Genomic DNA, 144179 nt, shown 5'->3' on the forward strand with positions numbered 1-144179 from the left:
CTTCTGGACAGGAGGTGGTCACCAGAATGATGAAGTCATGGTGAGAAGCTTGGAATTCTCAGCTTCACCCTCCCATCCTCAAGAGAGGGAAAAGGGGATGGAAATGGAGCTAATAATTCATTATGCCTACATGAGGAAGCCTTCATAATATCCCAGTAGTATAGTATTCGGAGAGCCTCACCTAGGACGGTGATGCATCCCAAATTCGTGGAAACAGAAGCTCCTGTGCTCAGGACCCTCCCAGGCCTTCATCTACGTATCTGGCTATTCATCTGTATCCTTTATCATATCCTTTAATAAACTGGTAAATATAAGTGTCTCCCTAAGTTCTGTGAGCTGCTCTAGCAAATTAATCAAACCTGAAGATGAGGCTATAAGAACCCAGTGGTCAGAAGCACAGGTGACAACCTGGACTTTCAGTTGGCATCTGAAGTGAGGGGAGCAGTCTTGTGGGACTGAATCCTTAAACCTGTGGGATCTGATGCTATCTCCAGGTAGTGTCAGATTTGAATTGAATTGAGTTAAATTGTAGGACACCCAGCTGGCATCACATAATTGCTTGGTGTGGGAAACCCACCCACACATCTGGTGTCAGAGTGTGATAGTAGTGTGAGAGTAAAGGAAAAACACAGGAAGAGGACTGGTTTGTTTTTTTTTTCCTAACACAGTTCTATCAGGTTTTGCTCCATATATTTTGACGCGATGTTATTAGGTACATAACCATTTATGATTGTTATGTCCTCTTATTTAATTGACTAATTTATCATTATTAAATATCCTTCCTTTTCTGTGATAATATCCTTTACCCTAAAATGTACTTTGTTTCATAAATTTAACATCTCCAGGTTTCTCTCCACTAGAGTTAACATGGTATACCTTTATCAAATCTTTTATTATATTTTTGCCTTTGCCTATATTTCTTATAGGCAGCATGCAGCTGTGACTTGTATTTTTATCCAATCTGCCAATCTATAACTTTAAATTGGGGTGTTCAGACAAGTTACATTTTGTCATTATTGATATGGTTTAGTTTGAGTTTAGTATTTTTCTATTTATTTCTATTATTTTCTATTCTATTTTTCTATTTATTTTCTATTTGTCCCATCTGTTCTCTGTTTCTTTCTTTCTCTTTCTCTGCCTTCTTTTCCATTAGTCAAGTATTTTTCTGATTCCATTTTATCCCCTTTTTCAGTTTATACTATAACTTTTTGTTTTGTTATTTTAGTGGTCAGTCTTAGATGACATATATCTAACTTACTGTAACCTACCTTCAAGTAATATTATACCACTTTGGGTACAATATAAGATCCTTAAAATAGCCTGCTCATTCTCCCCTCCTGGTCTTTATTCTATTGCTCTATACATTTTACTTTTACATATATTATAAAACTTACAATACATTATTATTTTTTGTTTAATCAATTTTCTTTTAAAAAGTTTTAAATAATAAGAAAAATATTTTCATATAGTTATCCTTTTTGGTACCATTTCCAGAGGAAAAACACATTACTGTGTGTCTCCTCCATTTTCAATACTCTAACACTACTTCACTTCTGACACCAGATGTGTCAGGGTGGCAGGGAGTTTCCCCACAGCACACAATTCTGCACCAGCTGGGTGTCCTACAACTTAATTCTGACACTATCTACCTGGAGATAGTGTCAGATACCAAAGGTTAAGAATTCAGTCCCACAAAACCACCCCCATCACTTCAGATGTCAATCGCAAGTTCAAGTTGTTACCTGTGCTTCTGACCTGCTGACTATAAATCAGAGGTTTCCATGACCCCCTCCTCAGATTCAATTAATTTGCTAGAGCAGCTCACAGAACACAGGAAAACATTTATTTACTAAATTACTGGTTTATTATAAAAGGAATAGTCAGATCAAAGAGTTGCATAGGGCAAGGTATGTGGGAAGGGGCAGAGTTTCCATGCTCTCTCTGGGCGCACCCCACTCTTCTTGCATCTCAGGATGTTCAGCAACCTGGAAGCTCTCTGAGCACGTCCATTTGGGTTTTCATGGAGGCTTTATTACATAGGCATGATGAATTAAATATTTGGCTATTGGTGATTGAACTCAATCTTCAGCCCCTCTCCTTTTGCTGGAGGGTGTGTGTGTGTGTGTGTGTGTGTGTGTGTGTGTTTAGGGGGTAAGCTGAAAGTTCTAACCCTCTGATCAAGGTTGTTTTCCCCTGGCAACCAGCCCTCATCCTTAGTGGCTTTCCAAAAATCACCTCATTAACATAATCTCAGACGTGGTTGAAAGGGGTTTGTTATGAATAAATAACAAGACACCCATTTCACCTTTATGCCCTAAAACTATTTCAGGAACTGAGGACAAAAGACCAAATATTATAACAAAAGATGCCCCTATGGCTCTTATGCAGGAAACTGCAAGAATTTTAGGAACTATGTACCAAGAACAGCAGATGAAGACCAAATATATATTTCTTATTATTAATAACAATATCACACTATTTCTGGCCCTCTTTATTCCTTTCTGTAGATACATATTGCCATCTGGTATCATTTTTCTTTTTCCTGAAGCACTTTTAGTATTTCTTGTAGTACAAGTCTGCCAGTAATAAATTATTTCAGCTTTTATATGTCTGAAAAGTGTCTTTATTTTGCCTTTATTTTTGAAAGATATTCTTGCCAGATACAGAATTTACCTTACCATTTTATTTCCTTTCAGTATTTTAAAGATTTTTCTGCACTGTCTTCTTACTTGCATCGTTTCCCAGGAGAAATCTGATGTCATCATTTTCTTTCTTCCTCTGTACATAACAAGTCTTTTATCTCTGGGTGCTTTTAAGATTTTATCTTTTTCACTGGTTTTAAACACTTTGATCATAATGTAATAGGTGTAGTTTTCTTCATTTTTCTTGTGCTTGGAATTCATTTATCTTCTTGGTTCTGTGAGTTTATAGTTTTTATCAAATTTATACATTTTCAGCCATTATTTCTTCAATTTATTTTCTGTCTCCTTCCCTTCTCTCTTTCAGACTCCAATTATCCTTTCATTAGTTACTGGTCCATAGCCCACTGATACGCTGTTCATTTTTTATAACTCATTTTTCTCCTGTTTCATTTCAGATAGTTCATGCCATCAAGTACATTAATCTTTTCTTATGCAACGTCTAATCAGCCATTAATTCTATCCATCATATTTTTCATCATAAAAATTTTATTTTTCATCTCAAGAATGTCTATTTGGGTCTTTTTCATATATTCCACATCTCTACTTAACTTTTTGAACATTTGGAATACAGTTATAATGTCTATTTAAATGTCTATGTCTGCTAATTCTAACATCTCAGCTTTGAATCAGTTCTAATTGAATTTTCTCCTCGACAATTTTTGTTTATATTTTTATGCTTTTTACATTCTTTGTAATTTTTAATTGAATACTAGCTAGATATTATAGATTTTACCTTGTTCAATGTTAAATATGTCTCTATTCCTATAAATATTCTTGACATAGTTCTGGGAAATAATTAAGCTACCTGGAAATGGTTTGATATTATTGGGTCATGTTTTTGTTTTATTACAGTACTGGAGTAGTGCTCATTCTAGGCCTAATGATTCCCTGCTACGGAAGCTACTCTTCTGTGTACTCTAACCTCATGCTCCATGAATTTTGAGGTGTTTTAGTGTGGCTGGTGGGAACAGGCATTATTTCTGGCTCTGCCTTCCCAGCATATACTGTTAGTTCTAATCCTATTGGGTGACTCTATATCTGGCCTTGGGTACTTTCCTCACATGCATGTTCTGATCAGTCATCAACTGAATGCTGAAGGGGAATCTCAGTAGATATCTGAAGTTTGACCTCTGTGCAGTTTCTTTTCTTTAGTACTCTCTCCTGAAAGTTCTAGCCACCTAGGTCTCTCTGGACACTCAGCCCCATGTTCTCAATGCAAGGAGTCCATCAGTCTTCTTCTCAATTCTCCCTCCCTATGTAAATTGATACAGCCACTATGGAGAACAGTACGGAGGCTCCTTAAAAAACTACAAATAGAACTACCATACGACCCAGCAATCCCACTACTGGGCATATACTCTGAGAAAACCATAATTCAAAAAGAGTCATGTACCAAAATGTTCATTGCAGCTCTATTTACAATAGCCAGGAGATGGAAGCAACCTAAGTGTCCATCATTGGATGAATGGATAAAGAAGATGTGGCACATATATACAATGGAATATTACTCAGCCATAAAAAGAAATGAAATTGAGTTAGTTGTTGTGAGTGGATGGACCTAGAGTCTGTCATACAGAGTGAAGTAAGTCAGAAAGAGAAAGACAAATACCATATGCTAACACATATATATGGAATTTAAGAAAAAAAAAAAAGGTCATGAAGAACCTAGGGGTAAGACGGGAATAAAGACACAGACCTACTAGAGAATGGACTTGAGGATATGGGAAGGGGCAAGGGTAAGCTGTGACAAAGTGAGAGAGTGACATGGACATATATACACTACCAAACGTAAAATAGATAGCTAGTGGGAAGCAGCCGCATAGCACAGGGAGATCAGCTCAGTGCTTTGTGACCACCTAGAGGGGTGGGAAAGGGAGAGTGGGAGGGAGGGTGATGCAAGAGGGAAGAGATGTGGAGATATATGTATATGTATAGCTGATTCATTTTGTTATAAAGCAGAAACTAACACACCATTGTAAAGCAATTATACTCCAATAAAGATGTTAAAAAAAAAATTCTCCCTCCCTGCACTATAGCCCAGAAAATCTCTCAAAGCAATAAACTGGGGCAATCTTTGAGCTTACTTCATTTGTTTCCTGGATCTCTGGATTGCTGGATCTCTGGATCTCCAGTGTCTTGAAAACTGATGTTTCATATTATTTAAAACATCTTTTGGTTGTCCCAGCTTTGAGGGTAAATCTTGGTTTTTTACTCCATATTATCCATAAGCAGAAATATCTGTTCCTTTTTCTTATTGTCTTTTAAATTGAGGTATTTTACATGAAATAATATGCACTACTCATGTGTGTAGAGCTCAATTATCTAAATATCTGTGCAATCATTGTCCAGATCAAGTTATTAAAATTGTTAAGCACTCCTAGAAGGTTCCCTCATCCTCCTCCACTACTTTGTTTTATTGCAAGACAGCTACCTTGTTCTTATGCTACAGTCATGATAAATCCATGTAATTTTATTGCTGCCACACTTCAGCTATCAATCCCTATCTTCTGTCTTCTAGAAGTAGTCTCACTTCAGATATTTTTTTAACAGGTGGCTATTACAGAACAGAGTGGATTTATTTGTACTTTTTAAAAATTGAGGTATAAAAACTGGACAGCTACATGTAAAAGAATGAAATTGGAACATTTCCTAACACCACATACAAAAATAAACTTAAAATTGATTAAAGACCTAAACCTAAGACCAGATACTCCTAGAGGAAAACATAGGCAGAACACTTTTTGACATAAATTGCAGCAATATATTTTTGGATCCGTATCCTAGAGTAATGGAAAAAAAAAAGTAAACAAATGGGACCTAATTACACGTAAAAGCTTCTGTACAGCAAAGGAAACCATAAACAAAACAAAAAGGCATCCCACAGAATCAGAGAAAATAGTTGCAAACAATGCAACCGACAAGAGATTAATTTCCAAAGTATACAAACAGCTCATACAGCTCAATTTCAAAAAAAAAAAAAAAACCCAATCAAAAACTGGGCAGAAGACCTAAATAGACATTTTCCCAAAGAAGACATACAGATGACCAACAAACACATGAAAGGATGCTCAACATCACTAATTATTAGAGAAATGCAAATCAAAACCACAATGAGATATCACCTCACACCAGTCAGAATGGCCATCATCAAAAAATCTACAAATAATACATGATGGAGAGGGTGTGGAGAAAAGGGAACCTTCCTACACTGTTGGTGGGAATGTACATTGGTGCAGCCACTATGGAGAATAGTATGGAGGTTGCTTAAGAAACTAAAAATAGAGTTACCATATGATCCAGCAGTCCCACTCCTGGGCATATATCTGGAGAAAACTCTAATTCAAAAAGATACATGCACCCCAATATTCATAGCAGCACAATTTACAATAGCCAAGACATGGAAGTGACCTAAGTGTCCATTGACAGATGAATGGATAAAGGAGATGTGGTAAATATATACAACAGAAAATTACTCAGCCATAAAAAAGAATGAAATCATGCCATCTGCAGCAACATGGATGGACCTAAAGATTATCATACTAAGTGAAGTAAGTCAGACAGAGAAATACAAATATCATATGATATCACTTATATGTGGAATGATACAAACGAGGTTATTTACCAAACAGAAATAGACTCACAGACTTAGAAGACAAATTTATGGTTATCAAAGGGGACGGGGGGAGAGATAAATTTGGATTTTGAGATTACCAGATACAGACTACTATATATAAAATAGATAGACAAGACCTACTGTATAGCACAGGAAACTATATTCAATATCTTGTAATAACCTATAATGCAAAAGAATTTGAAAAAGAAATAGATATATATATAAATGAATCACTTTGCTATACACCTGAAACATTGTAAATCAACTCTACTTCAATAAAAAAATTAAAATTAAAAAAATAAGTAAATAAGGTAGTGGAAAAGAATGATAAGGAAGGTAAAGAACCCAAAATAGGTGCACAATTGGAGTTAATCCAGCTGGGCAACTCTGGGAGATAGTGAATGCATCTTAGAGTTATATCAATTAAGGTAGAGGAAACTACTGTATTTAGCCACTCACTCCCATCACTCATTAGTTGAGCATTACTTCTAAGGGAAATATCTCTCTAACACTTTTGGCTTGTTCTGATTGAAAATAAGTGTACTCCTGTAGCAAGAAACAAAATCAAAAGGTCCCTCAGACAGAAAGTTGAGATGTTCAATAAGGGCAACCTTCATTGTAAAGACGTGAGTGTGGACAGGATATGGTCAGGGCAAAAATATCTGCCACAGTGTCTATTTGATACTTAGTGATTATGTGGGGTATACAAAACCTTCAAATGTCAAATGTCAAACAAGATATGAGTATTAAAGTGTTAACTGACAATATTAAATACTATAAAGATTTTCTTAAAGAACACGTGGATCAACATAAATAAAAAGTACAGATAAATCATTTACATTCAAAGATATGACAGTTCTAGGTGGGAAATGAAATAATAAAAATAAGAAAATGCAGTATATTTTTTGATCAGCCAACGTAGTGGAAAACAGATGGAAATCTAAACTTTGAAAAAAAATAAAATTGAGGTATAATTGACATATAACATTATATTAGTTTCAGGTGTACAACATAATGATTTGATATTTGTATGTATTACAAAATGATCACCACAATAAGCCTAGTTAACATTTGTCACCACACATAGTTCCAAAAACAATTTTTTTATGATAAGGACTTTTAAGATTTACTCTCTTAGCAACTTTCAAATATACAATCCAGTATTATTAACTAACTATAGTGACCATCTGTACATTACATTCCCATGACTTATTTATTTTATAGCTGAAAGTTTGTACCTTTTGACTCCCTTCACTGATTTTGCCCACCCCCTACCCCCTGCCTCAGGCAACCACCAGTCTGTTTTCTGTATCTATGAGCTTGGTTTTTTTGTTTCTTTGTTTTGTTTTGTTTTTAATTCCACATATAAGTGAGGTCATCAGATACTTGTCTGTGACTTATTTTACTTAGCATAGTACCCCCAAGGTTTCCATCCATGTTGTCACAAATGGCAAGATTTCCTTCTTTTTTATGGCTGACTAGTAGTCCATTTCATATATATATATATATATATATATATATATATGTATATGTATATACCCATCTCTTTATCTATTCTTCCATTGATAGACACTCAGTTTTCTTGCATATCTTGGCTATTGTAAATAATGCTGCAATGAACATGGGGATGCTTATATCTTTTCTAATTAGTATTTTAGTTTTCTTTGGATAAATTCCCAGAAGTGGAATTGCTGGATCATAAGGTAGTTTTATTTTCAGTTTTCTAAAGATCCTCCATACTGTTTTTTATTGTGCCTGCACCAATTTACATTCCCATCAACAGTGAACAAGCGTTCCCTTTTCTTCACATCCTTGCCAACACTTTTTGTCAAATGATACTGAGCCTGAGTATTCATATTTTCCCAGTTTGACACCAAAACCCACCCAATCTCACCATTACCAGTTATTTATCATTCACATAGTAGCCTATCAATAGATGCTAGTAAAAGTGAGCGTTGCTAATAGAATTACAACCATGACTCCAATCAAGAAAAGTAGCATGATGCTGTGGAAAAAGTAGTGGCTTACCTCCTCTTTTTCATCTTTCCTGTCTAGATAGCAAGTCAAAAACTTTATTTTTAAATCCGTGGTATTCTTTCCTGAGTTTATGATATTTTTTCATCTGCCAATTACCAATTTTTCATGTTTCCCAGACTTCAACAGTCAAAAAAACTTAAATAAATAATAAAGGAATATTTCTTTGATTCTGCTCCCACCTAGTCTTCAGAAACTTCAGTCTTTGCCAAATTGCACCTAAATGACTTTGAGAGAACCCAGGGAGGTTTCTTTTGCCCTCCCGGTTTTCTTACCTTGCTTATCATAAGAATTACCTCAGAATCTTCTCACACCTACCCTTCTCCTCCTCCTCCTCCTTCTCCTTCACCTCCTTCTCCTTCTCCTTCTCCTTCTCCTTCTCCTTCTCCTTCTCCTTCTTCTTCTTCTTCTTCTTCTTCTTCTTCTTCTTCTTCTTCTTCTTCTTCTTCTTCCTCTTTTCCCTCTTCCTCTCCTTCTCCTTCTCCTTCTTCTGTTAACTTTTTTGTATAGTATGAGGTAGGGGTCCAAATTCATTATTTTGTATGTGGCTATTCAGTTGCTGAGGACCACTGAAAATACTACTCTGTCACTATGAATTCTTGTCACTCTTGGTCTATGGTTGATGAAAATCAATAGACTAATTGCAAGAGTTAATTTCTGGACTTTCCACTTCATTCCATTTATCTATATGTCTATTTTTATGCCAATACCACAATGTCTTGACTGCTCTAGGTTTGTAGAAAATTTTAAGATCAGGGATTCTGTGTCCTTCAATTTTGAATTTATTTTAAAGACTGTTTTAGCCATTGTGAGCCCCATGAATTTCCATATGAATTTTAGGGCTACCTTGTCAATTTCTGCAAAAATAATATATGTAGGATTTGATAAGGGATTCCACTGAATCTGTAGATCAACTTGGAGAGTATTGCCATCTGAACAGTACTAAGTTTTCTGATTCATGAACTTGGGATTTCTTTCCATTTATTTAAGTCTTCTTGAATTACTTTTAATAATGTTTTGTAGCCTAAGAGTATAATTTTTAAATTTCTTTTATTAAATTTATTCCTAATTATGTTTTCTGATTCTATGGTAAGTGGAATTATTTCCTTGATTTCATTTTTGGATTGTTCAATGTTAATGTATAAAAATATAACTGAGTTTCATATATTGATCTTGTACTTTACAAACATGCTAAACCCATTTATTAGTTCTAATAGGTTTTCTTTTGGAGATGCTTAGGATTTTCTATAAACGAGATCACGTCTTCTGCAAATAGAGATAGTTTACTTCTTTTCAATCAAGATTTCTTTTTTTTTAATCTTGTTGCATAACTGCCCTCTCTAGAACCTCTAGTACAATGCTCTAGTACAATGTTGAATAGAAGTGATGAAAGTGTATATCCTTGCCTTATCATTTATCTTACAGAGAAAGCATTCAATCTTTAATTATTAAATATGATAATAGCTGTGCATTTTTCATAGAAGACCTTTATAAGGTTGAGGAAGTTCCACTCTATTTCTAATTTGGCTTTATTTTTTTAATCATGAAGGGGTATTGGATTTTGTCAAATGCTCTTTCTGTGTCTGTTCAGATGATTTGTGGTTTTTGTCCTTTATTCTATTGATATGGTGACTTACTTTAAAAGATTTTCAGATTTTATACTAACTTTGCATTTATAGGATATATTCTACTTAGTCATAATATGATCCCTTGTATATGCTGGTAGGTTTGGTTTGGTAGTATTTTTTTGAGGACTTTTGCATAGAGGTCTGTAGTTTTCCTTTCTTGTCATGCCTTTGTCTGCTTTTGTTAATAGGAAAATACTGGCCTTGTAGAATTTGGGAAATATTTCTTTTCTTCTATTTTCTGTAACAATTTGTAAAGAATTGGTATTGATTTTAATTAATCATTTAAAAGTTTGGTAGAATTTATCAGTGTGTCTGGACCTGGACTTTTCTTGTAGGAAGTTTTATAAATTACAAATTCAATCTCTATAGTTGTTATAGGTGTATTTTGATTCTCCACTTCTTGAGTTAGTTTCAGTAGTTAGATGAAATGGACAAATTCCTAGAAAGAATCAAAGTATTCTAATTTATTGGGAACAGTTGCTCATAGCATTCTCTTATATTCTTTCTTGTTTCTTTAATGCCAGTAGTAACACTCACTCTCTCATTCCTCATTTTAGTAATTTGAGTCTTCTGCCTTTTTTCTTTTGGTCATTCTAGATAAAGAGTTATGAATTTTGTTGCTCTTTTCAGAGAATTGATTTTTTTGTTTTGTTGATTTTCAATTTGTTGTTTTATGGCCTAGTATATTGTCTAACCTGGAGAACGTTCCACGTGTACTGGACAAGAATATGTAGTCTGCCTATTTTAGGTGGAGCATTCTATAGATGTCTATTAAGTCTAGTTTCTTTATAGTGCTGTTCAGGTCTTCTAGTTCCTTGTTGATCTTCTGCTTTATTGTTCTAAACATTTCTGAAAATAGACTGTGAAAGTTTCCAACTATTATTGTTGAATTCTCCATAACTCTCTTCAATTCTGCAACTTTCTGCTTCTTTCATTTGAAGCTCTGTTTTGGGATGTATATATATTTACAAATTTAATATCTTACAGGCAGATATACTCTTTTACCCTTATAAAGTTTTTCCTTTATTTATAATAAACATTTTTGTTTTAAAGTCTATTTTTTCTAATATTATTGTAGCCACTCCAGCTTTTATACCTAATAGTGAAAAGCTGAATGCTTTCCCCTTAATTTCTGGAACAAGACAAAGAAACTATTCTTACCTCTTCTATTCAACATTGTATTAGAAGTCCTAAACAGTGCAATTAAGCACGAAAAATAAATAAAATTTACACTAATTGGAAAGGGGAAAAAAAGTTTCCTATTTGCAGACATAATTGTCTAGAAAAAAATTCATAAGCAATCTAGTGGGAGGGAGACGCAAGAGGGAAGAGATATGGGGATATATGTATATGTGTAACTGATTCACTTTGTTATAAAGCAGAAACTAACACACCATTGTAAAGCAATTATACTCCAATAAAGATGTTTTCTTAAAAAAAGAAAACCCTAGAAGTATCAAGTGAGTTTAACAAAAACTCAGGATATCAGTCAACACACAAAATCAATCATATATCTAAATACTAGTAATGAAATTTTTAAAAATTATACTAACTCCAACATTTAAACAAAATAGGAGAAACAATACAATTTATGATAGCTCAAAAAGGGAAGCAATTAGGTGTGAATTTAACAACAACAACAACGAAACAAACAGGATCTACATATTGAAAACTGTAGGGCACTGATTAAAGGAAACTACGAAGATCTAAAGAAATGGAGACAGATCTAGTGCTCATGGATTTGTAGAGTCCTCTTTACAAGAGAAAAGGGAACACTCTTGCACTGTTGGTGGGAATGTAAATTGATACAGCCACTATGGAGAACAGTATGGAGGTTCCTTAAAAAACTACAAATAGAACTACCATATGACCCAGCAATCCCACTACTGGGCATATACCCTGAGAAAACCATAATTCAAAAAGAGTCATGTACCAAAATGTTCATTGCAGCTCTATTTACAATAGCCAGGAGATGGAAGCAACCTAAGTGTCCATCATTGGATGAATGGATAAAGAAGATGTGGCACATATATACAATGGAATATTACTCAGCCATAAAACAGAATGAAAGTGAGTTATTTGTAGTGAGGTGGATGGACCTAGAATCTGTCATACAGAGTGAAGTAAGTCAGAAAGAGAAAAACAAATACCATATGCTAACACATATATATGGAATCTAAGAAAAAAACAAAAACGGTCATGAAGAACCTAGGGGTAAGACGGGAATAAAGACACAGACCTACTAGAGCACGGACTTGAGGATATGTGGAGGGGGAAGGGTAAGCTGTGACAAAATGAGAGAGTGGCATGGACATATATACACTACCAAATGTAAAATAGATAGCTAGTGGGAAGTAGCCGCATAGCACAGGGAGATCAGCTAGGTGGTTTGTGATCACCTAGAGGGGTGGGATAGGGAGGGTGGGAGGGAGGGAGACGCAAGAGCGAAGAGCTATGGGAACATATGTATATGTATAACTGATTCACTTTGTTATAAAGCAGAAACTAACACACCATTTTAAAGCAATTATACTCCAATAAAGATGTTAAAAAAGATGACAATTATCTCAAGTTAATTTATAGATTTAACACAATTTCAGTCAAATCACAACAGGATTTTTGGTTGTTATAGGAAACCTGATTCCTTAATTTATAGGGAAAGTCAAAGGAATTAGAATCACCAAACCAACTTTGAAAAAGAAGAATATATTTGGAGGAATCATACACTACTTGAGATTAAGATTTACTTTAAAACTACAGTTATCGGGATAGCATGGTATTGGTGAAGGGGTAACACATAGATCAGTGGAAAAGAATAGAGCATTCAGAAATAGACCAATACAAATATGGTGAATTGATTTTTTTAACAAAGGTACAGATTCAATGGAGAAATAATTGTCCTTTTAACAAATTGTGTGCATACTAAAATCACAAAGAGATTCTACTACATATCTATTAGAAGGCTAACATAAAAGTAGTGTAAAGAATACCAAGTGCTGGCAAGGATGTAGAGCAACTATAATTCTCACACATTGATGGTGGGAACACAAAATGGTATAGTCAGTTTGGAAAACATTTTTGCAGTTTCTTATAAAGTTAAACATCTACACATCATAACCATTTATGAGCAGTCCTATTTCTAGGCATTTCTTTTGAGAAATTAAAATTGATGTTCACACAGAAGACTGCATATGAATGCTATAGCTGCTTAATTCATCATCTTCAAAAGTGGAAACCACCCAAATGTTTTTCAACTGGTGAATTGATAAACAATTTGCAACACATCCATATGATGAAATACACGTCATAAATAAAGACTAATGAATGGTTGATATATGCATCAACTTGGATGAATCTCAAAGGTGTTATCCTAGGTAAAAGAAGCCTGGCTCAAAAGGTTACATATTCTATGCTTCCATTTATGTGACATTTTAGAAAAGAAGAAACTAGATTGAAAGAGAACATTAGGGATAGGGAAGACTGTGTGACTAAAACAGGATATCGTAGGGACTTTTGGGGGTTATGGGATCTGAACCATCTCTCAACCAGGATAATTATTAATAAATTTCCTTGGGCTATGCAATCCTCCTCTGCCTCTCATCAACTACCCTATCCATCAATCCATGTCTTTCTGTTCATATAGGCATGTGTTTCCTTTTTAAAAATTTATTGAAATTTTTTATCCTATTCCATTTAATCCCTCTACAGGTTTAAATGTATGCATTTTTCCTTATTCTACTTTTTACTCTCACTGTGAATCTGTTATTTTAGCGGTAACTTTTGAATATTTCTTATAATTATTTAACTTAACAATGTCTGAACTTTAAAAATATATTAACCTCTCTCCCAAACAAATGAATTCTGATGTCCATCTCCTCCTGAGTTGTATGATATTTTTGTTCAGAATCTTTGAATCACCATTTTTTCAACCCCAGCAATCAGTATGATTATTATGTTTTTATACACACCATGTTTTTTTAGATTGACATACATGTTTATCATTTTATTTGCTCTTAATTCCTTAGCTTTTCAGACTGTCCTTCTGGTATCATTTTCCATAGCCTGTAGTGCAGTAATTTTCAATCTTCTCTGTGCATCAGAAAGGAGCTTTAAAGGAGGTTTAAAAATATATGTAAATGCCTGACCTCACTCCTAAGCTTTAGATTAATTTTGGCTGGGATGGGGATCAGGCATTGGTATTTAAAAAAAGAAGAAAGACAAAAGCTCTCCTAGTGATTCTAATGGGCACCCAGAGTTGAGAACTACTGTTTTATAAGGTCCATATTTATGTTATTTTGTTTATTGCTTGTCTTCCTAACTAAGATGTAAGTTACAAAAGTGCAGGGATTTTTTTCACTCTTTTATTTATGCATGTATCTCTACTGCCTTGAACAGTGACAATTACACAGAAGTTGACCAACAAATGTTTGTTGAGTGAATGAAAGAAAGTGCTAAGAATACTAAACATGGCAGACAAGGGGAGCAGTTGTCTGGTTTTGGTTAAGGAGTGAAATGAAACATCAGCAAGGTTTCATGAGAGATAAAATGTGAGCTGACCTTTGAAAGATGAATATGAGTTAGCGGAGTGTGAATGCACAGAGATTTGAGATCTTGGTGCACTTTCCAAATTATAAACAGTTGTGTAAGACTTGGATTTAGGGTGGGAGAGGTTGAGTGATGAGAGATGGGATGAGAGAAAGAGACAGAGTTAGACAACCAAGGCTTTTGTATACCATAGTTGGCATTTGGGGAGTAATATAGAAGGTCTGAACTAAGATAGTGATCCTGGTTACTGAGAGAAGTGAATAAAGTTTATAAATGTTCAGTGAGCTCTTCTATAATGGCAACCCTCTTCCCGTCCCCCACATAGTGTAACCCCCATAGTACATTGCTATCCCATTTACCTGGTTTATTTCTATGTAGCGCTTGTCACCACTTAACATGTGTTTTCTTAAATATTTTATTAGCCATGAAACAAGAATGTAAGTTCTGTGAGGGCAGAAATTTTTGTCCATTTTGGCCATGGTTCTATCCTCAGGGCCTGGTGCATATTAATCTGCTCAATAAATATTTGTTGCATGAAATAATCAAAATTTTGATTGTGGAGGGCATCAAGGAAAATGCTCAGGTTTCACTGCTTCTGGATTTCTGAAAATCCACTGACTATTTTTTTCCAGCTCAGTCCCAAATACAATTAATTCTTAATAGCATAAACCCCTCATTTTCTGTATTTGGTCATTGATTACCACAATAGCCTCTAAACCAACCTCTCTGCCTCCAGGTTGCACTGGTACAACCCATTTTCTATATTTTGGTTTAAGACATTACTAGATGCTTTTTGTTGTTGTTGAGGCAAGAGATAGAGACTTTATGTGGAAAGCCAGCAGAAGGAGAAGATGGCAGACTAGAGTCCCCAGAAAACCATCTTGACTAGATGCTTTCTTGCTTAAAATTCATTTTTGGCTTTCTGTTTTCTTCATAATAAGCTCAAACTCTGTAACATGGCATGCAAGGTCCTTCTTCGTCTGGCCTCTTCTTACATCCAGGCTTCACCTCTCATCACTGCTTCTTTCACACCACACTTCAAATCCACTGTCATTCTTCCTTTTCATTCATCCATTCAATCACTTATTCAACATTAAACCAGCCTTTATTGAGCACCTTCTAGGAGATAAGGTCTGTTTTAGGTTTTTAGTATTCACCAGTCAATTGGATAGCCATAGTTGCAACACTGTCTTCTCTTTACCGATTATTATTGTCACATTATAGTGCTGCTAGTTGTTTATGTGTTCATTTCCCCTACTGGTTGGAGGGTCTTGAAATCCAGGACTATGTCTTATTCTTCTTTATATGGACAATATCAGGAGCAGAACCTTACACTGAGTGGTTGTTCAAAATCTGTTGGGTGAATGACAAAATATGAGTCAAATGTTGAAATGAACTATACAAATACTAGCAAAAGTAAGGACCTTGTGTCAGCCCCTGTCATTGCCTTGACCACATTTTGGTCGTTTACTCATTCGACAAACATTTATAATCACCTATTTTATGCTATACTCTTATGTGTTTAAATGTCGCCTTTAGCCCCTCCCTATGTTGTGGGGTTCTAGTGCAATGCCTCTGGGTATAGAATAGTGTTTGGTACATTTGTGGATTTATTGAAAATAACCACAAAAGAGGAGGCCTGGGGTACAGATTTTGGGCCCAGAAGAGCTTTCTGGAGGTAATGACAATAGTTAACTCAATATTGAACTTTTAACCAGAGTAAGGATTATTCTTATTATTGAAACTTTTTGTCAAATTATCATTGTCTTCATTTTCGGGGGGAGTATACAAGAACGCTTTCTAAATGAGTTCACTTTTATTTATTTGGAAATTTGAGTATGGCACGTAACTCTCTGGATACCATTCCAAGACAAAAATGATTCAGATTAAGAAGTTTTAAAAATCTTGAAATCGAAGTATGCCACTAATAAACATGAATTTATTATTATTTTTTTAATGCCAGGAAGCAGTAAATCAGTATCGTAAATACGTAACTGTAGACATCCGAGAGTTAAGGGACTAAAGGTAAGGGAGGTATTTGAAAGTCTGCATCAGGAAGGCGAGGTGACAAATTGGATACGTAGAGTTTGGCGGAGATGCTGTAGTACCTGGGATGACTAGGGCTAGGATTTGTAAAAAGTTACTGATTCCCTCTTCCAGACATCTTACGTCACTATCCGGGTTCCCATCTGGTGAGAAAGCCACTGAGATACAGTATTTCAAGAGCTTGCTAGAGAGGCACAGGAAGTTGTCTGGAGTGAAGGCGGGGGAAGGGTGTGGTGGTCCCGGCTAAAGCTTCCTCCAAACAAAAGAAAATAGCACTTCCGGTCACGCCATCGTCGCGTCGCGGCGTTCTTCATCAAGGTGAGTGTAAAGAAAGGGACTGGTAATTTTCACAAGTGAGTCCGCAGACACCTCAGGGACGGTTTCCTCCTTGCTTCAACATGAGGTGGAAAGAATTCATCCCCAGGGTACACTGAAGGATGTTTCTGACGCTTGTGGTTCCGATCGCTCACTCTCTTCTCTCTCTTACGCCTCGGGAGATGGCTGGCCGTCATCCCCTTCCGCCTTCTGACTCTCGTGGTCCTTTTATCCCTGATTATTCTTCACTTCTCCTCTTTATCCCGAATCCTCTAACCAGTCTTTCTGAGTTTGGTCATTCCCTCTACCACCGATTTCCTTCCTACCTCTTACTCCCGCCTTCCACCCCGCTCCCCTCTTAGCCTCAGAACTTTTGCTACCTCCTTCCCCCACTCTGAACCTACATTCTTCCTTCTTTTTACTTTCGACCCCAGTATTTTACTCCCCCTGGAGACTTCTGATCTCTTCGGTCCCACTCCTGCAGAGGCCGGTGAATTATATACTTTCTGAAATTAGATGTGACTTCAATTTCAAGGGCAAGGCTGGCTTTTGTTCTTTTTAAAAATAAGAAAAGGAGCAGAAATTTTAGAGCTCTCAGAGACATAGGAACTTGTTCAAATTATGTCCTTTTATGTATTTATTTTTTACCCAAAACGAAATCACATATCAGGTATTGCACTGGTTTCAGCCCTCCACTCATGACACTTAAAAAAATTTTGGTATACAATTGAATCCCCAAATTTTTAGAGTGGCAAACATAGTGGATTTTGCCTATAATTTGGTGTCAGCTTTAGAGGCTGGAAGCTTTCCCATCCCCTTTAGAATTTCTCACAGAGCAGAAATGGTTGACAGATATGACATCCAATCACAAATTTATCGTTTCATGTGAGTTCGGTTTATTATGTAAATCTTTTTCTGGTGTCCAGTAGCAACATTGAAGAGCAAGTTGGCAGAATTTTCAGGCAAAGATTTTTTTCTAGGAGCTTCGCATGTATTATCTATTTGGTGCAATATGAACTTTGTCTTTTTTTTTCATTTGTTGCAATGTGAAATGTATTTTTCTGCTCCATTTATTATGTGTAATTTGTCTTGCAAGAATATTCATTAATTATCACAATTTTTTATTTCAGTTCTTTACCCAAGGGAGAGGAAATGATCATTAAATTTATAATGAGTGTCAGGGATTTTTCAGGCTCTAAAGAGGAATTTAACCAGAGATCTCTTTGAACAAGCAACTTATTCCCTCTTCCTCCTGTAGCTAATGTGTTAGGCTTGCCAAAATAAGAGATGATTCTTTTTTCTAGGCCAGGTATAATTTTCAGTTCTTTAACGAGGAGACTGAGGTTTCATGACACCAAAACACTTAGGAACTTTTTCAAAGGGTATTCCTGATGTCTATTTATTATCTATTCAAATCATAATTTAACAGCACTTAAATATCACACTGGCTTTAACCCACTGGGTGTGCATCCATCCATCCATTCATTCAAGAGTTTTTTTATTGAATAGCTTTTATACGTCAGACAGTGTTTTAAGCATTGAGGATACAACAGTGGAAAATAAAAACAAGAACAAAGTCCTTTAAACTACTCGAGAGACAATAAGTGAATATATAAGAAATATGTAATAGATTGTGATGGGGAGGCTGTACTATGTTAGATAGGATGGTCAGGAAGGCCTCCCTGGTATCGTGACATTTGAGCAGAAACCTAAAGGAAGAGAGAGCACAAACTATACAGTTATTAGTGGAAAAATAGGGTATATCTATGACAGTGTCTCTGCATTTGTTGGTCACTCTGCTTCCAACATTCCCTCTCCTCCCTTCTGCTTGTGGTCACTTTACTGCATAGCATTAATGAACCACTCTGCATACTCAGATGATCTAATCTGTCTGTGTAAATTCCCCATATTCTCTTCTGCTTGGCTAGCTTCTTGCTACCATTTAAGTGGATTGTCAGTTACCAGCCCCTCTAGGAAGACGTATCTCTGTCTCTATCCTCACCTCTTCCTCAATCTGTTTATTTGTGGTGCATTGTGTGCTGTCCTACAGCATACTTGCTTTCCTCTCTCACTGCTCTTATCACTGCGTGTTCATAATATGTTGCCCATAAATGTTTGGTATGGTAAATTGAAATGAATTTAGTGGCTCCCTAATTAATGTTCAAAACCACTCTCTAAAGTCAGTATCATCATTGTCATTTTCCTGATGATAAAACCAAGACTCAGGTGGATAGTAACTTGCTAACTAATAAAACCAAGTTAGTAACTTGCTAACTAATAAAACCAGGACTCAGGTGGATAGTAACTTGGTAGTGGAGTTAATGGAGTTAAAGTCTGTCAGACACTCAGTCCTGGCCTGGTCCTCTCTTTCTCTGTCTCTTTTCATTAATGAGAAATAGAAAATACACAGAATATTTTATTTTATTAGAAATAGTCTGGGTATAAAAATTTCATTTTGTAAGTTTCCTTTCACAAGTCAGATTATATCAGGTGCTTGATTTACTTCCTAGTTATAAATATTAAGAACTGAGAGGTGTGATTACTCTTTTTACTTGAATATTTTTTAATAAAATATTTAAACAAGCATAAGTTGAAAGAAGAGTACAATTAATACTTTTATACTCTGAACCTAGATTCAACAGTTGTTAACTTTTGCCATATTAGCTCACTTATTCACTGACTTGCTCACTATTCATCCATCCAATTTTTAAAAATTGAAGTATAATGTTTTATCTATTTTTTGATCTATTTTGGCTGAACCATTTGAGATTTGTAGGCATTATTTTTAAGTAAACTTAAATACATGCAGAAAGGTGCACATATAAGTGTACAGCTCAAAGCATTTTCACCCCTGTGTAACCTACCATATGATCTATCAATTCCACCCCTGGGTATATATCCAGAAAAAATGAAAACACTAGTTCGAAAAGATGCATGCACCCCAGTGTCCATAGCACCACTAATTATAATAGCCAGGATATGGAAGCAACTCAAGTATTCATCAACAGATGAATGGATAAAGATGTGGTGTATATATACAATGGAATATTACTCAGCCATAAAAAAGAATGAAATCCTGCCATTTACAGCAATGTGTATGGACCTGGAGAATATTATGCTTAGTAAAATAAGTGAGACAGAAAGATGAATACATTATGGTATCACTTATATGTGGAATCTAAAAAATAATACAAATGAATGTATATAGCCAAACAGAAACAGACTTAGAGATATAGAAAACAAACTAGTGGTTACCAGAAGGGAGAGGGGCAAATTACAGGTATGGGATTAACAGATACAAACTACTATGTATAAAATAGATAAGCAAGGAGGATATGTTGTATAGCACAGGGAATTATAGCCATAATCTTGTAATAATTTTAATGCAGTATAATCTATAAAAATATTGTCACTGTGCTGTACACCTGAAACTAGTATAATATTGTAAGTCAACTATACTTCAGTAAAAAAAAATAGAAAATGATCAGTATTTGAAATCCCTTGAATGTATTCCCTACCAGTCACAAACTGAACTCCAAATTAATCACATCTTGGCTTCTATCACTGTATAATAATTTTGCCTATTTTTGGACTCTATAAAAAATAATAGTATAGTATGTATTTTTTGGTGTTTGACTTATTTGGCTTAAGATTTTGTTTTTGAGATTGATCCAAGTTATTGGACGTAGTAGTAATTCCTTCATTCTTATTGCTGTGTATTCCATTGTGTGAATATACCGCAACTGATGGGCATTTTGGTTTTTTACATCTTTGGCCTGCAAATAGTACTGTAAACATTCTAGAACATGTCTTTTGGTGATTATATGCACAGCTTTCTGTTGAGCATACACCTAATAGTAGAATTGATGAATCACAGGTTATGGATAAGATTAGCTTTAGTAGATACTGCCAATTGGTTTTCCAAATTGGTTGTACTAAAAAACTCCTAATAGAAAATTTTAAGAGTTCCATTTGCTCTAGAATATTGCCAACACTTGTCATTGTGTTGTCTTTCTAAGGAAAAAAAAAAGTAGCCATTCTAGTGGTTATTAATGGTACCTCGTTGTGGTTTTAATTTGCATATCTCTGGTGATAAATGTGTGTCTTTTCATGTTTGTTGGCCTGGGTATCTTTTTTTGAGGTGCCTGTTCAAGTCTTTTGACCACTTTTTCTCTTTGACTATCCTTTTCTTATTGATTTGTAGGAGATCTTTCTATATTAAGGATGTGAATACTTGTTAGATCTATTTATTTGCAAATCTCAGTTGCTTGCATTTTCAGTCTCTTAATGGTGTCTTTTGATGAACTGAATAAGGCACACCTTGGTTTGGTTCTAGACCATTGCAATAAAGTGAATATCACAGTAAAGCAAGTCTTATGAAATTTTTGGTTCCCAAGTACATATAAAAGTTAATTTTACACTATGCTGTAGTATAGTAAGTGTGCAATAGCATTGTCTAAAAAACAATGTACATACCTTAATTAAAAGATACTTTATTACTAAAAAAAGTTAACCATCATCTGACAACACAGGGTTGCCACAAACCTTTAATTTGTAAAAAACGCAATATCTGTGAAGCGTACTAATACAAGATATGCCTGTATCTCAATTTTAATATTGTTCAATTTATAATTTTTCCCCTTCATGAGTAGTGCTTGTTTGTCCTGGTTAAGAAATCTTTGCCTTTCCCAAGGTCATGAAGATATTTTTCTATGTGGTGTTACTGTTTAATCTCATTTATATTTCCAATTCATTTGATATTCATTTTATTGTATGTTGCCAGTATGAGTTATGGATATAGGTAGAGGCCCACTGTTTTGTTGTTATTGTTGAAACAGACGTACAGTCAATCCAATACCACTTATCGAAAAGATCATCCTTTCCCTCCCATAGTGTCATCATCTTTTTCATAAATCAAAGGTTAGGTTATATATGACGGTTTGTTTCTGGATTCTGTTCATTTTGGTTTCTCTATTCTTATATGAGTACCACTGTCATAATTAATGTAACTTTATAATGTATCTTATTTATGGTCAGTAAGTCCTACAGTTTAGCTCTTTTTCTTCAATAATGCTTTGGTTATTCTTTTCTTTTTTTATCGGTATGTGGGCCTCTCACTGTTGTGGCCTCTCCCGTTGCAGAGTACAGGCTCCGGACGCGCAGGCTCAGCGGCCATGGCTCACGGGCCTAGCCGCCTCGCGGCATGTGGGATCTTCCCGGGCCGGGGCACGAACCCGTGTCCCCTGCATCGGCAGACGGACTCTCAACCACTGCACCACCAGGGAAGCCCTATTCTTGGCCTTTTGAATTCCAATATACATTGTTGAATCAGCTTGTCAATTTTCACAAAAATCTTTCTTGGCATTATGATTGAGATACCATTTTAATAGATCAGTTTGAAGAGCACATATGGCACTTTTCCCATAAATATCTCAGTGTTCATCTCCTAATAATAGGAACATTTTGTAAATAATTTAATTGCCGTTATCTCACTAAGAAAAAATAACAATAATTCCTAATATCATCTAATACCTACCTACTCCATTTTCAAATTAATTTTTTCCCCACAACTATTTTATACTTGGTATTTAAAACCATCAGCCAACATAATGTGTTTTTTTTAACATCTTTATTGGAGTATAATTGCTTTACAATGTTGTGTGTGTTTCTGCTGTATAACAAAGTGAATCAGCTATATGTATACATATATCCACATATCCGTTCCCGCTTGAATCTCCCACCTTCCCTATCCCACCATGCTAGGCAGTCACAAAACAGCGAGCTGATCTCCCTGTGCTAGGCAGCTGCTTCCTACTATCTATCTATTTTACATTTGGTAGTGTATATATGTCATTGCTGCTCTCTCATTTTGTCCCAGCTTACCCTTCCCCCTCCCCATGTCATCAAGTCCATTCTGTACTTCTGCGTCTTTATTCCTGTCCTGCCCCTAGGTTCATGAGAACCATTTTTTTTTTTAGATTCCATATACATGTGTTAGCATACGGTATTTGTTTTTTCTTTCTGACTTACTTCACTCTATGACAGACTCTACGTCCATCCACCTCACTACAAATAACTCAATTTCGTTTTTTTATGGCTGAGTAATATTACACTGTATATATGTGCCACATCTTCTTTATCCATTCACATGTCAATGGACACTTAGGTTGCTTCCATGTCCTGGCTATTGTAAATAGAGCTGCAATGAACATTGTGGTACATGACTCTTTTTGAATTATGGTTCTCTTAGGGTACATGTCCAGTAGTGGGATTGCTGGGTCGTATGGTAGTTCTAGTTTTAGTTTCTTAAGGAACCTCCATACTGTTCTCCATAGTGGCTGTATCAATTTACATTCCCACCAACACTGCAAGAGGGTTCCCTTTTCTCCACACCCTCTCCAGCATTTATTGTTTGTAGGTTTTTTGATGATGGCCATTCTGACTGGTGTGAGGTGATACCTCATTGGAGTTTTGATTTGCATTTCTCTAATGATTAGTGATGTTGAGCATCCTTTCATGTGTTTGTTGGCAATCTGTATATCTTCTTTGGAGAAATGTCTATTTAGGTTTTCCACCCATTTTTGGATTTGTTTGTTTGTTTTTTTGATATTGAGCTGCATGAGCTGCTTGTATATTTTGGAGATTAATCTTTTGTCAGTTGCTTCATTTGCAAATATTTGCTCCCATTCTGAGGGTTGTCTTTTCTTCTTGTTTATGGTTTCCTTTGCTGTGCAAAAGCTTTTAAGTTTCATTAGGTCCCATTTGTTTATTTTTATTTCCATTTCTCTAGGAGGTGGGTCAGAAAGGATCTTGCTGTGATTTATGTCACAGAGTGTTCTGCCTGTGTTTTCCTCTAAGAGTTTGATAGTGTCTGGCCTTACATTTAGGTCTTTAATCCATTTTGAGTTTATTTTTGTATATGGTGTTAGGGAGTATTCTAATTTCATTCTTTCACATGTAGCTGTTCAGTTTTCCCAGCACCACTTACTGAAGAGGTTGTCTTCTCTCCATGGTTTATTCTTGCCTCCTTTATCAAAAATGAGGTGACCATATGTGCGTGGGTTTATCTCTGGGCTTTCTATCCTGTTCCATTGATCTATATTTCTGTTTTTGTGCCAGTACCATACTGTCTTGATTACTGTAGCTTTGTAGTGTACTCTGAAGTCAGGGAGCTGACTTCTCCAGCTCCGTTTTTCTTTCTCAAGCTTGCTTTGGCTATTTGGGGTCTTTTGTGTTTCCATACTAATCGTGAAATTTTTTGTTCTAGTTCTGTGAAAAATGCCATTGGTAGTTTGATAGGGATTGCATTGATTCTATAGATTGCTTTGGGTAGTATAATCGGTTTCACAGTGTTGATTCTTCCAATCCAAAAACATGGTATAGCTCTCCATCTGTTTGTATCGTCTTTAATTTCTTTCACCAGTGTCTTATAGTTTTCTGCATAGAGGTCTTTTGTCTCCTTAGGTAGGTTTATTCCTAGGTTTTTTATTCTTTTTGTTGCAGTGGAAAACGGGAGTGTTTCCTTAATTTCTCTTTCAGATTTTTCGTCATTAGTGTATATGCAAGAGTTTCTGTGCATTAGTCTTGTATCCTGCTGCTTTACCAAATTCACCTCTAGCAGTTTTCTGGTAGCGTCTTTAGGATTCTCTATGTATAGTATCATGTCATCTGCAAACAGTGACAGCTTTACTTCTTCTTTTCTGATTTGGATTCCTTTTATTTCTTTTTCTTCTCTGATTGCTGTGGCTAAAAGTTCCAAAACTATGTTGGATTATAGTAGTGAGTGTGTACAACCCTGTCTTGTTTCTGATCTTTGAGGAAATGGTTTCAATTTTTCACCATTGAGAACGTTGCTGGCTGTGGGTTTGTAATATATGGACTTTATTATGTTGAGGTAAGTTCCCTTTATGCCTACTTTCTGAGGGCTTTTTATAATAAATGGGTGTTGAATTTTCTCAAAAGCTTTTTTTTCATCTATTAAGATGATCATATGGTTTTTCTCCTTCAGTTGGTTAATATGGTGTATCACATTGATTGATTTGTATATATTGAAGAATCCTTGCATTCCTGGGATAAACCCCACTTGATTATGGTGTGTGATTCTTTTAATGTGCTGTTGGATTCTGTTTGCTAGTATTTTGTTGAGGATTTTTGCATCTATGTTCATCAGTAATATTGGCCTGTAGTTTTTGTTTTTTGTGACATCTTTGTTTGGTTTGGGAGTGTTCCTCCCTCTGCTATGTTTTGGAGGAATTATAGGTGTTAGCTCTTCTCTAAATGTGTGATAGAATTCGCCTGTGAAGCCCTCTGGTCCTGGGCTTTTGTTTGTTGGAAGATTTTTAATCACATTCTCAATTTCAGTGCTTGTGATTGGTCTGTTCATATTTTCTACTTCTTCCTGGTTCAGTCTCAGAAAGTTGTGCTTTTCTAAGAATTTGTCCATATCTTCCAGGTTGTCCATTTTATTGGCATATAGTTGCTTGTAGTAATCTTCATGATCCTTTGTATTTCTGCAATGTCAATGTTACTTCTCCATTTTCATTTCTAATTCTATTGATTTGAGTCTTCTGCCTTTTTTTCTTGATGAGTCTGGCCAATGGTTTATCAATTTTGTTTATCTTCTTAAAGAACCAGCTTTTAGTTTTATTGATCTTTGCTATCATTTCCTTCATTTCTTTTTCATTTATGTCTGATCTGATCTTTATGATTTCTTTCTGCGAACTTTGGGGGTTTTTTTGTTCTTCTTTCTCTAATTGCTTTAGGTGTAAGGTTAGGTTGTTTATTTCAGATGTTTCTTGTTTCTTGAGGTAGGATTTTATTTGTAGAAACTTCCCTCTTAGAACTGCTTTTGCTGCATCCCATAGGTTTGGGTCATCGCGTTTTCATTGTCACTTGTTTCTAGGTATTTTTCGATTTTTTCTTTGATGTCTTCAGTGATCTCTTGGTTATTTAGTAGTGTATTGTTTAGCCTACATGTGTTTGTAATTTTTACAGATTCTTTCCTGTAATTGGCATCTAGTCTCATAGCGTTGTGGTCAGAAAAGATACCTGATACGATTTTAATTTTCTTAAATTTACCAAGGCTTGATTTGTGACCCAATATATGATCTATCCTGGAGAATGTTCCATGAGCACTTGAGAAGAATGTGTATTCTTTTGTTTTTGGGTTGAATGTCCTATAAATATCAACTAAATCCATCTTGTTTCTTGTGTCATTTAAAGCTTGTGTTTCCTTATTTATTTTCATTTTGGATGATCTGTCCATTGGTGAAAGTGGGGTGTTAAATCCCCTACTATTATTGTGTTACTGTCGATTTCCCCGTTCATGGTTGTTAGCATTTGCCTTATGTATTGAGGTACTCCTATGTTGGGTGTATAAATTTTACAAGTGTTACATCATTTTGGATTGATCCCTTGATCATTATGTAGTGTCCTCGTTTGTCTTTTAGTTATGTTTATTTTAAAGTCTATTTTGTCTGATGTAAGAATTGCTCCTCCAGTTTTTTTTTGATTTCCATTTGCATGGAATATCTTTAACCCTCCCCCTAGTTTCAGTCTGTATGTGTCCCTAGGTGTGAAGTGGGTCGCTTGTAGACAGCATATATACGGGTCTTGTTTTTGTATCAATTCAGCCAGTCTGTGTCTTTTGACAGGAGCATTTAACCATTCACATTTAAGGTAATTATTGATATGTATGTTCGTATTACCATTTTCTTCATTGTTTTGCGTTTGTTTTTGTATGTATTTTTCTTCTCTTGTGTTTCCTGCTTAGAGAAGTTCCTTTAGCATTTGTTGTAAAGCTGGTTTGGTGGTGCTGAAATCTCTTAACCTTTGCCTGTCTGTAAAGGTTATAATTTATCCTTTGAATCTGAATGAGATCCTTGCTGGGGAGAGTAACCTTGGTTGTAGTTTTTTCCCTTTCATCACTTTAAATATGTCCTGCCAGTCCCTTCTGGCTTACAGAGTTTCTGCTGTAATATCAGCTGTTAACTTTATGGGTGTTCCCTTGTATGTTATTTGTTGCTTTTCCCTTGCTACTTTGAATATTTTTTCTTAGTATTTAATTTTTGATAGTTTGATTAATATGTGTTTTGGCGTTTTTCTCTTGAATTGATCCTGTATGGGACTCTTTGCGCTTCCTGGACTTGATTGCCTATTTCCTTTCCCGTATTAGGGAAGTTTTCAACTATAATCTCTTCAAATATTTTCTCAGTCCCTTTCGTTTTCTCTTCTTCTTCTGGGATCCCTATAATTCAAATGTTGGTGCATTTAATGTTGTCCCAGCGGTCTCTGAGACTGTCCTCAATTCTTTTCATTCTTTTTTCTATATTCTGCTCTGACATTGTTATCTTTTTTCTTTATTCTGCTCTGCCATTGTTATTTCCCCTATTTTATCTTCCAGGTCACTTATCCGTTCTTCTGCCTCAGTTATTCTGCTATTGATTCCTTCTAGAGAATTTTTAATTTCACTTATTGTGTTGTTCGTCATTGTTTAGTCTTCAGTTCTCCTAGGTCCTTGTTAAACGTTTCTTGTATTTTCTATTTCCAAGATTTTGGAGTATTTTTGCTATCATTACTTGAATTCTTTTTCAGGTAGAATGCCTATTTCCTCTTCATTTGTTTGGTCTGGTGGGTTTTTACCTTGCTCCTTCATGTGCTGTGTGTTTTTCTGCCTTCTCATTTTACTTTACTTACTGTGTTTGGGGTCTCCTTTTTGCAGGCTGCAGGTTCGTAGTTCCCGTTGTTTTTGGTGTCTGCCTGCGGTGGGTGAGGTTGGTTCAGTGGCTTGTGTAGGCTTCCTGTTGGAAGGGACTAGTGCCTTTGTTCTTGTGGGGGCGGCTGGATCTTGTCTTTTTAGTGGGCAGTGTTGCGTCTGGTGGTGTGTTTTGGGGTATCTGTGAACTTAGTATGATTTTAGGCACCCTCTCTGCTAATGGGTGGGGTTGTGTTCCTGTCTTGCTAGTTGTTTGGCATGGGGCGTCCAGCACTGGAGTTTGCTGGCTGTTGGATGGACCTGGGTCTTAGCTTTGAGACAGAGATCTCTGGGAGAGCTCTTGCTGATTGATATTACATGCAGCCGGGAGGTTTTTGGTGGTCCAATGTCCTGAACTCAGCTCTCCCACCTCAGAGGCTTAGGCCTGACCCCAGGCCAGAGCACCAAGACCTTGTCAGCCACACGGCTGCCGAATCAACTAGCTCTGAAAATGGATGTCGCTGGAGCGTGGGGCCCACGCCCTCCATTGCTGGCAGATGGAGAGTGTGGGAGAGGTCAGGGGTGACAATGCAGTGTCCTAACATGTTTTTATATTTCTTAAGATTTTATTGTCATCATTTTCTATATTTTATTGAACTTGTTATATATTTAGTACTTTTCAATTCATTGCATTCATTATTTCTTCTATTGCTCAAACTATCAAGTTTGGAAGGAACCAGTTGGAAGTCTTTCACATTGGCTTGTGTTTTTTTTTTAATTGAAATTTTCAGATAGATTTAACTTTTTTTTTTTTTTTTTTTTTTGCGGTACGCGGGCCTCTCACTGCTGTGGCCTCTCCCGTTGCAGAGCACAGGCTCCGCACGCGCAGGCCCAGTGGCCATGGCTCACGGGCCCAGCCGCTCCACGGCATGTGGGATCTTCCCGGACCGGGGCACGAACCCGCGTCCCCTGCATCGGCAGGCGGACTCTCAACCACCGCGCCACCAGGGAAGCCCCCAGATAGATTTAAAGTAGAAAATAGTAAAACACACACACACACCCAAAAACTGTGCATGACTCTATTCCTAAGCTTCAACAAGTAATACCATTTTGCCAATTTTGTTTGATCTTTTCTCCTGACCCACTTTTTTCACAGGGACATATTAAAGCAATCCCAGCCATCCTGTCATTGCACAGATAAATAACTCATTCTGTATCCCTAACTCATAGGTGCGTTATATAAGGAACCACTAGGCCATTATATTTACCTAATAAGTTTAATAATAATTCTTTATATTATCTAATGCTCAGTCCATATTCAAATTTCCATGATTGTCTTAAAAATGTCTATTTACAGTAGCTTTTTAAAATATATGTCCAAAGGCCATTTATTGCTACTGGATGTTTTTCTCTTGAGTCCCCTTTCCTATAAATCCTCTATACACCCCTCCCCACCCCCAATTTTAAAAACCATTGATTTATTGGAGAAACTAAATCATTTGTCTGATTGACAAATGGATTTAGATGATTGCTTCTTTGAGGTGGTTTTTATTGTGTTTTCCCCTCCCCATGTTTCCTGTTCACTGGCATTTAGAGCTAGAGGCTTGCGTAGATTCAATTTAATTATTTTTTAAGGGAAAGAATCATTTCAGGCAGTGTTACACACTTTCTTTTGCATTTCATCATGTGTCATTTTATCTTTTTAACTGATGCTGGGATTGATTTGTGTTTGCAGGTGATCTCAGCCTGATACCTCCATTGTAGCATTTCCTACCACCCTTTCTCCTGTTGATTTTAGCAGCCATTGAAGATAATTGTCTAATTCATTATTTCAGTAGTGGTTGGAAAGTAGTGGTCTAATTCTAGCACTCATTCTCCATTTGTTAGCTGGGATTATTTTATAAAGGAGACCTTTTCCTTACCAGGTATCTTTTTCATCCTGAAATGTGTTTCATGAAAAGAAAGTCAAGATTTACAAACAGAAATAGACTCACAGACATAGAAAACTAACTTATGGTTATCAAAGGGGATAGCAGGGTTGAGGGGAGGGAGAGATAAATTAGGAGTTTGGGATTAATGTATGCATACTACTATATATAAAATAGGTAAACAACAAGGACCTACTCTATAGCACAGGGAACCATACCCAATATCTTATAAAAACCTATAATGGAAAAGAATCTGAAAAATTATGTAATATATATATATACACTTTCACATATGTGTGTGTAAATGAATCGCTTTGCCATACACTTGAAACTAACAGAATATTGTAAGTTAACTATACTTCAGTTAAAAAATGAGTTAACGTTAAAAAACAAAAGGATAAATACTTTTTTATCATTTATTAATTTTCAGAGAATTGGTTTCCTAGAGACCTTCATTGTTTAATATCATTAGGAATTCATGGATTTTTATGTAGTTAATGTGTATCCATTGTGATTAAAAAATGTTTTTTACTGTGGTTGGTTTACAATATTGTTTTAGTTTCATGTACAGCAAAGTGATTCAGTTACATTTTTATTCAGATTATTTTCCATTATAGGTTATTACAAGATATTAAATATAGTTCTCTGTGCTATACAGTAAATCCTTGTTACTTATCTATTTTATATATAGTAGTGTGTATCTATTAATCCCATACTCCTAATTTATCCCTCCTCCCCCCCTCTTTCCCCTGTGGTAATTATAGTTTGTTTTCTATGTCTGTGAGTCTGTTTCTGTTTTTTTAAATTTATTTATTTTTATTTTTATTTATTTTTGGCTGTGTTGGATCTTTGTTGCTGAGTGCAGGCTTTAGTTGGGCGAGTGGGGGCTGCTCTTCTCTGCGGTGCGTGGGTTTCTCATTGCGGTGGCTTCTCTTGTTGGGGAGCATGAGCTCTAGGCACGCAGGCTTCAGTAGTTGTGGCTTGCGGGCTCTAGAGCACAGGCTCAGTAGTTGTGGTGCATGGGCTTAGTTGCTCCGCGGCATGTGGGATCTTCCCGGACCAGGGCTCGAACCTGTGTCCCCTGCATTGACAGGTGGATTCTTCCCACCAGGGAAGCCCTGTTTCTGTTTTGTAAATAGATTCATTTGTATTATTTTTTAGATTCCACCTGTAAGTGATATCATATGATATTTGTCTTTCTCTGCCTGACTTACTTCACTTAGTGTGATATTCTTTAGGTCCATCCATGTTCCGGTGGCAATATTTCATTTTTTAAGTCTGAGTAGTATTCCATTGTATAGAAATACCATATCTCTTAAGCCAGTAGTCTGTTGATGGGCACTTGGGTTGCTTCCATGTCTTGGCTATTGTAAATAGTGCTGATATAAGCATTGGCGTGCATATATTTCTTTGAATTAGAGTTTTTGTCTTTTCCAGATACATGCCCAGGAGTGGGATTGCTGGATCATAGGATAGTTCTATTTTTAGTGTTTTAAGGAATATCTGTACTGTTTTCCATAGTGGCTGCACCAATTTACATTCCCACCAACTGTATAGGAGGGTTCCCTTTTCTGCACACTCTTTCCAGTACTGATTATTTGTAGCATTATGATTTTTTTTGATGCTCAAATTGTGCCATTTTATTTTATTTTATTTATTTATTTTAAATATTTTTTATTTTTATTTTTTAATTATATTTTTATTTATTTGGCTACGTTGGGTCTTCGTTGCTGCACTTGGGCTTTCTCTGGTTGCGGCAAGTCGGGGGCTACTCTTCATTTTGGGGCATGGGCTTCTTATTGCACTGGCTTCTCTTGTTGCAGAGCATGGGCTCTAGGCACGCAGGTATCAGTAGTTTTGGCACGTGGGCTCAGCAGTTGTGATTCACGGGCTCTAGAGAGCAGGCTCAGTAGTCATGGCACACAGCCTCAGTTGCTCTGCAGCATGTGGGATCTTTCTGGACCAGGGATCGAACCCATGTCTCCTGCACTGTCAGGTGGATTCTTAACAGCTGCGCCACCAGGGAAGTCCTATTTATTTTCTTAACTTAATTTTTATTGTAGTATAGTTGCTTTACAATGTTGTGTTAGCTTCTACTGTACAGCAAAGTGAATCAGCTATATGTATAATATATCCCCTCTCTTTTGGATTTCCTTCCCATTTAGGTTACCACAGAGCATTGAGTAGAGTTCCCTGAGCTATACATTAGGGTCTCATTAGTTACCTATTTTATACATAGTATCAATAGTTGTATATATGTCAATCCCAATCTCCCAGTTCATCTCACACCCCCCTTGGTGTCAATATATTTGTTCTCTACATCTGTGTCTCTATTTCTCCTTTGCAAATAAGATCATCTATACCATCTTTCTCGATTCCCCATAAATGCATTAATATACGATATTTGTTTTTCTCCTTCAGACTTACTTGACTCTGTATGACAATCTCTAGGTCCATCCATATCTCTACAAGTGACCCAATTTACTCCTTTTTATGGCTCAGTAATATTCCATTGTATATACATACCACATCTTCTTTATCCATTCCTCTGTTGATGGACATTTAGGTTGCTTCCATGTCCTGGCTATTGTAAATAGTGCTGCAATGAATATTGGGGTGCATGTATTTATTGAGTTATGGCTTTTCTCTGGGTATATGCCCAGTAGTGGGATTGCTAGGTCATATGTTAGTTCTATTTTTTAGTTTTTTAAGGAACCTCCAGACTGTTCTCCATAGTGGCCATATAAATTTACATTCCCACCAACAGTGCATGGTTCCCTTTTCTCCACACCCTCTCCAGCATTTATTGTTTGTAGATATTTTTTGATGATGGCCATTCTGACTGGTGTGAGATGATACCTCAGTGTAGTTTTGATTTGCATTTCTCTAATACTTAGTGATGTTGAGCACCTTTTCATGTGTTTGTTGACCATCTGTATGTCGTCTTTGCAGAAATGTCTATTTACGTCTTCTGCCCATTTTTTGATTTGGTTGTGAGTTTTTTTTGGTATTTAGCTGCATGAGCTGTTTGTATATTTTGGAGATTAATCCTTTGTAAGTTGCTTTGTTTGCAAATATTTTCTCCCATTGTGAGGGTTGTCCTTTTGTCTTATTTATGGTTTCTCTTGCTGTGCAAAAGCTTTTAAGTTTAATTAGGTCCCATTTGTTTATTTTTGTTTTTATTTTCATTACTCTAGGTGGTGGGTCAAAAAAGATTTTGTTGCATTTTACATCAAGCAGTGTTTGCCTATGTTTTCCTCTAAGAGTTTTACAGTGTCTGACCTTACATTCAGGTCTTTAATCCATTTTGAGTTTATTTTTGTGTAAGATGTTAGGGAGTTTTCTAATTTCATTGTTTTACATGTAGCTGTCCAGTTTTCCCAGCACCACTTGTTGAAGAGGCTGTCTTTTCTCCATTGTGTATTCCTACCTCCTTTGTCATAGATTAGGTGACCATAAGTGTGTGGGTTTATCTGTGGGCTTTCTATCCTGTTCCATTGATCTATATTTCTTTTTTTGTGTCAGTACCATACTGTCTTCATTACTGTAGCTTGGTAGTATAGTCTGAAGTCAGTGATCCTGATTCCTCCGGCTCTGTTTTTTTTTTGCAAAATTGCTTTGGCTATTCGGTGTCTTTTGTGTTTCCATACATAGTTCTTTGAAAAATGCTATTAGGAATTTGAAAGGGATTGCACTGAATCTGTAGATTACTATGAGTAGGATAGTCATTTTCTCAGTTATGTTTTTTTAACACCTTTATTGGAGTATAATTGCTTTACAATGGTCTGTTACTTTCTGCTTTATAACAAAGTGAATCAGCTATACGTATACATATATCCCCATATCTCCTCCCACTTGCTTCTCCCTCCCACCCGCCATATCCCACCCCTCTAGGTGGTCACAAATCACAGAGTTGATCTCCCTGTGCTATGTGGCTGCTTCCCGCTAGCTCTCTATTTTACATTTGGTAGTGTATATATGTCCATGCGACTGTCTCACTTAGTTCCAGCTTACCCTTCTCCCCATGTCCTCAAGTCCATTCTCTACATCTGCGTCTATATTCCTGTCTTGCCCTTAGGTTCTTCAGAACCTTTTTTCTTTTTTTTTTAGATTCTATATATGTGTTAGCATATGGATTTTTTTAACATCTTTATTGGAGTATAATTGTTCTACAATGGTGTATTAGTTTCTGCTGTATAACAGTGAGTCAGCTATACGTATGCATATATCCCCATATCTCCTACCTCTACCTTCTCTCCTACCTATCTCCTATCCTCCTACCTCCCATCCTCCCTATCCAACCCCTCTAGGTGGTCACAAAGCACCAAGCCAATCTCCCTGTGCTATGCGGCTGCTTCCCGCTAGCTATCTATTTTACATTTCGTAGCGTATGTATGTCCATGCCACTCTCTTTCTTCCTCCCAGCTTACCCTCCACCCTCCCTGTGTCCTCAAATCCATTCTCTACATCTGCGTCGTTTGTCCTGTCCTGTGCCTAGGAATTTGAGGACCGTTTTTGTTTTGTGTTTTTTTAGATTCCATATATATGTGTTAGCATACGGTATATGTTTTTCTCTTTCTGACTTACTTCACTCTGTATGACAGTCTCTAGGTCCATCCACCTCACTACAAATAACTCAATTTCGTTTCTTTTTATGGCTGAGTAATATTCCATTGTATGTATGTGCCACATCTTCTTTAGGCATTCATCTGTCAGTGGACACATAGGTTGCTTCCCTGTCCTGGCTATTATAAATAGAACCGCAATGAACAATGTGGTACATGTCTCTTTTTGAATTATGGTTCTGTCAGCGTATATGCCCAGTAGTGGGATTGCTGGGTCGTATGGTAGTTCTATTTTTAGTTTTTTAAGGAACCTCCATACTGTTCTCCATAGTGGCTGTATCAATTTACATTCCCACCAACAGTGCAAGAGGGTTCTCTTTTCTCCACACCCTCTCCAGCATTTATTGTCTGTAGATTTTTGATGATGGCCATTCTGAGTGATGTGAGGTGATACCTCACTGTAGTTTTGATTTACATTTCTCTAATGATTATTGATGTTGAGCATCCTTTCCTGTGTTGCCAATCTGTATATCTTCTTTGGAGAAATGTCTATTTAGGTCTTCTGCCCGTTTTTGGATTGGGTTCTTTAGTTTTTAGTTATTGAGCTGCATGAGCTGCTTGTAAATTTTGGAGATTAATCCTTTGTCAGTTACTTCATTTGCAAATATTTTCTCCCATTCTGAGGGTTGTCTGTTGGTCTTGTTTATGGTTTCCTTTGCTGTGCAAAAGCTTTTAAGTTTCATTGGTCCCATTTGTTTATTTTTGTTTTTATTTCCATTTCTCTAGGAGGTGGGTCAAAAAGGATCTTGCTGTGATTTATGTCATAGGGTGTTCTGCCTATGTTTTCCTCTAAGAGTTTGATACTTTCTGGCCTTGCATTTAGGTCTTTAATTCATTTTTAGATTATTTTTGTGTATGGTGTTAGGGAGTGTTCTAATCTCATACTTTTACATGTACCTGTCCAGTTTTCCCAGCACCACTTTCTGAAGAGGCTGTCTTTTCTCCACTGTATATTCTTGCCTCCTTTATCAAAGATAAGGTGACCATATGTGTGGTAGTTTATCTCTGGGCTTTCTATCCTGTTCCCTTGATCTATATTTCTGTTTTTGTGCCAGTACCATACTGTCGTGATTACTGTAGCTTTGTAGTATAGTCAGAAGTCAGGGAGCCTGATTCCTCCAGCTCCATTTTTCGTTCTCAAGCTTGCTTTGGCTATTTGGGGTCTTTTGTGTTTCCATACAAATTGTGAAATTTTTTGTTCTAGTTCTGTGAAAAATGCCAGTTGGAGTTTGACAGGGATTGCATTGAATCTGTAAATTGCTTTGGGTAGTAGAGTCATTTTCACAATGTTGATTCTTCCAATCCAAGAACGTGGTATATCGCTCTATCTATTTGTATCATCTTTAATTTCTTTCATCAATGTCTTATAATTTTCTGCATAAAGGTCTTTTGTCTCCTTAGGTAGGTTTATTCCTAGATATTTTATTCTTTTTGTTGCAGTGGTAAATGGGAGTGTTTTCTTAATTTCACTTTCAGATTTTTCATCATTGGTGTATAGGAATGCCAGAGATTTCTGTGTATTAATTTTGTATCCTGCTACTGGTAGCATCTTTAGGATACTCTACGTATAGTATCATGTCATCTGCAAACAGTGACAGCTTTACTTCTTCTTTTCTGATTTGAATTCTTTTTCTTTCTTTTTCTTCTCTGATTGCTGTGGTTAAATCTTCCAAAACTATGTTGAATAAGAGAGGTGAGAGTGGGCAACCTTGTCTTGTTCCTGATCTTAGTGGAAATGCTTTCAGTTTTTCACCATTGAGGACGATGTTGGTTGTGGGTTTGTCATATATGGCCTTTATTCTGTTGAGGAAAGTTCCCTCTATGCCTACTTTCTGCAGGGTTTTTATCATAAATGGGTGTTGAATTTTGTTGAAAGCTTTTTATGCATCTATTGAGATGATCATATCATTTTCTCCTTCAGTTGGTTAATATGGTGTATCACATTGATTAATTTGCATATGTTGAAGAATCCTTGCATTCCTGGAATAAACCCCACTTGATCATGGTGTATGATCCTTTTAATGTGCTGTTGGATTCTGTCTGCTAGTATTTTGTTGAGGATTTTTGCATCTATGTTCATCAGTGATATTGGCCTGTATTTTTCTTTCTTTGTGACATCTTTGTCTGGTTTTAGTATCAGGGTGATGGTGTCCTCATAGAATGAGTTTGGCAGTGTTCCTCCCTCTGCTATATTTTGGAATAGTTTGAGAAGGATAGGTGTTAGCTCTTCTCTAAATGTTTGATAGAATTCGCCTCTGAAGCCATCTGGTCCTGGGCTTTTGTTTGTTGGAAGATTTTTAATCACAGTTTCAATTTCAGTGCTTGTGATTGGTCTGTTCATATTTTCTATTTCTTCCTGGTTCAGTCTCGGCAGGTTGTGCATTTCTAAGAATTTGTCCATTTCTTCCAGGTTGACCATTTTATTGGCATAGAGTTGCTTCTAGTAATCTCACCTGATCCTTTTTATTTCTGCAGTGTCAGTTGTTACTTCTCCTTTTTCATTTCTAATTCTATTGATTTGAGTCTTCTCCTTTTTTTTCTTGATGAATCTGGCTAATGGTTTATCAATTTTGTTTACCTTCTCAAAGAACCAGCTTTTAGTTTTATTGATCTTTGCTCTTGTTTCTTTCATTTATTTCTGATCTGATCTTTATGATTTCCTTTCTTCTGCTAACTTTGGTTTTTTTTTTTTGCTCTTGTTTCTCTAATTGCTTTAGGTGGAAGGTTAGGTTGTTTATTTGAAATGTTTCCTGTTTCTTAAGGTAGGATTGTATTGCTGTTAACTTCCCTCTTAGAACTGCTTTTGCTGCATCCCATAGGTTTTGGGTCATCATGTCTCCATTATTATTTGTTTCTAGGTATTTTTTGATTTCCTCTTTGGTTTCTTCAGTGATCACCTCCTTACTAAGTAGTGTATTGTTTAGCCTCCTTGTGTTTGTATTTTTTACAGATCTTTTCTTGTAATTGATATCTAGTCTCATTGCGTTGTGGTTGGAAAAGATACGTGATATGATTTCAATTTTCTTAAATTTACCAAGGCTTGATTTGTGACCCAAGATATGATCTATCCTGGAGAGTATTCCATGAGCACTTGAGAAAAATGTGTATTCTGTTGTTTTTGGATGGAATGTCCTATAAATATCAATTAAGTCCATGTTGTTTAATGTATCATTTAAAGCTTGTGTTCCCTTATTTATATTCATTTTGGTTGAACTGTCCTTTGGTGAAAGTGGGGTGTTAAAATCCCCTACTATGATTGTGTTACTGTCGATTTCCCCTTTTATGGCTGTTAGTATTTGCCTTATATTTTGAGGTGCTCCTACGTTGGGTGCATAAATATTTACAATTGTTATATCTTCTTCTTGGATTGATCCCTTGATCATTATGTAGTGTCCTTCTTTGTCTCTTGTAATAGTCTTTATTTTAAAGTCTATTTTGTCTGATATGAGAATTGCTACTCCAGCTTTCTTTTGATTTCCTTTTGCACAGAATATCTTTTTCCCTCCCCTTAGTTTCAGTCTGTATGTGTCCCTAGGTCTGAAGTGGGTCTCTTGTAGACAGCATATATATGGGTCTTGTTTTTTATCCATTCAGCCAGTCTGTGTCTTTTGGTGGGAGCATTTAATCCATTTACATTTAAGGAAATTATCAATATGTATGTTCCTATTATCATTTTCTTAATTGTTTTGCATTTGTTATTGTAGGTCTCTTCTTTCTCTTGTGTTTCCTGCCTAGAGAAGTTCCTTTAGCATTTGTTTTAAATCTGGTTTGGTGGTGCTGATTTCTCTTAATTTTTGCTTGCCTGTAACGTTTTAAATTTCTCTGTCAAATCTGAATCAGATCCTTGCTGGGTCCAGTAATCTTGGTTGTAGGTTGTTCCCTTTCATCACTTTAAATATGTCCTGCCACTACCTTCTGGATTGCAGAGTTTCTGCTGAAAGATCAGTTGTTAACCTTATGGGGATTCCCTTGTGTGTTATTTGTTGTTTTCCCTTTGCTGTTTTTAATATGTTTTCTTTGTATTTAATTTTTGATTAAATACATATTGATTAAATATGTGTCTTGGCGTGTTTCTCCTTGGATTTATCCTGTATGGGGCTCTCTGTGCTTCCTGGACTTGATTAACTCTTTCCTTTCCCATATTAGGGAAGTTTTCAACTATAATCTCTTCAAATATTTTGTCAGTCCCTTTCTTTTTCTCTTCTTCTTCTGGAACCCCTATAATTCGAATGTTGTTGCATTTAATGTTGTCCCAGAGGTCTCTGAGACTGTTCTCAATTCTTTTCATTCTTTTTTCTTTATTCTGCTCTGCAGTAGTTATTTCCACTATTTTATCTTCCAGGTCACTTATCCGTTCTTCTGACTCAGTTATTCTGCTATTGATCCCATCTAGAGAATTTTTCATTTCATTTATTGTGTTGTTCATCGTTGCTTGTTTCCTCTTTAGTTCTTCTAGGTCCTTGTTAAATGTTTCTTGTACTTTCTCTATTTCCAAGATTTTGGATCATCTTTACTATCATTATTCTGCATTCTTTTTCAGGTAGACTGCCTATTTCCTCTTCATTTGTTAGGTCTGGTGGGTTTTTACCTTGCTCCTTCATCTGCTGTGTGTTTTTCTGTCTTCTCATTTTGCTTATCTTACTGTGTTTGGGGTCTCCATTTTGCAGGCAGCTGGTTCGTAGTTCCCGTTGTTTTTGGTGTCTGTCCCCAGTTGCTAAAGTTGGTTCAGTGGGTTGTGTAGCCTTCCTGGTGGAGAGGACTAATGCCTGTGTTCTGGTGGATGAGGCTGGATCTTGTCTTTCTGTTGGGCAGGTGTACGTCTGGTGGTGTGTTTTGGGGTGTCTGTGGCCTTATTATGATTTTAGGCAGCCTCTCTGCTAACGGGTGGGGTTGTGTTACTCTCTTGCTAGTTGTTTGGCAAAGGTTGTCCAGCACTGTAGCTTGCTGGTCGTTGAGTGAAGCTGGGTCTTGGTGTTGAGATGGACATCTCTGGGGGATTTTCGCCATTTGATATTACGTGGAGCTGGGAGGTCTCTTGTGGACCAGTGTCCTGAAGTTGGTTCTCCCACCTCGGAGGCACAGCACTGACTCCTGGCTGGAGCACCAAGAGCCTTTTATCCACTCAGCTTGTATCCAGAAGAAAGCACAGAGAGACCACTGGGAAAGACGCTTGGCTGCAGAAACCAGGCTGCCTAACCTGGCCGAACAAACCTGGAGCCAGGCCGAGTTTCACTTGCTCACAGGGTGCCTCGTGCAGAGGCCTTGCACGGCCCTTCAGCACAGATTCCCTGTATGCTATAATTTATAAACCACTCTGTCAACCTACGACAGTATTTTTCAAAAGCATTTTTGTTATTTTTGAATCCCTGTGTGGACATATTGAAAACAGCACTCCAATGATTGTTGTAAAGCAAAGGATGCAACCTTTCACGCCACCCTAGTCTCAAAGCTCCCATACCTGTTCCTCAGGCCGAGTCCCCATGGGAACCCTCCTTATTAATTTTCTGTCTGGATGATCTGTCCATTGGTGTAAGTGGGGTGTTAAAGTCTCCCACTGTTAATGTGTTACTGTCGATTTCCCCTTTTATGGTTGTTAGCATTTGCCTTATGTATTGAGGTCCTCCTATGTTGGGTGCATAAGTATTTACAATTTTTATATATTCTTTTTGGATTGATCCTGTGACCATTATGTAGTGTCCTTCCTTGTCTCTTGTAACAGTCTTCATTTTAAAATCTATTTTGTCTGATATGAGTATTGCTACTCCAGCTTTCTTTTGATTTCCATTTGCATGGAATATCTTTTTCCCTCCCTTTAGTTTCAGTCTATATGTGTCCCTAGGTCTGAAGTGGGTGTCTTGTAGACAGCATACATACGGGTCTTGTTTTTGTATCCATTCAGCCTGTCTGTGTCTTTTGGTTGGAGCATTTAATCCATTTACATTTAAGGTAATTATCAATATGTATATTCTTATTACCATTTTCTTAATTGTTTTGGGTTTGTTTTTATAGGTCTTTTTTCTTCTCGTGTTTCACACCTAGGGAAGTTCCTTTAGCATTTGTTGTAAAGTTGGTTTGGTGGTGCTGAATTCTGTTAGCTTTTGTTTGTCTGTAAAGGTTTTAATTTTTCCGTCGAATCTGAATAAGATCCTTGCTGGGTAGACTAATCTTGTTTGTTGAAATTGTGCCTTTCTAGAAATTAGGAGTCCTTTTTGTTTGGTTCCTGTATCATTTTCACATGATTTCATTAGATCTTGACTTCACTGCTCTCTGATATATTTTCAGCTCATCATGTATACTCCCTGCTCCAGCCCTGGAATCAGTTATTTTGCAAGGAATTGTGTATTCTTTCAGTAGGGATTGGTACTTAGAAAACAAGATGTGAATTCTCAGGGGATTTTTTTTTTTTTTTAGTCCTGCTGCCTGACCTTTTGTTATGCCATTTTCCTCACTATTTTGAACACATTTGAATGACTCCATCAGCATTGCATTGAAAATTTGCTGAGCATGACCTTTATTTGTTTATGTACTCATTCATTCAGCAAAAATGTATGGAGCACTTACAACCAGGTATATGGTCTTATGTTCAGTGCAGGAGATGTGAAGGTAAACCTGACTGGTTTCCAGTCCTTGGTGAAGATTCATTATTGTGGGGATATGAGTAAATAAACAGGCAATGTCTAAAGACTGTGATCAGTACTATGGTGGACATAGGCAAGTGGGATTGACAGTCTGTGGGAGCACAGATTGGGCACCTGAAAATGCTTTGGAATGGGGCGATAATGGTTGATATTGGATGAGTAGAAGAAGTATGAAGGTGAAAGAGCCATAAAGGGTGTTCCAGTCAGAGGAAGCTGGAAGAGGCAGTGGGATCTTGATGTATTCAAGGAGAGGTATGTATGTAGTTAGTTATAAGTGGAACATAAATTTTATGTAGGGGAGGAGAGACAAAACTGGAAACATGAATGGGGGCCAGGACATTGAGAGCCCCAGAGGTCAGGTCAGAGAACTGGGATTTCACTCTGAAGGGTATGAGGGAGAAGTAATGCAGTTGTCTTAAGCAGATGAGATATATAATCACCCCTGTGATGTACTGATGATGCATTGGGTGGTAGATGGGAGTGGGGCAGTATGAGAATGGTAAGAAGGAGAGAGGTGTAACTGTCAGGAGAGAGATAATGTCATGTTACAGTGCGCTTTAGATGTGTGTGTGATATGTGGGAGAATTGTGTGTGTGTGTGTGTGTGTTACAATAGGTTATAATATACATACCATAGGTTATATATACACACAATAGGTTATATATGTTATATATACAGTTGTATACAACAGATTATGTATAAAACACATAATATATAATGTATATACATAACTTTCCCACACACCACACACATGTATAGAATAATATATAATATATACAAAATAGATCTGTGCATACACATGGATGTAGTGTTGTATGTCTGTAATTCTGTTTGCTCATGTATATCCAGGGGCCGTCTCATTGCCACAGGTCTAAAATAGAGAATATTTCAGTGGAGAAACATCCCCCAAGGAAAGCTGAAGAGTGGGAAAGGGCTAACAAAGACTGTCTCCTTGACCAAACTTTAGTCATGTTCCTTTGAGCCCTCTTTTCAACTAAACCTCATCCTTGGTCTTTGTCTTTGGCCTGCTTAGTTTTAGAAAGGATTCTGCTAATTCAATTTAGCCAGAATCCCCCAACCCTTACTTGATATTTTAACACTCTGGTCTGCCTTCAGCGAGAATCCCAAGTTAGTTTAGCAACAATCACCTTCGTCTTGACGTTTCCTTTTAGTAATTTTCTATAGCTTCTTGGCTATAGATCCCCAGCTGTCTTTACTGTACTCAGAGTTGAGTCCAATCTCTCTCCCCTGTAGCAATAGTCTTGACACCTATCACAATAGTCCTCAATAAAGTCTTTCTTACCATTTTAACAAGTGTCAGAAGAATTTTTTCTTTAACAGGCCACACCAAAACTTTTGCCTATTGTGCTCTTCCTCTTCAAAGCTCCACCAGTTGGCGCCGAGGCCCAGTTGTGTATCCTTGAGTAATCTGAGAATTCCTCTTCCTCCTCTCCTTCCTGGGATTTAAGGGTATGAGGTGATTTTTTTTTCAGCTTCTCCCAGAGGTTAGAATGTAGCTTTAACAGTTATCTCTGGGAGGGTGGAATGATGATTGAAGATGCTTATCTCCTTTTATGTGTTTCTCTGTGCCAGGCACTGTTGTACACTAATGAACATGTATTGCACTTCTTTTTTAAAACTACTATCTTAAACTTTTAAAAATATAAAATGTGAAATTTATCTACATGGATATATAACGTGGATTTGAGAGGGTTCTGTTAGGTTAAGGATTTAGGGGAAACCAGAGCAGTGAGCGTGTATGGATCAGTGCATTGATGAAGGCTAAAATACAGCAGGCCAGTAGTGTAATTGGCGAAAGTGTTGATGAAGTGAATGTAGACTACTGTGTCAAGACTCTTGTCTATGAAAAGTAGAATAGATAACAAGTGGTATGTGTATATTTTTAGGATGAGAGATCTGAGCGTGTTTATATGTTCTGCAGAGGAGGAGCTAATAAAAACAGAGGTTATTGAAAATACAGGAGAGAAATGGGGTAACTGGAGAAGCAAATGTGGAAAAGCTGTGGTATAGAGAACACGTGGAAGGACTGGCCATGAACAAGAGAAAGGGCATCACTTCTGATATTGCAGTTAAAGAGGGTCAGAAAGGCTTGTTTGTGAGGTTTTGGAAAGGCAAGAGATTGAGGGAGTTTCTTTCTTGCCCCAATATATTCTCTCTGAATAAGGCAGTAAGGGCATTCTGGAGTGTGAGAGGGGATGACCAGGAGCCAGAGGAAAGAGGAAGAAGGTTGCACCCTTCTTTGGGGAATGAGAGAAGATTGATGGGCAGTAATGAACACCTCTCTGAGCTGGAAATAAAATGTTTTTAGTCTTGTCCTTTTTTCCAGGTGTGTTCGGCTGCCAAAAAGTGGGAGCAAGGAAGGCAAGCATTGGGTTTGATTTTAGACTTGTGAATGTGTGATGATGATTTTGGGTGGTGGGAAGTTTGAGGGGCTAAGTAGATTATTGAGGTTACTGATGAGATTAGTTCAGGTTATAGACCATGGGATTTAGTCTCATCAGGAAAAAGTGTGTTCTCAGGAGGATTCTGTAGAACCAGAGAAGGAGAAGCTGTGTGAATATGTGGGTGGGTGTCAGTGAAGCTGTGTGGAGGTTTCAAAGCTCAAAGAGTGGATGTTAGATAGAGGTGGAATGGCAGACAAGAAATCATGGTCAGAGTAGGATATAGGAGCTTAAGATTTCAGGGGGAAAGTAGTTCTGGATGATGAGAAGATTCCGTGGGTGGGTGAGCTGGAGTAGAAGGAGGTCAAGGAACTGTGAAGCTGGGGTGATGGACAAGTTAGCCATGGGATCATCAAAGATAGTAGGAAAGGTTTAGCGTGTAAGAGTAGAGAGGAAGGTGAGAAAGATGCTCTTTTGTGGAAGAAGGGGTGAGTGTAGCTAAGAGGCACATGGCATGACAAAGGAGTGGGGATTTTTACAGAAGGGAGGAAGAGTTAGGGAATGGAAGCAGCAATGGCCAGCGTGAGTAGTTGCCCTTAACCAGCTTTGCAGCAGATCCCTTGGATAGTCCTGGCTTTGTTTCAACTTTGTCGTTACTTCACAAACCTTATTTTATTTTTGCCAATAACCAGGGCCAAGAAAGGACTGGCGGTAAAATCTTGAATGTAAGGGGAGCTAAGATAGCATTCTATTCACTGCTTCCTGTACCTGGAGGGACTTGAACAACTGCCCTTAGCAACTTTAAGGGAAATGGCACTGCTGGTAGGACCCTGGCCTGCCCAGGCTTCCCTTTCCAAAAATCCTATTGTAAATGAATGTGGATAACCAGTCCCCATAGCTTTTACAGAGGGGTGGATGCTTTTTATGTCATTCCTTACCTCAGAAAGGTTGAGAACACGTGCACTTAGGGGATGCTTTAAGGGAGTTCCATAGGGAGGCCCGAATTCTTTTTTTTTTTTTTAATGTTTTTCGAATTGTGCAATATAACAAAAATACCAAAAGTTGCATAAAATGTAAATGTACACTAAAATGAATAATTATAAAGTAAACACCCGTAAAAGAACCTTCCAGGGCCAAATATAGAACATTGCAAGTTATCCAGAAGCCTCGTCTTATCCCTGTTTCTCTCCCAAAGGTAACCATTTATCCTGACTTGCCTTTTATGATAATCATTTCTTTGCCTATGTATACAGATACATGTGGACACACACATCTGTCTATACATTCTACTGTTTATGGACATTTGGATTGCTTTCAGTTTTGGGGTATTGTGAACGGTACTGCTGTTCTTATATATGTCTCCTGTTCCACATGTGCTTGAGTTTCTCTAAGATATATATCTGGGAGAGGGATTATCTGGTATTAGTTTATGCATATTTTCAGCTTTACTAGATAGTGGAAAATTGATTTTCAAAAGGATTGCATCAATTTTAACTCCCACTAAAAGTATATGAGGATACATACCTTGGTTCTTTTCTCCCCCAGTCTTGAGGCCAGAAAACTATGGCTCAGAGATGATCAGGGATAGCCAGGACTTGTGATTTGCTGTGGATATGGGGGAGTCTTGGTTACTATTTCACATTTCTCCTGGAACAGTTGCCCTTAGCTGCTTCAGTAGGAGAACCTTGGTTTGGTCCTATCTTTTCCAGAGTTTCTAGGCCCAAGAATTGGGCCCTAGAATTGAGTGTGGTTGCTCAGCCTCTGAGGCCATTTGAGAATGAAGACAGCTGGGTTAGCATCCTACAATGCTCCTCTTTCTTGGATGGTCCAAACAATTGATCTTAGCAATTAGCCAGAGGTTCTGTGGGTGGGCTCTGACTCAGTTAACTCTTCCTCAAACTCAAGGGTCAAGAACCAGAACCAGGAAGTGATCAGAGATAATTAGCATCTATGGCTAGCAGAATATGAAGACTGGGGTAGTGGCTTAGATGACCCTGTGTCTTTGGAGGATCCTTGAACAACCATCTTTAGCCATCTCCAAGGAGGGAGCTGGCTTGTTCCTTTCTTTTACACAGTCTGTCCCTTAGGGAGTCTTGTCCTTAGGGAGGGCCCTGGCTTGTTTGTTTCTCACCCAAAATCTCAAAGATTGAGAACCTTGGTTGGTTTATTTCTGTGGCCAGTTAGAAGTGAAGATGGCTGGGTAAGCATTTGGAGTGCCTCCTAGAGTCTCATCTTATGTTTGTTTGTTTATGGCACACCTTTAATTACCTGAATTTTGTAGAAATACAGTTGAAGTGATCAAAAATTGCATATGAGTTTATCAACTTTTAGAAAATTGACAAAATTTTATATGAAGGTGTGAAATATTATACATATGTATTATTGTTTTTTAATTTTAAAACTAGTAATGGAATAATAAATAATTCCAAACCTTAATTAAAATTAGTATTTAATGTACTTCTTGGACCTGATTTACTTCACTAATATTAGAGCATATTTAAAATTAGGAGATGCTTATTTCGTATTTTAGTTCTCTGTTTCTTTACTTTTTACTATTGTTATTATTTTTGCTTTCTCTATGCATGTTGAGAATTTGAATTTTCAAGATATTGAAAACAGTGGCATATTTATTGTGGTTCTCCACTTGATGTCCTTTCATCCTTTGGCTTCTATTTGTGTCAATCTGTTTAATGCTCTTGGCTGCATTTCCATACATACTCACAAGGCAGAGTTATTCTAGAAAACATCATCCTTCTTTACTACCAGTTGAACACTACAGTGTAGTCCTACAATACAGTTAATATAGGACCCAGTTATCTTTTACAACACGTTGGGCTCTGCTCTGTATCACAGGGCAAGCCACCTGAGAATGTCCATCTGACAGATACTTCTTGAGTAGCATGTTATGCAGAGGTTTCACATACCAGTGTGTGTGGTTTACCAGTTGGGAATTTTGGGACCAGGGATGTGGGAGAACCAGCAGGCTCAGGAGAGAACTATTTCATTTATGGCTAGAAGGTGAAGGGGGTGTTCTATACATCACTGAAGGGTGTGGTAAGGTTATTTTTCAAGGAGGGGGATCCTGGAGGTCACAAAGGAAAGATTCTAGGTGGGAAGGAGAATAGTGAACTGATAGCTTCAAGAGGCAATGAGCGTGGCTTGCTACTTTTCATTCCCTCTATTTTCTTGGTTATCAGAAAAATATTTTCCCAGGACCCTCGTAGATAGGAAGTATGAGTGAAGAAAGAGGGAAGTTACAGAAGATGAGAGAGGAAAACATACATAGTCTGAGAATGTCAGAAGTGGTAGGATACCTGTGGGGAAGATAGATTGATTTCAAACCTTAGAAAAGTTAGCTAGACCATTAATTAATTAATCAATCAAGAAAATAAGTAAAAAATGTAGTGATATAGACTCTGCTGAATAATGAGGACATGTTGTTGAATTAGATATATTTTCTACTGAGTCTGGTGGGTGAGATAGACACAGACATTACAACAGGGAGTATTATGACAGAGAGACCAGGGTGTGGTGCTTTCAGTAGAAATATGGAGGAGGGTATCTCTAACCCCGGGGCTCAGAGAAGGCCTCCTGGAAGGCACCATGGTAAGAACTTAATTTTCCATAGAAGTAGCAGTTAATCTGGCAGTGGCTGAGAATCCTCTTGAGTGTGGGGACCAGAGAGCAGGTGGTCATTTAGACCATGTACGGTAGCTACCTGGGTATGTCATCTAGCCTTGAGCTTGGGAAGTACCCGAAGAAATGAGCAGTTGAGAGGCCACTCTGGTCTAGAAGAGCTAGGGAAAGAGGACAAATAGAAATAGTTTCATAAATGGTTCAGTTTATGCTATAATATTGATCACCTTAGCCTTCATGGAAGAGCAGCTACTTCCATTTCCCCATGAAATTATCAGTTTCTCTTTATGACATGTTTTTTGCATCTTGTTTAGGGAATTCTTTCTCACCTTGATTTCATAAAGGTGTTTTACGGTATCTTCCTGTAAAATTTTTATAATTTTCTTTTCACAATTAAGTTTATGATTCACTTGGAATTTATTTTTATGTACTATATGATGTAGAGATCTTATTTTTTTTCTGAATGATTAATCGGTGGTTCAAGGACTATTTACTGAGTTGTCTGTTCTTTCTCCACAGATTTATAATGCTGTCTCTATAATATACCAAGTTGTAATGTATGTATATATCTGTTTCTAGGCTTTCTGTTCTCTTCCACTGGTCTGTCTATTTCTATACTAGTATTACACTGTTAATTACTATAGTTTTGTAATGCATCTTAATATTTGGTAGGGAAAGACCCCTTCCTTAACTCTTCCTCAAAAGTATATTCTTTGCCTTTTACTTTTCCATATGAATTTTGAGATAAGCTTAATATGGTCTCTGAGAAACTGAAATTTTGATTAGAACTGCATTTTAGTTATAGATTATAGATACAGAAATGGCATCTTTACAACAATGAACGTGGTTTATCTCTCCTTTTATCTAGACATTTTTAACGTCTTTGAAAAAAGTTTATTATAATTTTCTCTGCAAGGGTCTCATGCATATCTTGTTAGGTATATTTCTGTGTACTGATAGTTTTTGTTGCTCTCGCTAATATTTTTAAATTACATTTTGTAATTCATTGTGACTGGTATATGGGAATGCTTGTTTCTGGTGTATAGTTTCTAGATCCATTCACCTTACTAACCTCTTTCTCTAGATCCAATTGTTTGTTTGTAGATTTTATTGAGTTTTTATATAACATTTATGTAAATCATACTTAAAAGTACGTGAATTATACCTGTACAGCCCAGTGAATTATCACAAAGTGGTTTTGGTTTGTTAATGTAATTTGTGAATAACTGTAATTATTTTTCCCTTTCAGTCCTTATACCTCTGTAAGTTGATATCATTGTGTATAAAGTAAAGTAGAATTCTTTTCTGAAACAAGTTCACTTGAGCATCTCTGAGGCCTCATGCTCTAATGAGCTGTGTTTGACGTGTAAATACTTTAGAAGTCATCAAAGAAAGGAAATTACCTTTATTTGGAAATTTTAACAGTACTTAATAAAAGAGCCTACAAGGTGGTAGTATTTCAGTTAATTGACTACTGTCCAGGATTTGGTCTTTAGCATTTGTGAAATGCTAAAATGAAACTTGGTGATAAACAAATACAAATTAATTTACTGAGACTAAGATTCAGAGAGAAAAGCACACACGTCTCACACTAATATTTTCTTGTGGCGAGAACACTCAGGTCCTCTCTCTAGGGTATGTCATTTGGGGTACTTGGGAAGTCAAACTAAGAAAACAGCATGTTGCTTTCTGTGAGATCATCGAGTTAAAGCAAAAAGGTAGAGTATCTCACAAACATGGAGTCTTTTGTGCAGCTGTGGGTTGTTTGAGGAATACATTTAGATGTTCTACCCTGTCTTCATCACACCCCAAGCAGTTTGAGAGGCAGCAAGATGTAGTGAAATAATACTAGACTTTGTAGCCAGTAGACAGGGATTTAAATCCTAGCTTATAGTGTACTGACCTTAGGGGTTTCATTTTTCTCACTGGTGAAATAGAAATCATGACACTGTTCATTTAAAAGAAATATATCCTCTCAAAGTATTTGTTACATAGTAAATCCAGCAGAATCATGGATTTATATTTGTTTATCCATGCCTATGGGTAGAGAGGAAAGTGCCAATGATCTTTTCCTAATTTGTCAGAATGGTCTTAGAAGTATTAATCTGTTTTTAAATACAGAGATAGCAATTTCAGCTTTATCACCAGATGTATTAGTTTCCTATTGCTGCTGTAATAAATTGTGGCAAACGTAGATAATAAACACAGATTTATTATCTTGTAGTTCTGGAGGTCAGCAGTCCTAAAATCAAGGTGCTGGCAGGGCTGAGCTCCCTCCAGAGGCTCTAGGGGAAATCGGTTTCCTTGCTTTTTCCGGCTTCTTAAAGGCTGCCGGCGTTCCCTTGGTTCATGGTCGTTTTCCCTATCTTCAGATCTACCAGTATATCGTCTTCAACTCTGTGACTTTGACCTTCTACTTTCATGATCATATCTCCTTCTCTGACTCTCATCCTCCCGCTTCCTTCTTATAGACTCTTGTAATTACATTGAGCCCACCAGTATAATTCAGGATAATCTCTCCATCTCAAGATCCTTAATCACACATGCAAAGTCCCATTTGCCATGTAAGGTGACATACTCACAGGATCAGGATGTGGACATCTTGGGAAAGCCATTATTCTGTCTACCCCACCAGGTTAATGAATTACCAAATAAGATACTTAATTAGAATTACACATTTCATTTGTGGGTTATTTTCATAGAAAAAAGCATCAATTTCTAAAGTTGCAAGAGTCTTATAAAATGCCTTTCTTTAAATAATACTTCTAAGGAAAGATATGTATTAACAGAGAATAGAATTAGTTGGTAGCAGTTATGAATATTCATAAGTCTCCATATTGTAAAAGAGAACAAGATTGACATTCTCATTAAAATTCTCAATTTAACATCTTTCAAATTTAGATTATTTGAAATAATTGTGAAGCAAAATGGTTTCCACCCCTTCAAGGCTGTAGGGAGAGAGTACAGAGCCCACATTTCTTTTTGAGTTTCCTTTTGTTGATTGTGAACATTTGCATTTGTAAAGTTAGGCTCTGGAATTTCACTAGCTACTTTTAAAGAAAAAGCAGGTCTGGAGCCCAATTTTGCTTGTAGAAATGGAGAAAGGGCTGAAAAGGATTTTCTGTATTATCAGTGAAATTATATATTTTGTGCCTCGTAAAGTAGTTGTTAAGATTCAGCGTGATCACTTTTACGAAGTCCTGACACCTGCTTCAGTGAGTGAGAGCAGTTTGAGTCTCTTACACTCTTCTGTACTTTCCATCTTTTGTCTCTTATTAATTTCCTGACTTGTCTTAAATTTTCATAAATTATTTTCCTAATCTCCTGATTAAAGCTATACCTTGAGTTTTTCATTTGGGGTATTGTATTTTTTTTAAGTTGATTAGGTTTACTTATGATATACCACTTATTACAGTTTCCTGTTGCTTGGAAGTATCTTTAAGTTTGTTACTTATTTCTTTATCCATGGTAAAATACTGATTTTATGGTTTGTGTTTGCTAATCCCAGTGTTTGAAGTCTTTTCTGTTATCAGCTGATCCTGCTGATTTGCTTCTTTGTCTAATTCAAGGTTCAAGGATCCCAGGGCAAGTCCTGTAGTTCAACCTGAGCTACAAAATGACCTGCTTCCTACCCCGAGATGGTAGTCTTTGGGGTCCCAGCTTATTGTAGGGAGGGTCTCCTGATAGTTTTCCTACTCTGTGTAGTTCTGGGCTTTATCTGTTTCCTTTGCCTTTCAAGGCAACTGAAATATAGAAAGTTAAATTTTGGGGGGATTGCCATGGTGTTGCTCTGATATTTCCATATTTTTATTGCCCTGTCTTTTTGTTGTTTTCAAGTAGTTGTTACTTCTTTTTCACCAAGATTTTTTTTAGTTGTTTTATCATGAGGGTTTGTCCAAACAAGCTGCGGGGGCAGAACTAGCAAATTTTCCTAGAACTCTTTCATTTTCTTTTGAGATTAGGTTTAGGCTCAGAACGTCTCATTACCTTTTGGGTTTTTATTTGCTTTATTTTATAGAGGAAATATCTGTTGGCTGAGGAAATATGTACAACCTAAAAGTAGCAAGTTAAGTTTGATTCGGGGACCTTACTGAGGGAGGAGACAGGGTATATAGGAGTTCTTTGCTGGAAAAAAATGTAGTTGAACATCAAAATATTACTGCTAATCACAAAAATAGACATCTCAAGTTAACCATTTTAGTACTTTCTATGTATGGGAAGATGCAAGAGTCCAGGCTCAAATTATTCCTTAGATACGCATCTTATAACTGTCTAGGGCCAGTATCCCCAGCACAGAATGCTTCCTGTTTTTCTCCATCGTGAATTCCTTTCAGGGCGCACCATGCGGGAGGAGTGGGGGGCGGCTGCAGTGGCTGCTGACTTGATGGCTGGCAACATTGTTGTTTACTGGAATGGCAAGCAACACTCCCTTTGCACACATCCAGTGCTCAGAAAAGTAAGGATATTTGCCCAAGGTCCAATAGCAAGTAAGAAGTAACATTGGGATTTTAGCCTTGCTCTCTTCAACCCTGAAGCCTATATGCTTAACCAATTCAGTGCACTGTAACCTTTGGATTCCAATGTTTTCTGTTCCTGGATTATGGAACAAATCCATGGAGAGTAAATGACTTGTGTTTTTCTTATCAGGTTTTCATCCCTCAAGGTCAGCGCCCTCTCCGTGGCTCTTGGGAACACAAGCATTTCTATGCCTCTTTCACAAGACCTTTGCCTGGTTCTAAAACATCTAATAAGTAAGAAACCCCCTTCCATCACCCCCCCTGTACCCTTCAGAACTGAATTTAAGGACATGCAGTACCCCACCTCTAACCACAAACTTTTATTTCCTTTTCAGCTGCAGGATTTTCCACATCAAAAGACCAAAATAAATTCCCATCTGAATTTGGAAAGAGCTAAGGACAAAAGAACCCAGAAAGAAATCCTCTTAGGTGAGCAAAGGAAGGAAAATGAGGTAGGGAGGGACTTGTGAACTTACAGCTTTATTAGATAGTGTTAGGATAGTTTTGGAATTTTGGTTGGTGAATGCCCACGAGGCCCCTTGGCATGGTGGAAAACACAGGAGCTTAAGAGCCAGGCATACTTGAATTGGCTGTCAGTTCCCCTACTTACTAATTCTAAAATATTGAGTAACTCAGTTTCCCTCTCTGACCATCAGTTTCTTCATCTATACATTTGTAATAATAATACCTATCTCTCAAGGTTTCCATGGAAATATAGTATTTCAGTGAGTGTTTGTGCTTGGTATATGCTTACTAAATAGTTGTAGTAGTTGTTGTCTTTATTGTTGCAACTGTAGGGGTGGGAAAATTTTCCCTTCTTCCTTTATAGGTCCCTTGACTGGTCTAATAATTAAACTGACATAAGACAGATTAACAGGATAAAAACAAATTTAATTTTGTATGTACAGGAGTCCCACAAAAATGTGAGACTCAAGTGATCAGAACAGAGAGCTGTTATACCTTGTAGATTAAAAAAACAATGTATTGGGCTTCCCTGGTGGCGCAGTGGTTGAGAGTCCGCCTGCTGATGCAGGGGACACGGGTTCGTGCCCCGGTCCGGGAAGATCCCACATGCCGCGGAGCGGCTAGGCCCGTGAGCCATGGCCGCTGAGCCTGCGCGTCTGGAGCCTATGCTCCGCAATGGGAGAGACCACAACAGTGAGAGGCCTAAATACCGCAAAAAAAAAAAAAAAACAATGTATTTATGAAGAATCGACAAGGCAAAGGGGTTTGGCCTAGAAATAGTAAAGAATTAACAAGGTTTGTTTGTACCGCCTTCTCGGGCCCTAAATTCCCTGTCTCTGGTGATAAGGATGCCTTCTCCCCTTCTGGTACAGGGAGGATCTCTTTCTCTTGAGAAAGTTTTCTCCTGCTTTCAGGGGGACAAAGGAGGGTCAGAGTATCATTCTTGCACCAGCTGGTTCTCAAGTACCTTTAATTCAAAATAATCAATATGCCAACATGGCATATTTTGGGGTTACATATTCTAAACCCCTATACCCCTCTCAAACTCTCCATCTGGTGGGTACCATAAAATCAGGCAAAAGAGAATCTTTCTTTTCCTGTTTTCTTTTTGGTTACCTTTTTGTTAGCATGCCCAGTTACTTCTCCCTTCTCTATTGCTTCCCCTTCTTCGGTGCCCTGAAAATGAATCTCTTGCCATCTCCCTTCTTCCAAATCCTTGCTTTTCTCTCTTAGCTACACATTCAACACCTCCTTTCTTCAGGGCATCTTCCCATTTCCACTCAGTTGAATCTCTTTCATTGTCTCTGCCATTAGCCTCCAAACAAACTAGTCATCCTCACATCACTTTGCTTCTCCAAGTCCCTCTCTCCCTGAGTTGGGAGGCCACCTAAAAGTGAGACAAAGCCATGAAGTCCCTAGACCTTAGTTTTCTGACTAATTTTCTTTCTACCTCATTTTGGCAGCTTCATTTCATCAAGTAAAAGTTATATGTGTTTTTTCTATCTATTCTGTGTTTGCTTGTGGATATCTTTATCTTTTTTTTTTTTACATACTTTGTATTATAAAGGTAGACACATGCTCATCGTGAGGATTTTGGAGAACAACAAAACTTTATAAGGAAGGAAATAAAAATTGTTCATTTCATTACCCAGATATAAATCCTATTAACTAATTGATATATTTCCTTTCAGTATATACAATTTTGTATCCTGCTGTATTAGTTTCCTAGGACTGCCATAACAAAATACCACAGGCTGGGTATCTTAAACGGCAGAAATTTATTTCCTCAGAATTCTGAGGCATAGAAGTCTAAGATCAAGGTGTTGACCAGGTTGGTTTCTTCTCAGTCCTCTCTCCTTGGCTCGTAGATGGCTATCTTTTCCTCCCTGTGTCTTCACATGGTCTTCCCTCTATGTGTCTCTGTGTTCTAACTTCTTCTTATAAGGACACCAGTCATATTGGATAAAGGCCTACCCTAATGATCTCATCTTAACTAAATTACCTCTTTAAAGGTCCTATATCCAGGTACAGTCACATTCTGAGGTACTGGAGGTTAGGACTTCAACATGTGAATTTTAAAGGGACACAATTCAGCCCATGCTTTCTCCTCTAAAACCTGTTTTCTTTAAAAATTATCTCACATGAGAATCTCCCTTGTCAGTAACAATTTTGGGCAACATTTTTGTTGGCTGCGTAATATCCCTTCATAAAAGTATACTGCAATTTATTTAACCATTTCCATGTTTTTGGATATTTTGTGTGTTTCCATTTTTTCACTAATATAAATGCTTCAATGAATCGTTTTGTACATGAATCTTTATTTGCATATCTGACCATTTTGTTTGGTAGATTGTTTAAAGAGTAATTACTGGCTCAAAAGGTACGACTATTCTATGGCTCATAATTACACACTGGAAAGTTGTTTTCTAGAAGTTTTTACCGGTTTACATTCATACCAGCAAGGACAGCAGTCAAACATGCACTCATATAAACTGCTTGGTGAGAGTGAGAGAGGAACAGTTAATCTCACATGGTTGTTTCAATTTACAGTTATTGATGACTGATAAGGTAAAATATTTCATGTTTTTATATTTCCTTTTTTGTGACTGGTTTACGTATGTTTTTTTGCCCATTTATGTTTGAGGATCTATCATTTTAGATGATAAGCTTATGACTAAGACTAGGATCTATTTCAATGAGGGAAATCTCAGAAAAAGCCAAATTCCGAAGAATATTATGGATCCAGAATCCAAGACCAATTGGTCAGAGTCTCTTCTGTGGAGAAGACTTGGCATGTGATGACATAGGCTGCAAGAAAGCTTTGCAGGGAAGAATCTAACATATTCCTTTCTCCAGGGAAGTCTGTTGTGGGCACAATACTGCCACTTATAAAAATAATCTTACTGAAGAGAAAGGCTGAGAGTGCATTGGCTGAGAAAAGGCTGAGCTAGATGTCTGTTATATGAGGAAAGCCCCTAGGAGAAAGAGCATAGAGATATGGTTCATAGGACTATGACTCTGCACAGTTTTTAGAATGTGTGAGACACTGGGAAATTTTTGATGCACAGAAGCCCTACATGTATGATTAGTGTCTAAAAGTCTTTTGTTAGTGTTCAAGGTTGATGCCTCAGAGTACTCTAGTAGAGAGAAATCCTGTGAAGGTAATGAATATAAAGGAATTTTTAGTCATGAGGCCGATCTTAATTTGACATCTGAGGATTCACACTTGAGAACTTATTAATTAATATGGCTGTAAAAATGTGGGAAGGCCTTCAGGCAGAACTCGGTTCTCTTTCAACACCAGAAGTTTCATAGGGTGGGGAAACTTTCCCAATGTGAAAGAAATTGCAGTGAATAATCAAGGTTTTTCCACCATATGAAAATGCATAGTGAAGAGAAACCCTATGAGGGTATTAACTGGGAAAGACTTCAGGACAAGCTCAGACATTTTCTTTTGAAACATGAGAGAGTTCCAAGGTAAGAAAATGGTTGCAATGCCTGTGTGGAAGGCTTTTCAGATCTAGCTCAAATCTTATTAAGCCAAAAAAGAATTCATGGTGCAAAGAAAGCTTATGCATGTAATGAATGTGGGAAGGGGTTTTGGTGATATCAGTCCTTATAGAATATCAGAAAATTCATAGTGGAGATGGAAGGATATCCTTGTTTATCATCTGCAAATTCATAGTGGAGAGAAACTACTAGAATGAATAAGCCTTCAATTAGAGGCTAAGTCTTATCTATCATTAAGTGATTCATAAAGGCAAGACCCTCAATGTATGTAAAAAATATGAGTGGGCTTCCCTGGTGCCGCAGTAGTTGAGAGTCCGCCTGCCAATGCAGGGGACGCGGGTTCATGCCCTGGTCCGGGAAGATCCCACATGCCGCGAAGTGGCTGGGCCCGTGAGCCATGGCCGCTGGGCCTGCGCGTCCGGAGCCTGTGCTCCGCAACAGGAGAGGCCACAACAGTGAGAGGCCCGTGTACCGCAAAAAAAAAAAAAATGAGTATGCTTTCCTTAGGATTTAGCCTTATTTGGTATCAGTGAGTTCATAGTGCAGTGAATGTAGAAAGGCCTTCAATTTGAAGTGTAATCTTGCTCAGCATTAGACAGTACAGGAATCTGATTAATGTAATGCTGTGGAAAGGTCTTTGTGAGAAAAATGAGATCTTGGTAAAAATGAAAAAAGGATTCATAATAAAAGTTAATTAAAATACTTTCCATTTATTGCATATAATTATACACTTACCATGTATACTACTACTATAAGAACTTTACATAGTTTGTTTAATCATTTAATTCTTGGAACAATCGGATAATATAGGAACTCTCATCCTTGTTTTACATGTGAAGAAACCAAGAAAAAGAGATGGAAGAATTTTCCCAAGGTCACACAGCTATCACTGGAAGAGCCAGGGTTTGAATCCTAGACAGTTTAATTATTCTAGGTTTATACTGGCAATGTGTAAATCTTCAGAGATTTGTTAGCCTTTATTCATCATTAAGTGATTCATTCCAGAAATCACAATTCACTCTTCAGTGCAGTGAGTTTTGGTAGCCTTCAGTCAGTTTTGGAATCTGGTAAATACTCCCAGAAACTCCACATTGAGCTCCAGAAAATGGAGTAAAGGTTATAAAGCGTTTATTGCTTTGAATAGGGATCACCCCCAAACTTGAAAGATTTCATTAATAACTGGATTCTCTTCTCAAATGTTCACCACAACCACTTCTCATGGTGTAGGTTCTGAAATTGGCTAGGTCAGTTTCATCATCACGAAATAAGGGAGAATTGTCCAGTTCTACAAAAGACTGAGTAGGAATGAAGGCCAGACAGATGTGTGTGCTGGAAGCTTCAGGAAAGGTTCCAGATCATTTTAGGAATTATAACCAGAAAAGCCAAAATAAACCGAGAAAATCTAGCCGATAAGAAGTGGAGAAACTAGGGTATATGGAATGATTTTCCTCCCGGTATGGGTATAGACATAGGTTGCTTGTCTATCACCCAGTATTCAGAGGAACTACTGCTTGAAATTGCCATAGGAATATTCAGTGCCTTAGCATTGACAGATCAGTATGCCTTCCAGAAACTCAAGGTATAAGAACTCTAATACATTGATTTTTATATCCTCTCACTTTAAGAAGGCAGCATGGGGATTTCCCTGGTGGTCCAGTGGTTAAGACTCTGCGCTTCCACTGCAGGGGGCATGGGTTCAATCCCTGGTTGGGGAAATAAGATCCCACATGCCGTGTGGCATGGCCAAAAGAATAAAAAAAAAAAAGAGGCAGCATGGTACAGCAGAAAAGTATTTGTGTTCTAGAATCAGCTATACCTAGGTTTATTTACCAGCTTAACCACCTTCTAGCTGTGTGACCTTGGTTATATTTAATAAATCTCTCTGAGTCTCATGTTGCTCATTTTTTGGGTCAGAATATTAATACCACAACAAGTTGTAAAGATTCAAGGGATTTTAAGGGTTATAAAGTGTCTAGTGTAGTGCCTGGCACATAGTACACACTTAATGAATGTTTGCTATAATTTTTTTAGTTCTTCCAGGGCCTCAACCCTCTATAATACAGAGCTCCCTGACCCCAGTGTTTTACAGCTGTGTTGAGATATTAATCACTTTAGACCATGAGCTTCTGCTAAGTCATATGGTACCTTTGTGTGAATTGGAATATGGTATCTCTTCCTCAAAACATTTTATTACTACCTGCCAGAAAATTGTCATAATAAATGCAAATATCTATGATGTGCACAGTATGAATGATACCCTGCAGAATCATGTGATGCACAGCTTGCACAATCTGCAAATGGTAGGCTAAATAGTGGACCTCCAAAGATGTCTGTCTTAATTCCCAGAACCTGAATATGAACCTAATATGTTACTTGAAATGGTAAAAGGTTAAGGATTTTGAGCTATGGAGATTGTCCTAGATGATTAGGGTGGGCTCAGTATAATCACAAGGCTCTTTATAAGAGATAGGCAAGATGGTCAGAGTTATAGAGAGAAGATATGTGGGCAGAAGCAGGGGTCAGAGAGGAAATAAGATGCTAAGCTGATGACTTTGATGTTGAAGAAAGGGACCATGAGCCAAAAAATGTAGACTCTAGAAGCTAGAAAAAGCAAGGAAATGCTTCTCCCCTAGAGCATCCAGAAGGAATGCAACCTTGTGAACCCATTTTAGACTTTCGACTTCTAGAACTGTAAAAGAATAAACTTATGTTGCTTTAAGCCACTAAGTTTGTGGTAATTTGTAGTGACAATAGGAAACTAATACACTGTACAGGCAGCCCAATTTGCCTGGAGCTTCCAGGCCAGTTACTTCTGGCAATGAACAGTCTTGTCCAGTATAGCCCCATGTCTGTAGATAAGTTATCATTTTGTATATGTGTTATGGTCTTAAGATTTGGAAACAGTGCTCCAATAGATTGTTGTTCCATTTGAGAAAGGAGTTTTTTCTCTTCTGTACTTTCCCAGGGGTTCTGGATGCAGAAGGAATGAAGATAAGTTGATCCATTGTTTCTCCAAGTGTGATATGCCTGGTAGCTCAGGTGCAGCACTTTGCTTGTTATCAGATTTCTGATCCTTAGAGAGGAATATTTTCTGAATCAATTGAGACGAAATTGAAGTATAAATCAGAATACCAATATGTGGGGTTTTGTCTCTTCTGATGACAAGATGTCTCTTCAATGGGTAGTGCTGGATGTATACAGACAGAATTTACCTCCTGATGCCAATTTTTGCTACAACATACTGTTGCAAAGAGTGTTTAGGAGATACTCTGCCATTGGTTATGTTTATTCTCCCATGTTAATTCTCTTAGATCAACTCCAGTAATTACTGAGGCACTCCATTGTGACAGCCTACATTCCAGGATAAGAAATAAATTTTATATCTTGTGCCAATTCCAATTGATTGAAATCGGTTTTAATAATATGCTGGCTTGACAATGATTCTGAGGTGCAAGGGGACAATTCTATGGTAGATTGCTGATGTCTGCCATAGATAGGAGATTGGCATCAGGCTGGCCTCATATATTACATCCTTATGATGATTCTTTTATTTATTCAGCAACATTTGTTAAGCATCTTCTTTATACCAGGCACTGTGATATATATTTTGAATAGAGAGGTGAAAAAGATATGTTCCTAGTCCTAGAGAAGCTGATATTAGTAGAAGAGACACATAAACAAATGTACACAGCAAAATATCACAGATGCTTGATAAAAGTCTATATAGAATACATTAGAGACACAGAGGAGGACATAGTTAATTCTGTTGGGTGGGAGAGGGTTCCAGAAAGAAATTAATGCCTAAGTCCTGCAAGGTGTGTAGATGTTGTCAGCTTTAACTGTTGGGGCTGAGAAATAGAAGAGAGTCATTCCAAGCAGTGGTGGTATGAGCAAAGACACATTATATGAAATAATTCAATGTTTTCAGTATATTTATGGTATGTTCAAAATGGTTAGTATACTTGGAACATAGAAAGTGAGAGGGTATTTAATGAGAAGAAGATAGTGGCCAGATCATTGAGAGCCTTGAATGCTATACTAAGAACAGTGGGGAGATACTGGGATTTTAGTCAAGGGATTATTAACAGGAACAGATTTGCATTTTAGAAATATCCAGTGAATGAGTTTTTTTTAATTAATTTTTATTGGAGTATAGTTGCTTTACAATGCTGTGTCCATTTCTACTGCACAGCAAAATGAATCAGCCACACACATACATATATCCCCTCTTTTTTGGATTTCCTTCCCATTTAGGTCACCACAGTGCATTAAGTAGAGTTCCCTGTGCTATACAGTATGTCCTCATCAGTTGTCTAGCGGATGAGATTTTGATGGATAGACTGGAGAAGACAGAACTGGGTACAGGGAGACGAGTTCAGAGGCTGTTACAAAAGAGGAGAGATGTTGAAGCCTGAGTTAAGGCAGTGGGAATGAAATTAGAATACATGTATGTGAAAAATTAAGAACTCAGTGGCTGACTGGAGGATATAGGGAGGCCGATGAGAAGAAGGAATCTAGGATGATCTTCAGTTTTCTTTCTGCCTTTGGTGGTTGAAATGTAAAAACCATTCCATGAGCTGGAGAACTCAGAATGAGGAACAGGTTTGAGGGGAAAAAATGATGAGTTCAATTTTGAACAAAGTCTGAAGCACCTTTGGAATGTCCAAGAGGAAGTATTCAGCAGGCAGTCAGGAATTTATTCTGCTGTGAAGCAAGTAGGGTTACAGATAGATTTGGAGGTCATCAAGCATAGAGGTGCTGGTTTTAATTAAGGTATGAATGAGCTTGCCCCAGGAGAGTGTGTGGAGTGAGAAAAGGTGGGGGCGGGGAAGAATCTCAGAAATACAGGCATTTGGGAGTGGGGATGGGGGCAAAAAAGCTGAGAATGAGCAGCAGGAAAGGTAGGAGGGGAACCAGGGGAAATACTACATTCTTCTTGTGCTCTCTTGTGGCAGTCTGAGTTTCTTTCCCAGAATAAATTTCCCCTCTCCTGTCTTCAGTCTCCCCTGTCTCTGACTATCTTGGACCCATAATTTCCAGTTCCACCCTACCTGTGAGACTGGGGCTACCAGGTCCTCTGGTGGTCACTTCTCAAGTGTAAAACTCTCCTTTGACTATTGCTACAATTTAAGAACAATTTGGAACACCCACTTCCCTGAGTTGCAAAAGAATAAAAGGCAAACATTGGGGGCCCTTCACTTTCTACATTTATATGCTCCTCACCTCTTGATCTATTCTGTTGGCCATATTAATTTCAGTAAATCCCAGTTCTCATCATATTCCTTTCCTTTATAATTAACTAGCTCCCTTTATAATGAAAGTATATTCTATTTTGTATTTTTATTATAGTAAGTATAATATTTAGATACAGTATATTCTATATTATAATAAGGCCTATATATGGCTTAAAAATATTTAGTCATAACAAAAAATAGCAGTATTTAGCTTCACCTCCCCACACTCACCAGGCTCAAGTGCCTGAAGTAACCAACTTTGAAATGTGTTAGCTATTTATTTTGGTTTTTATCTCAATAATTCTAAACAATACGGCTATACTATTATTTCTTGAGTTACTTATTTCAGGTATTAGCTGTTGACTTCCTGTTGTGGTAGATGAAGATTAAATTTTCACTTTTCCTCTCCTACTTCCCTTCTCCATCCTTTTAATATAGTTATAGCATACATTTTTAATGATAACATTTACATTATTGTGTGTGCATTGTTCACTAAAGAAACCAGTAGTGAATTGTGATTACATTTTTCTTGTACACATTTTTATCAATTCTAGATTGAATAATTGCTTTTCACTTGCATTTTTTATATATTACTATCTTTTCCATCTAATCTGTATGTCTGTTTTTTTTGTTTTTGTTTGGGTTTTTGCAACATACTCAAGTAAGTTAGGTTATTTTCTGGAAATCCCCTTTCTAGAGCTTTCTGTCCTATTCCAGTCTGGACTATTTCCACCCCCAACTCCTGGAAGCTTTTAGAATTTCTACTTTATCACTGATATTCTGAAATTTCATGGTGATGTGTGGATATTTGTGTATCTATTGTACTGGACACTTGGTAGACTCTTTCAGTGTGTATGTTCTTGTGCTTAAGCTCTGGAAAATTTTATTGCAAGCTCCATAAGGACGGAGATTTTTATCTAATTTATTTCTGTGTCTACAATGCCTAGAATAATGCCTGATACATGATGGGCACTTATTATTTGTTGAATGAATGAATGATTATTTACATTTAAAATAATATGAATAAAATAATGCCAGTAAACCCACCATCCAGGACAAGAAATAGAACATTAGCCATACCTTAGTGCCCCCCCTGCCATGTGCGCTTCTCCAATCACCCCTCCCGTCTACCTCCATCTAGAGGTAACACTTCTCCCTGACTTTTGTATTAACAGTCCCCTTGGTTTTCTTATAGTTTTATCACCTTATATGTATGTCCCTAAACAATATATCGTTAATTTAAAAAAAATTGAAAAGCACACATCTAGTTGCATGAGAAAAGGGTAGTATTGCCCCTGTTAGATAATGTGTCCTAGGAAAACATAGGTTCTGAGTCAAAGACTGACTTCAGTGTTCCTGAGAATTTAGTAAAGCCATTTCTGGGAAAATTAGTGATTGAAATCATGAAGTTTCGTGTAAAGTTCTTTGCCTGTCTGGCTTTAATTTTTCTATTGTAGATAATTTTTTCTTTCTATCTGTAAGGTTGTAAGATGTTTTCTTTATTCTTTGAGTTCAGGAATTTGATCAGGGTATGCCTAAGTATGTTTTATAATGTAAGCTTCATGAAGGCAGGGATTTTTGTCTGTTTTGTTTACTGATATATCTCAAGGGCCTTAGAACCATGCCAGACACATAACAGGTCCTTATTAAATGTATGGATTAGATTAACATATAGCACCATAAAGTAATGAATGGATAGGTGAATGGATAAATGAATTAGTCAGTGTCAGTCTTGTCTGGAATTCAGAGGGATCATATGGTAGTTCCATTTTTAGTTTTTTGAAGAGCTTCCATACTGTTTTCCATAGTGGCAATTTACAACCCCACCAACAGTGTACAAGGGTTCTCTTTTCTCCACATCGTTGCCAACATTTGTTATTTGTAGACTTTTTGATGATAGCCATTCTGACAGGTGTGAGGTGATATCTCATTGTGTTTTTTTTTAAATTGAGGTAGAGTTGCTGTACAATATATGTTTCAGATGTACAATATGCTAATTCACAATTTTTAAAGGTTATGCTCCATTTATAGTTATTATAAAATATTGGCTATATTCCCTGTGTTGTACAGTATATCCTTGTAGCTTATTCACTTTATACCTAGTAGTTTCTGCCTCTTAAATGCCTACCTCTGTCTCGCCCCTCCCCCTTTCCCTCTCCCCACCGGTAACCACTAATTTGTTCTCCATGTCTGTGAGTCTGTTTCTTTTTTGCTATATTCACAAGTTTGTTTTATCTTTCAGATCCCACATATAAGTGATATCATAGAGTATTTGTCTTTCTCTGTCTAACTTATTTCACTTAGCATAATACCCTCCAAGTCCATCCATGTTGCTGCAAATGGCAAAATTTCATTCTTTTTTTATGGCTGAGCAGTGTTTCATTGAATATATATGTCACATCTTCTTTATCCATTCGTCTGTTGATGAACACTTAAGTTGCTTCCATATCTTGGTAATTGTAAATAGTACTGCTAATGGATTAGCAGTATTGACCTTGTTGTATTTGGGTCAGTACCACTAGAACACCCAACTATGTGCAAGTATGAAAAGTGTTCCTATGCAAAAGAGGTCACATGTGAAGTCCAGTTCTCACACTGCTTTATTTCCAGAGAACAGTTGGCATTTCTGTACAACACAAATTGTCCTAGGGTAAAAACTGAAAATTCCAATATTTGGGCCTAGTTACCTTGGACACAAATTGTACTCTGAAATGGTGTTATTTCACTAATAAGTAGACAAGCACAGTATTTAAGTTTGTATGCAAGGGCTCAAAAGCTAGCACAAAGCTAGCTAGCAAAAAGAAAAAAAAGAAATAGCTAAAATGTCTGTTAGAGTATAAATTTCCAGAAAACTTGTTAACAAGAACATACTATCAGACTAAATTCTAGTTTTTTCTTAAAAGGGTTTTTTACCCCTTAAGAAATGGTTCACCGATGTATAATCTTGTCTTTCTCTAGTAAGGCTTCCGTACATCTGGATGAATATCTAACTCCTTTTCTAGTATTTCACATAAAGGTTTGCCACCCTATCCCATGAAAGAATTCTAAGCAATCTTAAGTGCTAATCAAAAACAAACTCCACCTTGAAACTTGTTTGTGTTAAAGACAGATAAAGCCAGTAAAGAGAATTTACATGATTTCAGTGGTCTACATTGTGTGGGAATTGTAAGGGATCAATAAATAACACTTGTCTTCCCTGCCTAGGTTCAAAACCAATTGAAATATAAATGTAGGAATCAGATAGATGGAGATCAAAACATCATCTTCATTACTAATAAAGCTGGTTGGAGAAGATGCTTTTAGTGTGGAGTTCCAATTAGTGTGGACCCCAGAATTAGGCAGATTTGCCCAGACAACTGCAAAACCACAAGACTCCAGGCCAAAGTAGGCCCCTTATTGTATGGCAGGGAGCCAGTCAGAATGCATGTTCACTATAGGCACACAGATTCCTGAAAGAGAAGCAGAGAGCAAGGGCCCAAGCCAAGCCTACTCAGATATTTCTCCTAAACATATTAGTCATATAACTCATCTCTTTTCCCATGGACAGAAAAGCAGGAGTGTTAGTCTAGTTGAAGTTCTTCCACATGGAAGCATGAGAAGTGAAGATTAAGCGTTCCATCTAACATAGCTTAGTGATATCTTCAGTATTGCCATTTGCTTGAACCTGTCTATCCTCTACAGTACCAAAAATATCACAATTTTGCTTTTAGCTTCACAAAAAAAAACTGTTGGGATATTTTAGGAAGACTTAAGTATAGTGCAAATAACTGCATAGTTTCATATTAAAGTCATATCAATGGAATATTTAAAAACTTCATCTAAATGCAGTAACAAAACATGAAGAAATGTTTCTTAAAGGCAAATGTACCAAAAGGAATCCATTTACAACTAGCTAAAGTGGGAACACAAAATATTGTAATTTGACCATGGTCTGTTCCTCTACTTACTAAAGCTTTGAAATGAAGCTTCATGTAAGAAATTTCCCTACTATATCTGCATTCATGTAATAACCACATATTGGGAAAGTATGTGGTATGGGGGTGGGAGAGAAGAGAAGGGAAGGGAAAAAAGAGAGAAAATGAGAAAGATTGCAGGGGATGGGCACCATGTGTGAAATTGTGGATGATCTGAGCTGTGTATTTGATGCAGAGATGGGGAGAGTATTGAGTGACAGTGGGATAGTGGGAAGTGATGTGAGCAAGGTATGTGTGATCATGGTGGCAATGGGGACGGTGTGAATAATAGTGGAGGATGGTATGAAATCACTGAAAATGAAGTCAGGGGCAATGTGAATGTTAGTGACAGGACAAGATCAGAAAGTATGTGATAATGATAGGGATGCAGTGCATGTCATACTGTGGAAGATGAGAACTGTGCATATGTATGGTTGTGTGAAAGAGTAGGGAGGGAAAGAAAATAGTGAGAAAGGACACGATGTTAATGAGACCCTGGGATGCTTGTGTGTTTGAAAATGTGGATGGGGCATTTCAAGCAATAATAGGAGGACGTAGACAGTGGGTGGAATGGGGAAAATGTAGTGTGATGGTAGAAGATAGGTACATGGTGGAAGTGATAGGGTTAGTGTGTTTATATGTTTGAGTGTGTGATGCTGGGGGCAATAAGAAGTATATCAATTAGTGGGGGCAGATAGGTACAGTGAGCATGCATGACAATGGGGAATGGTAATACTTATGATAACTTAGAGCATGGAAATCATGAGTGTCTGAGTGGAGTTGTTGAATAAAGTGTGTGATGGGTAAATGCAGTTTCTGAGTGTCAGTGAGGAATGGCAAAAGAATGTGTGAGAATGGAGGTGATGTGGTTATTGATTGTGAGTGTGTATGATATGGAGATAGCATGAGCATGTGGGAAAGGAATTTTGGAGGATGATGGAGGTTTTATAGTGGGGATGTGGACTGTGTGTATGATAGTGGGTATGGATAGGCACTGTGTGATAGTGTAGGGATTGAGTAATGGTAGATGTGACTGAGTGATGGAGATGGTGTGTGTGATAATGGAGGTTGATTAGAGGTACTTACATTTGACAGTGGGTGTCATGGTACTGTATGGACACTTGTGTGTATGATAGTACAGGATAGGATAATGTATGTGCAGAAATGGGAGTAATAAAGACAGTGTGTGGGTTAGTGTGATAGTTTGGAGAACTGGGACAGTGTGTGGAGATCATAAATCACAGTCATTATCACATAAGTCATAGAGGGAATCATGTGGGAATGAGATAGTGTATTAAAGATTCCGTGTGTGTGTTTGTCAGAGAGAGAGAGAGAGAGATTTCATGTTTTGTGATAGGCATTTGGAATTGCATTTGGATATGAGTAACAGAGATCTGAAAAGTAAGTTGCTTAAAATGACTAGGGGATATCTTTATCTTACTAAACAAATCCAATGGTATAAAGCCCAGGACTTCCATGATTTCATCAGTGTCTCAGGTACCACATATTTTTTTGTTGTTGTTCCATGATCCTTAGCATGTGGCTCCCATCATGGTTGCAGGATGGCTGCTGCAACTCCACCCATCATTTACATGTTCCAGGTAGGAAGATGAGGAAGAGGAGAGGGTAAAATAACTTGTCAGTAGAATTCATCTCCTTTATACAGAGCTTTCCCCCAAATCCTACCCAACAATTTCCATCTACATCCAGTGGACAGAACTGTGACACATGACCACCACTGTCTGCAAGGGTGTCTGGGAAGTATGTTTACAATTGGGAACATTATCACCCATAATAAAAATCAAGGTTTATTTAGTAAGAAAAAGGGATGTTGGGTAGGATACAGCCAGTAGAGAAAGAGGTTGAAGATATGGGAGAGAGGGTTTATAATTAATAGATTAAAATCCCAGAGGTGAGAGACACAGTATTCAGGGTACAGGAACACTATATGATTGGCACAGTTTGAGTTGCTGGGGATATCATAGTAGTATCATAGTATCATAGTATCATTACCCTCATGGAACTTACTGTCTTGTGAAGAAGACAGACATTAATCACAGACCAAATTTTTGTGAAGTTGACACTGCTGTGGAGGGTAAGTAGGGGGCTTTGTGAGTAGGTTTAAAGAGGATTTGATCTACTCAGGGAGGTGAAAGATGGAGGAAGTGATGATTGAGCTGAGACTTGAAGGCAGATTCAGAGTTAACTGGATGAAGGATGGATGGATGGTTGGGATGGGGGAAAGTGTTCCCAAAAGAGGAAACAGTGTAAACAAGGGCATTTATGTGCTGTTTGTTTTTAAATTTTTATTTTTATTTAATTTAGAATGTTTGCTATTGTTATGTCTTCAAGTTCACTTGGAACTTGAATTAACTAGGAAAGTTCACTAATCTTTCCTAGTTAACTCCATCCAGTGTATTTTTTATTTCAATTATTCTGCTTTCTATCACTAAGCCCGTGATTTGCACCTTATTAAATATATCTCATTTCTCTACTTAACATGACCATTCTTTTTTCTAGCCTTTTGGACATATGGAACATAGTTATAATAACTTTTTTAATGTGCTTGTCTGCTAAATATAGCATCTGTGTAAGTTCTGGGTCAGTTTGGATTGATTAACTTTCTTTTTCCTCCTCATGATGGGTCACATTTTTCTGTTTTTTCATATGCTTGCGTTTTTTTTTTAATTGCATGCCAGGCATTATGAACTTTACTTTTTGGTAAAATTTTGGTATAAAGGTTTACCTTTTGGTGCTATTATTGTATTATTATACATCTTCTTGAGCTTTATTATGAGAAGCAATTACTCGGAAGCAGTTAAATCTTTTTCAGGCCTTGCTTTTAAGATTTATTAGGCAGGACCACAGCATTGTTCTGCTAAATTATCCCAGCCTACTGAGGCAAGCCCATCTGAATACCCCATGCCTCAGGAATTGAGTTTTTCTGCTCTGGATGGTGGGAACAGGCATGATCCCCAGACCTGTCTGAGCTTCTGACACTTGTTCCCTCTAACACTTTCAGGTGGTTCTTTTCCAAGCCTTGGATAATTTCTTTATATGCATTCACTAATCAGTACTCTCCTGAATATTTTATGGCAATCCTTCAAAGGTGTCTGGAGTTCTCCCTAAGTGCAGCGCTCTCCTTTTTGGTATTCTGTTCTCTGAACTCTAGCCACCTTGGTCTTTCTGGTCTCATCTCTGTCACCTAAACTGAGTGAATCCTTTGGACTTTGACTGCGTTCTCCCTCATTGCACCACAAACTGGAAACTCCCCCAAGTTGTAAAGGTTCACCTCATTTTTCCTCATCTCTCAGGGATCACTGGTTTTCATTCCTGGATGTCCAATGTCTTGAAAACAATTATTTCACATTTTTTGTCCTCCATTTTTTTAGTATTTTTGTCAGGTTGGAGGGTCAATTGAGTCTCTAGCTTGCCTCTTAGGAAGCTATGTGGTGGAGACTTGTTTAAGAATAATTTCCTTTCTTTTCTTTCCATTTTCGTTTCCATTTCCTTTTTCTCTTCTTCTTTACTCTTCCTCTCCTCTCCTTTGAGCTGGTTGGTTTCCTCACTACTGCCAAGTATCAGATATAAGTGATAGCTGTACTTTAAAAATCTGTGTTATCAGATGAGGAGAAAGAGCCTGAAAAAGAACAAGAAATTTATTCAAAATCAAGGATTTGAGGAAGATTTTGGATCACGGGTAATGTGACCACATATTCCAAGGATAACTCTTCATAACTCTGAGTTTAAGAAACTTCTGAGTGTAAAGACAGGTTAAAGAGACAGATTAACCTCCCTTCAAAGGATAGATGTTTAAGCCTTAGGATAGATACTCACAGAATTGGCTCCCAGCCAGGGAGCTTCCAAGACTATAGTAAGAATTAGAATAACTGTGCTCTAATCTTAGACACTGTCCTACATTAGGATGAATCTATACATAGGACAGACAGCCCATGATGTGGGTCACATGATCATAGCTTCAGTCCAACTTCAGAGATTATAAGTCACCAAGAAGGTCATGATGGTGAGAAAACATGTGCAAAGAGTATTGAAGAGCCTTTAACCAGGCTTCAGATCTCGTTAACATCAGAAAATTCATCAGCAGAGATAATGTATGTAGTGATCATGGATGATCTTTCAACCAGAGTTCAAGTTACTCAACATCGCTAATCATCAGAGAAATGCAAGTCAAAACCGAAGTGAGGTATCACCTTATACCTGACAGAATGGCTATCATCAGAAAGAACACAAATAACAAATGTTGGCAAGGATGTGGAGGAGAAGGAACCCTCTACACTGTTGGTGGGAATGTGAATTGGTTCAGCCACTATGGAAAACAGTATGGAGGCTCCTCAAAAAACTAAAAATAGAACTACCATGTGATCCAGCAATTCTACTCCTGGGTATATATTCGAAAAAAACCAAAAAACACTAATTCAAAAAGATATATGCACCCCAGTTTTCATAGCAGCATTATTTACAATAGTCAAGATAAGGAAGCAACCTAAGTGTCCATCAACAGATGAATGCATAAAAAAGATGTGGTATATAAATACAGTGGAATATTAACCATAAAAACAAATGAAAGTCTGCCATTTGCAACAACATGAATGGACCTAGAAGGTATTATGCTTATTGAAATGTCAGACAGAGAAAGACAAATACTGTATGTTATCACTTATATGTGGAATCTAAAAAATAAAACAAATGAATATAACAAAACAGAAACAGACTCCCAGATACAGGGAACAAGCTAGTGGTTACTAGTGGGGAGAGGGAAGGAGGGAGGGGTAGGGGATTAAGAAGTATGAACTACCATTTATAAAATAAATAAATCACAAGGATATATTCTACAGCACAGGGAAATATAGCCATTATTTTATAATAACTTTAAATGAATATAATCTATAAAAATATTGAACCACTATGTTGTATACCTTAAACTAATATAATATTGTAAAACAACTATAATTCAATATAAAAAAGTTATTAAGTGTAGTTGAATACATGGTGAAGAGAAGCCATAGGAATGCACTTAATGTAGAGAGGTCTTTAGGAGCAAGTCAAACCTTAGTAATCATCAGAAATTCCAGTCTGGAAGGAAACTGTTGACTATCCAAAATGTGATAAAATACTCCCCTCTCTTCTTATCTCATGCAGATTCCCCCAATCTCTATAAGTGGTTCTTTGGATCCCTCTTCACATGGCTTTGGCAAGGGAGTCGCATGCCCTTCCCTTCCTCAAGGGAGAGAAAGACACTCTTTCCCAAGCCAAGGACCCACAACACTGTAAATTGTTCTCTAATTCTTTCTAGTCTCTAAGTACATTTGGGCTGAGAAGGAATGGAATAAGTATCAGTAGTATGAGTAGTCTGCCACCCCTGCCTAAGCCCTATTGGATTGTGTTCAGGACTCCTTGGTGGCTCTCTTTAGAATATGGGGATACTTGGCATCTTTTTTTTTTTTTTTTTTTTTTTTAGCTATGTGGCTTTAACCAAAATTCTGAGGCAACTGTAAAAGTCCCAGTGAATATCCTGCTGAATTTGTATTGTGTTTTCTTACTTTATACTTCATGCTTCTGTCATGAAAATCATCAAAATAATTCAGATTTTTATCATTTCCCACTTAGAGCATAGTCTTGAAAGGTAAGTTACTGAGAAAGTATTTTTAGGCCCTAAATACACATTTCCAAATTAATCTCCAGAAAAATGAATATTTATTTGGCTTTTGGATTGGGAAGGACATCTGTAGCATTAAAAATATAGAGGAAATGACAATGGAAAAGAAAGTAATGGTTTACATTTTTTCCTAGATCAAGAATTCATGAACAAAATTAAGAGGCAAGCCACAAACTAAAAAATAAATTGCAGCAAATGAGCTAGATATAAGGTTAATAATCTTAATATTTAAAGAACTCTCACAGCAGAAGTACAAATGTCTAATAAACATTGAAAGTGTGTTCCACTTCATTAATCATGAAAGAAATGCAATTTAAATCAATTAAATATCATTTTGTCTATCAAACTGGAAAATATTTTTCAAGCAAACACTCAACACTATCAGAGGTACATGTGACCTCTTCTACATTACTAGTATTGATCAAAATCTTTCTGGAAAGCGTTTTGGTATTATTGAATAGCAACCTTAAAATAGTTCATACACCTTTGACCTAGTAATTCCATTTCTAATAATATACCATGAGAAAATAATTTGAAATATGCACCGAAGTTTGTGGGGAAAAAAATCGCCACAATGATAATTTAATGAACAAAAATAAATAGAAATAATACTTTTGTTAATTAGTCATAGGTAAATTCATATCATTGGATATTGCATAGTTATTATAAAGGAAGTTTGCAAAGGCTTTTTAATGTCATGGAAAATGTTATGTCAAAATAATTGTGATGTAACATCATGTACTAAAAAACAGTCTCAGGTGGAATATATCATTTACCATTGTGCATGTGCGTGTGTGTGTACAATGTTGGAGTTGGTATGGTATCCCAGTGCTTTTCAGATTATCCTTGTTTCATTAAATGAATCAGGAAATGCCATAAAGCTGAAGTATGTGATGACTTGTCTAAGCCCAGCTCCCTGTTATAGTTGTCGTTAAAGCTTTGTGATTCTCAAATTAGGCGGTTTAGAAGTTTTATATTGATGCTGAACATTAAAAGACACATATGGAGCTAAATCATATCCCAGGTATATGAGAACATTCAGATATACCTCTGGATTTTCCAATGCAAATGATAGAGGGCCTGTGTGTCACAAGATACCAAGAGCCCTTATGGCAAGATCATCTGATAAAATATCAAACATCCTCAAACTGTGTGGAAGTTCTACTTGCAGGCTTCTTCCTCTTGTCTCTTCTGGTAACCTTCTGCTTATTAATGGAATATTAATTGCTAGGTGGTGGGAGGGAGGAATTAACTGGAAGGGAAATGTGGAGTATGAAGGAAGGTGTAACCTATTTAAGTTTATAAAAAAATCATTTGATGTAACCTCGAGATGTCAGTTTGGCTGATCCCGTGATACAAATTGGCATGAACTGCTCAGTAAGGTTTCTTAAAATTGTGTGAGCGTGACTGGGCTCAGTTTGTTTACATTAGACTGAGATCCATTAGTCCTTGAAAGCAGGTAATATGTGTGTTTTTGCTCATCATTATTTCCCCAGCACTTACCACAATACATAGCACCTCTTAAGCATACAGTACTTTAAAATTTCTTTCTTCATTCTTACACATATGTAAATGAAACAGATGAAATCAAGTTACCTCCATTCCAGAAAACATGGAAGAAGGATTTAAGAATTCCATAATGCTCATTTTGAGGCACCATAATATTTTATGTTTGGGCCTCAATGAACAGTATCTTTGTAAGAGTTTTAAGAATCATATTTTGAATGATTAGTCTATCATTCACTTAGGGGTGTTATAATAGCATGATATGATTTTGGTTTTATTATTCCTTCTTGCACATCTATTAAATTATGATTTGTATATTATTCTGTTTACATTATGCAGTGAACTTTTAATCTAGAATGTTTTGCCTTAAAGTACTATGTCTAATATTAATACATCTTCTTTTGTTTATTAATTGTGTGCCATAACTTAATTCATCCTTTTATTTTATCCTTGCTATATGTTTATGGTTGAAATATTTCTATTGTGAATTGCATGTAGTTGTTTAATAATGGAAAAATGTATTGCATAAATTTCCTTTGATTAAAGCATCCCAGAATGTCTATAATTGTAGTTTTGATTTCCTCTTTGAAGGAAAGCTTCATTTATTCCCTCTCTGATGCTTTTCCTGTCTTTATGTAGTTCTGCACTTCTGCCCTATATCATTTTCCTTGTGCCTGAAAAATCTTTTGACACTTCTTGCAGGGCAGATCTACTGGTGATGAATTCCTTCAGTCTTTGCTTGTCTGAGAAAGTCTTTATATCTCCTTCACTTTTAAATGATACTTTTGCTAGACATAGAAATCTAGATCACTGGATTTTATTCTTTTAACATTTTAAATATTTCACTCCACTTTCTTCTTGCATGCTTGGTTTCTGGTGAAGTCTTCTGTAATTCTTGTCCTTGTTCTGATATAAGTATACTTAGAATTTTTTTCCCTCTGTCTTCTTCCAATATTTTTCTTTGTTTTTGGTTTTCTGCAGTTCGAATATGATGTTCCTCAGTGTAAATTTTTTAGTATTTACCTGCTTGGTGTTCTCTGAGTTTCTTGGACCTGTGATTTGTTGTCTTCATTAATTTTGGAAAAGTCTTAGCCATTATTATTTGCAATATTCTTCTGTTCCATTCTCTCTCTTTTCTCCTTCTAGTGTTCCAGTTATGACATAGTTGTATCCTTTGAAATTGTCTCACAATTCTGGAATGTTCTGTTCTGTTTTTTTCATTCTTCTTTCTATTTATATCAGTTTGGCAAGTATCTCTTGCCCTGTCTTCAAGTTCATAAACTCTTTCCTCAGCTGTGTCCAGTCTACTAATGAGCCCATCAAATGCAGTCTTTATTTCTGTCATGAGATTTTTTTATTTCTAGCATTTCCTTTTGATTCTTTCTTAGGATTTCCATCTCTCTGCTTACATTACCCATCTGTTCTTGCATGTTGTTTGCTTTTTTCATTAGAGCCTTTAACATATTAATTGTAGTATGTTAAATTCCCTAATAATTCCAATAGCTCTGTCGCATTTGAGTCTGATGCTTGCTTTGTCTCTTCAGACTTTTTCTTCCTGCCTTTTGGTGTGCCTTGTAATTTTTTGTTGAAAGCTGGACAGGTCATAGGAACTGAGAGAAAGAGAGGCCTCTATTGTGAAGATTTATGTTAATCTTGCTAGGAGTTGGGCTTTGTTTAAAATTTACTTTAGCAACAGGTGGCAGAGGCTTCATATTCCTCTAGCGTCCTCTCCTCTCTTGACTTTGGGCTTCCTTAGAAAGTCTCTGTCTTGCAGCTCATTCCGCTATAATCCACTATAATATAGTGGAGCCCTGTTGGTATGGTGGTATGGTGTGGGGGAAAGGGAGTGTTTTGTAATATTCCAATTAAATTTCAGTGTTTTAGTGGGCCTGTGACCCTTACAAGTACTTCTTCTTGTATAGTCCCCACATCTCCACCCACACAACTCTCCCTCTGCCACACACACACCTTAGGTGAGACAAGAAAGCTAGAGGGGGGCTGGAGTGAGAAAAATAATGTCCTACCTTCATGGCTCTGGGACAGGGCTCTGGTAGTCCTTCCTCCTGGAAAGTAGGGCGTTGTTATGGATAAGGCTCTGGGCATATTTCACAAGGATAATCACAAAGACTCTTACCCTCCTCCTGCTGGGGCTGCCAAGGTGTCTTTCTCGTATCTTTACTGTGAGAACCTGGTGAGATTCCTGGAAATAAAGCCCATGAAAGTGTGCTTTCTCAACAAGACTACCACTCCCAGGAGTTTCTCACTCTCATTCTAGTCCATATTCAGCCTCTAGCAGTTTGTCAAAATTTTCATTTAAGAGTTCCTACAAGGTTATGGCTCTAGTGGCTTCTGCCTTAGGTAAGCAGATCTTGTCTGTGACTCTTGATTTGCCTGTCCCTCAATATTTCAGGATGGTGGTTTGCTCTGAAACCTTGTTTCTCCTTGAAGTCTAAGAAAACTCATTGACTTTTAGTTTGTTTAGCTTTTTGTTCTTGTTAGCACTTCTTTTCAAGACTGTATCTCTAGCCTCATATTCATTTTGGGAAGAAAAGCAAAGAAGAAGTAAGAAGTCAGTAGATATTGTGGGTTACTGAAAAAAGGAGAAACCTAGACCCTGTGTTACAGGGCTGGGAAGAAACCCAAGATAGGTTTGTAAGATCCTCTAGCAATGTGGCCTTGTGCCTCACTTCTTGGGTAAGGCCAGGAAGAGGACAAGGACAAGACTACAAACTAAAAATGGTTGTGTGGTATCTATATGCTTTCTGAGCTTTGGGCTTCCTCACATAGTTTCTCTCAGCTCAGGATATCATGGGAGTATAAGAAGAATATGTTAATCAAAGACAGCCTCACAGAGATGAACATATGATAGGAGTAGCAGAATATTTCCCATGTATATGAGTGGGATATGACACCCTCAGAGAGAGTCAGACCCCAAAAGGGGCTTTGTGGTAAAGAATTAGGCTCAACTCAACAGCTAGCTGCTTGGACAAACATTGGTAAACCAGATATGACATCATGTCATGCTGGCATGGACATGTGATACTCAACATATATCACTCATCCTGATGTTTTGACACTAAGATACCATAACTTACAATCCCAAAGAATGGGGTGAGGAGAACTTCACACTGCTGGAGTTGAGTTTCAACCACTCAGTAGATTGGGAACTTGACAGAATTCAAGTTGAATTGCAGAGAAAAAGAAAACTTACATTTCCTGCATACCTAAATTTGTCAGATAACATCCATACCTAATGAATAACGAGCAGCAGAAAGTATGTGATAAATGCTGAGTATCACACACAAATTTATCTATTCAAAATGTGGGGCACGTGGTGCTTACTGGTTGAAAACCACAGTGGTCTTACCTCTAGGCAAGAGTGACGTCCTGTGAGAAATTACCTCTGGCACTTTGATGGGTACCAAATATAAAGGGAACTAGGTATTTGAGGAGAAAAAAGAAGTTCTAACATTAAGCATTCTTCTCTCTGCAGACTGAAATCTGCCAATAGTGAGGTGTGATTCCACGTCATTCCTCCTTCTCCCTCTCCCCCATCCCCCTTCCTCTTCCTCCTCCACCCTGCCCCTCTTACTTCAGACACTCCTCTTTCCTCCCTAGTTATTTTCTCTACACCCTCCTTCCTCTTTCTCTTCCTTCCCCTTGTTTATTTTCCTTTCTTTTTCATTTACCCCTTAATCTCTCTATCTCCTTCCACCTCCCTTTCACACTCTTCCATCCTACATCTCTTCTCCCTTATGCATTCTACTTCCTCATTCTCTTTCTTCCTGCTTTGTCTATTTCAACTTAGTATCCATTCCTTCTCCATTCTCTTATTTCTCCTTATCTTAATAATTCCATTTACTTGCAACTGCTATTGTCACTCATTCTTTCTTTTTCTTCTTTCCTTCCTCCCTTCTCTTTCTCTTCATCCCCTCTCTTTTCAACTTTTCTCTCTCCATTTCTCCCTCTCTTCATGCATCCTTCTAGCAATAGGATGATGAAAAGTGAGAGAATAGAATGGAATCGAGGTGTACTTAAAATGGTAGAATCAACAAGAATAGGTGATGGATTAGACTTGGGAACAAGGCAGAAAGAAACATGAGTAACTGTAAGTAAAATAGGAAGAGAAATAAACTACTAAATATGTTGTTTGAAAGCTACTTATAAAAAAGCAACAAACATTCTAAATGGTAAAATCATTTCAAGAAAAAGAAAGGGATGTTACTTTTTCAGATTATTGCCCAATATTGTTTTTGTTATTTCAGCAACTCATATAAGACATCAAAATGACTGCAATATATATTGTTAATTAAGTGATCAAATTATTTTTTTCTTATAGTATGATTTTACATTAGAAATCTCAATAGTTATAACTTTTTTAAAAGCCCCCAACTAGAATTGGGGGCTTCTGCTTCCAGCAGGAAGAGGTAAATGGTATAGATGTACTCTTCCCTATTTGTCACTGAGCATTATATATAAACCAAACGTGTGATGACCCTGAAAGTAGGAGATAAGATGGCATGCTCTCTAGGGAACTTGGATCCCAAGCAATGATGTGGTGGTGAGTTCCCTGGCTATGTAATTAGGCACCTGGTCTCTCCCAATCAGGGTGGTATCAGTAAAAGCTTAATATGGAGCTGGAACTCTCACTTAGCCCTCAGTAACAAGAAGCCCCTCTCTCCCAGGTGTCAGTGGAGGCTGAGTAGGAATGTGGACTTCCACCCACATGTGGTAAACCAGAAGATTTAAGTAAGATTCAGATCCTTATAAGATGCAAAATATCCTGGATGCAATTGAAAATCAATTGTCATATCACGAACTATGATAATCACAACTGGAATGAGAAAAGACAGTCAACACACACCAACACCAAGATGACAGATATTAGAGTCATCTACAAGGGTTTTCAAACAGCCTTGATAAAAACGTTTCAATGAGCAATTGTCCATAGGACACATGAAAGAATAGAAAGTCTCAGCAAAGAAATAGAAAATCTTCAAAAGAATAGAAGATATAAAGAAGAATTTTAAAAATTTAGGAACTGAAAAATCCAATAAATGAACTTAATCAATAGATGAACTCAACAGCAGAATAAGAAGACAGAAGAATGAATTAGTGAACTTGAAGGTGAAATGATAGAAATTATATCTGACAGAGAAAAATAGACTGAAAAACAAAAATAAATAGAGCCTTCAGGTATTTGTTGGACTATTGCAAAAGATCTAACATAGGTGTCATCATAGTCACAGAAGGAGAGAAGGAGGAAGGGCTGAAAAAGTGGCTGAAAACTTCCCAAATTTGGAGAAAAGTATAATCAGATGGACTCAACATCATCAGCCAACAGGATCTAACTGATATTTATAGAACACTCCACCCAACAACAGCAGAATACACAAAACTCTGATGAAGAACTCAAAGAAGATCAAAATAAAAGGAGAGACATACTGTATTCATGAATTAGAACAATCAACATAGGAAAGATGTTAATTCTCCCTAAATTGATATACAGGTGGAATGCAGTTGCTATCAAAATTACAGTAAGATGCTTTGTAGATATAAATTATTCCAAAATGTGTAGAAAAACAGAAGAACTAGAATAATAGATAAAATAATTCTGAAAAAGAAGAATAAAATTCTATCCAACTTCAAGACTATTGTATAACTACAGTAATCAGGACTATTGCAGTATTGATGGATGAGTAGACACACAGACCAGTGGAACAGAATAGAGAACTCAGAAATAGCCTCATGCAAGTATGGCCAACTGATTTTTTACAAAGGTGCAAAGATAACTCAATGGAAGGATTATCTTTTAAACAAATTGTGCTGGAATGATCAGATGGATTTCTGTAGCTCTGCCTCTCCCATACCCCCAAATAAAACTCGACCTAGACCTCAAATCTCATTCAAAATTTCAATCCAAATGGATGATAGACTCCCATATAAAAGTTAAAACCTGGGCTTCCCTGGTGGCACAGTGGTTGAGAGTCCGCCTGCAGATGCAGGGGACATGGGTTCATGCCTCGTTCCGGAAAGATCCCACATGCCGCGGAGCAGCTGGGCCCGTGATCCATGGCCGCTGAGCCTGCACATCCGGAGCCTGTTCTCCGCAACGGGAGAGGCCACAACAGTAAGAGGCCCGTGTACCACAAAAAAAAAAAAAAAAAAAAAAGTTAAAACCATAAGTCTTTTAGAATATAATATAGGATAAAATCTTCAGATCCTTATGGCTTGTTGAAGAGTTCTTAGAAATGACACAAAAACCACAGTCTTTGAAAGGAAAAAAAAATCAATAAATTGGACTTCTAAAAAATTTGCCATGTGACTCTGTTAAGAGGATGAAAACACAAGCTACAAACTGGGAGAAACCAGTTTGCGAACCATATATCTGACAAAAGACTCGTACATAAAATATATAAATTCTCAAGGTTCAACACTTTAAAAAAAAGAAAGAAAACAATCAATTGAAAAATGGACAAAAGACATGAAGAAACATTTCTCCAAAGAGGATATATTGATGGCAAATAGGCATATGTTAAAAATGTTCAACATTATTAGCCATTAGGGAAATGTAAATTATAACCACAATGAGTTATTATTTCACATTTATCAGAATTCCTAAAAATATGCAACACATGCTGCCAAGGATTTGGAGAAAATAGATCCACTCACATATTGTTGGTGGGAATGTAAAATGATACAATCACTCTGGGAAAGTTTGGCAAGTTTCTTATAAACCTAGCATGCTCTTATTACACAATCCAGCAATTGCCCTCTTGGGCATTTATCCCAGAGAAATGAGAACTTATGTTCACAGAAAAAACTGTACAAAAATGTTTATAGCAGCTTTATTCTAATAGCCCAAACTGGAAACCACACAGATGTACTTCAGTGGGTGAATGGTTAAACCAACTGTGGCACATCTATACCATTGAATAGTACTCAGCAATAAAAAGGAGAAAACCACACAACTTGGATGTATCTCACAGGCATTATGCTGAATGAAAAAAGTCACTCAAAATGTGACATACTGTATGATTCCAATTTTATAATCTTCTTGGAATGTTAAAATTACAGAGATGGAGAACACATTAATGGCTTCCAAGGGTTAGGGATAGTGGTGGGAATGGAGGTAAGTGTGACTATAAAGGGGTAGTACAGGGAAATCTTTGTGGTGACAGAATAGTTCTGTATCTTGGTTGTTGTGGTGATTACTGTGGAAACCTCCACATGTGATAAAGTGACATAGAACTATACACACATGTGATACCAATGTCAATTTCCTGGTTTTGATATTGTATTATATGTATATAGATGTGCTCACTGAGGGAAGCAGCTAAAGGGTACATAAGACCTCTCTGTACTATCTTTGCAATTTTCAGTGTATCCATAATTAATTTTTAAAATTTAAATATTCTTAAGTATGTTAAAGTGGTAGAATTAATAAAATAATTTGCTAAGAGCAGCTGGCCCAGCTGTATTTCAAAAATCATGCCATAAATATTGGCATGGTTGGATACTATTACTGTCACCACTGAATACTGTATACTGGATGCTGCCCTTGGCCCTGCTACCAATGCTGCGCCTAGAAACTGGATTTTCTTGCGGTTCCTGCTCCCACCATCACAGATATGGCATTGAATTCCATCATTGAATCTTTGAATCACTCCTTTCAGATCAAGTGTTAGGTTGGAATTATGACTGTGCAGTAGAAGACTTGACTCGGCAGGTCTGGGGTGTTCAAACCCTGTGCATTCCGAAAAATGTCTGCACATTCCAAAGAAAGGTCCAGCTCTTGACAAACCCCTGGGAGATAACCTCTAAGCCTTTGGCATATGGTGCCTGATTAGAGTCTCTTTGTTCACCCGGGGCTTTGGGCCAACAGATGGTTTATGTTAAGAGTATGATTTATAGTGGGACCTTGAGCCTTGTGGCATTAGTTTGACCTCTGCACAGGCTGAAGACTGAGTAAACTAAGGTTAGCCACCCAGGTGTTCCATGCCTACGTGACTGACCTCCAGTAAAATCCCAGGCGCCAAGGCTCAGGTGAGCTTCCCTGGTTATCACACATCTTGCTGGGAGACTTAAGCACTGCCATACAACTCCACTGAGAGAGGACAACTGGAAGCTCATCCCTGTTCTCTCCTGGACTTTGACTTAATGCATCTTTTAGCTTTGTGGATTTAAATCGATATCCTTTCATTGTAATAAACCATAGCCATGAATGTAGCACCTATCCTGAGTTCTGTGAGTGCTTCTAGTGAATCATTGAACCCGATGGTGGTCTTCAGGACCCCACCACACTGGTAAATCCTAGATCACATTCTCTTAGCTGCTAAGGGAATGTGCATAAGTGAATAATATATCTGGCCTTTTTGGCAGATATATTCTTGCAGTTGGAACTGTTACATAGTATAGAGTATACACACTTACTAAAATGTGAAAAAAAACATTTGCAATACATCTAGCTCTAAGGGATTTCAATAAGCATCTGTAGGACTGTACCAAGAAGTCCACAAAATAATTAAGACAAAGACAACACAAGAAAAATAGGTAAAAGACTTGCATAAGTACTTTCCAAAAGAAATCCAGTAGGTCCATTCTTATATGAATATGTGGTCCACTACTTAATCAGAAATGTAAATTAAAAACAGAAGGAGATACCAATAAAATACACATCAGATTGGAAAAAAAATTGGAAAAGTCTTATGACACCAAACGTAGAGTATATCAGTCTTACTCCTGGGCATCTGATGTCATAGGAATAAATATTGAGCATTAAAATATAAGGATATATGTACAAGTATTTTATTGCAATGTTGTTGGTATGTGCTCCCTCCCTCCGCCAAAACACCTGAAACCAAAATGAATTACCATCAGTGAGGAAATGGTTGAATACATTGTGGTCCATCCCTATTATGGAATATTATGCAGGAATGTAAAGGAATGAATCAGAGGTAGATTAGCATTAACTAAGATAAATCAGATGCATTAAAGTGTATATAATATGATCTTAATTTTTGTAAAACAAAAAACATGGAACATGTTTGGACATAAAAGGATATAAAAATGGCTGTTAAAAATGCATGTCTCAGGACTTCCCTGGTGGCACAGTGGTTGAGAGTCCACCTGCCGATGCAGGGTACACAGGTTTGTGCCCCGGTCCGGGAAGATCCCACATGCCGCCGAGCAGCTGGGCCTGTGAGCCATGGCTGGCTGAGCCTGCGTGTCCAGAGCCTGTGCTCAGCAATGGGAGAGGCCTGCGTACCGCAAAAAAAAAAAACAACCATGTCTCAGATGAGGGTATAGAGGTGAAAGAAAGTGGGAGGCAGTAAGTAAAAGAATGCAATTTAAAGTATGGCATATATAATGTAATCCCATTTATGTAAGAATATATATGCATAAAGTGTATGAAAAGGTAGCATCAAAATCTTAATAGCAGTTACCTCAAGGTGGTGAGATTTGGAGTGATGGCTACTTAATTTCTAAAATATTTAGGTAATGTTTGAATTTTTAATGATGAATATGCATTATTTGTGTAATGAGTAAAAGTAAGTGAATTCATCACAGGAAAGAAAAAAGAGTGCCTCTCAGGTTTCTTGCATAAGCAGTAGGGTGGATGGTGGGATTCATTCATTCATTAAATATTTTTTGAGCATATAAAATATGCCAGGCATCATTTTAGGTGCTAGGGATACAGCAATGAATAAAACAAACAAAAATCCATCTCTCTAAAAGAGAGAAGGGCATGACTAAAGGAGAAACACAATGTGCTGAGGAGGAGGATATATGGGACCTGTTAATAGTAAAAATACCAAGACAATTGCAGAAGTGAGGTAGTCTGTTGGATTATAGATCTAGAACTCATAAGCCAAGTCAAGAACTGGAAATACAGATTTGGGAGCAGAAAGCATATAACATGGTGTTTCAGACCTTTCCTGAGTCTGATCACGTCCCACTGCAGACACTTTACAGAGGAAGTGCTGAGGAAAAACAGGCAGCTTGACAGGGGAGGTTGCTATGCAACAGATGAGGAAAGTCATCCAGCCAGGCAGAATTGATGTTGGCCCTTGGGGACCAAATGCTGCAGTTCTTCCCAGCATTAGCTTCCTTTCATATGTTGGCTCCTGGCAGGAGCTGATGCAAGAACAAATGTGAAGTGTACAAAGATCTACCTTGGATTTTTGGAGAGTATCAGTTCAATTTGAGTCATTTCACATCTGTATATCATTTTCTGCCTTTTTGAGCTTCTCCAGTCATTCTGGAAGTGCAGCACGTTTGTTGTTGGGTAGGACCCCAGTAAGTACTACTTGTGCTTCCCGTTGAGAAGCCAGGCTCAGAGAATTCCAGTGGCCTGAGTGGGCTCATGCAGCTAGTGACACACTGGTCCAGCACTCCATCCCACGAATTGAGGCCCAGCCCTGGAAGGAAGCAGGGCAAACGTTTACTCTTAATCAAGGCTTGCCATGGCTCAGACATACAGGTGCCTTATTGTCCTGGCTGCTCCAGCAGGCACCAGAAAGGCCTCAGGGACAGCGTTTGTGCCACTCATAGCAAAGAGGCCTGACGGAGCAGGGAGTGGACCCCAAGGAGCAATTTGCACACTGGGATGGACCCACGTAGAGCAGGCGGGGAGGGGGGAGCGGGGGACTTCCACCTGTGCCCTCTGGGATGTAGAGCATGAGCTTAGGTCTCAGGGAACAGAACACTTGCTTGCTTGGGACGGGTGCTGACAGAGCAGGGGAGGTGGGGCGGATCTGTTGCTCAAACTGAAGAAGGGAGGGTGCCTCAGTCCCCGGGCCAGCGATGGTGCAACAGGGGTTTTTAGGGTCTGGAAGACCCAGGCCCACATTTTGCATTTTCTGTTTACTGGCTCAGTGTCCTTGTCTAGTTCATGTAATGTCTGTAGCTCAGCGTCTTTATCTGTACAATGGAGATGCTGATATCCACCTCCCAAGGCTGCTGTGAGAGGAAAACAAGCTCCAGCGTAGATCGTGCTGTGAAGTACACGTTGTGCCCTTCCCTCCCCTCCTCCCCGCCTCCACACACAAAATAAATAGCTGGAGCTGCAAAAGGGCAGGAAAGAAGCTAATGTTTATGAGTCTGGAAGCTGTTGGGTGGGGGGGAAGATCATGTAGAGTCACGTGGCAGGCACAGACTTTTTCTACCTCCATTAATGTATCCTCTCTGGCCATTCCTTTTCCTAGGCCCCCTAAGTGGATGAGCTTATTTTTAGCAGGAGCCAAGCACTTGTTGCAATTAGAGACCCCACACAGAGACCTCCTTAATAGTGACCTAAGTGCTGCTAGACTAGAGGGTGGAGTTGCATGCCCACCTGACAGGAGGGGCCTTGAGAGGGAGGGATAGAACAGAGACGCATTGCGGAAAAGGTAGGGGGCCGGTGTGTGGGGCAAGGGGTGGGATCTAGAGGCACAGCGCATCTGTTTGGGGGAGGGGATATAGAGGAAGGGGAGGGACCGCTGTAAACTGTCCACCTGGTTGGTGGTGGGGTGGTGTGTTGGCAAAGGGGCGGGACTGCTTCCCGCTGCACATGCGCAGCTTAGCCTTCAGGGCGAAGCTTTTGTTGGGGAAACGGGCGGGACTCTTATTTGGTCGGTCAGTTCTTGCGCATGCGTACAACCATGTGAGGCGGTGGGTGGTATATTAGGCGAAGAGGCGGGGTCGTCCTAGCTGCCGCGCTGGCATTTTCTCCTGGACAAGGAGAGGGTGCGGCTGCTGAGAGCAGAACACTGCAATCCCGATCCTCTGAGTCGTGAAGAAGGGAGGCAACGAGGGGGTTGGGGTTGGGGCCTGAGGCAAGGTGAGAATTAGCCCCCAGACAGGGCATCTTGCCCCCTGGTGCGGGCCCCCCATTTTTCATCCCGATCCCTTTACCCCGGATTCTGATCCCTCTTCCACTCCCTGAACCCCGATTCACACACCCCTCACCTGAACCTCCCTTATTCAGAATCCCTGTTCGCTCTCTGAACCCCTCCCATCGTTCAGAATCTACAGATTTCTCGACCTCGATCTGTACTGTTATACGATTCCTCCTGATTGGAAAACTCCATTCAATTTCCCAAATGCGAATCCCAACGCAATCTGCCTGGATTCAGAACTCTTATCTGAACCCCGATTTGAAGCTTCTCCCCGTCGTAGCTTCTCGGGATTCAGAACCTCCATCCGGACACCCATTCACTTTTCGCACTCCGATCTGGCCCGTTCCCCTCACATTCAGCACCTCATCCGCCCCCACAATCAAACCTCAAACACCACCATCTCCCCAAATTTGTTCCTTCGCATTTGCCCTCTGTAGTATAATGCCCAACTCCTCCTCCACACCCCCCAGGCTCTGCTCTTGCCAGAGGGACAAGAACCATGTCTCAGAAAATGGACTGTGGTGCGGGCCTCCTCGGCTTCCAGGTGAGATCTCCACTCCCCTCCCCACCATTTCCCTAGCCGACAGTTCCCCCCGGGCCCCTTTGGCTGTCCAGACGCCTGGATCCGATTTTGCCTTCTTGGTGCCTAGATTCCGTCGTTTTTCAAATTCCCATGGTTTAAGGGCGCGGGGTGTGGGGGGGGGTCGTCCCTTTTCAGCCATCAGTCCCTGCTCAGAGAAAGGGGAGACCCTGTTAGTAGTCAGGGCAATCTGCCCAGAGAATCCTGGTTGGGTAAGGAACCTTTTTTTTCCGTAGTCCTGAGGCTTGTAAGAGCTCTCCGCCGCCCCCTCCCCCAACCTCCCGCCTCCACCCTCCCTTTCTCCAGCATTCCCCACCCCCTGCGACCCCCTTATTCTCCTCAACTCCTCAAGGCGGCACTCTTGCTCCGCCTCCTCCTCCTGAGCTCCTACCTCACTCTGCATTGCCCTGTTCTAACCTCACTCCTAGATCAGCACCCCCCATCCACTTTGCCCCCTCTCCTCATTTGGCCCCACCCCTTGTTTAGCCCCTGCCCCACTCAGCCCCTACCACAAGTTTTGTTATCCCTTAATCCACGCAGGCCACTAGATCTCTTCCTCAGCCTTCCTCTTTTTGCACCAACCGCTCGCCTGCACCTTCCCTGCATGTTCTCTCCCCTATCCTCCCAACCCCACTTCGCAGACCCAGAGATTTAATTTTTTTCCCCTGTATTTGCAGGCTGAGGCCTCCGTGGAAGACAGCACCTTGCTTATGCAGACCCTGATGGAGGCCATCCAGATCTCAGAGGCTCCGCCTACCAACCAGGCCACAGCAGCTGCCAGCGCGCCGAATGCTAGTCCTCAGAGTTCACAGTCCCCAACAGCCAGTGAGATGGCTGATATGCAGGCTTTAGCAGCTGCCACTAAGCCTAAGACAGCTTTTAAGGCCCAGAATGCCACCACAAAAGGCCCAAATGCTGCCTATGATTTCTCTCAGGCTCTTAATGCCAAGGAGACTCCCAACACACCGCCTACAGCAGCCTTTAAGTCCCAGAATGCCCCCCCAAAGGGCCCAAATGCTGCCTATGATTTTTCCCAGGCAGCAACCACCAGTGAGTTAACTGCCAACAAGTCGGAGATGGCCTTTAAGGCCCAGAATACCACTACTACGGTGGGCCCAAATGCCACCTACAATTTCTCTCAGTCTCTCAGTGCCAGTGAGATGGTCAGCACTCAGCCCAAAACAGCCTTCAGGGCTTGGAATGACACCACTAAGGCCCCAGTAGCTGATACCCAGACCCAGAATGTTAACCAAGCCAAGATAGCCACTTCCCCGGCTGACATAGAGGCTGACCCATGCCCAGGTATCTGTGAATCTGATGGTGCAGCTGCACAGACATCAGCAGATGGTTCCCAGGCTCAGAATCTGGAGTCCAGGACTATAATTCGGGGCAAGAGGACCCGCAAGGTGAGATCCCTGCTAGTTCCACTTTGCTTTGGGCGCTCTCTTTTCTTCTCTGAGGTTGTTCATTTGTTCTAAACAAAACAAAACAATATATGTAACTGTCTGTATTTGACTAGGTTGTAGGGGATGATAAAGGTGAAAGTGTTAATTCCTGTTCTCTGAGTGTCCGCAGACTAATGGGGAGATGAGACATGGACACATAATATATACAGCCTGTATGTAATTCACTTTACGTTTTGAAAGTAGCCACCATGTGTTAGGTCTTGGCCTAGGCACATTCACACAGGTTATCTCACTCACTAAATCTTCAAGGTACCTCATACCAGCTAGGGATCATAGTTTCAGTTTTATGAGAAGGAAACTAAGTCCCAGAGAGGTGAAGTGACTTGAGTGATTTGTCCAGGGTGGTACAAGCAGAGCCAGTGGTGGACATGGGAAGAGGAGAAGCCTCAGGCCCCACCCTTGGGTTGCTCCTGGCCTGGTTCAGAGATGAAACTCCTGCCTGGAAGACAGTGAAAGACAAGCCCAGGACTCAGGGTGACCATTGGCTAGTGGGTCAGGCTGTCACTACAGGTGAGGGTTTTAGGGGGCCTTCCTGGAATAGATATGGTGAGGACATAGAAACAGTTGGTGACCCTGACCTTCCTTTTCTCTGATGATGCAGATTAATAACTTGAATGTGGAAGAGAGCAGCAGTGGGGATCAGAGGCGGGCCCCACTGGCTCCAGGGACCTGGAGGTCTGCACCGGTTCCAGTTACCACTCAGAGCCCACCTGGCGCACCCCCCAATGTGCTCTGGCAGACCCCATTGGCTTGGCAGAACCCATCAGGCTGGCAAAACCAGCCAGCCAGGCAGACCCCACCAGCACGTCAGAGCCCCCCAGCTAGGCAGACCCCACCAGCCTGGCAAAACCCAGTTGCTTGGCAGAACCCAGTGATCTGGCCAAACCCAGTGATCTGGCAGAACCCTGTGATCTGGCCGAACCCCATTGTCTGGCCTGGTCCAGTTGTCTGGCCGAACCCATTGGCCTGGCAGAATCCACCTGGATGGCAGACTCCACCTGGATGGCAGACTCCACCAGGCTGGCAGGGTCCTCCAGATTGGCAAGGCCCTCCTGACTGGCCACTACCCCCTGATTGGCCACTGCCACCCGATTGGCCGCTTCCCACTGACTGGCCGCTCCCACCTGACTGGATCCCCACCGATTGGCCAGTTCCACCTGACTGGCAGAACCTGCGCCCCTCACCAAACCTGCGCCCCTCTCCCAACTCGCGTGCCTCACAGAACCTGGGTGCCTCACAGCCCCGAGATGTGGCCCTTCTTCAGGAAAGAGTAAGAACTGTAACTCCCCAGTCACTTCTCCCCCCACCCCTTGCTCTTTTCATTGTTGTCTTTCCATCTATAATTCAACCAAGTGTTCTGTAAATATCTTATAACTTTAATGATTTCCTTTTTCCCTCCCAGGCGAATAAGTTGGTCAAGTACCTGATGCTTAAAGATTACACAAAGGTGCCCATCAAGCGCTCAGGTAGGTATCCAGTGCCCTCTCCTGGAGCTCTGCTCTTCCCCTCACCCCGTGCTCTGTGGACATCTCTTTGCTTATATGTCCCCTCCTCTTCAATCCCGTCCTTCCATGGTTGAGTCTTCCTTTTTCACTGACTGTGCTCCCCTGGGCAGGGCTGGCAAAGAGGTCGCAGCTCTGTGGCCCCTGCTCAGCTCAGGTGCTCCCTCCTCTCTCCTACAGAAATGCTGAGGGATATCATCCGTGAATACACTGATGTGTATCCAGAAATCATTGAACGCGCATGCTTTGTCCTGGAGAAGGTGAGAAGGCAGCACTGAGGAACAGAATGATGGGGAAAGGTTTTTTGGTTTTTGTTTTTGATAGATATCATGGGAAAGTCTTGATTTAAAAGATTCATGGGATTCCTACTGGGAGTTTGGGGCAAATCTCACAGGGAGGCGAAGGAGTAGCTGAGTGTGGGTAGTACTGAGTGGGGGTAGCTTATGCTAGATTTTGTAATTTCATAGTCTGTTTTCTTGTCCCTGTAGAAATTTGGAATTCAGCTGAAGGAAATTGACAAGGAAGAACACCTGTATATTCTCATCAGTACCCCTGAGTCCCTGGCTGGCATACTGGGAACGTAAGATGGGAAAGGAGGTGGAACATTGCCTTTCTCAGTGATGCTTTTTTCCTGGAGTTTCGAGTAGGCCAGGGTCCAGGATTCAGGGTCACATAGCAGGTCATGGGCAGACCTGGGGTAGAATTATCCCCTAGCTGAGGAATACTGGGGAAGCTAGATGGGTAAGCTGCCTGGGGTGTCTCATGCAAATGACTGCTGAAAATATATTCTTTTTGTACTTCTTTAGGACCAAAGACACACCCAAGCTGGGTCTCCTCTTAGTGATTTTGGGTGTCATCTTCATGAATGGCAACCGTGCCAGTGAAGGTGAGTGGCTGGGCCAGCAGCTGGGGGTTGGCTACCGCCTGTTTTCCACGCTCATTTTCCATCCCTTGTCTCCCCTTGCCTCCCATTGCAGCTGTCCTCTGGGAGGCACTACGCAAGATGGGACTGCGTCCTGGGTATGATTGGGCTCTCTCATCTCTTGCCTGTGTATATCATCCTTTGGCAACAGAGGATGGTCCCAGGATTGCATCAGCCTGGTGGTCTAAGGGAATTGGTTTGGGGAGGTACAGAGCCCAAGGATGTGACCTGGGTGGATGGGGAAATAGTCCTGACCTCTCTGCCTCTTCTCTTGTCTCTGACCTCTGTGCTGGAAAACTCTTTTCTTTCCTTTGGGCAATGTCATAGTGTGTGATTATGGATCCCTTTTTTGTTGTTGTTGTTACTATCAGGGTAAGACATCCCCTCCTTGGAGATCTGAGGAAACTTCTCACTTACGAGTTTGTAAAGCAAAAGTAAGTGATGCCTAAGCAGCTTTGTCTGGTCTTCATGAATTCTGTGTGCTGGTCAGCCTCAGAAAACCCTTTCCATGCTCATTTCTTATACTAACTATACCTATACCTATGCATATACACACACATATGTACGCAGGAGTATTTATTGAGTATGCTCCTTGTGGTTGGATTTTCCTGCAGTATAGTGATCTTGCAAGTGGAGCCTGTCCACCACGCCCACAGTAGATATTCCAAAGGCTGAGCTTAGCTGAGGCTTTGCAATGGGCCTATCTGTGATTCAATGACAAGATTATAAGCACTTGGAGCTAGAGCTGTGACAGAGGGGGTGAAATTAAGTGTTGTCCTTTCTATGACCCTACTCAAGCCACCCTCCAGGCCTAGGTGACTGCTTTGTGTAGAAGCACTGGCACAGGAATTCAAAGGCCTGATTATTAGAGGGTAAATCTGTGTTTAGGAATGAGACTGGGGGGAGTTGCTACCTGAAATCTGGGATGTCAGAATCTCAGATTATTATGCATTGATGGACTATCATTCTGCCTGGGTAGAAACAAAGGCCTTTCTCCTCTTTCTAAGGTACCTAGACTACAGACGAGTGCCCAACAGCAATCCTCCTGAGTATGAGTTCCTCTGGGGCCTCCGTTCCTACCATGAGACTAGCAAGATGAAAGTGCTGCGATTCATTGCAGAGGTAATAGAGGAACTGCAAGACTCAATAGGTTAAGGGATGAACTATGACTGACTGGGAAAATTCCAGAGCAGGAATGAGATTTTAGGTATCACACATGGTAGGTACCACATTATTGGTGGTATTTGTTGTTACTACATAAACAATAGCACAAAGTAGGGTGCTAAATATATAGTAGGTGCTTCATAAATATTAACTAATACTATTATGGGTTTTATTTTCTATTCCTCATCTCAGGTTCAGAAGAGAGACCCTCGTGACTGGACTGCGCAGTTCATGGAGGCCGCAGATGAGGCCTTGGATGCTCTGGATGCTGCTGCAGCTGAGGCCGAGGCCCGGGCTGAGGCAAGAACCCGCATGGGGATTGGAGATGAGGCCGTATCTGGGCCCTGGAGCTGGGATGACATTGAGTTTGAGCTGCTGACCTGGGACGAGGAAGGAGATTTTGGAGATCCCTGGTCCAGAATTCCATTTACCTTCTGGGCCAGATACCACCAGAATGCTCGCTCCAGATTTCCTCAGACCTTCGCCGGCCCCATTATTGGCCCTGGTGGTACAGCCAGTGCCAACTTTGCTGCCAACTTTGGTGCCATCGGTTTCTTCTGGGTTGAGTGAGATGTTGGGTAGGTATATCACTTTGGATTGGGCACTTAGGGTCATTGGGAGATATAGAATCCATGGGAATGTATTTATGTGCTCTAGCTGGGAGTCCTAGGAAACACGTGGTGGGTAGCAGAGGGAAGTATGCGGAAGCAGTATTTGTTATTTATGTTCCTTACTATTTGGTATATAGCATTGACTTTTACATTTTTTTTCTTTTTTATGTTCACAGATATTGCTAATCAGTTGCAATAGTCTTTCCCCTGAGTGAGGCTGAAGCCTCAGAATCCTTCTAAACACAGCTATCTAGAGAGCCACATCCTGTTGACTGAAAGTGGCATGCAAGATAAATTTATTTGCTGTTCCTTGTCTATTGCTTTCTTCCCCCCCTTGTGTGCTGTCAAGTTTTGGTATCAGAAATAAACGTTGAAACTGCAAAGTGAATTAGATGTGCTCCCTGTTTTTTCTGTGTTTAGGGAGAGATCAACATGTTTATATGGGAGAGATGGGGCCTCAGTTCTAGCCTGAAGGGCGGATCAGCTTTCTGACTAATGGATAGGGAAACAAAGGAGGGATTGATGAACACGAATGTTAATGAGGTCTAAAAAAAAGTATGGTATTAAATATCACTGAAGTGACTCATATGTGATAGATATGCTGCTAGGTGTTTTGAAGTGACATTGAAAGATGAAATAATGAGAGAGGGTGTAGGTGGTCAGACAGTTGCATTTAAGAAGACGGAGGAGGTAGAACTCCAGGTAATAATAATAAAGTTCGGAGAGTGGGTAGTTGAAGGTAAGGGGAGATAACTGTTCCTGGAGATAATGTTCTGGGGACTCCAGGGTGTTCGTTATATTATCCATGTGGAAAGTGAAATGACCCCAGGATGGGGGCAGGAATAGGAGCAGAGAACATGATGAGCCAGGTGCCAGAGTTTCCTGTGTGAGAAGGAAGATCTCATACCCCTAGTCATATTGCTCATAAAGGGTCAGTCCCACTGGTGCCCCTTACTTCTGGAAATGCTGCCCAGGAATCTGCCTCTAGAAAGCCTTCACAGTCCCCACCCCCACAGGAACAGGGCCTCATCACAGAGACAAGTTCTTATGCATAGTGAAGGAGGCCTCACAATGGCCACTTCTCCCCCTCCTGCAGGGAGAAAGAGGAAGCTTTGTTGCTCAGGGAACAAGAATTGAGAAAGTAAGACAAAGCTCCATGCAGAGCCAGACAGTCTTTCGGCTGTGACTGTGAACGGGGATGGCTTGAGCTGCTGAGGTCTTGCTGGAAGCAGAGCTCTCTCGCTGAGGATCAACTTAGAGGCCATAACTTCCTCAGAGGCTTAGTGTTACCTGAGCATATGGGCAAGGGCAGACGCAGGAGCTCCTGGGGTAGAAGAAAGCAGGAGCAAAGGCAATTTAGCCTCCTGGGAAGGGCTCAGTAGTGGGCAGGGACAGTGTCCAGGGCTTCCACAGTTTCCCGGGTGACGTTCACATTCTGAGAGGAGAGAACCCAGTATTAGCAGGAAGCAGCCAGCAGTGTGGAGCCCCCGCTCCTCCCTGCCTCTTGTCCTTACTGCCAGGCTCCCCTCTTTCAGACAGGCCTGGATCCTGACCCTCTTCTCAGGCAAGTATGGGGGAACCTCAGCCAGAGGCCTTTTAGGCAGGGTTGCTCTAGCTGTGCGTGTCTATGGTGCCTCGGGTCTGGGCTGTGGTTCCTGCATTTCTGGGTGCTGGTTATTCTACCTGTTGGTGGAAACACCCAAGCTCTGTGGGACTGGGGCTGCCTTTCTGCAGGGGAGGGTGCTTTCACCACGTGCCAGCTTAGGCCACAGAGTCCCTCACCTACCTCAGGCTTATCCCGATGTGTGTTTACAGCCTCCACGTTCAGGTAGATGGACTCCACTTCGCAGCCTCAGAAAAGAACAACCCGTTCATCCATAAGCCACCCGGGTAAGCACAGGTCTTCCCTGAGGTGTCATTCCCTCCTCCACCCGTCACCACCCACACCCCCAGCTCCACGCTGTGCGCAGACTGTGACTGCCCTTTAGGGAGGGGAATTTAGACCACTTGTGTGATGTCAGGGGAAGACACTAGGCCTAAGATACAGGAATGGGGCATCCCCCCAGCTCTGCCCCTAATAGTCTCAGACTTCTCTGAGCCTCCCTTGCCCAGTTGTCAATGGGAATGAGAGATGACAAGAGATGATTTTTGCACCCCTCCCCAGCTCGTGTCTGTGAGACAGAAACCTAATAATAACAATGGAGCTCTGTGGATCCTCCCAGCTGTGTTAGGTGCTAAAGTGGTGGAAGAGTCCTGGGGCCTCTGCCTTGTGGGGACCAGTCCCAGGTAAAGTTTATTTCCAGAACTATGTGGTTATGGCAACATCAGAGGTGTGGAAGGTCACAAGGGAGTTCTAGGAAGCCTGAAGAAAGAGGAGGGTGGTATCATTGGGGCCTGGAGCGGGCAGAGGAGGCCCAATGCCTATGGAAGCCCCCTTAGCTCCATCCCTGTGGATTGAACACTAATCCAGGTTTCAGTACACCATCTGCCCTCTTCATATCCCAGAAGAGATTTGAGTCTTTCCCTTCACTGCTCATGAAATTCTGGTGCAATTTGGACAGTTGGCAAAATCTGAATAAGGTCAGTTATTGGTCTGTTAGTGTCAATGTTAGTGGTCTGATTTTGATTATTGTACTGTTTTCTGTAAGAGAATGTGTTTGTAACTTACTCTCAAAATATTTTAAAATTTGTGTCCACATGTATGTGTGTATAGAGTGTGAGAGACAAGGAGAATAACACAAATATAGTAAAATACTTACACTGGAGAATCTAGGTTAATTGTACACGGGAATTCTTTTTACTATCCTTGCAACTTTTTTGTAAGTCTTATCAGAATAAAAAGTTAAAAAATTATTTTTACTTTAATATTTACTGAAGTTCACTTATCCAACATCTACACACACTCCTTGCCATTGCACCCTTTGGAAATATATATATATATATATATATATATATATTATATGAATATATAGGATATGCGTCCAGATCTAAGTCCGGGGATAATGGTTCATCCTAATTAGCAGAGATTTTGAATGAGGACATTTGGGAAAATGGACACAAAACAGATCTAGGGAAGTGGTATATGGACTTCTTGGAACCGGTCTGGAGCATGAGACTATTAGTGTTAGATGTGACTGCTCACATCAATATGCTTTCAGTAATCAGGTGGGCAATATGACCCATTCAGTGGAGGTCAGTAAACCTCTTTTCTCAGACACTCCTGTGCTTCCTTAATGGGCACCTGTAGAAAGTGGTCATGGTGGCATGAACAGAGGCTATACATGACCTCAGCAATATGGTTTCACTTTACAAAGGCTGATGTGACCACCCCCGCTGCTGAATGCCCAACTTGTCAACACTGTACTGAATTCCTGTTACATATCAATCTCAAGGGGACCAGCCAGGTACCTGGGGGTAAGTTAATTAATTTGGAGCCATTATATCATGGAGGAGTTAGTTGGCTTTATAATTTCTCTGGAATAAGTGAGTATTCTAGACATGGATTTGCCTTCACTGCCTGCAGTACTTCTGTCAGTACCACCATCTGTGATCTTACAGAATGTTTTATCCATAGTTGTGAAATTTTATGCAGACTTGCTTCTGATCAAGGGACATTTTAAAACTAAAAAAGTGTGGTGATTGGCTTATACCTACGGAATTCGTTGTTTTATCATGCACTCCATTACTCATAAAAAATGTTGTCCTTATACAGTGGAATAATGACTCTATTGAAGACAGTTATGCCACAAGTTGAGAGACAACACCTTGTGTGTTAGAGGTGCTGTCCTACAATATATGCTATGTGTCTTGAACTAGCCACCATATACAACATATAATGTCATCTAGTCAACAACCAGAATTCCTGAAAGATGGAATTTAGAGTTGCTCCTAAAGGCCTATTCACAAAATGTTTCTGGTCCTTGCAACTTTGGACTCTACTGGTTTAGAATTTTTAGTAGGCACCTGGCTCCAAGCTGTATAGCTACCTTCAGTCATAAAGAGATGAGAAGTTTGCTTTCCCTCTGTATAAAGCCAATTAGCTGACGCAGATGGTCACCGCAATTACCGGATAAAGTTAGTGACAAATGGTGCTGTCAAGTGCTAACATGACTGATTTTAATCTTCAAGGGGAAGTAGGGTTGCTGCTACATAATGGGTGCAGAAAGGAGTGTGTCTGGAGACCAGGAGATCTTCTAGTGTGCCTTATCATGTCCCAACATGGTTAAAATTATTAAACAGCTACAGCAATCCCATACAGGCAAGGCTACCAATCTCTCAGACTGCACATAAATAAATGTTTGAATCATTCTTCTACATAACCCATCCAACCCAGTCAACCCATGCTGACTGGATGAAAAGAAACATAACAGGAAGAGTGAAGAAAGAAAGTTTATATCAACTTTGACCTAGTAACCAGTTTTAGAAATGAAGGCTGCAGTAGCTACCATATTTGATTCTTTGCAAAAATATGCATATATGTATATATTTTAGTGTGCCCCTTTTTATTACTTTCTTTTTACTATTACTCTCTTTTCTTACTATTTTATACATGGTGAGTTGGTGGTAGTTTTATTTTTTATTTATTCATCTTATTACAGAATATTGATGCAGTATTGTATTGAACTAGAGGAAGAATGGATGCCATCTGAAGACCCTGAACTTGCACATGGATACTATGACTGATAACACTTCAGGTTTGGCTCCCTTTGGGGATGAGTGAATACATTTCTTCTTGTATGAAGAATAGTTGCATGTTGCCATTTTCCAAAGTATAAGATGGCAAAAAGTATGTGTAGATGTTGGACAAATGGACTGTAGAGAATATCTGTCTTGTTGGTATACATTCATTCTCCTAATGGCACTCAATTTCCTTTTAAAATAATAGAGTTCCCCCATTTTTGTGGTAGGAAGAATTCTAGGATGACTCACGAGATCCCCACCCTTGGTGTACATACACCTTCTCACCATTATTCAATAAAACACTAATCTAGACACTGCTGTGAAGGGATTTTCCACATGTAATAAGGTCCCAAATCAGTTGACCTTAAAACAAGATGATCATCCTGGGTGGGCCGGACCTAATCAGGTGAGATCTTAGTGGAGCCTGTACTCTTCCTGTTAAGAGATATTTGAAGACTGAGAGAGATTTAATACATGGAAATCATCCATTCCTGGATTTGAAGATTGAGGGGCTATATGGCAAAGAAAATGGGTGGCCTCTATGAACTAAGTGAGGCCCTCAGCTGATAGCCAGCAAAGAAACGAGGACCTCAGACCTACAGCTCAAAGACAGGAGTTCTGCCAATAATCTGAATGTACATGGAAGTGGATTCTTCCCCAGAGGTTCCAGAAGGGAATGTAGCCCTGCTGACTCCTTGATTTCGGGCTTGCCTGAACAGAGAACCCAGGCAAGCCATGCCTGGACTTCTGACCTACAATTACTATGAGATAATAAATGGATGTTGTTTTCCACTCAAATTGTGGTCATTTGTTTTTCATTAATAGAAAACTGATACATAGCCTTTGTGGGATGACATGTTCAGATGTGTGCCTCCTCCCACTGAAATGTTATAAGCCAGATTCTTCCTCTCCCTGTCCTGGTATTGTCAAGGGGCAGGCATGCAACCTACTCTTCTCAATCACATGTCCTTTCCTTGGACTTTGAAACTTAACTGATTGACACAAGAGTAAAAAAAATGGGTTATGGGATTTTTATCCCCAGGGCAGCATTCTGATCAGACTATTTCTGTCTTTGTGCTCCCTATCCAGTTCTTAAGTTCCTTTCTCCAGTCTCCCTCCAGTTCTGTGAGTCTCTGATACCTTTCTAATAAAGCCTACTTATTTACTTTGGCAAGAAAGACTTCCTATTGCTTATAAGCAGTGATGTGCTGCGGCCAGCTTGCTCCTGTGTGCACTTCATCCTGCCTTTACATTCAGTGAAACTGGTAACTTGAAGTTGACCATGGTGAGATTATGTACTCCATGAAAAGCGGCAAAGACTACCAATCAGGGATATTTTTGCTTTGTTTTGAGAACCAGTTGTTAACCATTTACCAGCATACCATTGCTTACAATCTTAAGTGATGGAATAGGTGAGTTCATGGAAAAGGGCAGGGATACTGTGAGCTCTAGGAGAGCTGAGACAGCAGGATGTTGTAGAAAGGACTTGGACTTTGCCATCAGAGAGCCCTAGCTTCTAATTCTGCCTCCCCCGGTGGTGTCACTTGGGGCAAGTATTTTCTCTTCTCTGTGTTTTAGCTTATTTATCTATGAAAGTATATGAGAAAGCCCATATACAACAAACCCACAGCAAACATCATTTTCAATGGTGAAAAACTGAAAGATTTCCTCTAAGATCAGGAACAAGACAAGGATGTCCACTCTTGCCACTTTTATTCAACATAGTTTTGGAAGTCCTAGCCATGGCAATCAGAGAAGAAAAAGAAATAAAAGGAATCCAAATTGGAGAAGTAAAACTGTCACTGTTTGCAGATGACATGATACTATATGTAGAAAATCCTAAAGATGCTACCAGAAAACTACTAGAGCTAATCAATGAATTTGGTAAAGTTTTAAGATACAAAATTAATACACAGAAATCTCTTGCATTCCTATATGCTAACAATGAAAGATCAGAAAGAGAAATCAAGGAAACAATCCCATTTACCATCGCATCAAAAAGAATAAAATACCTAGGAAGAAACCTACCTAAGGAGGCAAAAGACCTGTACTCAGAAAACTATAAGATACTGATGAAAGAAATCAAAGATGTCACAAACAGATGGAGAGATATACCATGCTCTTGCATTGAAAGAATCAATATTGTCAAAATGACTATACAACCCAAAGTAATCTACAGATTCAATGCAATCCCCATCAAATTAGCAATAGCATTTTTCACAGAATTAGAACAAAAACTTTTACAATTTGTATGGAAACACAAAAGACCCGGAATAGCCAAGGCAATCAATTTTTTTGGTTTATTTTTAAATTTAATTTTATTTTTTATACAGCAGGCTCTTATTAGTTATCTAGTTTATACATAGTAGTGTATATATGTCAATCCCAACTTCCCAGTTCATTCCACCACCACCCCCTCCCTCCACGCTTTTCCCCCTTGGTGTCCATATGTTTGCTGTCTACATCTGTGTCTCTATTTCTGCAGCCAAGGCAATCTTGAGAAAGAAAAATGGAGCTGGAGGAATCAGGCTCCCAGACTTGAGACTATACTACAAAGCTACAGTAATCAGGACAGTATGGTACTGGCACAAAAACAGAAATATAGATCAATGGAACAGGATAGAAAGCCCAAATAAACCCACACACCTATGGTCACCTAATCTATGACAAAGGAGGAAAGAATATACAATGGAGAAAAGACAGTCTCTTCAATACCTGGTGCTAGGAAAACTGGATAGCTACATGTAGAAGAATGAAATTAGAACATTCTCTAACACTATACACAAAAGTAAACTCAAAATGGATTAAAGACCTAAATGTAAGACCAGATACTATAAAACTCTTAGAGGAAAACATAGGCAGGACACTCTCTGCCTGATCTTTTTTGATCCATCTCTGAGAGTAATGAAAATAAAAACAAAAATAAACAAATGGGACCTGATGAAACTTAAAAGCTTTTGCACAGCAAAGGAAAACATCAGCCAAATGAAAAGAAAACCCACAAAATGGGAGAAAATATTTGAGAATGAAGCAATCGACAAGGGATTAATCTCCAAAATATACAAACAGCTTATGCAGCTCAATATCAAAAAAACAAACAACCCAATTTTTAAAAATTGGCAGAAGGTCTAAATAGACATTTCTCCAAAGAAGACATACAGATGGCCAAGAGGCACATGAAAAGATGTTCAGCATCACTAATTATTAGAGAAATTCAAATCAAAACTACAATGAGTTATCACCTCACACCAGTTAGAATGGCCATAATTTTAAAAATTCTACAAACAAGAAATGCTGGAGAGGGTGTGGAGAAAAGGGAACCCTCCTATACAGTTGGTGGGAATGTAAATTGGTACAGCCACTATGGAGAACAGTATGGAGATTCCTTAAAAAGTAAAAATAGAGCTACCATATGATTCAGCAATCCCACTCCTGGGCATATACCCAAAGAAAACTATAATTCGGAAGGATACATGCACCCCAATGTTCATTGCAGCACTATTTATAATACCCAGGACATGGAAGCAACCTAAATGTCCATTGATGGAGGAATGGATGAAGAAGATGTGGTACATATATACCATGGAATATTACTCAGCCATAAAAAGAATGAAATAATGCCATTTACAGCAACATGGATGGACCTAGATATGGTCACACTGAGTGAAGTAAGTCAGACAGAGAAAGACAAGTATTATATGATATCCTTTATATATGGAATCTAAAAAATATGGTACAAATGAACTTATTTACAGAACGGAAATTGAGTCACAGATGTAGAAAACAAACTTATGGTTACCAACGGGGAAACGGGGGGGGATATTGACACATAGACACTACTATATATAAAAGATAACTAATTAAAACCTACTGCATAGCACAGGGAACTCTATTCGGTGCTCTGTAATGACCTATATGGGAATGGAGTCTAGAAGAGATTGGATACATATATATGTATGGCTGATTCACTTTGCTGTACAGCAGAAACTAACACAGCATTGTAAATCAGCTATACTCCAATTAAAAAAATTAATTAAAAAAAGAAAGTATATGAGGAAAATTCAGTATTTGGCAACAAAGCAAAAAACAAACAAACCAACAAACAAAAAAACCCACCAAAACCACTTAGTGCTTACTTTTCCCAGGCACCTTTGCAATTTTGTTGGGATCATCTGACTATTTCTAGCCAATGGATAGAAGTAATATGTGCATTTCCAGGACATCACCTAAAAGCCCATATATCTTTAAAATAATGTGTGCCCAGCAGACTCCTGGAGGAGGTTCCCTGCATGGGTAGCTTGATGTCATGGTGGAAGTGGGACTGTTAGTAGTAGAATGAGAACATGGAAGGACTGGGGTGGCCTCTAAATCCTGGGTCTGGCCCCAACTTTCTCAATCTCTGCCAGAGCACTGAAGTACAAAAAGGTTCACACGCAGAAGTAGTTTTTAGTAATTTGGTTTGTTATGGAGAGGTGCAGGTGAATGACATAGACAGACTGGATTGGGGGTTCCCAGTCCAAAGGGAAACAGAGGAACAAGTGTAAGCTGGGGCCAGATTAAAGAAAATCCCCAAAGACCAGCCTGGGCAGCTTAGACTCTCTTCTGGGGTATTAGTCATCCACGCACATGATGCCAATTTTTTTACCCATTAATTTTAGTATCATTGATAATTCTTGCCTCATTCAGTTATTACCATGCTTATTGTCCAGAGATGACTTCTATTTTCATCACTTTTTCTACTTTTTAAAAGTTGGATTTCTACTATTGAATTCTCTGCTATAAAGAAATTTCTTTCTCTTCTCATGTAAGAATGTATATATGTATGTATGTATGTATGTGTGTGTATGTATATTAGTGTTGACTCTGATTATTATTCTATTCAATACAGTATAATCCTTTACTAAGATTTATTTAGATATGCAAATACTTACAGATTTGATCAGTAGGAATCCCTTCTAGTTGACTCTTCAGTTCATTTGATGCATCCCCATCATTTATTGGGCATTTCTTACATTTGGCACAGCAAGGTAATACAGACTCATTTTGTATGTTTCCTGCCTCAGCCATCATACATTTCACCATGGAGCTCTTGCTTTTTTTTCTTCAGTGGGAAATGGTGTTTATAAACCAAGACCTGTGTGCTAAATGTACTCACTGCTATTGAGGTATCATTGCTACAGGCCATCTCAGAAGACAGATCTAGGAGAAGTGTGTGTGTGTGTGTGTGTGTGTGTGTGTGTGTGTGCATATTTTAATCTATTGATATTTTACATCCATTTTAAAAGCAATGAGTTCATACTGTTACCTCACTTCCAGTCCAACACAGGATTCATTTCAACCTTCTCCCTTTCAATAATTGTAATCCCCTCCTCCAACAGTGAGAAACCTGGCTCTCATTATCCACTAATTTATTTATTTGTTCAATGCTAGTCTACACAAAATTTAGTTTCAGAATTTTTAACCCATACGTCTTAAAGAAAAATAAAATCAACAACAAAAACGACAATAAAACTATTACTTAGGGCTTCCCTGGTGGCGCAGTGGTTGAGAGTCCGCCTGCCAATGCAGGGGACACGGGTTCGTGCCCCGGTCCAGGAAGATCCCACATGCCGCCGAGCGGCTGGGCCCGTGAGCCATGGCCGCTGAGCCTGCACGTCTGGAGCCTGTGCTCCGCAACGGGAGAGGCCACACAGTGAGAGGCCCACGTACAGCAAAAAAAAAATAACCAAAGAAAACCCCTATTACTTAGAGTTCAATATTTAAGTTAGTTTTGTTGTTAGTCCTAAGGCATACAATGCACTTTTCAAAAGTCACTTTGGGGGACTCTTGCTTCCAGAAATATGGAGTAGACGTACTTAAAAAATATTCCTTCCAGAAATAAACCTTTAGACAGTAACTGCAAAACATCATGAAAAAACTGCAGTGCACTCCAACACCCTCACCCCCAGTGAAGGTCAAATGGAGAGCCTAGATTTCTACCCTCGCATGGGTGTAGACAGGCACTACAGACTCTGACCTTGCCAGGATGGTGTCAGAGAAAAGTAAATGGGAATCCAGAACTTTTGTCCTGTCTGGGTAGCAACTAGTTCCACTCCTCACCTCAGATGTCAAGACCATGTGCAGAAGTAATGAGTAGTCCTTCCCCCTTCTGATTGTGGTGATGTCAGAGAATACCTAAGTAGAGAGTCAGAAATTTCACCACCTCTAGGGTAAGGAGTCTACCATCATCTCTGGAAGTGTCAGTGAAGGCAATATGAGGAACCTGGACTTCTACACCTACCCAGAAATAATGAAGCACCCCTCCATCCCCACTGGGATGGTGTCAGAGAAGGTCTGTAGAGAGCCAGGACTATCACTACCCCTTATCCTTAACAAGGCCACCATACCACTGTGTCAGTAGAAACCACATGGGGTGCAGTAACAAAACACTTCTGCCTCTATCAGCCAGGGTGGTATCAGCAGAAGCCTAAAGAGGAGCCTGAACGCCTGCCCCTGCACAGTGGTAATAAGGAGTCTCTCTTGCACTCTGGGTATCAACAGAGGCCAAGTGGAGAACCTGCACTTCAACTCCTACCTAACAAGAATGAGGCAATACCACCTTTCAACAGCTGGAGCAGTGTCAGAAGTTGCTTGCTAAAACATAAAATTTAAGTAAGATATTGAGTCCCATCACAAAATACACCAAATTTCAATATGAAATCACTCATCATAGTAAAACTCAATTTGTGTTTTAAATATTTTAGTTCAATTTTTTTTATTATGGCAAAATACACATAACATAAAACTTACTATCTTAAGCAGTTTAAAGTGTACAGTTCAGTGGTATTAAGTACATCCATATTGTGCAACCACCACCATCATCCATCTCCAGAATTCTTCATCTTGCAAAACTGAAACTCTGTACCATTAAATGATAACTTCCCATGACCCAGCCTCTGGTAACCACCAGTCTACTTTTTGTTACTACAAGTTCAGGTTTTTTGTTTGTTTGTTTTTATTATATTCTACATATAAGTGAAATCATGTAGTATTTGTCTTTCTCTGACTTATTTCACTTAGCATAATGCCCTTAAGGTCCATCCATATTGTCACAAATGGCAGGATTACCTTCTTTTTATGACTGAATAATATTCCATCATATATAATTGGCTATTGTGAATAATGCTGTAATGAACATGGGGGTGCTGATCTCTTTAAGATAGTTGATTGCATTTTCTTCAGATATATACCTAGAAGTGGGATTGCTGAATCATATGTTAGTTCTATTTTTAGTTTCTTGAGGAATGTTCATACTGTTTTCCATAGTGGCTGTACCAGTTTACTTTCCCACCAAGAGTGCGTAAAAGTTCCCTTTTCTTCACAGTCTCTCCAACACTTGTTGTTGCTTGTCTTTTTGATAATAGCCATTCAAACAGGTGTGAGGTGATAGCACATGGTAGTTTTGATTTGTATTTCCTTGATAATTAGTGAAGTTGAGCATCTTTTCATGTGCCTGTGGGCCATTTGTATGTCTTTGGGGAAATGTCTGTTCAAGTCCTTTGCCCATTTTTTAATAGGATTGTTTATTTTTTTGCTATTCAGTTGTATGCATTCTTCATACGTTTGGATATTAACCTCTTATCAGATAGATGGTTTGTAAGTATTTTCTCCCAGTCTGTAGTGTACCTTTTTATTGTATGGATTGCTTCTTTTTCTGTGCAGAAGATTTTTTTGTTTCATGCAATGCCACTTGTTTACTTTTGCTTTTCTTACTTGTGCTTTTTTTGTCATATCCAAAAAAATCATTGCTAAGACCAATTTCAAGGAGGTTTTTACCTATGTTTTCTTTTAGTAATTTTACACTTTTGAGTCCTATGTTTAAGTCTTTATCCACTTTGAGTAAACTTTTTGTGAGTGGTGTAAGATAGAGGTCTGATTTCATTCTTTTGCATGTGAATATACAGTTTTCCCAACACCATTTGCTGAAGACACTATCTTTTCCCCATTGAATATTCTTGGCTCTCTTATCAAATATTAGTTGACCATATACGCATGGGTTTATTTCTGGGCTCTTGATTCTATTCCTTTGGGCTATGTGTCTGTCTTTATGCCAGTGCCGTATGGTTCTGATTACTATAAATTTGTAATAAAATTTGAATTCAGGAAGTGTGATGCCTCTGCTTTGTTCTTCTATCTCAGGGGTTGCTTTGACTATGCAGGGTCTTTTGTGGTTCCATACAAGTTTTAAGATTATTTTTTCTACATCTGTGAAAAATACCATTGGAGTATTGATATGGATTTCACTGAATCTATAGATGGTTTGGGGTAGTATGGATATTTTAACAATATAAGTTCTTCCCATACATGAACATGGAATATCTTTCCACTTGTGTCTTCCTCAATGTCTTTCATCAATGTTTCATAGTATTCAGTGTACACATCTTTCACCTCTTTGGTTAAATTTATTCCTAAATATTTTATTATTTTTATGGTATTGTAAATGGGATTATTTTCTTCATCTTTTCAAATAATTTGTTGTTAGTGAGTAGAAACATAAGTGATTTTTGTATGTTGACTTTGTATCCTGCAAATTTAGTGAGTTTGTTTATCAGTTCTAACAGATTTTTCGTGGAGTCTTTAAGGTTTTCTATCATGTCATCTGCAAACGGAGACAATTTTATTCTTCCATTCTGATTTGTGTGCCTTTTATTTCTTTTTTCTTGCCTAATTGCTACTAGAACTTCCACTACTATGTTTAATGGGAGTGGTGAGAGTGGGCAACCTTTTCTTATTCCTGACCTTAGCAGAAAAGCTTTCATAGTTTCACCATTATGATGTTAGCTGTGAATTTGTCATATATGGCCTTTATTATGTTGAGGTACATTCCTACTACAGCCAAGTTTTTGAGAGTTTTTATTATGAAAGGATGCTGAATCTTGTTAAATGCTTATTCTGCATACATTGAGATTATGATATGATTTTTGTATTTCATTCTATTAATGTATGTTACATTTGTTGATTTGCGTATTTAGACCCATCCTTGCATCACAGGGATAAATCCCACTTGATCGTGGTGTATGATCCTTTGAATCTGCTGTTAAATTTGGTTTGCTATTATTTTGTTGGGAATTTTTATAAATATATTCATCAGGGATATTGGCCTATGGTTTTCTTTTCTTGTATGTCTTTATCTGGCTTTGCTATTAGGGTAATGCTGGCCTCATAAAGTGAGTTTGGGAGTGTTTCCTTCACTTCAATTTTTTGGAAGAGCTTGAGAAGGATTGGTATTAATTCTTCACTGAATGTTTGGTAGAATTCACCTGTGAAGTCATCTGATCAAGGGCTTTTATTTGTTGGGAGTATTTTTTGTTTTGTTTTTAATTACTGATTCAATCTTCTTAGTCATTAGCCTGTTCAGCTTTTTTATTTCTTCATGATGCAGACTTGGTAGGTTGTATGTTTCCATAAATTTATCCATTTCTTTTAGAATATCTAATATTATGGCATAAAAGTGTTCTCTCTTTTTTTCTTAGTATAATTAAAAGTTTGTCAATTTTGTTTATGTTTTCAAAAAAACCAAATCTTGGTCCCAGTTCAGAAAGCTTCCTGGGCATGAAGGCTTGAGAGTTATTTCATAATAAGAGTGAGAGCCAGTGCAATGAGGATCGCATGATCATCAGCAGCCTTTCTGAGACCCTAAAGACAGAGCTGGGCAAAGATTTAGGTATGGAAACCAATACTCCCCTGAATCTAGATGGCCTGCACCCATCCCCCTCACACCTGGACAGTGTTGGACGTCTCTGTGTCCTGGACTACAATGAGACTCATCATGAACACAGCTAAAGATGATGATAAATCAGTGTTAACTTGTGTATTGCTGGAAAAGAACAGGAGGTGTGAAAAAAAAACCACTCAGTTTCATTCATCTTTTATATTGTGTTCTTTGGTCTCTTTTTCATTTATTTGTGTTCTGATCTTTGTTATCTTCTTCCTTCTAATAACTTTGGGCTTAGTTTGTTCTTTTTCTATTTCACTGAGGTGTAAAGTTAGGTTGTTTATTTCAGATTTTCTTTTTTCCTAAGTCCCTCTTAGAACTGCTTTTGCTGCATCCCATAAATTTTGGAATGTTGTGCTTCCATTATTGTTTCTTTTAACATATTTTTTATTTGCTTTTAATTTCTTCTTTGATCTATTGGTTGTTCATAAACATGTTTAATCTCTACCTATTTTTAAATTTTTCAGTTTCCCTCCTGTTATTTAGTGTCATACCACTGTGGTCTGAAAAACTACATGATATGATTTCATTCATCTTAAGTTAAAAAAAAATTACTTATTTATTTATTTACTTACTTACCTAGGCTGTGCTGGGTCATAGTTGTGGCACACAGAATATCCATTACGACATGCAGGAACTTTAGTTGCGTCATGTGAACTTTCAGTTGCATGCAAGATATAGTTCCCTGGAGAGGGATCGAACCCAGGCCCGCAGCATAGGGAGTGCATAGTCCTACCCACTGGACCACCAGGGAAGTACCTCATTCATCTTTTTTTTTTAAACATCTTCATTGGAGTATAATTGCTTTACAATGTTGTATTAGTTTCTGCTGTATAACAAATTGAATCAGCTATATGTACACATGTATCTCCATATCCACTCCCTCTTGCACCTCCCTCCCACCCTTCCTATGCCACCCTTCTAGGTGGTCTAAAGCACCGAGCTCATCTCCCTGTGCTCTGCAGCTGCTTCCCACTAGCTATCTACTTTATATTTGGTAGTGTATATATGTGAATACTACTCTCTCTCTTCATCCCAGCTTACACTTACCCCTCCCTGTGTCCTCAAGTCCATTTTCTACGTCTGCAACTTTATTCCTGTACTGCCCATAGGTTCATCAGAACAATTTTTTTTTAAGATTCCATATATGTGTTAGCATATGGTATATGTTTTTCTCTTTCTAACTTACTTCACTCTGTATGACAGACTCTAGGTCCATCCACCTCACTACAAATAACTCAATTTTGTTTTTTATGGCTGAGTAATCTTCCATTGTATATATGTGCCAGATCTTCTTTATCCATTTATCTGCTGACGGACACTTAGGTTGATTCCAAGTCCTGACTACTGTAAATACTGCTGCAATGAACATTGTGGTACATGTCTCTTTTTGAACTATGGTTTTCTCAGGATATATGCCCAGTAGTGGGATTTCTGGGTCATATGGTAGTTCTATTTTTAGATTTTTAAGGAACATCCATAAGGTTCTCCATAGTGGCTGTATCAATTTACATTCCCACCAACAGTGCAAGAGGGTTCCCTTTTCTCCACATTCTTTCCAGCAGTTATTATTTGTAGATATTTTGATGATGGCCATTCTGACCAGTGTGAGCTGATACCTCACTGTTGATTTGATTTGTACTTCTCTAATGATTAGAGATGTTGAGAATCCTTTTGTGCATTTGTTGGCAATCTGTATATCTTCTTTGGAGAAATGTTATTTAGGTTTTCTGCCCATTTTTAGATTGGGTTGTTTTCTTGATTTTGAACTGCATGAGCTGCTTCTATATTTGGGGGATTAATCCTTTGTCAGCTGCTTCATGTGCAAATATTTTCCCCCATTCTGAGGGTGGTCTTTTCGTCTTGTTTATGGATTCTTTTGCTGTGTAAAAACTTTTAAGTTTCATTATGTCCTACTTGTTTATTTTTGTATTTATTTCCATTTCTCTAGGAGGTGAGTCAAAAGGGATCTTGCTGTGATTTATGCCATAGAGTGTTGTGACTATATTTTCCTCTAAGAGTTTTATAGTATCTGACCTTTCATTTAGTGCTTTAATCCATTTCGAGTTTATTTTTGTGTATGGTGTTAAGAAGTATTCTAATTTCACTCCTTTACATGTAGCTATCCAATTTTTCCAGCACCACTTACTGAAGAGGTTGTCTTTGCTCCATTGTATATTCTTGCCTCCTTCATCAAAGGTAAGGTGACCATATGTGTATGGGTTTATCTCTGGGCTTTCTATCCTGTTGCATTGATCTATATTTCTGTTTTTGTGCCAGTGCCACACTGTCTTGATTACTGTAGCTTTGTAGTATAGTCTGGTGTCAGGGATCCTGATTCCTCCACCTCCATTTTTCTATCTCAACATTGCTTTGGGTCTTTTGTGTTTCCAAACAAATTGTGAAATATTTTGTTCTAGTTCTGTGAAAAATGCCAGTGGTAATTTGATAGGTATTGCATTGAATCTGTCAAATGCTTTGGGTAGTATAGTCATTTTCACAATGCTGATTCTTCAATTCCAAGAACATGGTATATCTCTCTATCTGTTTGTATCATTTTTAATTTCTTTCATTAGTGTCTTATAGTTTTCTGCATACAGGTCTTTTGTCTCCTTAGGTAGGTTTATTCCTAGGTATTCTATTCTTTATGTTGCAATGGTAAATGGGAGTGTTTCCTTAATTTCTCTTTCAGATTTTTCATTAATAGTATATAAGAACACAAGAGATTTGCATTAAATTTGTATCCTGTGACTTTACCAAACTCACTGATTAGCTTTAGTAGTTTTCTGGTAACATCTTTAGGATTCTCTATGTATAGTTATCATGTCATCTGCAAACAGTGACAGCTTTATTCCTTCTTTTCCAATTTGGCTTCCTTTTATGTCTTTTTCTTCTCTGATTGCTGTGGCTAAAACTTCCAAAACTATGTTGAATAATAGTGGTGAGTGTGGGAAACCTTGTATTGTTCCTGATCTCAGTGGAAATGGTTTCAATTTTTCACCATAGAGAATGATGTTGGCTGTGGGTTTGTCATATATGGTCTTTATTATGTTGAGGTAAGTTCCCTCTACACCTACTTTCTGGAGGGTTTTTTTCATAAATAGGTGTTGAATTTTGTTGAAAACTTTTTCTGCATCTATTGAGAAGATCATATGGTTTTTATCCTTCAATTGGTTAATATGGTGTATCACATTGATTGATTTGCATATATTGAAGAATCCTTGTAATCCTGATATAAACGACACTTGCTCATGGCACATGATCCTTCCAATGTGTTGTTGGACTCTGCTAGTATTTTGCTAAGGATTTTTGCATCTATGTTCATCAGTGATATTGACCTGTAGCTTTCTCTCTTTGTGATATCTTTGTCTGGTTTTGGTATCAGGCTGATGGTGGCCTTGTAGAATGAGTTTGGGAGTGTTCCTCCCTGTGCTATAATTCGGAAGAGTTTGAGAAGGATAGGTGTTAGCTCTTCTTTAAATGCTTGATAGAATTCGCCTGTGAAACCATCTGGTCCTGGGCTTTTGTTTGTTGGAAAATTGTTAATAACAGTCTCAATTTCAGTGCTTGTGATGGGACTATTTTGTCTATTTATTTCTGGTTCAGTCTCAGAAGGTTGTGCATTTCTAAGAATTTATCCATTTCTTCCAGGTTGTCCATTTTATTGGCATACACTGCTTGTATTAATCTCTCATGATCCTTTATATTTCTGAAGTGTCAGTTGTTACTTCTCCTTTTTCATTTCTAATTCTATTGATTTGAGTCTTCTCCCTTTTTTTCTCGATAAATCTGGCTAATTGTTTATCAATTTTGTTTATCTTCTCAAAAATCACCTTTTAGTTTTATTGATCTTTGCTCTTGTTTCCTTCATTTCTTTTCCATTTACTTCTGATATGATATTTATGATTTCTTGCCTTCTAACTTTGGGGTTTTTTTGTTCTTCTTTCTCTTATTGCTTTAGGTGTAAGGTTAGGTTGTTTATTTCCGATGTTTCTTGTTTCTTGACGTAGGATCTATTGCTATATACTTCCCTCTTAGAATTGCTTTTGCTGCATCCCATAGGTTTTGGGTCGTTGTGCTTTCATTGTCATTTGTTTCTAGGTATTTTTTGATTTCCTTTTTGATTTCTTCAGTGATCTCTTGAATAGTAAGTAGTGTATTGTTTAGCCTCCATGTGTTTGTATGTTTTACAGATTTCTTCCTGTAATTGATATCTAGTCTCATAGCATTGTGGTCGGAAAAGATACTTGATATGATTTCAATTTTCTTAAATATGCCAAGGCTTGATTTGTGTCACAAGATGTGATATATCCTGGAGAATTTACCATGAGCACTTGAAAAGAAAGAGTGTTCTGTTGATTTTGGATGGAATGTCCTATAAATATCAATTAAATCCATCTTGTTTAATGTATCTCTTAAATGCTGAATTCTCTTAGCTTTTGCTTGTCTGCCAAGGTTTTAATATCTCTGTTGAATCTGAATGAGATCCTTCCTCGGTAGAGTAATTGTGGTTATAGCTTTTACCCTTTCAGCACTTTAAATATGTCCTGCCACTCCCTTCCGGCTTGCAGAGTTTCTGCTGATAGATCAGCTGTTAACCTTATGGGGATTCCCTTGTATATTATTTGTTGTTTTTCCCTTGCTGCTTTTAATATTTTTTCTTTGTATTTAATTTTTGATAGTTTGATTGATATGAGTCTTGGCATGTTTCTCCTTGGATTTATCCTCTATGGGACTCTCTGCACTTTCTGGACTTGGTAGACTATTTTCTTTCCCATGTTAGGGAAGTTTTCAACTATAATCTCTTCAAATGTTTTATCAGACCCTTTCTTTTTCTCTTCTTCTTCTGGGACATATATAATTCGAATTTTGGGATGTTTAATATTGTCCCAGATGTCTTGGAGACTGTCCTCAATTCTTTTCATTCTTTTTTCTTTATTCTGCTCTGTGGTAAGTATTTCCACTTTTTTTTCCCCATGTAACTTATCCGTTCTTCTGCCTCAGTTGTCCTGCTATTGATTCCTTCTAGAGAATTTTTAATTTCATTTATTGTGTTATTCATCACTGTTTGTTTGTGCTTTAGTTCTTCTAGGTCCTGGTTAATAGTTTCTTGTATTTTCTCCATTCTATTTCGAAGATTGTGGATCATCTTTACTATCATTAGTCTGAATTATTTTCAGGTAGACTGCCAATTTCCTCTTCATTTGTTTGGTCTGGTGGGTTTTTACCTTGCTCCTTCATCTTCTGTGTGTTTCTCTGTCTTCTCATTTTGCTTAACTTACTGTGTTTGGGGTCTCCTTTTCACAGCCTGCAGGTTCGAAGTTCCTGTTGTTTTAGGCATCTGCACCCAGTGGCTTAGGTTGGTTCAGTGGGTTGTGTAGGGTTCCTGGTGGAGGGGACTGGTGCCTGTGTTCTGGTAGCTGGGGCTGGATCTTGTCTTTCTGGTGGGCAAGGCAGTGGCCAGTGGTGTTTTGGGGTGTCTGTGAACTTAGTATGACTTTAGGCAGCCTCTCTGCTAATGGGTGGGATTGTGTTCATATCTTGCTAGTTTTTTGGCATGGGGCATACAGCATTGGAACTTGTTGGCCGCTGGGTGGAGCTGGGTCTTAGTGTTGAGATGGATATCTCTGGGAGAGCTGTCACCGATTGATATTATGTGTGGCAGGGAGGTTTCTGGTGGTCCAATGTCCTGGAATCAGCTCTCCCCCCTCCAAGGCTCAGGGCTAACACCTGGCTGGAGCACCAAGACCCTACCAGCCACCAGTCTCAGAAGAAAAGGAAGAAAGAAATGGCAAAATAGTAATAATAGAATTTTAAAAAAGAGAGCAACCAAACCAATAAACAAATCCACCAATGATAACAAGCACTAAAAAATAAACTAAGATAAATGTAAAACTCAGAAACAAATCCATCGCAGAAAGCAAGCCCCAAGTTTACAGTTGCCCCCAAAGTCCACTGCTTCAATTTTTGAAACATTCCTTGTCTATTCAGTTATTCCACAGATGCAGGGTTTATCAACTTGATTGTGGAGATTTAATCCGCGGCTCCTGAGGCTGCACGGAGAAATATCCCTTTCTTCCTAATTCGGCCAGCTCCTGGGGTTCAGCTTCGATTTTGGCCCTGCCTCTGCATGTAGGTCCCCTTCAGGCATCTGTTCCCCACCCAGACAGGAAGGGTTTAAAGCAGCGTCTAATTAGGGCTCTCTTGCTCAATCAGGCTGTGGAGAGGGAGGGGTACAGTAGTCATAATTGAAATGCAGGGCAAGCCTGAGGTGACAGAGGCTGGCGTGACATTGCCACAGCCTGAGATGTGCCGTGCATTCTCCCAGGGAAGTTGTCCCTGGATCTCGGGACTCCCTCCCAGGTAGTTGTGGCACACTAGCCCCCTTCAGGCTGTCATCACACAGCCAACCCCAGTAGTCTCCCTGGGACTCAGCAACAGGGGTGCAGAGGGCAAAGCGGAGAGATTCCTGTACAGAGGATCAGTGTCAACCAGCACTCACCAACCTGAGACACTTGTCTGCTCACCCACTGTGGTGGGTGGGCGATGGGTGCTGAGGCTCAGGCTTTGGAAGTCAGATCCCAGGGAGACTACTGGGTTTCGCTGTGTGAAGACAGCCTGAAGGGGGCCAGTGTGCCACAACTAGCTGGGAGGTAGTCTGTAAAAATGTCTGGACCTGCCGAAGAGGCAAAAGACCATTGTTCTAGGGTGCACAAAGAAAAGGGATTCCTTCCACATGTGCCCACAGAAGGCAGAGCACCGCCTAAGTGAGTTTCAGAGACAGGCGTGAGATGCAGCTATCAGCTCAGATCACAGGAACAGGCATGAAATGCTAATTCTGCTGCCACTGCCACCAATAATCCTGTGTGCAAGCACAGGTCACTACCCACACCCCTCCGGGAGCCTGTGTAGCACACCGCTGCCCGGGTCCTGAGATCCAGGGACAACTTCCCTGGGAGAATACATGGCACACCTCAGGCTGTGGCAATGTCACTCTGGCCTCTGTCACTGCAGGCTTGCCCCGTATCTCAATTATGACTACTGTACCTCTCCCTCTCCACAGCCTGAGTGAGCAAGAAAGCGCTAATTAGATGCTGCCTTAACCCCTTCCTGTCTGAGTGGGAAACAGATGCCTGAAGGGGACCTACATAGAGAGGCAGGGCCAAAATTGAAGCTGAACCCCAGGAGCTGGGTGAACAAAGACGATAAAGGAATGTTTCTCTGTGCAGCCACAGGAGCAGTGAATTAAATCCCTGACATCAACTTGATAAACCCTGCATCTGGGAATACTTGAATAGACAAGGAATGTTTCAAAAATTGAAGCAGTGGACTTTGGGAGCAAATGTAGACTTGGGGTTTGCTTTCTGCAATGGATTTGTTTCTGAGTTTTATATTTATCTTAGTTTATTTTTTAGTGCTTGTTATCATTGGTGGATTTGTTTATAGGTTTTGTTACTCTCTTCATTTTAAAATTTTTTTTTAATTTTATTGTTACAATTTTACCTTTACTTTCTTCCTTTTCTTCTGAGACTGCTGAGTGGCAGGGTCTTGGTGTTCCAGCCTGGTGTCAGGCCTGAGCCTCGGAGGTGGGAGAGCCAAGTCCAGGACATTGGACAACCAGAGACGTCCCAGCCACACATAATATCAAATAGCAAGAGCTCTCCCAGAGAGCTCCATCTCAACACGAGGACCCAGCTACACCCAACAGCCAGCAAGCTCAAATACTGGATGCCCCATGCCAAACAATGAGCAAGATACGAACACAATCCTACCCATTAGCAGAGAGGCTGTCTAAAGTCATACTAGGTTAACACAGTAAGTTAAGCAAAATGAGAAGACAGAGAAACACACAGCAGATGAAGGAGCAACGTAAAAACCCACCAGACCAAACAAATGAAGAGGAAGTGGGCAGTCTACCTGAAAAAGAATTCAGAGCAATGATAGTAAACATGATCCAAAATCTTCAAAATAGAATGGAGAAAATACAAGAAACTATTAACCAGGACATAGAAGAACTAAAACGCAAAGAAGCAATGATGAACAACACAATAACTGAAATTAAAAATTCCCTTAAAGTAATCAATAGCAGAATAACTGAGGCAGAAGAACGGGTAAGTGACATGGAAGATAAAATAGTAGAAAGAACTACCACAGGGCAGAATAAAGAAAAAAGAATGAAAAGAATTGAGGACAGTCTCAGAGACATCTGGGACAATATTAAACACACCAACATTCGAATCATAGGGGTCCCAGAAGAAGAAGAGAAAAAGAAAGGGTCTGAGAAAATATTTGAAGAGGTTATAGTACAAAATTTCCCTGACATGTGAAAGGAAATAGTCTATCAAGTCCAGGAAGTGCAGAGAGTCCCACACAGGATAAATCCAAGGAGAAACATGCCAAGACACATATTAATCAAACTATCAAAAAATTTTTAAAATAGTAAAGAAAAAATGGAAAAACAGAAAGAAACATACAAGGGAATCCCCATAAGCTAAACAGCTCATCTTTCAGCAGAAACACTGCAAGCCAGAAGGGAGTAGCAGGACATATTTAAACTGATGAAAGGGAAAACGCTACAACCAAGATTACTCTACCCAGCAAGGATCTCATTCAGGTACGACAGAGATGTTAAAACCTTGGCAGCCAAGCAAAAGCTAAGAGAATTCAGCATATAAATGATACATTAAACAAGATGGATTTAATTGATATTTATAGGACATTCCATCCAAAATCAACAGAATACACTTTCCTCTCAAGTGCTCAAGGACACTCTCCACGGTATATCACATCTTGGGTCACAAATAAAGCCTTGGTATATTTAAAATTTGAAATCATATCAGGTATCTTTTCCAACTACAACACTACGAGACTAGATATAAACTACAAGAAAAGATCTGTAAGAAATACGAACACACGGAGGGTAAACCATACACTACTTAATAATCAAGTGGTGGCTGGAGAAATCAAAGAGGAAATAAAAAAATGCCTAGAGACAAATGACAATGGAGACACAATGACTGAAAACCTATGGGATGCAGCAAAAGCAGTTCTAAGAGGGAAGTTTATAACAATACAATCCTACTTTAAGAAACTGGAAACACCCCAAATAATAACCTAAACTTGCACATAAAGCAATTAGAGAAAGGACAAAAAACCCCAAAGTTAGCAGAAGGAAAGAAAACATAAAGATCAGATCAGAAATAAATGAAAAAGAAATGAAGGAAATGAGAACAAAGTTCAATAAAACTAAAAGCTGGTTCTTTGAGAAGATAAACAAAATTAATAAACCATTAGACAGATGCATCAAGAAAAAAAGGGAGAAGACACAAATCAATAGAATTAGAAATGAAAAAGGAAGAGTAACAACTGACACTGCAGAAATACAAAGGATCATGAGAGATTACTACGAGCAACTCTATGCCAATAAAATGGACAACCTGGAAGAAATGGACAAATTCTTAGAAATACACAACCTACCGAGACTGAACCAGAAAGAAATAGAAAATATGAACAGACAAATCACAAGCACTGAAATTGAAACTGTGATTAAAAATCTTAAAACAAACAAAAGCCCAGGACCAGGTGGCTTAACAAGGGAATTCTATCAAATATTTAGAGAAGAGCTAACATCTATCTTTCTCAAAATCTTCCAAAATATAGCAGACAGAGGAACACTCCCAAACTCATTCTACGAGGCCACCATCACCCTGAAACCAAAACCAAACAAAGATGTCACAAAGAAAGAAAACTACAAGCCAATATCACTGATGAACATACATGAAAAAATCCACAACAAAATACTAGCAAACAGAATCCATATAGCACATTAAAAGGATTGTACACCATGATCAAGTGGGGTTGATTCCACAAATGCAAGGATTCTTCAATATACGTAAATCAAACAGCGTGATACACCATATTAACAAATTGAAGGAGAAACACGATATGATCATCTCAATAGATTCAGAGAAACCTTTCGACAAAATTCAACACCGATTTATGATAAAAACCCTGCAGAAACTAGGTACAGAGAGAACTTTCCTCAACATAATAAAGGCCATAGATGACAAACTCACAGGCAATATCGTCCTCAATGGTGAAAAACTGAAACGATTTCCACTAAGATCAGGAGCAAGGAAAAGGTTGCCCACTCTCACCAATATTATTCAACATAGTTTTGGAAGTTTTAGCCACAGCAATCAGAGAAGAAAAAGAAATAAATGGAATCCCAATCAGAAAAGAAAAAGTAAAGCTGTCACTGTGTGCAGATGACATGATACTTTTCATACAGAATCCTAAAGATGCTACCAGAAAACTACTAGAGCTAATCAATGAACTTGGTAAAGTAACAGAATACAAAATTAATGCACAGAAATCTCTGGCATTCCTATACACTTATGGTGAAAACTTTGAAAGTGAAATTAAGAAAACACTCCCATTTACCATTGCAACAAAAAGAAGAAAATATCTAGGAATAAACCTACCTAAGGATACAAACGACCTGTATGCAGAAAAGTATATGACACTGATGAAAGAAATTAAAGATGATAGAAATAGATGGAGAGATATACCATGTTCTTGGATTGGAAGAATCAACATTGAGAAAATGACTGTACTACCCAAAGCAATCTACAGATTCAATGCAATACCTATCAAACTACCACTGGCATATTGCACAGAACTAGAACAAAAAATTTCACAATTTGTATGGAAACAAAAAAGACCCCAAATAGCCAAAGCAATCTTGAGAATGAAAAACGGAGCTGCAGGAATCAGGCTCCCTGACTTCAGACTATACTACAAAGCTACAGTAATCAAGACAGTATGGTACTGGCACAAAAACAGAAAGATAGATCAATGGAACAGGATAGCAAGGCCAGAGATAATCCCACACACATATGGTCACCTTATCTTTGATAAAGGAGGCAAGAATATACAGTGGAGAAAAGACAGCCTCTTCAATATGTGGTGCTGGGAAAACTGGACAGGTATATGAAAACGTATGAAATTAGAACACTCCCTAATACCATACACAAAAATTAACTGAAAATGGATTAAAGACCTAAATGTAAGGCCAGACACTATCAAAGTCTTAGAGGAAAACGTAGGCAGAACACTCTATGACATAAATCACAGCAAGATCCTTTTTGACCCAATTCCTAGAAAAATGGAAATAAAAACAAAAATAAACAAATGGGAACTAATGAAACTTAAAAGCTTTTGCACAGCAAAGGAAACCATAAACAAGACCAATAGACAGCCATCAGAATGGGTGAAAATATTTGCAAATGAAGTAACTGACAAAGGATTAATCTCCAAGATTTACAAGCAGCTCATGCAGCTCAATAACAAAAAAACAAACAACCCAATCCAAAAATGAGAAGAAGACCTAAATAGACATTTGTCCAAGTAGATATACAGATTGCCAACAAACACATGAAAGAATGCTCAAAATCATTAATTATTAGAGATATGCAAATCAAAACTACAATGAGATATCATTTCATACCGGTCAGAATGACCATCATCAAAAAATCTAGAAACAATAAATGCTGGAGAGGGTGTGGAGAAAAGGGAACACTCTTGCACTGTTTGTGGGAATGTAAATTGATACAGCCACTATGGAGAACAGTATGGAGGTTCCTTAAACAACTACAAATAGAACTAGCTTACGACCCAGCAATCCCACTACTGGGCATATACCCTGAGAAAACCATAATTCAAAAAGAGTCATGTACCAAAATGTTCATTGCAGCTCTATTTACAATAGCCAGGACATGGAAGCAACCTAAGTGTCCATCATCAGATGAATGGATAAAGAAGATGTGGCAGTATATACAATGGAATATTACTCAGCCATACAAGGAAACGAAATTGAGATATTTGTAGTGAGGTGGATGGACATAGAGTCTGTCATACAGAGTGAAGTAAGTGAGAAAGAGAAAAACAAATACAGTATGCTAACACATATATATAGAATCTAAGAAAAAAAAAGTTCATGAAGAACCGAGGGGTAAGATGGGAGTAAAGACACAGACCCACTAAATAGATTTGAGGATATGGGGAGTGGGAAGGGTAAGCTGTGTCAAAGTGAGAGAGTGGCATGGACATATATACACTACCAAATGTAAAATAGATAGTTAGTGGGAAGCAGCCACATAGCACAGGGAGATCAGCTCGGTGCTTTGTGACCACTTAGAGGGGTGGGATAGGGAGGGTGAGAGGAAGGGAGACGCAAGAGGGAAGAGATACGGGAACATACATATATGTATACCTGATTCACTTTGTTATAAAGCAGAAACTAACACACCATTGTAAAGCAATTTTACTCCAATAAAGATGTTTAAAAAAACCCAAGAGATCACTGATGAAATCAAAGAGGAAATCAAAAAATACCTAGAAATAAATGACAATGAAAACATGATGACCCAAAGCTTTGGGATGCAGCAAAAGCACTTCTAAGATGGAATTTTATCGTAATACAATCCTACCTCAAGACACAATAAACATCTCAAACAAACCACGGAATCTTACACCTACAGCAATTAGAGACAGAAGAACAAAAACACACCAAAGTTAAGAGAAAGCAAGAAAACATAAAGATCAGATAAATAAATGAAGTAAACAATAGCAAAGATCAGTAACACTAAAAGGAGATTCTTTGAGAAGATAAACAAAATTGATAAAACATTAACCAGCCTCATCAGGAAAAAAAAGGGAGGAGACACAAATCAATAGAAGTAGAAATGAAAAGGGAGCTGTAACAACTGACACTGCAGAAGTTCAAAGGATCACGAGAGTTTACTACAAGCAATTATATGCCAGTAAAATGGACAACCTGTAAGAAATGGACAAATTCTAAGAAAAGTACAACCTTCCGAGACTGAACCAGGAAGAAATAGAAAAAATAAACAGACCAATCACAAGCACTGAAATAGAGACTGTGATTTAAAATCTTCCAAAAAACAAAAGCCCAGGACAAGATGGCTTCAGAGGTGAATTCTATCAATCATTTAGAAAAGAGTTAACACCTATCCTTCTTAATCTCTTCCAAAATCTAGCAGAGGGAGGAACACTCCCAAACTCATTTTGTAAGGTCTCCATCACCCTGATACCAAAACCAGAAGAAGATGTCACAAAGAAAGAAAATTACAGGCCAATATCACTGATGAACATAGATGCAAAAATCCTCAACAAAATACAAGCAAACAGAATCCAATAACACATTAAAAGGATTATGCGCCATGATCACGTAGGGTTTCTCCCAGGAATGCAAGGAATCTTCAATATATGCAAATCAATCAATGTGATACACCATATTACCAAATTGAAGGATGAAAACCATATGATCTTCTCAAAAGAGGCAGAAAAATCTTTAGACAATATTCGACACCAATTTATGAAAAAAAAAAAAAACCCTTCAGAAAGTAGGGATACAGGGAACTTACCTCAACATAATAAAGGCCATATATGACAAACCCAGAGCCCACATCATTCTCAATGGTGAAAAACTGAAACTATTTCCACTAAGATCAGGAACAAGAGAAGATAACCCACTCTTACCACTATTTTTCAACATACTCTTGGAAATTTTAGCTGCAGCAATCAGAGAAAAAAAAGAAATAAATGTAATCCAAATCGCAAAATAAGGAGTAAAGCTGTCACTGTTTGCGTATGTCATGATACTATACATAGAGAATCCTAAAGATGCTACCAGAAAACTGCTAGAGCTAATCAATGAATGTGGTAAAGTTGCAGGATACAAAATTAATGTACAGAAATATCTTGCATTCCTATACCCCAATGATTAAAAATCTGAAACATATATTAAGGAAACACTCCAATTTACCATTGCAACAAAAAGAATAAAATACCTAGGAATAAACCTACGTAAGGAGACGAAAGAACTGTATGCAGAAAAGTATAAGACACTGATGAAAGAAATTAAAGATGAAACAAACAGATGGAGAGATTTAACATGTTCATGGATTGGAAGAATCAACATTGTGAAAATGACTCTACTACCCAAAGCAATCTATGGATGCAATACAATCCCTATCAAGCTACCAATGGCATTTTTTGCAGAACTAAAACAAAAAATTTCACAATTTGTATGGAAACAAAAAAGACTCTGAATACCCAAAGCAATCTTGAGAATGAGAAATGGAGCTGGAGGAATCAGGCTCCTAGACTTCAGACTATACCACAAAGCTACAGTAATCAATACAGTATGGTACTGGCACAAAAACAGAAATATAGATCAAAGGAACAGGATAGAAAGCCCAGAGATAAACACATGCACATATGATCACCTTATGTATGATAAAGAAGGCAAGAATATACAATGGAGAAAAGACAGTATCTTCAATAAGTGGTACTGGGAAAACTGGACAGCTATATGGAAAAGAAGAAATTAGAACACTCCTTAACACCATTCAGAAAATAAATTCAAAATGGACTAAAGACATAAATGTAAGGCCAGACACTATAAAAGTCTTAGAGGAAAACATAGGCAGAACACTCTATGACATAAACCACAGCAAGATCCTTTGTGACCCACCTCCTAGAGAAATGGAAATAAAAACAAATATAAACAAACGGGACCTAATGAAACTTCAAAACTTTTGCATAGCAAAGGAAACCATAAACAAGGCGAAAAGACAGCCCTCAGAATGGGAGAAAATATTTGCAAATGGAGCAACTGACAATGGATTAATATCCAAAACATACAAGCAACTCATGCAACTCAATATCAATAAAAGAAACAACCCAATCCCAAAATGAGCAGAAGACCTAATAGACATTTCTCCAAGAAGATATACATATTGCCAACAAACACATGAAAGTATGCTCGGCATCATTAATCATTAGAGAAATGTAAATCAAAACTACAATGAGATATCATCTCACACCAGTCAGAATGGCCATCATCAAAAAATCTAGAAACAATGAATGCTGGAGAGGGTGTGGAGAAAAGGGAACACTCCTGCACTGCTGCTGGGAATGTGAATTGGTACAGACACTATGGAGAACAGTATGGAGTTTCCTCAAAATCTAGAAATAGAACTACTATATGACCCAGCAGTCCCACTACTGGGCATATACCTTGAGAAAACCATAATTCAAAAAGAGTCATGTACCAAAATGTTCACTGCAGCTCTATTTACAATAGCCAGGACATGGAAGCAACCTAAGTGTCCATCAACAGATGAGTGGATAAAGAAGATGTGGCACATATATACAATGGAATATTACTCAGCCATACAAAGAAACGAAATTGAGTTATTTGTAGTGAGGTGGATGGACCTACAGTCTGTCATACAGAGTGAAGTAAGTCAGAAAGAGAAAAACAAATATCATATGCTAACACATATATATGGAATCTAAAAAAAAAAAAGGTCATGAAGAGCCTAGGGGCAAGACGGGAATAAAGACCCAGACCTACTAGAGTATGGACTTGAGGATACGGGAGGGGGAAGGGTAAGCTGGGACAAAGTGAGAGAGTGGCATGGACATATATACGCTACCAAACGTAAAATAGATAGCTAGTGGGAAGCAGCTGCATAGCACAGGGAGATCAGCTCGGTTCTTTGTGACCACCTGGAGGGGTGGGATAGGGAGTGTGGGAGGGAGGGAGATGCAAGAGGGAAGAAATATGGGGACATATGTGTATGTATAACTGATTCACTTTGTTATAAAGCAGAAACTAACACACCATTGTAAAGCAATTATACTCCAATAAAGATGTTTAAAAATCAAACAAACAAATAAACAAACAACTGAATCCAAATCTGGGCAAAAACCCTAAATAGACATTTCTCCAAAGAAGATATACAGATTGCCAACAAACACATGAAAGGATGCTCAACATCCCCAATCATTAGAGAAATGCAAATCAAAACTACAATGAGGTATGACCTCACACCAGTCATAATGGCCATCATCAAAATATCTACAAACAATAAATGCTGGAAAGGGTGTGGAGAAAAGGGAACCCTCTTGCACTATTGGTGGGAATGTAAGTTGATACCGCCATTATGGAGAACATTATGGAGGTTCCTTAAAAAGTAAAAATAGACCTACCATACCACCCAGCAATCCCAGTACTGGGCATATACCATGTGAAAAGCATAATTCAAATATAGTCATGTACCACAATGTTCACTGCAGCTCCAATTACAATAGCCAGGACATGGAAACAACTAAGTGTCCATCGACAGATGAATGGATAAAGAAGATGTGGCACATATATACAATGGAATATTACTCAGCCATACAATGAAATGAAGTTGATTTATTTGTAGTGAGGTGGATGGACCTAGAGTCTGTCACGCAGAGTGAAGTAAGTCAGAAAGAGAAAATCAAATACCATATTCTAACACATATATATATGGAATCTTAAAAAAAAAGTTTCTTAAGAACCTAGGCAAGGGATAGGAATGAAGATGCAGATCTAGAGAATGGGCTCTGGACCCGGGGAGGGGGAAGGTTAAGCTGGGACAAAGTGAGACAGTGGCATGGACTTATATGTATTACCAAATATAAAATAGCTAGCTAGTGGGAAGCAGCCGGATACCACGGGGAGATCAGCTCAGGGCTTTGTGAACACATAGAGGGGTGGTATAAGGAGGGTGGGAGGGAGATGCAAGAGGGACGAGATATGGGAATATATGTATAGCTGATTCACTTTGTTATAAAGCAGAAATTAACACACCGTTTTAAAGAAATTATACTCCAATAAAGATGTTTAAAAAAACCCAGAAAAACAAAACAAAATCTTAAATTTGAACACACCCTAAAGTTCTACATTTTACTCTCCCTCCCCACATTTTCTGTATTTGATGTCACCATTTACATCTTTAATATAGTATATTCATTAAGAAATTATTAAGCTGTATTGAATACTTTTGCCTTATAATTTTATACTACAATTATAACTAATTTACACACCACCATTAGAATATTAGAGTATTCTGAATTTAACTATACATCTACCTTTACCAGTGAGTTTATACTTTCATATATTTTCATGACACTAATTAACTTCCTTTCATTTCAGCTTGAAAAACTCCCTTTAACCTTTCTTATCAGGCTGGTCTAGTTATGGTGAACTCTTTCATCCTTTGTTTGGCAAAATTTTTATCTCTTTTTCAGTTCCAAAGACAGCTTTGCCAGGTAAAGTATTCTTGTTTGGAATTTTTTTTTCTTTCAGTGCTCCCTTTTGACTTACAAGATTTCTGCTGAAAAATCCACTGATGTCCTTAAGGGGGTTCCCTTGTATATAACAAGTCAGTTTTCTCTTGTTGCTTCTAAGATTACCTGTGTCTTTAACTTTGGACAATTTCAATATGTCTCAGCATCAGTCTCTTTTGATTTATATTTTTGTTATCATTTAGGTTTCCTGCATCTGGATTTTTGTTTCTTTCCCCAGGTTTGAATAAGCTTCATAACCCTTTCTCTCTCTCTCTTCTCTTCTGAGACACTTATAATTCATATATTGATCCACTTGATAGTGTCTCATAAGTCCCTTAAACTATCTTCACTATTTTCATTCTTTTTTATTTTTGCTCCTCTGATTGGAAGATTTCTCCTGGCCTGTCTTTTAGTTCTCTAATCCTTTCTTCCACTTGATCTAATCTGATGTTGAATCCTTCAATTGAAATTTTCAGTTTAGTTACTGTTTTCAACTCTATGATTTCTGTTTGGTACTTTTAAATATTTTCTCTGTTGAAATTCTCACTTTGTTCATGCCTTGTTCTCCTGACCTGATGAGTATATTTATGACCATTATTTTGAACACTCTGTCAAGTAAGTCGCTTACTTCCATTTCATTAAGGTTGGTTTCTGGAGATTTACCTTGTTCTTTTGTTTAGAACTTATTCTCCCACTTCTTTATTTTCCTTGACTGTGTTGGTTTTTGCACATTAGGTGAAACAGTGATATCTCCTAGTTTTGACAGACTGGCCTCATGTAGGTGATGAACTTCATCAATCAGCCCAGCCTGAGCTCCTTGTTGCTTTTCAAATTTTCTGTTTGCCCAAGCTGCCATCTTTGTTCTTAGTGGCTCCCAGTAGATTAAGATTACCAAGACTTTCAGGGTCCCAAATGCTTGGGAATGCCTACATTCTTGTTCAGGCTCCTTAAGGACTATTAATTTACTACCCCTTCAGCTTCCTGATGCAGACTAATTAGAAGTTCAACTTTTTGGATGCAGGTGGTAATGTCGGAAACTTAGATATGCAGTTTGGCCTGTGTCAGGGAGAAACCAAGAGCTAGGTGTTTGTACCTACTTGCTTAGTCTTGAGCCAGAGGGAATAGACATTAGAGTGCTTATGCACTCTTATAGAACCACCTCTTTTTTGTGTGTATTCTAGGGGATTCGTGAATGCCAAGCCCTATCATCTCCCAGAACTAAGTAATTTTGGAGCTCATTCCCCAGGTGGCAGCCATAACAGTTAAGGTGCTAGATTTATGAGAAAATTCCTTCCAAAAAGAAGCTGGATATTTGATTGTACTGTTGGAGTGAGCCAGTGGGAGAAGGTGGGGAACATGGCCACCAGCTCTTTCTGGATCCTGGGAGGATCACAGTCAGCTCTCACATGCAGGCTGAGTAGAAGCCAGACCTTCAGGCAACAGCTGGGAAAGTATGCAGTCAAACTTCTTCCAGGGAGAACTTGGGAAATGGGTGTTTTTGCTGTTCCCTCTGTGCTGAGCCTGGGGATATAGCTTCAGGAAGTTCTAATGCACCCACTTAAAAACTGATTCTTTGTTTAATATAATTAATATGTAGTGAGTGCCAAGCCCCATTGGCTGTCAAAACTAAGAAGACTCATCCATTGGGTAGAAGCTATAAAAGTTGGGATGCTTGCTGTCTGCACAAGTTCCTTCCAGGAAAAAGCTAGTGACTTGGTTTTGTTGGAATGAACTGGAGAGAGAAGGTAGCGGATATGCTCACCAGCTCTTTCAGGCTTCAGGGAGGATCTCAGTCAGCTCTCAGATACAGGCTGATAAAAAGCTGGATCCTCAGGCTGCAGCTGGGAAAAGACGCAGTCATAACTCTTCCAGGGAAAAACTAGGAGATTGGCATTTTTTTCCCGCTCCATCTGCACTGAGTTTGGGGAGGCGATAGCTGCAGGATGTGTTAATATGTCCATTTAACAACTGCTTTTTTCTTTGCTATGATCTTATGAGACTCATATATGCTGAGCCCTATTGGCTCTCAGAGCTAGGTGATTTGAGTGGCAGACTTAAAAACTGGACACTAAGAGGGGGATTAAGATGGCAGAGTAAGAGGATGTGGGACTCACCTCCCTCCACGAACACATCAAAAATACATTTACATGTGTAACAATTCTTATGAGAAACTAACTGGAAACTGGAAAAATAACTCTTATACAACCAAGGCTATAAGAAAAATACACACATAATTGGGTAGGATGAAAAGAAAAGCATTGGGTCAGAACCTATGACCCTGGGAGGGGACTAAGAGGAAAAGGGAGATTACACAGTTGGACACTCACCCTGGAGAGTGAGTGGGTTAAGCCACAGACTGGGTGTCCCAGCCCTGGGGACCTATGCATAGGAGACAAGCCCTCTTGGCTGCTTGTAGAATCACTGGGACAAGTAAAAAACTGGAGATGCATAAACTCCACTTATGAGGGGTGTGTAGGTGCTGGCTTGCCACCAGACAGGATGGAGAGAGGTGTGTCCTAGTGGCAGCCACCTCACTGCACTCCTCAATCCAAATTGAGTGAACACTCACTCCATGCCATAGCTAGGAACTGAATCTATTGTGACCAGGACCTGGGAAAATAATCTAGGAACAGAGGTAACCTGGGGGACCAAGGTGTGGTCCAAGTGAGGCATCAGTGGCCATTGTTGGCACTAGATCAGACAGCATTACAGAAGCAGCCCAGACTTCTGATTGCCACTTGAATTCCCACAATCACCATGCCCGTTCCCCAGCCCCAGCCAAGCAAGTGCTCCAGTCAAGGCCACTCCATGCCACAATGTAACACTAGAGCTAGGATGACCACAACAGGGGAGAAGGCTGTGTGTGAGCATAGCTACAGATGCCTACACAGGCAGACCATCAGACCTCAGTAAACACTGCCTTCCTTTGGGGCAAAGGCCACAGTGCAGGAAGAAGGAAAAACACACAATGGAAACAGAGCCAGTTTGAGCCTGATCCTCAAGCCTTTCACTCTAGCAATTTGGGAGCAGGCCCTGCCCCTGACAGGGTGGTAATGGCCACTGAGCAGAGAGAAAATCCTGCCTCACACCCTGCACAGACTCTAGCTCCTCCATCAAAAGCCACACCCCCTACCAAAGTGATGGTGGCCAGGACATGATGAGGAAAGACATGACTGGTGTCCACATCAAATCCATCCCTCACACCAGGGGCACTGGGCATATGCAGTCTACATAGGGACATGCCCACCTAAGAACAACCCTTCAAGACCACAATAGATAACTCTTTCAGCTAAATTCTTAGAGACAGAGAAAGTTAAGTAGGATAAAAAGTCAGAGGAACTACTCTCAATTGAAAGAGCAAGAGAAAATCCTTGAAAAAATAGTGAAATAGAGATAATCTGTCTACCAGACAATAAATTGAAAACACTGATAATAAAAATGCTAAATGAATTAAGAAAGAGAATTGATCTGAGCACAGGTCATTTTAACAAACAACTAGAAACTATAAAGAAGACCCAATCAAAAATAGATAATTCCATTTCTGAGATAAAAAGCACACTAGAAGCAATGAATTGCAGACTAAATGACACAGAAGAATGCATAAGTGATCTGGAAGATAGAATAATGGAAATCACCCAATCAGAACAGCAGACAGAAAGACAAATTTAAAAAAATGAAAGCAACATATGACATCTATGGTATAACATAAAATGTGCCAACGTTTGCATCATAAAAGTTTCAAAGGAGAAGAGAGAAGGGGATCAAAATATATCTGAAGAAATTATGGCTGAAAACTTCCCAAACTTAAAGAAGGAAACAGATACAGAAAGCACAGAGGATTCCAAAAAAAGGTGAACCCAAACAAACCTACACCAAGACATATCATAATTAGAATGGCAAAAGTTAAAGATAAAGAGAGGTTCTGAAGGTAGCAAGAGAAGAACAAAGAGTCATATACAAGGGAATCCCCATAAGGCTATCAGCTGATTTCGCTGCAGAAACTTTGCAGGCCAGAAGGGAGTGGCATGATATATTCAAAGTCCTGAAATGGAAAAACTTACAACCTAGGATACTCTACCTAGCAAGATGATCAGTTAGAATAGAATGAGAGATAAAGAACTTCTCAGACAAGCAACAATTAAAGAATTCAGCAATACTAAATCTACCCTAAAATAAATATTGCAGGATCTTCTCTAAATGGAAAAGAATCTATAGAAAATGGAAAATCCCAGTAGGAAAGGCAAATATATAGTAAGAATAGAAGATCACTTAAACCAGAACATAGATTAAAAGACAGAAAAATTGCAAAAGTAAATATAACTATAACACAAAGTAAAGGTATAAGCATGAAGATGTAAAATATGACATCAAAAACACAAAATGTGGTGGAGGGGAGTAAAAAGTGTACATCTTTTAGACTGTTTGAACTTAAATACTATCAGTTTAAAGCAAGTACCTATAATTATGGGTCAACATATGTGAACCACATGGTAACCACAAATCAAAAACTTACAACAGGTACACAATAACCACAAAGAAAGAAACTCAAGCATACTACAAAAGAAAAGCATTAAACCACAATGGCAGGAGAAAAAGATGAAGAAATGAACAGAGAGGAACTACAAAAACAACTGGAAAACAAGTAATAAAATTGCAATAAGTACATAACTATCAATAACTACTTTAAATGTCAGTGGACTAAATACTCTGATCAAAAGACATAGAGTGGGCTGATTGGATAAGAAAACAAGACCCTTCAATATGCTGCCTACAAGAGACTCACTTCAAGTGAAAGACACACAGACTAAAAGTGGATGGAAAAACATATTTTATGCAAACAAATGACAAGGAAGCAGAGGTAGCAATACTCAGACAAAATAGACTTTAAAACAAAGGCTATAATGAAAGACAAAGAAGGGCATTATTTAATGATAAAGGGATAAATACAAGAAGAGAATATTACACTTGTTTACATATATGCACCCAATACAGGAGCACCTAAATATATAAAGCAAATACTAACAGACGTAAAGGGAGAAACTGACAATAATACAATAATAGTAGGAAAATTGAACATCCCACTGACACTAATGGACAGATCGCCCAGACAGAAAATCCATAAGGCAACAGTGGTCTTAAATGACACAATAGACCATTTGAACTTAATTTATATCTATAAGACATTACATCTAAAAACAAAAAGCAGAATACATAATCTTTTCAAACACACATGGAATGTTCTCCAAGATAGATCACATACTAGGTCTCAAAACAAGCCTCAACAATTTTAAGAGGATAGAAATTATATCAAGCATTATTTCTTACCATGACAGTATAAAACTAGAAATCAATTACAGAAAGAAAAATGGGAAAAGAACAAACATGTGGAGACTAAAATACACGCTACTAAAAAACCAACAGTCAATATGAAATCAAAGAAGAAATCAGAAAATACCTCAGGACAAATGAAAATTGAAACACAACTTTCCAAAATCTCTGAGATGCAGCAAAAGCAGTTCTAAGAGGGAAGTTCATAGAGATATAGGCCTTCCTCAAGAACCAAGAAAAATCTCAAATAAACAACCTAAACTACCACCTAAAAGAATTAGAAAAAGAACAAACCAACCCCAAAGTCAGCAGAAGGAAGGAAATAGTAAAGCTCAGAGAGAAAATAAATACAATAGAAATTTAAAAAATAGAAAAGATTGATGAAACCAAGAGGTATTTTTAATAAACATTTTATAAATTTGTTTTAAATTTTGTACTAATGGATGTCTCTAAATCTTGCATCCAACAAATGCAAAACACCTATTTTTCCATGACGCATATACATTACAATTGCAAACAACTTGTCTATTAGAGAAATTTCAACAAATTTCCAAAGGCTGATAATTGAACAGGAGAGGTTCTTCAACTACAATGGATTTAAGGTTTATTTTTTAATTTAATATAATCTATTTTTTTATACAGCAGGTTCTTATTAGTTATCCATTTTATACATATTAGTGTATATATGTCAATCTCAATCTCCCAATTCATCACACCACCACCACCTCACCTGCCAAGAGGTATTTTTTTGAAAGGATAAACAAAATCAACAAACTTCTAGCCAGGATCACCAAGAAGAAAAGAGAGCACCCAAATAAACAAAATAAGAAAGGAAAGAGAAGAAATAACATCTGACACTACAGAGATACAAAAAATCATAAGAGAATACTATGAACAGTTATATGCCAACAAAGACTCAATATGATAAAGATAGCATTTCTTCTCATGTTGGTCTATAAGTTTAATTCCTATAAAACTCTCAGCAGGATATTTTGTAGATATAGACAAGCAGATTCTAAATTAATATGGAAAGGCATTAGAATATCAAAAATAATTTTGAACAAAGAATAAAGTTTGAGGAATAAGACAATCTGATTTTAAGAATGACTATGAAGTGTTTCTCAATCTCAGTACCATTGACATTTAGGCCAGTTGACATTTAGCAACCCCACCACCACCTCCAATTGTGAAAACCAAAATATCCCCAGCTATTGCTAAATGTCTCTTAGGAGCAATATTATCTCTCATCAAGAACCACTTAGTATAGTAATAAAGACAGTGTGGTATTGGCAAATATATAGACATATAGACCAATGGAACAGAATAGAGATTTGACAGAGAAACAGATCCACACAAATATGGGTATTTGATTTTTTTTTTTTTTTTTTGTGGTACGTGGGCCTCTCACTGTTGCAGCCTCTCCCGTTGTGGAGCACAGGCTCCGGACATGCAGGCTCAGCAGCCATGGCTCACAGGCCCAGCCGCTCCACGGCATGTGGGATCCTCCTGGACTGGGGCACGAACCCGTGTCCCCTGCATCGGCAGGTGGACTCTCAACCACTGTGCCACCAGGGAAGCCCAGGCATTTGATTTTAACAACAGTGCAAAACAAATAAATAAGACAGGACAGTATTTTCAACAAATGTTGTTGGAGCAATTAGACATCCATGTGCAAAAAAAAAATTGAACCTTGAATTAAACCACTCACCTTATACATATATTTAAATTAATATAGATTCTAAATCTAAATATCAATGTAATATTATAAAAAGGAGAGAACATAGAATAAATTGTTGCTTGAATTAGGCAAAGAGTTCTTAGATATAACAGCAAAAGCATCATTGTTAAATTGAATTTCATTAAAATTTTGCTTTGCAAAAGTTACTGTTAAGAGAATTAAAAGACAGGCTACATACTGAGAGAAAATATACAAACCACATATTTAACAAAGGGCTTGTATCCAGAAGATATTTTTAAAACTCTCAAAATTCAATACTAAAACAAGAACATTTGAAAATGGGCAAGAGACTTGAACAGACACTTCAACAAAGACAAATAAGAATGTGAAAAGATATACAACATCATTAGGTAAATGCAAATTAAAACCACAATGAACTACTACTACTTGCCTGAATGTCAAGGATGTGGAGAAAATGGTTCTCTGATACACTGTATGATAGAGATTTCTGTGGTGATGGAATAGTTTTGTATCTCGACTGCCATGGTTGTTGCAAGAATTTATACATGTGATAAAATGGCATATGACTATACATACATTTTATGTGTCAATTTTCTGGTATTCTACTATACTATGGGTGTGTAAAATGTAATTGGGGAAATTGGGTGAGAGGTACACAGTACCTGTACTATTTTTTTCAACTTCCTGTGAATCTATAATTATTTCAAACTAAAAAAAATTTTTAAGCTAATGAAACTACCAGGTGCTAGAAAGACTGTGGAGCAAGTGGAAATTTCATACATTGCTGATAGGAAGGCAAAGTAGTAAACAATTTAGGATATGGTTTGGAGGATTTTTACAAAGTTAAACATACATTTGCTATATGACCCAGCAATTACTCTTGTGGGTATTTACCCTTGACAAACGAATTTATAATTAAACATAAACCTGCTCTATTCAAAATTTCACAATTCTGAAAACCAGACAAATGTCCTTCAACAGGTAAATGGATTAAAAATCTGGATACAGCCGGGCTTCCCTGGTGGCACACTGGTTGAGAGTCCACCTGACGATGCAGGGGACACGGGTTCGTGCCCTGGTCCAGGAAGATCCCGCATACCGTGGAGCGGCTAGGTCCGTGAGCCATGGCCACTGAGCCTGCAGGTCTGGAGCCTGTGCTCCGCAATGGGAGAGGCCACAACAGTGAGAGGCCTGCGTACCGAAAAAAAAAAAATCTGGATACAGCCAATAAATGGAACATACCTCAGCAGTAAAAAGAAGTGAACTATGGATAGGTGTGGTAACTTGGATGAATCTCAAAAGCATGCTTAGTCAAAGAAGTCAATCTCAAAGAGTTACATAACATATTGTTCTATTTATATGATATTCTCAAAAAGATAAATGTAATGTAGAACACATTGTGATTATTGTCAGGACAAGGACTGGGGAGAGGGTGTGACTATAAGGCAGTGGTACATAACTACAGGAGATTATTTTTCTCCTCCCAAGGGAACATTTATTTGGCAATGACTCCAGACAATTTTGATTGTCACAACCAGGTGCTGCGGGGAGGTGGTGGCTGCTACTCGCACCTCGTGGGCATAGGCCAAGGATGCTTCTAAGCATCCTACAGTGCACAGAAAAACTCTCTACAACAAAGAAGTATCCAGCCCAATATATCAATAGTGCCAAGATTGAGAAATTCTGCTATGATGAAATGGCACAAGGGAGTTTTGGAAATGATGGCACAGTTCTCTATTCTGACTGTGGCAGTGGTTACATAAATAAGTGCGTGTTTTAAAATTCATAGGACAAAGGGAAGAGATCAATTTCAATGTATGATGATTTTAAAAATAAAATAAATTAAAAATGTTATACCACCTGAGTTGTAGCCCCAAATAAAGCAGATGGGAGCTATTCAATACTGGTCTAAATATACAATAGCAATAATCAGAGGGGCAAACCAGAAGGTGCAAAATGCTGTCAAAGTATGCACAATGTTCTATGCCCAAGTCCAAGATTTTTATGCACAACAAGTTGAGAAACTTTGAGCACTAGCATACAAATTCATATCCAATGACTCCAAACCCATAATGTTTCTGAAAATCTATTGTTTTAAAAACAGAGGGTTCTTTCAGGATCTAATATCTCCCAAGTTAAAAAATATTTAAACAAATTTCTTCTGTTTCTTGTTTCACTTCCATTTATTTTATTATAGCCTTAAAATTTTACTTTAATACATTTGATTCTAAATAGAATGTAGGCTATGTAGGCTATAAGCCTATTGTTGTCAAATTCATTTCTGTCAAGTTATCTTTCTTTCTAGCTATCCATATATTAATCTATACTTTTATTTCACACATGAAGAAATATGTATCAGTTAATTTTTTAAATTAAACTTTTAATTTTGAGGTGACTGTAGATGCTTATAAAGTAAGATTTTTAGATTTGCTTTTTTAAAATTCAGCATAATGCTTTTTTTTCTTTCAGCATAATGCTTTTAAGATTCATGCATGTCATTGCTTATAAATTGTTAGCTCGTTTTTATTGCTGAGTAGTATTCCATGGTATGGATGTACCACCATTTGTTTACCCATTCACCCATTGAAGGACATCAGAGTCATGTCCAGTTTTTAGCTACTATGAATAAAGGTCCTATGAACATGCATGTACAGGTTTTTGCATTATCCTAAATTTCCAATTCCCTTGGATAAATGCCCAAGAGTGGAATTTCTGAGTCATATGATAGTTGCAGATTTAGATATATTTCACTGAGTTATACTCACATATAACAGATTTCATCATTTTATAGTGTACAGTTGAGTGATTTTTAGTATATTCACAAACTTATGTATTCATCACCACTAACTTTTCCAAAAAATTTTCATCATCCCAAAAAGAAAGCCATCAGCAGTCATTTCCCATTCCCCCTTTCCTTTGTACCCTGGAAACCACTTGACTAGTTTCTGTTTTTGTACTGACATGCTTGCATTACCTTCATTTCCTTTTGTGTATATCTTATAGATATTTTCTTTGTGATTACCGTAGGTCTTATATAAACATCTTAAAGTTATAACCATCTATTTAAACTGATAACAACTTAACTTCAGTGGTATAAAAAACGCTACTCCTTTACAGCTCCACCCCCACTTTATGTTATTCATGTCAAAATTTACATCTGTACATGTTGGGAACCCATTAACATAGATATATAGTTTCTTTTTATACTTTTATCTTTTAAATCTCATAAAAGAATTAATACTGGATTTATGAACCAAAATTACAGCATTACAGATTTTTATATTTGCATATATATGCATTTTTGTATTTGTGTGTGTGTGTATATATATATATATATCCTTGATGGAGCACTTTATGTTTTTGTATGGCTTCAGGTTACTGTCTAGCCTCCTTTCATTTCTACTTTAAAGGACTCCTTTTGGCATTTCTTGTAGGTCTTTTCTAGTGGTAATGAACTCCCTCAGTTTTTGTTTATGTGAGAAAGCCTTAATTTGTCCTTCATTTTTGAAGGACGGATTTGCTGTATATAGTATTCTTTGTTGATAGTTTTTTCCTTTCAGCACTTTGAATGTATTAATTCACTTCCTTCTAGTCTGCAAGCCTTCTGCTGAGATTTCCATTGATAATCTTACAGAGGCTTCATTGTATGTGATGAGTCAGTTTTTTCTTGCTGTTTCTAAGATTCTCTCTTTGACTTTGAATTTTGACTGTTTAATTATAATATGCCTCAACTGGGTCTTTTTGAGTTTATCCTACTTAGAGTTCACTTAGCTTCTTGTATTTGGATATCCCTTTCCATCCTGAAATTTGGAAAGTTTTTAACCAATTATTTTTTTTAAAAAAGCTCTCAGTTCCTTTTTCTCTCTCTTCTCCTGCTGGGATTCACATAAAGTATATACTGATCCATTCAATAGTTTCTTATAAGTTTTTTAGGCTCTATTTGCTTTTCTTCATTCTTTTTTCTTTTGCTCTTCTGACTCAATAATTTCAAATGACCTGTCTTCACTGATATTTTTTTCTACCTGATCAAATCTGCTGTTGAAACCCTCTAGTGGATTTTTCAACTCAGTTATTGTATTCTTCTTTTCTAAATTTCCTGTTTCGTTCTTCTTAATAATTTTAACCTCCTTATAGATATTCTCATTTTGTTGGTGTCATTTTCCTGATTTTGTTTAGTTATCTGTCTGAATTCTCTTTTACCTCATTGAGTATTTTTTAAACAGTTGTTTTAAATTTTTTGTCAAGTAAGTCAGAGGCCTGCATTTCTTTAGGTTGATTTCTAGAGACTTTGTTCCTTTGAATGGGCCAACTTTTTCTGTTTCTTTGAATGCTTTGTGATATTTTGTTGAGATTTTGGCATTTGAAAAAATAGCCACCTCTCCAAACCTTTATGGACTAGCTTTGTGGAGGGGAATAGCTTCACTGACCAGTCTATCTTAAAGGCTCATTGTTCTTTTAAGCCGTTTTTATTTCTTAAACATTTTTTATTGGAGTATAATTGCTTTACAATGGTGTGTTAGTTTCTGCTTTATAACAAAGTGAATCACTTATACATATACATATATTCCCATATCTCTTGCCTCTTGCATCTGCCTCCCTCCCACCTTCCCTATCCCACCCTTCTAGCTGGTCACAAAGCACTGAGCTGATCTCCCTATGCTATGAGACTGCTTCCCGCGACTGCTTCCCACTAGCTCTCTATTTTACATTTGGAAGTGTATATATGTCTACACTACCATTCCCTCACTTTGTCCCAGCTTACCCTTCCCCCTCCCCGTGTCCTCAAGTCCATTCTCTAGTAGCTCTGTGTCTTTATTCCTGTCTTGCCCCTAGGTTCTTCATGACCTTTTTTTTTTTTTTAGATTGCATATATATGTGTTAGCATACGGTATTTGTTTTTCTCTTTCTGACTTACTTCACACTGTATCACAGACTCTACGTCCATCCACCTCACTACAAATAACTCAATTTCGTTTCTTTGTATGGCTGAGTAATATTCCATTGTATATATGAGCCACTTCTTCTTTATCCATTCATCTGTCGATGGACACCTTAGGTTGCTTCCATGTCCTGGCTATTGTAAATAGTGCTGCAGTGAGCATTGTGGTACATGACTCTTTTTTAATTATAGTTTTCTCAAGGTATATGCCCAGTAGTGGGATTGCTGGGTCATATAGTAGTTCTATTTTTAGTTTTCTAAGGAACCTCCATACTGTTCTCCATAGTGGCTGTATCAATTTACATTCCCACCAACAGTGTATGAGGGTTCCCTTTTCTCCACACCCTCTCCAGCATTTATTGTTTGTAAATTTTTTGATCATGGCCATTCTGACTGGTGTGAGATGATATCACATTGTAGTTTTGATTTGCATTTCTCCAATGATTAATGATGTTGAGCATTCTTTCATGTGTTTGTTGGCAATCTGTATATCTTCTTTGGAGAAATGTCTGTTTATGTCTTCTGCCCGTTTTTGGATTGGGTTGTTTGTTTTTTTTTTGATATTGTGCTGCATGAGTTGCTCGTAAATTTTGGAGATTAATCCTTTGTCAGTTGCTTCATTTGCAAATATTTTCTCCCATTCTGAGGGTTGTCTTTTGGTCTTGTTTATGGTTTCCTTTGCTGTGCAAAAGCTTTGAAGTTTCATTAGGTCCCATTTGTTTATATTTGTTTTTATTTCCATTTCTCTAGGAATTGGGTCAAAAAGGATCTTGTTGTGATTTATGTCATAGAGTGTTCTGCCTATATTTTCCTCCAAGAGTTTGATAGTTTCTGGCCTTACATTTAGGTCTTTAATCCATTTTCAGTTCATTTTTGTGTATGGTATTAGGGAGTGTTCTAATTTCATTCTTTTTCATGTACCTGTCCAGTTTTCCCAGCACCACTTATTGAAGAGGCTGTCTTTTCTCCACTGTATATTCTTGCCTCCTTTATCAATGATAAGGTGACCATATGTGTGTGGGCTTATCTCTGGGCTTTCTATCCTGTTCCATTGATCTCTATTTCTGTTTTTGTGCCAGTATCATACTGTCTTGATTACTGTAGCTTTGTAGTATAGTCTGAGGTCTGGGATAAGCCTTTTTTGATATGTTTCTTCACTGGACTTATGTTTTACTTTTATTCCAGTTCTCAGTGTATACAGCTGCTTTTAAATGGCTTGATTTCCTTAAGAGTCTCATCCGTGCTTCTTTTCAGAAGCCTTGGTTTTCTATTATATTCCTCTGCTCATAACATCTAGCCCCTGGTGCCTGTGGGTCTGCAAGTCCCCTGAGCTCTGTTGCATACACCACTACTCTCTGTCTCCCAAATTACTATCCAAACCATGTCCTAATACACATTAGTGCCCTGAGTCACAGGACAAAAAACTAGTCTCTTCGACATCTCTGAACAGAGACCACTGCAAGTAAGTTACAACTCTTTTCCTTACCTCCTGAGGGAGGAACTGGGAATTGGGAAGTTTCTTCCCGACCATGCTGTGCTGAGCTAAGGAGGAGGTGGGGCAAGAGTGAACAAAATGTCATGAAATTTCTTACCATCTTAATTGTGGCTTTTCCGTATTTAGATGTTTGTTTGGTTGTTGCTGCTTCTCACCTGGTTTCTAGAGTTCTCAAAGTTATTTTGGTTCATATATTTTGGTTTACTCAGTGTTTCTGTGGAAGACTGAATGCCTAGAGCTTCTTAGTTAACCTTCTTGCTGACATCACTCTCTCTTCTTTAGGCTTTTGATATGATGGGTTTTATTGATTGATTTCAGAATGCTGCACCAACCTTGCATACTTGAAATAAATCCTACTTGGTTATAATGTAGAATTCTCTTTACACATCTCTGAAATTGATTTGCTAGTATTTCATGGAGAATTTTTGCATCGACTCTCATGAAAGTTATTTTGTAGAGTTTTCTGTTTTTGTACTATTTTTGCCTGAATTTAGTACCAGAGTAATACTGGCCTCATAAAATTAGTTTGGAACTGTTTCTTCCATTTTCTGTAAGAGATTGTATAAAATCAATATTAATTGTTTAAATATTTGTTTATGTTCTTATGTGAAGCCCTCTGGGCTTATAGTTTTCTTCTTCAGGAGCTTTTACATTACAAATAATGTTCTTTAATAGTTATATATCTCTTTAATCTTGGTTTAATTTTGACATCTTGTAGTTTTGAGGAATTGATCTATTTCTTCTAAGTTATGGATTTTATAAGTGTTAAGTTGTCACATTCCCTGTTATCCCTATAAGCTTGCAGGATCTATAGTGTTATCCCTTATTTTATTCTTGATATAAGAGATTCATATCTTCTCTCCTTTTATATGTGTCAGTTTTGCTAAAGGTTTGTCAATTTTATTGATATTTTCAATGAAACAACTTCTTGTTGCATTGATTTTCTGTATAATTTCCCTCTTTTCACTGTTACTGTTTTCTACTTTCTTCTTTATTATTTCCTTCCTTCCACTTATTTGTGTTAACTTTGTTCTTCTTTTCCTAGTTTCTGGAGATAGAAACTTAGGTCACTGATTTTAGACCTTCACTCTTTTTAATGTAAGCATTTAGTGCTATAAATTTCCCTCTCATCATCACTTTAGTTGTATCCCACATAATGTTGATATGTTGCATTTTTATTTTCTTTCACTTCTATGCATTTAAAAAATTTCCTTTGAGACTTCTTTGATCCACAGATTAGGTAGAAGTATATTGTTTGATTTCTAAGTATGCATACATTTTCTGTTGCTTTTTCTTTTATTGATTATTATTTTATTCCTTTATGGTTGGTGAACATACTCTGTATAAGGTCAATTCTTTTAATGTTGCTGAGGTTTGTCTCCAAGGTATGAGTTATCTTGTTGAAAATTCCACGGGTACTTGAAAAGAATGTGTTTTCTGCTGCTGTTAAGTGGAAAGTTCTCTGTATATACATCAATTACATTATTTTTGTTGATTATATTATTCAGTTCTTCTATATCCTTACAGATATTCTGTCTCATAGTTTTATCAATTGCTGAGAGTATGCTGTTGAAGTTTTATAGTATTATATTTTTGGATTTGTCTACTTCTCTTTTCATTTATATCAGTTTTTCCTTCATATATTTTGAAGCTCTGTTTGATACACACATATTTAAGATCACAATTTCTTCCAGGTGATTGACACTTTATCATTGTCTCTACTTTGTCTCTACTTTTGTGTGTGTGTGTGTGTGTGTATATATATATATATATATATATATATATATATATATATATATATATATACTTTGTCTCTATTTTTGAGAATTCACATTTGTTTTTGTAAATAGGTCCACATTTTAACAGTTTCCAGGTTTGGTACATTTGAAATTTTAACAGCACAATCAATTTTTATGCATAGCCTAATATGTTTATGATCAGATTATTTTCTATTCAAGCATTAGTGATCTATGTCCCTGGGTTGGGGTGAATTTCTCTTACAACTGCTCCCTAGCCCAGGGAAACTCCCCTTCTCTCAAGCCCTTTCCTCACTCCTCCCTTAGAGGGAAGACTTATGTGATGGGCTAGATTCCAGAGCACTGTGAGCAGTACCAATGTGCACTGCGAGGGGACACCCATACATGGAGGACATGTCTATGCCCTTCTCTCTCTCATGATACTAAGCAGTAGGTAAGCTGAGCCAGTGCCTACTAGCAAAGGCTGGGTGCTGCCACATCACTGTCTCCTCCTTTCTTCTCACTGGAGATTTTGGGCTCTGTCAACCTTGCACATTAGGGAGCAGATGGTGGTAAGATGCAGAATTAGAACCAAAGAGATTCTGCTTCATTTGTGAGCCCAAGCAGTGCAGTGCTTCAACCCAGCTCGACCAGAAGACTCTTTTTTTTAACTCCCCTGTGAACTGGCCATGCTCAGTTACCTATCTGCACATTATGTTCCCTCTCTAGGCAGTTACCCTTTCTTCCACTGATTTTCTTGATTAATTCTGCACTCTTTGATCCCCGTCTTTCCTGCCCAGCTCCAGTATTGATGTCCAGAAGACACAATTAGCACTCCATTATATTCATACATTTCATCCGTGCTGCACTTTACCAAATTTTCTTAGTGTTTGACATATTATATGCTATTTTGTATTGGTTGCTACTTTTAAAAGTTGTCACACATTATTCTACAGTCTGTTATAAAATGTGATTTAATGAAAGAATCATGTGGTTTGAGTTCTGACTTAACAGTTTTCTAGCTGTGCAGAAGGCTCTACATTGAGGGGTACTGGGAACTGGCCTAGTGACTGATATTCCAGATTCTTGTGTGTATGTCTCCTGTAGGTAAAGGCCTGGGAGAGGGCAGAGTGGCAATGTAGGGTGGAAGTGAGGCATTCTTTTGTCCCCTGGACAAATACTAGCCTCATATAGTCAGATTCTCACTAGGAACCTCACACTCTATTGCATATCATGAAAATATCCACCGAAAAATCATAACCCACATTGAAATGTCACAGGTACCCATTCAAATAGACATGCTCTCAGGTGTTGCCATGCTCTCATCCAGAGGCCAGCACTTGGTGTTTGCAGATATGGCTGGTGAACCCCATGTATAAAATGACAAGGTAATTTTCTGCAATTCTTAGTTGTTTCAACGATTTGCAGAGTCATTATTTCCTCCCTGTTCTTCTGCTTCTTACCCATTCATGTCTTTGGTGATTCTATTCTATTTGGGCATTTTGTCACCTGCTTTCATTTTCTGGGTTCATATCAGGATGTCTTCAGTACCTTTCTGCCTTCCTAGGGCTGATGGTAATATAAAGACAGGCCTACCAATAACCTGAGTGGGAGGACTGTTGATAGGAGGTCAAGGCCTCCTGAGTTCTGGTTCTTAAACTGTTTTCACAATAAGCAGATTGTCCTTATTTGGACATCATTTCATATCTCAGTAGTTTGACCTTGACATTTAAGTTGTTCAAACTGGCAAAACATATCCCAGGCCAACTTACTAGTTTCTGCTGTTTCTCAGTTGTCTTAATTACAGTGAAAATTAGACACATCAGTTCATCTTCAGTAACTATGTCCACATAGCTAATTATTGCTTTATGTACCTCACATTTTACAATTGCCTTGAAATAGATAACACATAATGAGAAATGCTTTGCAGCTATCACTATTATATATTTTAACATTTTTCCTGCAGCATTACTACCACTTTCAAATGTATATTTCCCTTGAACAAAAATCTCACACTTACAGGCCGATACCAGCTATTAATATAAGCATAGTCATATTTTATCATATGCTTATTTTATCATAAGATAAAATTTTCTTTGGTGATCAGGTTTCAAATATGCCTTCACATGAGCAGGTGGAGTCTACTGTATAGTCCCTATAATCCACCCTAAACTGCCGCTACACAACAGTTTCCCCACCACTAGAAAGTCAATTCTCTGTTCCCATAGGCTCTGGTAAAGTTACATTCCTCTGTGTCCCAAAATAAATCCACCACTGAGATCACACCCATATCACATGGTGCCATCACTCAAATTCAGCCCTAGTGGAAAGATCATCAACTAAGTGTTCCCTAACACATGTCCAGGAAAGGGAATGGAACATGTCATGATGAAGCTAAGCTCGATGCAGTAAAGTGGTTTCAGAATGGGAGGCACTTTTACATTTCAGTGTATCTGCATACTGAAAATCTTGGCTAAAAGACTTCTTATTATCCTGTATTAATTGATTGACATATATGCACTACCATGTGTAAAATAGCTAGTGGGAACCTGCTGTACAGCAACAGGGGGCTCAGCTTGGTGTTCTGTGATGACCTAGATGGGTGGGATGGAGAGGAATGGGAGGGAGGTCCAAGAGGAAGGGGATATATGTATACATATAGTTGATTCACTTCATTGTAGAGTAGAAACTAACTAAACTTTACAACATTGTAAAGCAACTATACTCCAGTAAAAAAAATAATACTGTCTCATAATGAATTATAACCAACATATAAATTGAGAAATATATAACACAATCTTACAGCTTTGCACCAAGATTGCCTTGGTGTTTAATTGCCATAGTTGATAATATTTATATATACCAGAGGACTAACATGTTCATGGCTCTTGAATGTAAGTTCCCTATTTAGTAGATTTACTTTTATCTAATGAATTAAGAATACCAGTGTGAGTATTTTGCTAATAGAAAGGTCTAGATAACATCCCAGTGTCTCAGAAAGGGATATGGATACTTCATCCTGAAATATTCAAAAGATTCTCAAGAGAAACATTTTAGCAATAACAAATGCAGCAGTTTTTGCTACTCACTATGTGAGAGATGAGGCATCCACCACTCTTTCCCATTCCCTACAATTGCTACTAGCATGAGTTTTGTAAAAATACACTGCTGTTAAAAGTCTTTCAATGATCACCTGCAGGATAAAGTTAAAACTCCTTGGAATGTGACTTTTAACACTCTATGTTTTGACCAAACTGTGCTAGTAGCCCCACCTCTCTCACCATTCTCCTGAGAGTCACCACCCCCTCTTACTTGGCACCCACAGCAACACAGAACTCTCTGTCCTTCTCTAAGTCACTGATGCCTTCTCCCCTAAGTGTCCTGGGCCATGCCTTATATTTGATGGCTCTGTCTTCCCTGCAGCTGCTACAGTTTGGTGCTTGTCTATGCTAAATTGTCAGTGCTCCATGGTTATTTGCTCTTGAAACCATGGGGAAGAATGATGCTGTTCTTGAGTCAGGAAGGAAAGGTAGCCCTCTAAGTAGTGCTGCTCTGGGCAGGGTTGAGGGCTTAGCAATGTTTATGAAAAAATTAATCAGTCACTCTAAGAAAGAAATGGAAAATTTTATTTGAGGCGAATTGAGGGTTATAACTTGGGAACAGCCTCTCAAAAAGCTCTGAAAACTCTTCAGCCCATTAGAAGTCAAAGCACAACTGTGTAAGTATTTTTGAGACAGAGGGTTGTACATTAAATGATGTATTATTGAGAGTTTACACAATCCAGATCTGCAAGTACAAAGTGGTGGGTAATTGTGACCTCTTACAAGATCAAGAAGGAACGTAATCTTTTAAGCAGTTGTCTTGTTGATGTTTGGAGAATGTTACTTTTTACGGTTGAGCAGATATTTCTGCTGATGGGGGAGGTTTGGTGGATGCACAGCGCAGACATACAAAGCACAGTAGAGGGAAGAGAAGAGGCCAAAGGGCAGAGAAAATTTTTTTATGGGTAAATTATTCTTGTTTTTCCATAAAATATGAATTTTATTCCATGATTTCCCACTTTTGATTATTAATCTTTCTATAGAAAGCATTAAGAAATCAAATATTTGATCCCCCAATGCCAGGGTGGTTGCTTGCCTCCTCTAGGACCATCATGACTCTCAGTGCTGGGTCCTAATACCCCAGGTATCTCTTTTTGGGTGGATTATATTAGCAGAATGCTTGGCAAGAACTGACAGTCAAATCTAGGTTATCCAGTAAGATACTTACGACAATTTTCCTTGCATGAGCATTGTGTGTGCCCATTATCTTCTAGAGAGCTATAGATCTGATCTATAGTTTCAAGTCATTAAGACATAATTATCTTAGTACAAGCAGGTGACACACAGCACTAAAGGCAAGAAACTATCGCCTTAGAAGTTCCAAAAACTAATTAAAATTGCTAGTAGGACCAACAACGTCATCAGCAAAGACTTAAGCCAAGATCCTACTGAACCAAATAATTTTCCTAGTATTTCTCCTAAACTGGGAAGAGGATTGTTCAGAGCAATAATTTGACTCTTCACATTGGTCATAAGATTGATTGCATTTGAAAACTCATCAGGTATAAACACATAACATTAAGTACATATTACAGCACAAGGTTCCCCTTGGGAAGCAGTTAAAATATTGAGAGCCATGCGATTCTGTAGGAATGGTTTTCACATCATGGAGACTTCTGAATTGTGCAAGGTAATGGCTTACTAACATTCAAAGCTTGCTGAGTGAATTTCGTTAAACCCTCTATGTGAGTAATAATCTTTTTTTCCAAGTGGAGGAACAGATACCGAGATCAAATGATCATAGGATTGGAAAACTGATCAAACCCAAGGTGCCCACATTAAAGGCAGTTTGGCAGGGGCTGTTTCCAAGATCACTAAAAAGTGACCTTGGGGAGAGGGCAGACAGGAGAAGCAAGAAGAACTACAATCCAGCAGCCTGTGGATAAAACTCACTTTCAAAGAAAGATAGACAAGATGAAAATGCAGAGGGCGATGTACCAGAAAAAGGAACAAGATAAAACCCCAGAAAAACAACTAAATGACATGGAGATGGGCAATCTTCCAGAAAAAGAATTCAGAATAATGATAGTGAAGATGATCCAGGACCTCGGAAAAAGAATGGAGGCAAAGATCAACAAGATGCAAGAAATGTTTAACAAAGATCTAGAAGAATTAAAGAACAAACAAACAGAGATGAACAATACAATAACTGAAAAGAAAAATACACTATAAGGAATCAATTGCAGAATAACTGAGCCAGAAGAACAGATAAGTGACTTGGAGGCAGAATGGTGGAATTCACGGCTGTGGAACAGAATATAGGAAACAGAAAGAAAAGAAATGAAGACAGCCTAAGAGACCTCTGGGACAACATTAAATGCAACAACATTCACATAATAGAGGTCCCAGATGGAGAAGAGAGAGAGAAAGGACCCAAGAAAATATTTGAAGAGATTATAGTTGAAAAGCGCCCTAACATGGGAAAGGAAATAACCACCCAAGTCCAGGAAGCACTGAGAGTCCCATACAGGATAAACCCAAGGAGAAACACGCCAAGACACATAGTAATCAAATTGGCAAAAATTAAAGACAAAGAAAAATTATTGAAAGCAGCAAGGGAGAAATGACAAATAACATAAGGGAACGCCCATAAGGTTAACAGCTGATTTCTCAGCAGAAACTCTACAAGCCAGAAGGGAGTGGCATGATGTACTTAAAGTGATGAAAAGGAAGAACCTACAACTAAGATTACTCTACTCAGCAAGGATCTCATTCAGATTCAACAGAGAAATCAAAAGCTTTACAGACAAGCAAAAGCTAAGAGAATTCAGCAACACCAAACCAGCTCTACAACAAATGATAAAGGAACTTCTCTAAGTGGGAAACACAAGAGAAGAAAATGGCCTACAGAAACAATCCAAAAAAATTTTTTTAAATGGTAATAGGATCATATATATCGATAATTACCTTAAATGTGAATGGATTAAATGCTCCAACCAAAAGACATAGACTGGCTGAACGGATACAAAAACAAGACCCATATATATGCTGTCTACAAGAGACCCACTTCAGACCTAGGGAAACATACAGACTGAAAGTGAGGGGATGGAAAAAGATATTCCATGCAAATAGAAATCAAAATAAACCTGGAGTAGCAATACTCATATCAGATAAAATAGACTTTAAAATAAAGAATGTTACAAGGGACAAGGAAGGACACTACATAATGATCAAGAGATCAATCCAAGAAGAAGATATAACAATTATAAATATATATGCACCCAACATAGGAGCACCTCAGTACATAAGGCAACTGCTAACAGATCTAAAAGAGGAAATTGACAGTAACACAATAATAGTGGGAGACTTTACACCTCACTTACACCAATGGACAGATCATCCAAACAGAAAATTAATAAGGAAACACGTTTAAATGACACAATAGACAAGATAGATTTAATTGATATTTACAGGATATTCCATCCAAAACCAGCAGATTACACTTTCTTCTCAAGTGCACACGGAACATTCTCCAGGGTAGATCACATCTTGGGTCACAATCAAGCCTCAGTAAACTTAAGAAAATTGAAATCCTATCAAGCATCTTTTCTTACCACATGCTATGAGATTAGAAATCAATTACAGGGAAAAAAATGTAAAAAACACAAACACAGGGAGGCTAAACAATACGTTACTAAATAACCAAGAGATCACTGAAGAAATCAAAGAGTAAATCAAAAAATACCTAGAAGCAAATGACAATGAAAACCTGACGATCCAAAACCTATGGGATGCAGCAAAAGCAGTTCTAAGAGGGAAGTTTATAGCTATACAAGCCTACCTCAAGAAACAAGAAAAATCTCAAATAAACAATCTAATGTTTCACCTAAAGGAAGTACAGAAAGAAGAACAAACAAACCCCAAAGTTAGCAGAAGAAAAGAAATCATAAAGATCAGAGCAGAAATAAATGAAATAGAAACAAAGAAAACAGTAGCAAAGATCAATAAAACTAAAAGCTGGTTCTTTAAGAAGATAAACAAAATTGATAAACCATTAGCCAGACTCATCAAGAAAAAGATGGAGAGGACTCAAATCAATAAAATTAGAAACAAAAAAGGAGGAGTTGCAACAGACACAGCACAAATCCAAAGCATCCTAAGAGACTACTACAAGCAACTCTATGCCAATAAAATGGACAACCTGGAAGAAATGGACAAATTCTTAGAAAGGTATAAGCTTCCAAGACTGAACCAGGAAGAAATAGAAAATATGAACAGACCAATCACAAGTAATGAAATTGAAACTGTGATTAAAAATCTTCCAACAAACAAAAGTCCAGGACCAGATGGCTTCATAGATAAATTCTATCAAACATTTAGAGAAGAGGTAACACCCATCCTTCTCAAACTCTTCCAAAATATACCAGAGGGAGGAACACTCCCAAACTCATTCTATGAGGCCACAATCACCCTGATACCAAAACCAGACAAAGATGTCACAAAGAAAGAAAATTACAGACCAA

At 38.3% G+C, this 144179-nt stretch overlaps 1 protein-coding gene across 4 annotated transcripts; it reads left to right on the plus strand.

Moving 5' to 3' along the window:
- Positions 1 to 16810: 16810 nt before the first annotated feature.
- On the plus strand, positions 16811 to 90179 carry MAGED1 (MAGE family member D1). Of its 4 annotated transcripts, XM_033418036.1 has the most exons (14): positions 51453 to 51556; positions 51658 to 51751; positions 84017 to 84090; positions 84804 to 85532; positions 86194 to 86862; positions 86995 to 87058; positions 87275 to 87354; positions 87583 to 87674; positions 87901 to 87980; positions 88072 to 88114; positions 88388 to 88450; positions 89024 to 89138; positions 89373 to 89758; positions 89968 to 90179. In XM_033418036.1, the coding sequence occupies exons 3-13, from the start codon at positions 84046 to 84048 to the stop codon at positions 89748 to 89750; spliced, it is 2358 nt and encodes a 785-aa protein (XP_033273927.1). In that variant the 5' UTR covers positions 51453 to 51556; positions 51658 to 51751; positions 84017 to 84045; the 3' UTR covers positions 89751 to 89758; positions 89968 to 90179. The 4 variants fall into 4 exon arrangements, with proteins under 4 accessions (XP_033273928.1, XP_033273927.1, XP_049560553.1 ...); XM_033418037.2 differs by lacking the exons at positions 51453 to 51556; positions 51658 to 51751 and adding an exon at positions 16811 to 16886; XM_049704596.1 differs by lacking the exon at positions 51658 to 51751 and having other exon boundaries at positions 51473 to 51556.
- Positions 90180 to 144179: the final 54000 nt, after the last annotated feature.

Source organism: Orcinus orca, chromosome X, assembly GCF_937001465.1.
Source record: "Orcinus orca chromosome X, mOrcOrc1.1, whole genome shotgun sequence".
In the NCBI taxonomy this organism is placed as follows: Eukaryota; Metazoa; Chordata; class Mammalia; order Artiodactyla; family Delphinidae; genus Orcinus; species Orcinus orca.

Bases quoted from the DNA above. Each gene is read 5' to 3' on its own strand.
- MAGED1 (XM_049704596.1), top strand. From the start codon at position 51,511: ATGCCTCTTTCACAAGACCTTTGCCTGGTTCTAAAACATCTAATAA. The intron at 88,115-88,387 runs GTATGATTGGGC...TGTTACTATCAG, and splicing joins AAGATGGGACTGCGTCCTGG to GGTAAGACATCCCCTCCTTG. The intron at 89,139-89,372 runs GTAATAGAGGAA...TCCTCATCTCAG, and splicing joins TGCTGCGATTCATTGCAGAG to GTTCAGAAGAGAGACCCTCG.